The sequence below is a fragment of the Taudactylus pleione genome, unplaced genomic scaffold (assembly GCF_031769625.1).
Source record: "Taudactylus pleione unplaced genomic scaffold, aTauple2 ptg000629l, whole genome shotgun sequence".
Classification (NCBI taxonomy): Eukaryota; Metazoa; Chordata; class Amphibia; order Anura; family Myobatrachidae; genus Taudactylus; species Taudactylus pleione.
This window is the reverse complement of record NW_028285031.1, coordinates 1,932,411-2,076,589: the sequence shown is the minus strand read 5'-3', so window position 1 is coordinate 2,076,589 and position 144,179 is coordinate 1,932,411. Positions and strand designations below refer to the sequence as shown.

Sequence of the window (144,179 nt, the reverse complement as noted above, 5' to 3'; positions counted from 1 at the left end):
ACATTTGGACCAAAACCTCCATCTCCTTTCTTTTGAATTGTGGCTGCCTTTTTTTTTTGGCTCCTTCTGTGGGCCTACTCGGCCCAGCAGCCTCTTCCATGGCATCCTCAACACATTTTTGACAAAACATTGTTTAAATTTAGATGTTCAATTTTCTCTAAATTCTGGTTCTAAATAATCATTTAAGCCAAAAGAGTAAAATACTTACCGGGCGCCTCTTGGCCATTGTTTTGCTGCTCTGTAGCCATTTTGCGAACACCAACTTGAACTACAGCAGACCGTTTTGATTTTTTCGTGACGTATTTATACATGCGTCCGTATTATTCATCCGCATCATTGATTGTGCGCTCCTATGATCCGTCTTTAATTTGAGCGGGAAAATAAAGACTATTTATTGCTTTGGGCGACTCGAGTCGAGGTGGCGGGTGATGATTGTTGGAGGTTTCGTGTGTAGTAGTGGATTGTTGGCGGGATTAGTGGATTGAGGCGGGTTTTTGGAGTCGGAGTTGGTTGTTGTTGTTTTTTCCTTATTTTCCGTTCGCTTTTTTTTATTGCGGTTATTTTCTTTGTCGGTTATTTTTGGAGTAAGTATTTTTTACAACTCCTTTAAAAAATAAGGGATCGACAAACCAAATGTTCTTATTTTTTTTATTATTTTTTACAGTTATTTTGGCTGGGCCCCATTGAAGTTTTTGGACTGTGACTTCTTAGTCGAATTTATGTAAGTTTCTCTTTTTTCCTGATTTTCCAATTTTGATGTGTTGGTTTTCGCATATATTTTGTACATTACTGTTTTATTTCTAAGTTTAACAATCATGTATTAACTCTAAATATAGCGTAATGTTTAGCCAAATATATTTCCTTTGTTTATCCCTTAAAAATGCGAACTATTTAGTGCACTAATGTTTCCTTATTCCCCATGTAAAAATGCAAACTATTTAGCGCCAGAATGAATTTTATATTATAAATTTGGTCATTTTTGTTTGTCCACTCAATGTAGGGTGCATTTTCCAAATAATGTGTGCTCCACCCTATCTTTGAACGCATTTTGCCTAATTTTAAAAATTCAAATTTGGCCCCCCAAAATTCTAATACGAATTTCTAATTTTGAACTGTAGGTTGTTGCACTCATGACAATACCCCGGCATGTAAGCATCTTTGGATTTTGCGGCAAAGATAAGTATTTTTTTGAAAGATCATTTTCAACAAACATTAACTACCTGGCTTACCATTTCAGGTTGATGTTGGTCGTCTTATTTTGGCCATGCTTCCGGAACCCGACCAACCTCAACCTCGTCCCAGGCGTAGGCATGCAAGGCCCAAGATATATAGAACACGTGTCACCCTTTTTGGAATGCCCGATGATGAGGTTTTAAGACGATACCGTCTTCCTCCACAAATCATCATAGACACTCTCTCATTAATAGAGAGTGATCTGGAGCGGCAAATTGACAGTCCTACAGCAATACCACCACTTACGCAATTAATGGTGGTGTTACATTTCTGTGCCTAAGGATCCTTTCAAACCACGGTGGGAATATTGGCCGGAATCTCCCAATCCTCCTTTTCAAGGATCCTGAGGGCAGTGATGGAGGCCTTTTTCAAGCACCTCCATCATTTTATTAACATGCCATTGGATATGGGTTCCCTTAGTGTGGCAAAGGCCAATTTTTACCAAATAGCTGGCTTCCCACACATACCACTTCAGCCTCCAGCACGGCTGGAGGCAATTTTTAGGAACTGCAAGCACTATCACTCACTGAATGTAATGGTGGTATGTGATGCCTCCCTCCAGATCCTGTCCCTGAATGCAAAATTACCCGGGAGTGCACATGACTGATTCGTCATCCGGCAATCAGGGATTTGGCATAAATTAGACAACCTACAAGCTGGTGATGTATTTGTTTTTTCACAGGAGACAGTGGCTACCCTTGCACGCCCTGGCTGCTCACTCCTTATTTGGCTCCGACACCAGGGCCACAAAGTGAGTATAATTCCGCACTTACAGCCACCAGGCAGGTGGTGGAGTGCTGTATCGGCCTTTTAAATGTCCGATTCAGATGCCTCCACTGCTCTGGTGGCGAACTCATGTATTTGCCGGCTATGGTTTCGAAAATTGTGGTCCTGTGTGGGATCTTTCACAACATCGCCATAAGGAGCGGTGTCCCAATGCAGCCAGAGGATGCCTTACCTGAAGATGCCCCCCCCGAGGTTGGTCGGAGGTCAGTATGTAGGGGGGCCATACGCGATGATGTGGTGGCCAGATTTTTCAGGTAATTATTGACAAACATTTACTTAATTGTCCCAATGTCTACATGTACGATTGTAATGTGCTTTTTTAATATTGTTTTTCTTTTTTTTGTCTTGTCTTCCTTTTCAAACCATGTAAAAACGATGCCTACTACCTGATCCACTAAATTGTCTACATGTGGCCACATTGGAACTAACTTGTGGAAAAATGTTGTCATCGCCTCATTTGTGGATTCATGTCGGCCTGCTACTTATTTCATCAGTTCTTGAGTGATTTTTTTTTTTTTTTAGAGTTTGGTGTAGGTTGTTTTTTGTAGTGTGTTTTCACTGTGTGAATTGTTTGTCACAATTCACTTTCTGTTTGTGTATTAAAGTTTTCTTTTCCATTAAAAAGACTGTTTATTTACACATTACAAGCACGTGTAACCTGGCTCCAAAAATGCCACCTTTCATAATGCCGAATCCTGTAATGTGTGAAATGGTTAAGTCTTTGAACATGCTTTGTGGCTTTGAAAAAAAAAACAAAGGTATTAGGGTGAATCAGTAGTTTGTTAAAACTAGGCCTAAGCAGGTTTCAGTTTCTATTTACATTACCCACCACAAGAAAGAAAAAAAAACTGTTGGTTTTTCAACAAACCTATTGGTATGGTGAGGTATTTAATGTGGCAGCTTACATACTTTTTAGCGCTTTGTACAGTCTAATTTACCTTACTTTAAAGAACATGACCAAATAGTGGACTTATGGAAGGTTAAACAATGTAATATTTTCAGGCAAGAAATGAGACTCGTTAACATACAACGCTATTTTATTTTAAAAATAATACAAAACAGAATTAACCAAAAAAAAAAAATCAGCTCCGAAGGAGCGCCGCCATGTGGTCCAGGACCACCAGCATGGCAATGACGTGGCCACGCAAGGTTGCCAAGCCCTCCTGCATACCATGCATCCGCCTCTGGTCCTCTGTTGGTATAAAAAAAAAGGGATCCTTAATGAAATGACACCTTACATTATAAGTTTAATAAACAAACTAAACAAATAAATCTAGTTGCAAACAAGATCCAGTTTTGCGGAAAAAAAACAAGTACTGGCAAATGCGAAGATGGTATCAATACTAAATTATAAATGAACACACAAAAAGGCGAGCCAAAAAGGACGAAGTACCCTTGTTAGGGTAAACCAAAAAAACCCCAAGAATGAGTGTTTTCACATGTGTGATATGTATCAGTGGAAAATAACCAAGACACTGTATATCCAATTCAAAATGTATTTTTACAACAAAAGAAAGGGAAACATACCGGTCATTGGGCTTGATGGTCTTGGAGGCCCTCCATCCTCCTCCTCCGCGGAGGTGGGCCAGTGCTGGTGGGTTGAGGGAGGGGATATGGCGGAAAGGGTTGATGGGGCTGAAAATCGAGGGGGTGGTGGAGGGGAGGGGGAAGAAAAGAGAGGGGGTGGTGGAGGGGAGGGGGAAGAAAAGAGAGGGGGGGTGGTGGAGGGGAGGGGGAAGAAAAGAGAGGGGGGTGGAGGGGAGGGGGAATTTTGGGGGTGGTGCAAATTGGGAGAGGGAGGGGACTCAGCTATTGGCCGGGCAGGGGTGGAGGGGGAATTGGGGGAAGGTTGGGGAGATGGGCTGGAACTGGTCGTCGGCATCAGGGGCCGAGCCCGGCGACGAACTCTGCGGCAAGGCCGGCTTCTGCATTCAGCCCCTAAATGATTAATGAAAAATGTTTTGTTTTTTTTTTGGAGGGGGGGGGGGGTAGAACACAAATTTACAACACAAAAAAATTACAAACATTCCACAAAAGGAAATCATGCACACACAGACATGTCCAAAAAAAACAAACAGGGCTATACTGAAAACAAACATGCACACACAGACATGTCAAAAAACAACAAACAGGGCTATACTGAAAACAAACATGCACACGCAGATAGGGCCGCAAAAAACAAACAGGGCAATACTGAAAACAAACATGCACACGCAGATAGGGCCGCAATAAACAAACAGGGCTAGACTGAAAACAAACATGCACACGCAGATAGGGCCGCAATAAACAAACAGGGCTAGACTGAAAACAAACATGCACACGCAGATAGGGCCGCAATAAACAAACAGGGCTAGCCTGGAAACAAGCACACGCAGATAGGGCCAAAAACAAATCCTGTAAAAAAAAAAAAACACTTACTTGCAGCGATCCACAGCCGAAAACATGCCAGCAAGCGGGGAGTGAGGCACCGCAGATCCGACCACCTGCGCTCTAATTGGCCGATATTACGGCGTGAGCCGAAGGAGCGCTTGGCCCGGTTGGTGATGGGGGGAGGCTGGCTGGTGATCCTCTGGTCCATGACCTTGGTGAGGACCAACAGCTCCCGTGTGGTAAATGCGGAGGCTCTCATGATGGCAATGATTTTTTTTTACCAACAAACAGTTTTAATAAAGGCCAGAGAAAACTTTTGATTGGCTAATGTACTTTGTAAAGTAACAGGAACCATTGTATTGGTTATTGTATGAGTCATGTGTCCTACAGGCTCCAAAATATAATGTGAGTTATGATAGGCTTCATGCAGTGACATGCGTAAGCTAATTTAAATAAAGAAATTAAAATCTGAAAATAGGCCTATCATAAACACAGGAAAACAATAGGAAAATTGGTTACAACATGTATTTTGGATAAAGTAAACCATTGGTGAAACCGTACGTATTCTGCGGGAAAAATGACACACACGGACAAGAATAAAGTTTATTGAAAATGAAAAAAAACGGATTGCAAACATGTGAAGAGCAATTAAGCTAATTAATATATTGATTGGCATGATACGATTAAAGTATGTATGCTGAATGAACGAGCAGGTAATCGAAATCTGACAGGCCCACTTCCGGTTTGTGCGAGCGTTCCCTGCAACCAAATTTGGAGATGGACAGTCGCAATTTTGCTCGTTCGTTAGCTATAGGAGGGGTTGGGAGACTTTGGGGCAGAAGATTAGCTACGAGCGAACTTACGAGCGAGCGCTTGAATTTACATTTTCTCGCTCGTTCGTCGAACGAGCGAACAGCCACTTGCGTACGGCTCTGAATCAGGCCCTATATATTCATAGAAAAGGGGGAATCTCTTTGTGCTTGTTAGTTTATCATAGCTATGAGTGGTTCTCCTAAGAGATTTTGTGATTTTTCAAAAGGTTAGGTAATGAATTCATAAATCCCTCCCAAGTCTCAAATAGTCCCTCTACATATGTTTCTCTATTTATGGAGGATTCTATACAAAGAATAGCTTACCTAAGAGCAATGACAATGTAGGAGGATTCATTTCAATCCATCTTTGCAATGTGTATTTTTTTGGTACTGCTGACACTATTGTAAGTCTTTTCCTACTCCCTTTTGTAAGATCAAGGATCCCTAATATTGCCCATTCTGCTGTCATAGGGACATATTCTACTAGATGTGTATATGTAGGATTTTTTACCTGTTCCCAGAAATTCTTTATCCCAGGACAGTCCCACAAACCGTGATAGATGGAAGCATTACTTCTCTTACATTTCATACATTCATCTGATTCTGCCAGTCCCATCTGATATCTCCTTTGAGGAGAGATACATCCTCTATGATACACATTAAAGCTTGGTACACACTGTACGATGTGTACCCAGCTATGCGATAAAGGATCCGACAGCTGGCATATTGGGCACTCCCCACACATGGAGCAAACCGGTGCCCGGCTGCCGCTCAGACGTTACAGGGGTGGCCAGGCCATTAATGGAGAGTACTGTATAGTGTAATATACTGTGTAGCCTGGCTGGACATAGCGGTGGACGCTGCTTGGAAGTTACACTGTGTCCCTAATGGGATGTAGTTAGGAAGCCTACAGTTTGAATGCCGTCTGCCGGCTTCCCAATTGTCAAATCTCGGCAGGGGTCTAATGATAGGCGTCGAAATTTCCGACACCTATCATTATCCCTATGCCAGGAGCCTGACGCCCGGCATAACGAACGAAGCTAAGCCGTGCAGCGGACGCGGACAGCCGCGCGGGGGAGGGTTAGGCTAGAGGCTCCCGGGGGGGACAGGCACCCCCCAGGGAGGGTTAGGCTAGGGGAAGGGGGATTGGGGTTAGATACCCCCAGGAGGAGGTTAGGGTTAAGCACCCCCCCGGGAGGGTTAGGTTTAGGCTGCGGGGAGGGGGTGTTAGGTTTAGGTTGCAGGGAGGGGGTGTTTGGTTTAGGCACTTACAGGGGGGAAGTTAGGCACTAGAGGGAAGGTTAGGGTTAGGCACCCCTAAAGGGGGGAGGAAGGGTTAGAAATAGTTATTTACTTAACCTTGTCGGGATCTCCACTGCTGGTCTTTCGGCGTCGGGATTTGAACCGCCGGACTTAGGTCAGGCGGTAAATCATATTGATCCCGTCACTAACATAACAGGGCAGCCAGCAGCGCCCTCCAGTGGCCGGCGCCCCTAGGCATCTGCCTAATGGTGGTGCTGGCCCTGCATGCAGAAAGATCTGGAGGAGCAACAGATGACCCCATGGGAGCGCGCAGTGGACGATATCAGGCCCACACACTGAACGATATAGCTGCGGGATGGTTCCAATCCGTCGGATAGGCCGCTATATCGCCCCGTGTGTGGGAGTATAATCATCTCTTTATTACATATAGCCTGCATGGTCTTACTCGAATATTGTAGTGGGTTTTTTTTTAACAAAAAAACCTCTGTGGAGATATTAGGGGAAATATCATGCCATTTCTCTATTCCTTTTCTCACTAGGATTTTACATTTCTTACCAGAGTGGGGATGCAAAAGTGTCCCTCATCTCCAAATAGCCACACGTGTACCCGAGACATCTCTCACACCCTTCCAGGGAGAGAGATCTTTACCACCACTTTACTAATATTTGTACAGTGCCTTGTTACAGACGTGGTAAAAGTTCATCTTTACTGCCCTGCTCCAGTATTGCCATTATTTTTTTAAGAAAACGCAACACCTAAGAAGGAAGTTCATTTATTATGTTATGGCAGTGGTGACGCATGTGGGATGAAAATGTATAGCAATATGGCAAAAATCAGTGAACAATTTTGGATGTTTTTTTTTTTTTTTTTTTATTAAATTAAACTATTCTAGCAGTCAAGAAAAAGCATACCATACATGTCTCACCCTAAGCGTATTTGGTTGATTCCAATTATATGCTTTCAGATAAAGGGTAATCGTGTACTCACTGGAGATCTGAGGCTGTGTCTGATAAATAAAAGTATCTATAGACCCTCTGGGGGGAGATGTATAAAACCTTAAAGACAGAGAAAGTGGAGAAGTTGCCCATATCAACCAATCAGCTTCTTGCTCATTTCATAGACTCTTCTAAATAAATGATAGCTATAAGTTTATTGGTTGCTATTAGCAACTTCTCCACTTTATCTCTCTGCTAGGTTTGATACATCTCGCTCCAGTCATATTGGGTGGGGATGTACTAAGCATCGCCTCCGTGATGTGGTACATCCCGCCTCTCGTTGGGTACATCCCCGCTGTTGATTACCACGGTATGTATTTAGAATATCGCAAAGAACAGCTCTCTCGACAAGAGCGGCCCTTTGCGGTGCCCTCGGACAGAGGAACTTCCGGATTTAACACCCAGAAGTCCCTCTCGCGATGGCGAAGATGGCGTTGCATTCTGGTGCTTCATCCCAGTGAGTATCGCATTGTAGAGCTTTGTACTTATGGGGTATGCGGAAAAACCCCTGAAAACATAATTTTACCGCATTTTTATGTTTAGTACATCCTTGTCATTAGCTTTCTGAGTCATAATTCTAATCTGGTGTGAGGGTCACCCACTACATCATGAGAATCAGTCCTGCCTGCAGTTGGGTCAGAAAGATATATAACCGCTGTCAAGAAAGGTAAAATAGCTCTTTATAGAGAGGAGTGTATAATATTCAATAACACATACTATGCCTGCTCATTGGCCATACTAGGCCTATATTATCAAGTATCCTCTATCAGTCAGCTGTGTATTAACCTTGATTAAATAAGATTGTGACAAAATGCATTGAATGAATATATATATATATATATATATATATATATATCAGAAAAAAACCAGAAAACCCAGCACTCACCATGTTTAAACACTCACAATGATGTATAAATAAGTAAATAAATATTTATTTACTTATTTATACATCATTGTGAGTGTTTAAACATGGTGAGTGCTGGGTTTTCTGTTTTTATTTATTTAAGCAATGTGGTCACAGGCCACTTGCACCCCAGTCCTGGGAATGGCGAATGCAGGTCTGCTCCCCAAATCTAGGAGTGGCGAGTGCAGTGGATTTCTGACTTTGTTTATGCGGTTAATTTTTATTAACCATTTGTGATCATAGCTTTCCCATGCACCCTATGTGCAAACTCGTTTATATTATCCTGTGTCAGCTGTCTTTTTGGTAGTGTGATAGAAGCTATGTCAGGTGACTGCCTTACCTTTAAAAGCCATTAGCTGGCAGGTGAGCTTTAAACCAGGTAACACATTTTTTCAGTCTAAACTATGTGATAGCAGCTGGCAGGTTTCCATCAGTGTGACGGATAGTGTAGGACCTGCAGAAAGTGGGGTCCCCTGATGTGGGCTGCGGGCTTAAATGCATTGATCAATCCATGAACTAAATCCCCATTATTTATTTACTTATTTATACATCATTGTGAGTGTTTAAACATGGTGAGTGCTGGGTTTTCTGTTTTTATTTATTTAAGCAATGTGGTCACAGGCCACTTGCACCCCAGTCCTGGGAATGGCGAGTGCAGGTCTGCACCCCAAATCTAGGAGTGGCGAGTGAAGTGGATTTCTGACTTTATATATATATATATATATATATATATATATAATATATCGTCAAACTTCTATTACATTGTAATGTTACCGTCTGATACATGCTGCTCAGGACAAACACTGCGGAATCAGATAGTCACAGATACACATAACATGTGTTGCTTAGATTACAGTCTTTGAGATCCATTCGTAGTTAGCTCGCTGTTACATATACAGTGGACATGTGGTACACTGGATATCTTAGAAGATAATTACCTGTATGGTCAGAGTACAATGTATACACCTGTATTTGTCGAATACAAAATGATTTGGATGACATACTGTAATTTAATAGCAAGTGATCATAAAGGTGATTAACTGAGACACAATGATTATAATGCAGAGGGAGTCAGCTGATCCCCAATCTGTTAAGCATGTCAATCAGTTCTGTGAAGAATTATCAGCCTATCTGCACAAACAGTTAAGCAGTTTTTCTGTCTGGGGACGGGTGATATGCTATCATATTTCCTGCTGTAATAAGCGGCTTCCTGTCCTGGACATTAGGAGGACGGGATCCGGTCAGGTGGTCTACAGTCGTATGGTTAACAACAAATAGGTGGACAGGGTCAAATGTTGACAGAAGAACAATGTCAACAGAATCATGGTCGAATTGTATAAACTGTATAAAAACAACTATCCGCACAGGTATTATTCTTGTATGTCAATCAATAGTCAAATATTTATTCAGATCCCTATTTTGTATTAATATATGTGTGATACAAATCAAACAGAAGGGGGCACTATCAATGACAAATAAGGTACTGTACAAGTAAACAGAAGGGGGCGCTATCAATGACAAATAAGGTACTATACAATCAAACAGAGAAAAAGATTTGTCATGTTACAATGCACTAAATTAAATTGTAACATATTAATTGTAGTCTAAAATTAGAACAGTCATCCATAAGACAGTGAAATATAAAATAGAGATATGTGTAATACAGAGAGAAATAAGTGAATAAAAGGATCCAAGCCTCTCGGGGCTAGTACTCCGACTGTGCTGAACAATTGTTATATACAGTCAGGTCCATAAATATTGGGACATTGACAGAATTTTCAGATTTTGGCCTCTATTCACACCTAGAATCAACTCCAGACCTTTTACCTGCTTAATTGATAATGAAATAATGAGGGAATAGCCCACACCTGTCCATGAAATAGCTTTTGAGTTGATAGTCCCATTACTTTTGGCCCCTTAAAAAGTGGGAGGCACATATAGAAACCGTTGTAATTCCTACACCGTTCACCTGATTTGGATGTAATTACCCTCAAATTAAATCTGAAAGTCTGCAGTTAAATCACATCTTGTTTGTTTCATTTCAAAGCCATTGTGGTGGTGAATAGAGGCCAAAATATGAAAATTATGTAAATGTCCCAATATTTATGGACCTGACTGTATTTATAATACTATGTATATTGGGTTGTTTGTATCTAATTGCAGTGAGCTCTAACAATTGTCATAATATAGGTTTAGTTCAGTTCTATCCAGATCTCAATAAATGGGAGAACCATACACTTATTATTGAGCTTATTACACATCTGCTATAAGTTGGAAACAATATATCTCTTGTGCAGATATGCAGTGATGTATCTTATTCACAATAATGTTTCCATTAGACATATCATCATTTATCATAGGGTTCCCAATAATTCATCTCAATGGGACATTCCCTATCATATACAATAAATATTCCCTTATATTGCCATACTTCAATTATTAGCAAAATAACCTATATTATAAATCTATGTAAGGTTAAATAGATGTTACCTTACTAATTAAATCTCAAGAGAATAATTGATTCACAATGTATTTGGTATACATCCATATAAACATTTGAGAAATTAATCAGCTTGATGGTACACATACAGGGGTTAATTATCGTCTGTTCCGTGAGCAAGTCTCCATAAACGGTCATATATATTATCAGTTATTATCATAGTATGTTATCTATGTTTGTTACAATAGTATACTGTAGCGCTACGGTTGCACACAAATATCTTGGTATTCAAAAACCTGAATTGAGCATACTCTGCAGCGAGACGTGACCATGCCGTTCTCCGACCCCTTACTGGGTTCAAACAGTGGGATCATGCTGGATCTCCAGATCTATTAGAATGGGTATTCGATCACAGTCCCACTCATGGGGCTCTGTTTATTAACATTATTTTGACTAAAATAAAGTGAAAAAGAGTGTTTTCACACCCTTTTCGCATTATTTTTGTATCACCTATAGTTATTACAGGGCAATTGGAGTAGAATTTGTAAAATTCTACTCCAACCCCTAAGTATCACTTATTTTTTAGTAATCAGATCGCATTTCCCATAATTGTAATGGGAAATGTGATCCGACCAGCGTTACTAAAAATAAAATGTGAAAAAAAATACCGGGGAAAGCCATGTGATAATGATGCCACCTGGAGGTGGCGTTATTCAGGGTCTCCACCAGTTACCGGACTCCTGCTCCGCTCTAACGGGGAGAGCAGAGCTGGGAGTCGGTCCCAGTAATCAGCTGTGTGGTCTAAACAGACTGCAAGCTGATTACTGTAAGAAAAAAAAAAAATTAACTTACCTGACTCTAGGGACCAGTGGTCAGGGCTCCGGGTGATGTCCTCCCTCCGGTCAGCTGGTCTCCCATAGTGCACTGCGGCCCAGTCATCAGGTGATCGGGTCCCAGTGCAGTATGGGTTATCAGATGACCGGAGGGCAGGGAGGACATCACCGGAGGCCCAGATCAAAGTGTAATTAAGGGAGGAGGGGTCGCAGGGGGCAGGGCTTAGCGCCCGGGTGGGGGGATGGCAGCAACGGCCTGTCGGCACATGCGCGGACACTTTGTCACTGTATTTTTTCAGAAAATATCGTGACTAGTGTACAGATGGGATTCGCAGGGACAGAGCTTTTTCGCAAGCTCTATCCCTGCAAGGGATTTGTAGTAAATCCCTGTGATATTGCCTGAATTCGCAATGCGAATTCAGTCGTTAATATCACACTACAATCTGCATTCAATATGCGGATTGTAGTGAATAGAGCCCATAGAGCCATTATCCCCCCGCAGTGCACCAGATTTTATGCTGTATCTATATGTTATAGCTCATTCATTCAATTCGTTCTCATATTTAACACATTAGCACAGTCAGGAGTGAAGCGCCGTGTGGCCGGTACTTGCCATAGATTTACTATCACATGATTTGTCAAAGCCGCCAATGGTCATCAGCTTTCACCGATGGATTTAAAGAGGCAACAGAAATAAATGCTAAACCAGGCTGTGATTGCAGAAGAGAGGAGAGGGTAACTGCCTTTGTCCCCTTCTCACGAGGCAGGAATATGGGGAGACAGTGAGTGTGTGGTTGGAGTTGCTCCTTACAGACAAGAGAACAATGTAGCTTCCCTTGAAATTCAATTAAATTAATTTGAACCACGTTCCCAGAATCCCAAATCCTGACAGATTTAGAATTTACAACTGTATTGTGATGCAGAGGATTTCCTACCCACGCTACTGAAACCTCAGCAAATGCTTGTAAATGCAAATCAAACAATCATTCAATCCAAATGCCTACAATAATGAATGTACACTTGGGGGGTATGCGTTCGGCATTGAGGCGGTCTGGATGGCAACGCTCCTATTACCGGCGCTGAAATCCCAACGCCAGTCAGGAGCCCAGTGCCATCATCCCACCCACTGGGATACCGAAGGTAAGTATCGGGGTGTTAGGGGTGGTTCGGTTTAGGGTGCAGGGAGGGTTAGGGTTAGGCTTCGGGGAGGGGGAGTTTAGGTTTAGTCACTAGGGGGTAGGGAGGTTAGGGTTAGGCACCAAACGGGGGGGTTAGGGTAGTGAGAGGAGAAGGGTTAGCATGATTTAAACAGCCAGAATCTCGAGTGCCGGCATCTCATACTGATTACCGCTTGAGGTTATGTATGAACTATAACAGCTGCCTTCTAGCCCCAACTCAATGGACTAAGCTGTGAATACAATGCAGAAAGAGACAGGAAAAATTAATATGCCAGTAGGTTATTCGTGATATCCGGGATCCAGTCACATTGCCGACCATTACCATGTTGATATTCATATTGTTGACAGTAGAATGTCGACAGGCACAATGTTGTCATCCTCAGGATGTCAGCATATGTACAAAGTTGACATCTGAAATGCCGACATTCTCAGAATGCTGATGGTTAGGCATAAGGGGTGGGTTTAAGTTAGGCTACAGGGGAGGTTGGGGTTAGGTATTAGTGGTTAGGGTTAGGCAGAAAATACTCAAACCACCATTCCATCAGACATCTGCACAAGAAGTGGTCACATGACCCCGGGGACCCAGAAACCACGCTGGAGCTGCTACTGGGACCGGTGGGTGGCTGCTAGGCCACCAGGAGAATTAAGTCAACCTTGTATCATGACGACATGTCGCCTGTGTAGAAATGATGACTGTTGACATGGTCACTGTTGACATAAGTCATGTTGACATTTTGATCGTATCGACATTATCATGTCTACTTGATGCGTGTTTCCATGATAACTGTCCACCTAACATACCACAGATGTGATATCCTTTTGTTCTCTGTTCTAAAGGCCAGTACACACTTCTAGATGATGTCTAGTGTGTACCGAGCTCGTCAGCGATGGGATTCGTCAGGGACGGGGTATAAATATAAGCTATAGAGAGTAAGATAGTTACTAGTAACCCCATAGTAAATTAACATAATGTAAAGGATGCATCAAAGTTAATAATGCGGGTAAACCTATAGTTTTTGGAGGTTTAGTGCAATACATATGTATTAAAAGCGGTTGGACGTGGCTATCAGAGATATATCCAGCCCAGCAGTCCCCACAGAATTCTATGTGTGCCCGTATGCAGCAAGCTACGGAAAGCGCAAGAAGCCCCCAGGGAGGAGTCCCATCCCTTTCTATCCCTTGACTATTGCGCACGTATAGGATGACCGCCGCGGATGTGCAATTGGACTCCATTGGAGTCATAAGCCCCATAGTCGTCTTTTTGCAAGGGGCATCTCGTATCGGAAGGGCTGTCCCACGAGGTAAGAAAACGCCCAGAGCCGGCCCTAGACATACGCATAATAAGCAAATGCCTAGGGGCGACTGGAATGCTTCTGTACAGAAGCTCATTCTGGCTACAGGAGGAAACAAGATGGCAGCGGGAGGGCGCATGCCCAGCTGCGTCCATTCCTCCCATGGGCCTTTGCGGAGCAGAGCTGTGACTGACACGGCTCCGCCTCCATTGGACCAGGCGCACGGCGGTAGTGTGGACCGCACATAAGTTCAGTCTGCACTACACTGCCAGGAACAAACACACAGCCGCCGGCGCCAGCAGCAGCTGTGTGTTTGTTTTAGCAGCTGAGAGTCAGACAGACTCTCATTTGCTGCTGTGCCCACTGCCGGAGCCGCGCTCCCGCAGTGGCTGATGGGAGAGACGTCATGAAGTCACTCCCATCTTGCAGAGCGGGCCAGCACGAGAGGACACTGGACGGACGGAGGAGCGGACGCCGGAGCGGGGAATAAGGTAAGTAAGTGGAATTTTTTTTTCTATTCCGTGTGTGTGTCTGTCAGGCACTGCTGGAAAGGGGGGGACTACTACTAGGGACACTGTTAGCGGGGGGACTACTACCAGGGGCACTGCTGGAGTGGGACTACTACTAGGGGCACTGCTGGAGGGGGAACTACTACTAGGGGCACTGTTAGGGGGGGACTACTACCAGGGGCACTGCTGGGGAGGATCTACTACTAGGGGCACTGCTGGATGGGGGGGACTACTACTACTAGGGGCACTGCTGGAGGGGGGACTACTACCAGGGGCACTGTTAAGGGGGGGGGACCACTACTAGGGGCACTGCTGGGGAGGGACTACTACTAGGAGCATTGCTGGTGGGGACTATATAGACATACACACACACACACACACACATACATACATATATATATATATATATATATATATATATATATACAGTAAGGTGCATAAATATTGGGACATTGACATAATTTTCATATTTTGGCCTCTATTCACCACCACAATGGCTTTGAAATTAAACAAACAAGATGTGCTTTAACTGCAGACTTTCAGATTTAATTTGAGGGTAATTACATCCAAATCAGGTGAACGGTGTAGGAATTACAACGGTTTCTATATGTGCCTCCCACTTATTAAGGGGCCAAAAGTAATGGGACAAGCTAAACAATCCTAAATCTAACTTTCACTTTTTAATACTTTGTTGCAAATCCTTTACAGGCAATTACAGCCTGAAGTCTGGAACGCATAGACATCACCAGACGCTGGGTTTCATCCCTGGTGATGCTCTGCCAGGCCTCTACTGCAAATGTGTTCAGTTCCTGCTTGTTCTTGGGGCATTTTCCCTTCAATTTTGTCTTCATCAAGTGAAATGCATGCTCAATCAGATTCAGGTCAGGGGATTGACTTGGCCAATGCATAACATTCCACTTTTTAGCCTTAAAAAACTCTTTGGTTGCTTTTGCAGTATGCTTCAGGTCATTGTCCATCTGCACTGTGAAGCGCTGTCCAATGAGTTCTGAAGCATTTGACTAAATATGAGCATATAATATTGCCCGAAACACTTCAGAAATCATTCCTCATTTTTTGTCAGCAGTCACATCATCAATAAATACAAGGGAACCAGTTCCATTGGCAGCCATACATGCCCACACCATGACACTACCACCACCATGCTTCACTGATGAGGTGGTATGTTTTGGATCATGAGCAGTTCCTTTCCTTCTCCATACTCTTCTCTTCCCATCACTCTGGTACAAGTTGATCTTTGTCTCATCTGTCCATAGGATGTTGTTCCAGAACTGTAATGGCTTTTTTAGGTGTTGTTTGGCAAACTCTAATCTGGTGTTCCTGTTTTTGAGGCTCACCAATGGTTTACATCTTGTGTTGAACCCTCTATATTCACTCTTGTGAAGTCTTCTCTTGATTGTTGACTTTGACACATATACACCTACCTCCTGGAGAGTGTTCTTGATTTGGCCAACTGTTGTGAAGGGGTTTTTCTTCACCAGGGAAATAATTCTTCTGTCATCCACCACAGTTGTTTTCCGTGGTCTTCCGGGTCTTTTGGTGTTGCTGAGCTCTCCGATGCATTCTTTCTTTTTAAGAATGTTCCAAGCAGTTGATTTGGCCACACCTAATGTTTTTGCTATCTCTCTAATGGGTTTGTTTTGATTTTTCAGCCTAATGATGGCTTGCTTCACTCATAGTGACAGCAACTGATTCCAAATGCAAATGTCACACCTAGAATCAACTCCAGACCGTTTACCTGCTTAATTGATAATGAAATAACGAGGGAATAGCCCACACCTGTCCATGAAATAGCTTTTAAGTTGATAGTCCCATTACTTTTGGCCCCTTAAAAAGTGTGAGGCACATATAGAAACCGTTGTAATTCCTACACCGTTCACCTGATTTGGATGTAATTACCCTCAAATTAAATCTGAAAGTCTGCAGTTAAAGCACATCTTGTTTGGTTCATTTCAAAGCCATTGTGGTGGTGAATAGAGGCTAAAATATGAAAATTCTATCAGTCCCAATATTTATGCACCTGACTGTGTGCATATATATATATATATATATATATATAGTGATAGGATCACTGGTAAAGTGGTCTGTGGCAGGTACATTTGTCCCAGATTCCTGTCTTTTGTGTTTTAAACCCCCAGGAGAGAGCCTGCAGTGTAGCAGGCTTGAGTTTCGGCTTTTTGAAAAGCCAGTTTGGGACCTGGGGGTTGTGGGTGAGAGGAGAGGGAGGGCTCCACCCACGGCCACTCCAGGTTTTGGTTCTTGCAGCCTGGTAACAGGCTTGTTAGTTTTCCACCTGAGAGTGGCCAATATAAGCCTAGTGTGTTTAGGGCTGAGTGTCTCACCTGGGAGAGCAGACAGGGAGTTTGCTCAGAGACACTGGAAAACCTAACTGTGAGTGTTATGCTGTGCCTTGTTTGCTGGTGAGGGCATTAGGCCCTGCCAGGTTCTGGTAGTGAGGGAACCACCTGTAAAGTTAGAGCCCGGCCAGGGCTAGGTTTTATGTTTATGGTTTCTTTTGTTGTTTCTGTTTTGCACAATAAAGACTGGCGCCGACCAGCTTGTACTCGCTTCCAGACTGGTGTGCTGCTTCCCTGCTGCTGTGTGTGTGTAAGGAAGGAGTCCCCTACCCAGGAGAGGGACCTCCTAATCTGACTGTGTCACAATATGGTGGAGAATGCGTGCATCCACACACACTGAAGTTGCAGCGAGAGGAAAACTTTCCATTTAAAAATTAAAGGGACAGACACCCAATTTGTGAGTGTGGAAATAACACTGTGTCCTTGGAGTCCCATAGAGGAGGCATCAGCCAATGCTCAGAGAGGCAAGGTTCAGCTTCCAACCTACACCCCAGGACAAAATGGAGGACATTATTAAGGCCTTGCTCCAAGCTACAACAGCTCAGCAGGAATCTACCAGAGCTCAGCAGGAGACGAACAAACTTCAGCAGGAATCTACATGGGCTCAGCAGGAATCTACCAGGGCTCAGCAGGATTCCACCAGGGTGCAACTGTTGGCCAGAGGCAACAACAGGTCGCCATCGAGGAAACCCGCCAGGCCTTAGCGGAAAACAGCCAGGCCATAAGAGAGGTGGTACAGCACCTGGTCGCCCGGCCCAGAGATGTTACTACTGGTCCTCCCACCACCACTCACTCCGTACGAGCCAGTCACTTCCTCCAAAAGATGACTTCGGGCGATGATGTGGAGGCCTATCTCGCCGCATTTGAAAGAACGGCCGAAAGGGAGAGTTGGCCCCAGGAGCAGTGGGCAAGTCTGGTGGCACCTTTTTTGTCTGGGGAGCCACAAAAGGCCTATTTCGACTTATGCCTGGCTGATGACAAGGACTATAAAAAACTAAAACAGGAGATCCTAACTCGCTTGGGAGTCACCACCTTTGTTCGTGCCCAACGGGTCCACCGCTGGGAGTTCCAGAAGGACAAGCCTCCACGTTCACAGATGCATGACCTCGTCCATCTGTCCTCAAAATGGCTACAGCCTGAGACGCTGACGGGACCACAGATTGTGGAAAGGTTCGTGATGGACCGGTACCTGCGATCATTACCTGTGACTCTGCGCAAGTGGGTGAGCCATGCAGACCCTAAGTCCGCGGACCAGTTGGTCGAGCTGGTGGAGAGGTACGTGGCGGCTGAGGAGCTGATGAGTATGCCACACTGAGCCCCGATGGCGCACCGGCGAACTCCCACAGACACTGGTAAGACTGTTCCAGGGGAGAAGGGTGCTGGGCGGTGGAATGTACCTAACACTAAGGGTGTAGAACCTGGAGACAGGCCTGCCAGGCCGGGAAGGTTCTTGCCCCGTAAACGACTATACATTAAGATGACTCAGTGTTTCCGATGTGGTGGCTTCGGCCATATTGCCGCTAATTGTTCACTTACAACTGAACCTATGCAATGTGATACTGCTCATGTCTACCGCAGGGGGTCGTTCTTTGCACAGATAGCCTGTACGGCTGACCGGCAGGCTGAGACTGATAAGCACATGTGTGTACTCACTGTAGATGGCAACCGAGTAGAGGCACTGTTAGACTCTGGTAGCTTGGTGACACTTATAAAAGTTGAGTTGGTGAACCCCTTGCGGCGTGAGGGGAAAACTGTTGGTGTGACCTGCATACATGGGGATACTCGATATTATGTTACTGCCGAGGTGAACATCGAGACACCATGTGGTTCTGCTATAGTTTCTGTAGGTTTGGTGCATGGTCTGATGTACGATGCAATATTGGGGAGAGACTTTGCTCACTTCTGGAAGTTGTGGGAAAGCCGTTTTGTTCCAGAGATGAACAACCCCGATCCATTTGAGAAGGTTGTCGATGTAGTGGAGGAGGGAGTTTCTTCTGAGTCAGAGTTATTCCCTTTTTCTACTATGATTGGCGAACTAGAGAATGCGGAGCGTGACGGTGGCCCGCCAACTGATGTGCCTCCCATTGAGGTGGGAAGTGTTGTTGGGCCAGGTGATCATCTGCCTGATTTAGAGGTCAGAAGAGAGGTCTTTGCCGTGGAGCAGTTGAATGACCCTACTTTGGTAAAAGCCAGGGAGAATGTAAAAGTAGTCGATGGTAAACCCATAGACCCTGATAGTCCTTTGTCCTATCCCCACATGGCAATGTGGCAGGATTTGTTATATCAGGTGACTAAGAAGGGGGAAGATGTTGTGGAACAACTAATAGTTCCCAAAGCCTACAGAAGAACAGTGTTGGATCTGGCCCATGGTCATATAACGGCAGGCCATCTAGGGGTAGAGAAAACCACTGAGCGAATAATGCAGAGGTTTTTCTGGCCCGGGCTTCATAAAGAGGTATCTGACTTTTGCGCATCCTGCCCTGAGTGTCAGTATCATGCTCCCAGGCCACATTTTAGGGGTCCACTAGTTCCATTGCCTATTATAGAGGTGCCGTTTGAAAGAATAGCGATGGATTTGGTTGGACCCTTAATGAAGTCTGCCAGGGGACACCAGTATATTCTGGTCATAATGGATTACGCTACCAGGTACCCGGAAGCGATCCCGTTGCGCAATACGTCAACCAAGACCATTGCCAGAGAGCTAGTTCATGTCTTTAGCAGGCTGGGTATACCTAAGGAGACACTAAATGACCAGGGTACACCGTTTATGTCCAAAGTCATGAAAGAGTTATGCCGCCTGTTCAAAATCGAACAGTTAAGAACTTCGGTTTATCACCCCCAAACCGATGGGCTGGTCGAGAGGTTTAACAAGACGTTAAAACACATGCTTAGGAAAGTGGTCGACAAGGATGGTAGGGATTGGGATTACTTATTGCCGTATTTATTGTTGGCCATAAGAGAAGTTCCCCAGTCCTCCACTGGGTTTTCACCCTTCGACTTGTATGGGAGACACCCAAGGGGGTTACTAGACATTGCCAAAGAGACTTGGGAGGGGCAGTCTAGTCCTTACAAAACGGTGATTGAGTATGTTTCTCAAATGCAGGAGAGAATTGCTGCGGTAGTGCCGATAGTGAGAGAGCACCTGGAACAGGCTCAACAGGCACAGCAGAGGGTATACAACCGCAATGCTCGGTTACGCAGCTTTGCTCCTGGGGACAGAGTGTTAGTATTGGTTCCCACTGTGGAAAATAAACTTTTGGCTAAATGGCAAGGGCCCTTTGAAATCTTAGAAAGAGTGGGGCAGGTCAATTACAAAGTTTACCAGCCGGGGAAAAGAAAGCCGGAACAGATATACCATATAAATCTGTTAAAGCCCTGGAAAGATAGAACGGTACTGTCGGCCGTCCGAAACCCTCCAGTAAGTCCAGGGCCCTTAGTTCCCGAAGTGACAGTGGCAAAAACCCTGTCGGCAATTCAACAACAAGAGGTCAAGGAGTTTCTGATCAGTAATAGGGTGCTGTTCTCTGACGTACCTGGGAAAACCTCGGTCATTAAACATGACATCATCACTGACCCAGGGGTTAAAGTTAATCTAAAGCCCTATAGGTTACCAGAAGCACAAAGAGAATCGGTGTCGAAAGAAATTAAAAATATACTAGAGTTAGGGGTTATTGAAGAATCACATAGTGAATGGTCAAGTCCCATTGTGTTGATTCCAAAGCCCGACGGGAGTGTGCGTTTCTGCAATGACTTCCGAAAGTTGAACAGTGTTTCAAAATTCGATTCCTACCCGATGCCAAGAGTGGATGAACTGATTGAGAGACTAGGGATGGCAAGGTATTTAACCACTCTTGACCTAACCAAAGGGTATTGGCAAGTACCGTTAACCGAGAGCGCCAAACAAAAGACAGCTTTTTCAGTGCCAGAGGGCTTGTTTCAGTACAAGATGTTGCCCTTCGGGCTACATGGGGCACCTGCTACTTTCCAAAGAATGATGGACAGGATTCTAAGGCCCCATAGACGGTATGCGGCTGCTTATCTGGATGACGTGGTCGTTCATAGTCCTGATTGGCAGTCTCACTTACCCAGGGTACAAGCAGTGTTGGACTCCATCTATAAGGCAGGTTTGACAGCCAACCCAAAAAAGTGTTGTCTAGGCATGGAGGAAGTAAAATATCTGGGATACACCATTGGCAGAGGCCTGATAAAGCCTCAGCTCAATAAAGTTGATGCCATACAAAACTGGCCACGGCCTCTGAATAAGAAGCAGGTGAGAGCCTTCTTAGGAATTCCGGGATACTACAGGAGGTTTATACCCAACTTTGCCACCATGGCAGTCCCACTGACTGACCTGACCAAAGGCAAACAAAAAGTCATGGTAGAATGGAGTCCTGAGGCAGAGAAAGCTTTTCAGGAGTTGAAAGTAGCGTTGTGTTCCCAACCAGTCCTGATGACTCCTAATTTTGAAAGGGAATTCATAGTACAAACCGATGCATCAGAAGTAGGTGTAGGAGCGGTCCTGTCCCAGAACAAGGAGGGTGAGGAACACCTTATTTTCTATTATAGCAGAAAGTTGAATGTACATGAGAGAAACTATGCCACAGTGGAGAAGGAGGCGTTGGCCATAAAGTGGGCGTTAGATGCTCTCAGGTACTACTTTGGTCGGAAGAAAGTTCAAATTGATCACTGACCATGCCCCTCTGAAGTGGATGTCTGAAAATAAGGACAGTAATGCGAGAATTACAAGATGGTTCTTGGCGTTACAAACTTTTAAATTTTCAGTGGAACACAGGCCAGGAAGCCAGCTGGCCAATGCTGACACGTTGTCACGCGTTCATTGTTTGGGGGCTTCAGTTGTTCCGCCCCACAGGTTGAAACAAAGGGGGGGATATGTGATAGGATCACTGGTAAAGTGGTCTGTGGCAGGTACATTTGTCCCAGATTCCTGTCTTTTGTGTTTTAAACCCCCAGGAGAAAGTCTGCAGTGTAGCAGGCTTGAGTTTCGGCTTTTTGAAAAGCCGGTTTGGGACCTGGGGGTTGTGGGTGAGAGGAGAGGGAGGGCTCCACCCACGGCCACTCCAGGTTTTTGTTCTCGCAGCCTGGTAACAGGCTTGTTAGTTTTCCACCTGAGAGTGGCCAATATAAGCCTAGTGTGTTTAGGGCTGAGTGTCTCACCTGGGAGAGCAGACAGGGAGTTTGCTCAGAGACACTGGAAAACCTAACTGTGAGTGTTGTGCTGTGCCTTGTTTGCTGGTGAGGGCATTAGGTCCTGCCAGGTTCTGGTAGTGAGGGAACCACCTGTAAAGTTAGAGCCCGGCCAGGGCTAGGTTTTATGTTTATGGTTTCTTTTGTTGTTTCTGTTTTGCACAATAAAGACTGGCGCCGACCAGCTTGTACTCGCTTCCAGACTGGTGTGCTGCTTCCCTGCTGCTGTGTGTGTGTGTAAGGAAGGAGTCCCCTACCCAGGAGAGGGACCTCCTAATCTGACTGTGTCACAATATATATATATATATATATATATATACATACACATATAGTGTGTGTGTATATACAATATATGCGTGAATGTGTGTGTGTGTGTGTATATATATATATATATATATATATATATATATATATATATATATATATACATTCAGCCCGACACTCTGGATACATTTACTGGTAATCTCGAGGGTGCCCTCCTAGCATAATAAACAAATTCCTATACCGAGCTGAACAGCCCCTCAGGAAAAAAACATGCGGCACTCCACAGTAGTTGTAACAAAGTGATATTTTGTCACAAATCACATAGGTTCTGTTGATGTTTCAAGACCCATTGGTTTTTTCATTATGACATGTCCTGATGAAAAGACAGATGGGTCTTAAAACATTGACAGCACCTACTGAGGAGGGCCACCTGTTTTTTTCCTGAGGGGCTGTTCAGCTCGGTATGGGAAGTTGTTAGGGGGCACCAAATGGGCTAGGGCCGGCTCTGTAAACGCCGGTGTGCATGCGATTGAGAGCAGGATGTATCGTATAGTATATGTGATACATCATACATCCCATCCTATTACACCAACTTTACCTTTACAAATGTGTGTGACTGAAATAACAAATGTAAGTACAGGCTGCATTCCCAGACGCAGGGCCACAGCGGCCATGTTCACATGGAAAAACTGCCCCTGTCATAGGGGTGGCACAAGTGTAGATGATGCACCAATGGTGGTGTGTCATAGCAGTGACGCTAAAAGTCTCCATTCCATGGCACAGTCAGACGCAGGCTACTACACCAGGGGTAGGCAGAAACTAGCGTTTGCATATTATTGCAGCAGCGACTCCGGCAAATGACGCAAGAGAGGATGCAGCAGCGTCCACTTCTGAAACAGGCCCAATGTATGGAAAGTTGAGACAACGCTGGAAGTAACGCAGCCCCACCTTAGGGAAGATTTCTAAATATTCAAATAATATATATCCCTGTGTTTGCTGGCCTGTACTCTGGTTAGGTAGATGATTGCCCATGTCCAAAGGCAGATAGACATTGTTGGCAAAATGTTGCTCAAAGATTTTATTGCAAAGTTTGGGATACTTATATCTCATCGATTCAGACCCAGGCGCTTATTTTACTAGTCATGTACCAAGAGAACTTTGTATATTGTTATGGATACAATACAAATTATACTGTAAACAAGCTTCCAGGTCTGGCAGTGACAGAATGTCCCTTTCAGTCCAATCACATCTCTCCCTGCTCCAGTGAGTTTACAGTCTAAGTGGTCAATCCAATTGTTTGCTATTATCTCACGGGTGCGAGTCACCGCGACAACAGCCGCACTTGACCGCAGTCTGAACTCGCACAAAAGTGCTCATAGCCCTATAAGGATCTGAGCAAAATTGGGCGATTTCGGGATCAGAGCAGGCTGCGAGATGCGGTGCCGTTGTCTGCGTTTTAGCACCGTGGCAATGGCAACTTGCACCCTTCGCAAACAATTAAATTGACCCCTAAGGGGGATATTTATGAAACCTTCTAAAGAGGACATGTGGAGGTGTTGTCTATAGCAACCAGAGTCCATAATTTTTATGGCATGTACTAGATATATAGCTATAAGCTGATTGGTTGCTATTATGGGTGACTAATGGAGCACTTGGTTGAAGGAAACAAGGGAAGAATATAAAAAAAAACTCCATAGGGATATAGCTCTGGTCAGAGTGCTGTGTGGCAGCAATACTAACCACTGTGCTGCCCAATTAGGCATGGTAAGGTAGTAATATTAGTAATACAAGACCCTGTCATTAGAACAGTGACCTGTCCTGGTCATGCTAAAACTAATTAATCACCCAAATATAAGTGGTTTTAAGAGGTAAACTTTCTGTATGCCAGCGCCCCCTGGGGGTAGCTAGAAGAAATCTACATCAAAGGTCTTGAGCATGAAAATTTGATCTATGTAGTCATCTAGAGGTCATGTGCCCCACACAGCTCGGATTCCTGTTCACCCAGCCAGAGTTTCTCCCAAGATTGCTGATTAAAAATTAACATGTCCAGATAAGGCCAGCCAGTTGCTGTGATTACACAGAACCAAAAAGTGCTGTCATGCCAGAGCACTTCTATATTTCCTCTGGGAGATGTAATAAATCAAAATAATATTCTCCATAATATACTGTACTTATAAATAATATTGTCATATTTTATATGAATCTCTGGGGAACTTTGTGACAATGCGCTATTATCTTTCTGTGATGTTTGGGTAACAAGATATATCATATGAAGAAATTCCTAAGGACATCTGTATGTTAAAAAGTCATAAAGTATTTAATCGGTATATTCACAGACCAGGTGTGGTGACCGCACAAGAAGAGGGGGTGGGAAGTGAAAAATCGGTCAATTCGGAAACCATGGAAAACATTTATCATTGTAATTTTTTGGGAGTCAATGTGATTTTAATATTTGAGGATGAACAATCTGCAGAACTGATTACTTTGTGGGCATCTTGTTCTTTGTATTTAAACTTTTGTCTTCAACCACTGTAACCACTGTAGTGAACTGGCTCCTTTGCAATGTTTTTTACTTGCAAATGTACAAATGTAAAGCGAATTTGAGCCCTTTTGAAGAAAGGTGCTTTATTGCTATATAAATAAACATCATTAATATTATTTTTTTATCTCTAATTATATACATTAAACATTGTGACAATTTACCACATTAAACTCTAATAATAATAATAATCTGTATTTGTGTTCCTAACACATTAACCTGCTAGTTAAGCTTGGTTATTTATAAATGCTGCATTGTTTGGTTAACAATAACTCAGGTTAATTTAAGTTAAGTTGCTGGATATCAGTCAGGAAGCAACCTAAAGGTGCATACACACGGTCAGATACGTCAGATGAATGACTGAACGATTTGCATAAGATTGAATGATTTTTGACTGCATTAAAATGAATGGAAAACGTCCAAAACTGACTGCAAACACATCAGATGTCAGATATCGTTCTCTGACAAACGGGAAGGCGCATCGTTTATCGTTGCACACATGTCAGATTTTTCTTTTCAGATATGAACGATTTTTAAAATAGTTATCGTTCAGATCTGAAGAAAAATCTGACCGTGTGTATGCACCATAAGTCTTCATGTAAGAAAACAAATGTTGGGAAGGCCAGGTTTTGACAAAGCTTTTAACCAAATGCTTGTCTTGGTCGCACAGGGTTGCCCATCAGCAGCCTCTTGCAAGATAAGCTGGGTACACACTGTTCAATCGAACAGCCGATATATCAAGAGCAGGTCTGTGGGTGTGTAACCTCCGATATGTCTGTGAACAACGTCGTTCACAGACATATCGCATCTGCTTTGCAGAACAGCCGATGGCCTATATATCTGCACATATATTGGTGCGTCTTGCTGTGTATACAGGCGGTCAATACACATGCCGCATGAACCGCCGTTGTTTGACATCTCAGCTGGGCAGGCAAATTCAAATGCCCACCCAGTTACGATTTCAGCCTCCGCACGTCGAGCTGCCGATAGGTAAGTGTGTATAGCTTACCTGATCGGCTGCACTGTTGGCGTGACGATTAGTCGGCAGGTAGATCTGCCTGGTGTATACCCACCTATAGAGAAAGAAAACACCATACGCCTGCCATTATTGCTGGCAGGATCTGACTATATCGGTAATAATATATTTTTGTTGTGTTGATTTGTTTTTTTTCTTGTGTTGGTTGTGCAAACGTTACAATTAATAGCAGACCTGTGATGCCACTGCACGCAACAGCCGCTGCAGATAAGTGTTTGCTAGTGTGACAATGTCATTTAGGTTACAGTATCTCACACATAGTACAAGAAACAGGCATTACTTCCTCTGAGAAACCAGGTTTCTTTTTTTATTTGTACTGTGGGAAAAAAACAATACCACAGGTCAACATGCACAGAAATTTAGTGTCACCTGATTTTTCTTTCTTACATTATAACACACATTGTTATATATTCATTTATTCAGGTTTTCGCAAACTGCTGTAAAAAAAAAAAGGTAAGCAAGTCTTGCATTGGATTTTATCCCTTTTTGGTGGAGTTATATGCCTGTTATGTTTAATAAATTGTGAGTGCAATGTATAACTAAATTTACCTCATTTTATATGAGAATACGGCAATGTGGCAAATTCTGCTTATTTTTCAAAGAGTCTGGTATCTCTATCAATGGATGGGGAGTATTAGGAATCCTCTGGAGACCAAATTGGCTCATTTACTGAACAGTGGAAATAAAGAAGGCATTCTTCCATATTAATTAAAGAAAGTAAAGCTGCATACACACGTAAAGATTTTCTGTCCAACCATCCAACTAGTTGATTGGTTGGAATGAAAATTTGGTAACTTCTGAGAGTAATGGAGCATACACATGGTCAGATTTGTCAGATGAACGATTTGAACGATTTGACCAAAGTTTTGAACGATTTTTGACTGCATTAAAATGAATGGAATCGTCCAAGTCTGACTGCAAACACATCAGATGTGAGATATCGTTATCTGACAAACGGGAACGCGCATCGTTCGTCATTCAGGCATGTCAGATATATCAGATTTTCCTTCAGATATGACCGACTGAACGATTTTTAAATCGTTATCGTTCAGATCTGAAGGAAAAATCTGACCGTGTGTATGCACCATAACTGATCAGCAATTTGCTCCTAAATGCCAGAAAACAGATGAAAATGGTCATTCAGACAAGTTTGTTAAATGTTTGATCTAAACAATTTGTTCAAACAACAGTTTTTGTCCATTTTCCGGCGTTTGGGAGCAAATTGCTGATTGTCATTTGCTTTTATACCTTACCAGGTTTTCATTCCAACCAATCAACTAGTTGGATGGTTGGACAGAAAATCATTACGTGTGTATGCACCTTAAGACTATGGGCCTCATTCAGACCCCGTCGCAAGTGCTGAGCGCTCGCAACCGGGTCAGTGTTTGCCACTGGGCATGCGCACGTCGGAGCCGGCTCTCCATCGCTCCGGGTCCCGTACCAATTGGGGCGAGCTGTCGATGTTGATTGACAGCCCCCCCCTTTGGAAGGCGGGCCGGGGGGGTGGCCGGACTGACATCAGCAACGGAACACTTGCCGTTTGGGGGCGGCCCCACTGACATCAGCAATGATGTCAGTGGGGAGCTTTCTGCTCGATCAGAGCAGAAAGCTCCCTGGGGCTTGTGAGTGCCGAGACCCAACCTTAGGGTCTCGTTGCAAGCCCCGATGGCCCTGGTCAGTCGCTAAGCTGTGGGTGGTAACCCACAGCTTAGCTAGTGACCAGGAGGCCGCACTTCAAGATGCAAGCGGCCGCCCTCAATCAGAGCGACCACTTGCATCTAACGACCGGGTCTGAATGAGACCCTATATTTTATCTAAGGTGGATTGGACTTATAAGGACACCCTTACATTTTCTGTATGTGAACCATAATCGCGCCTCTTTGGATACGCATATTCAATTGGGTGCGAGATTAGCAAAAATCCAGCACCTGCGAGTTATTTCCTGTAGGTGCGGAATTTTTGCTATTCAATTAGGTGCGTGGTTTTTATTTTTTTAGAGCTGAGAGGTTTTTTTTCCTCACACCTCCAGAGCAAGTGTGATTTTTTTTTTCTAAAATTGTTAACTTTAGGAAAAAATCAGTGGGACTTGCTCTGGCACCCCGCTGGCACTACCCCCCCTTAGGACTAATTAAGAAATTGGAAGTTTCCAATTAGCCTAATTAGTCCTTAATTACTTACCTTCTGCAGTGCTGCATCAAGCGTCGGGAACCGGCTCTTCTGCAGCAGGGTGAGTATGTCAGTGTGTGTGTGCGCGTTTGTGTGTATGTGAGTGACTGTGTGTGTGACCTCCAGTGTATGTGTATCCCCCCCCCCCCAATGTATGTGTGTCCCCCTGGAATTGGTGCTGGGAGAACTACATCTCCCAGCAGCCCCTGGACTCCCACCAGCCCCCTCTCCAGTAAGAAGATAGAGTGGAGGCCACCGGCCAGGTAAGTGCAGATTTTTTTTTTTTTTTTGTAAATTACACGGCACGGGGTTTTCAGCTCTGAAAACCCCACAACCACTTTTTTAACATTGGATACCGTGGGTATCGGGAGCGCGCATACCTGCGGTATTCCAAAATTGGGCGCGAGGATTTTTACTTCGCTAAACCTCGCGCCCAATTGAATATGCCCCTATCTGTTTATTCTTTGCAGATAATTGTATACAACAAATGTATACAGACTGACAAGAGAACAGATCTCTGCTAAATTATATTGTGCATTATGGAAGGGGAGAATGTCATGTTATTTACATCAACATATTAGTACGAATTCTGTCATTGGTATGTAAGAATAATATAATTATTATTATTTAATGTGGTAAAAGGACTGAGGTGGATATGGTCTGTGAGGAAAGTGTAAAAAGCCTCTGGGTACTTAACAATGCTATATAGGATCTATGGGCCTGATTCAGAGATGGATGGTATTGCCCAGCCGCTGTGTCTTGAGACGCAGCTGTTGTGCGAAAATATGTGAAAAAAAAAAGCAGACGCCCACTGACGACTTCCAAGCTGCATTGGAAACCGCAGACCCTGGCCTCGACACAACTATAAAATGGGACTGAGATGCCCCTGTTTTGTAAAACATTCCCTGTCACCGCCCCCAAATGGTTGCAGACTATCCCTCACCTGCTGCCGCACTGCGCCCAACAATGCAGGACCTGCTCTGCACATGTGCAGTTGAAAAATATTCTCTTCTTGTGTACGCTGTCTCTGTTTCTTTAACACCTGTAATAGAAGATGAATTTTGCTTTCTAATTTGAAGGAAAACCTTATATCTGCTACGCTGTCTTTATCTACTACATGCAATGCACATAAATATCAAGTTATTTTCTACCATTTCTAATAATCTAATATTGTTGATGCTTCTGCCATCATAGTTCTGCTTCTGATGCCACCTTGACAGTTTATGAAGGCAACCACTGTCCAGTTGTCTAGGCATATTCACAGATGCTTGTGCCTTATGAGAAGTTAAAAATTCTTGAATCGAATGAGACACTGCTCTCATTTCCAAAATGTTTGCCAGCAGATATTTCTTGTTCTAAGGCGAGAACCTCAGGGGCGGAGTCTATGGTCATTACTACTCTTCCTGGTTCTGAGAGAGACAACATTCCGTGATCTTCTAATTTTGGCTGTTGTCACCGTATCAGATATTTCTTTATAAGCATTGTAAGTTCGATGAGATATTTTCAATTGTGATTGTGAATACCCAGGATCTCTCATATGCCGCATTGCACAATTCGGGATGACATCATTTCTAGGAGACAGAGACACTTTCTTATTGGATTAACGAAGGTGATCAAATAAATGTTGAGTTTTGACAATACTTTCTTGTGACAGACACCTTGGGGTACATCTACTAAAGCTTTTAAAAGTGAAAAGTGGAGGTGTTTCCAGCAACCAATCAGCTGCTAGCTATCATTTCTCTTCTGCATCCTAGAATTTGATCGAATCTGATTGGTTGCTATGGATGACATCACCACTTGTCTGTATTAGAAGCTTTAGTAAATTTACTCCCCTTGCCATTTACAGTCTTTTTGTACTAACAATAATTGTAGTTGTTGAGAAGGCACTAAATTAATTTTCTCTATGTTGATTATCCAACCATGTTCAAGTTCATAACTTGGACTGTTCTCCTGGCAAAGCTCTCAAACTTTCCAGTTATCAAAGAATCCTGGTATGGATTACATTTTATTTCCTGGGAGTGGGCATAGGGATTATTGCTAACTTGGTGAATTGGACAGTCCAAATCGGAGTTGCTTGATATGAAATTGTGTCCTACTAGTGAAAAACTGAGAAACTGATGCTGTTGAAGTACAATAGGACTGTGTAGTTACAATTTACATCTTGAAGAGCTATTGGTGTAAGAAAGTCTATTTTCTCTATTGAAAAACCTCAAGTTTTCCCAACAGGTCATTTAATTAATGACCTGACAAAATAGATTAATGCACCTATGCATTATTAAAGAAATCATCAAAACAGGAGTAGTTGGTGGTACTTAAGGACTGGAGTTGAGACCCACTACACTGTCACATGTAGAATGGATTGTACTGCAGAAATGTCTTATTCTATTTGGTCAAGTTGTCTCAGATCAAATCCTCCTGATCCTTTCTCTACTATAAAGATTTTGGAATAAAAGCCTGTACCAAATTCTTATACCGCTTTTACACTGAAATTCCGGGTCTGACCTGGAGTTGGAACAGAGTTCCAACCCGGATCAGACCCGGAATTTCCCCGGTGCCGACCCAGGATATTCCTGAGTTGGCGCCATTCACACCGGAGCCGGGTCTGCATTGGCTTTTCCGGCGTTGAAGTGGACGCTTGGAGATGACGTCATCTCTAAGCTCCACTGAAGCCGGACCAAGCAGCCGGCATGCGCCACGCTCCAGGTCATCGTGACCCAGAGTGCGCCATTCACACTGCAGGGTTTCACAGGTTATTCCTGTGTTAAACCCTGCAAGTTACCTGGGTTGGATTGCCAGGTCACTCGACCCGGCAATCCAACCCTTTACCCTTTTACACCAAGGAGCTACCCGTGTTTTAGTTCTGGTGTAAAAGGGGTATTAGTGGGAAATGTATTTAAAATAATAATAAAAAAAACCTTCTGTAGTTATTCCTGTCCAGTAATGCCTTTAGTTCTATTGGCAGCAATGGTACGCTAGTTTTCATGACGTATTCTCTCTGGGCACAAAATTAAGTTCCGTCTTGTATCCTTGATTTATCAGGTCTACGACCCATTGATCCTATGTGATTAGCATAAATCATTCTACATACTTTGATCCTACCACATGACATCTTTGAGTCTGTTTTTATATGATAGTTATTGCAAGGACTTTGGGTCATGCACACCTTCCTTATTTTTCAGTGGCCTAAAAGTTTGATAAAAGTAGATCAGCTATACAGCCTATAACTCTGCTTCCCTAGACCATAACTCCTTGGTTCTTTAACTTGATGGCGTGATAATCTACCTTTTGTTTAGTGGTATATGAGGTGACTTACCTCCAGTGATCTTCTGACTCGGTGTGTCTAGATCCACCACCCATGGCTGCAGCCACAACTCTTCTCGCCACCACTGCTAGAGGCCTCTCATTTTGAGATTGGGATGAGGTTCTTGGCAAGTGAAGCTTCACATAGGAAGCCAATTCCTTTTTTTTTTTTTTTTTTTTAAATTAACTCCATACTCTTCCTTCAATGTGGTCTATTTATTTGATCTTTGAGTTTGGACTGAGATCCATTATAAAGGCCTGTATTCAATTTGAAGCGGCGTTTTCGCTTACATCGCAAGTGTGGAGGCGAAAACTTTTCACGCGCGTGCCCGCTATATTCAATTTGAAAGTAGGCGAAATCGGGAAGAGGCGAAACTTGTGATCAGTGAAAAAAAACTGGATTTTTCTGGAAATAAATGTAAGACCCTCCTAAAGATGTCCAGACCAGGAGGATCACTATGGGTAGCCCTGTTTTTGCCTGCAAAAGACAGTCAGGTTTTTAAATAGCCGCCGCAGGAGAGCAGTTTTTTTTTTTTTTAAAAAGCTAAGTGGTCCCATCAAATTTGGGATACATGAAAATGGGTACTAGCATATTTTGAAGTCCCTAAACGCATTTTTTTTTTCAAATTCTGCAAAAATGCACCTGCCCGCAGCTATTAGAAAACAAGAGATATGGTAAGAACTTACCTATGTTATCTCTGTTTCTACGAAGTCCATAGGGTCCACAGGGTTGACCTTGGGGGTATAGCTGGATCTGGATCCACGGGCACCACGCAGTTAAAGCTTTTGCTGCTCCCAGGATGCACTTGGGTCCATCCTCCTCTATACCTCGCCCCCGAGCCACAGGCACCTCAGTTGGTAAGCAGCCAAGGCCAGAGGAGGAGACTAAACAGAGAGAAGGAAGACTGCAACACACAAAAAAACCATACTCACAGAAATGAGAGATGGAAAACCGGTGACCAGCCACATAGCCCATATGAAGCCAGGTGCGTCAGTGCGGGCGCCCTGTGGATCCTATGGACTTCGTAGAAACAGAGATAACAAAGGTAAGTTCCTACCATATCTCTTGTTTTCCACTTCAGGGTCCATAGGGTTGATGTTAGGGATGTCCCAAAGCAGTTCAGCTAAGGGCGGGGACGCTCCTGTGCAGAAAGGAGAACACTGCCCCCGAAGGATGCTTCCTGAGAGGCAAAGGTGTCAAACGCATAGAACCTCAAAAACGTCTGAATGGAAAACCAGGTGGCCGCCTTACATAGCTGAACAGCAGAGGCGCCACGTCTAGCAGCCCAAGAGGGACCCACAGAACGAGCCTTAACAGAGGCTGGCACAGGTAAACCCTCCTGTGCATAAGCCTCACAAATAACAGAACAAAGCCAACGGGCTAACGTTTGTTTGTTGGCAGGCCAACCCCTCCTGTGAAAACCAAAGAGGACAAACAATGAATCAGACTTCCTAATGGAAGCAGTCCGGTCCACATAAATTCTGAGAGCACGGACTACATCCAAGGAAGCCTCACCAGCTGAAAGATCAGGTGACTGAAAAGCTGGCACAACAAGTTCCTGATTGATGTGGAACTTCGAGACCACTTTAGGCAAAAACTCAGGACGAGTGCGAAGCACCGCTCTGTCCTGGTGAAAAATCAGAAAAGGGGGACGACAGGAAAGCGCCCCCAATTCTGACACCCTACTGGCAGTAGCAATTGCGAGGAGAAAAACACAGTCTTAAACGTTAACCACTTGAGTTCCACCGAATCAAGAGGCTCAAAAGGAGGACCCTGCAGTACCCGAAGAACCACCGCCAAGTCCCAAGCAGCCACAGGAGGCATGAAGAGAGGCTGGATTCAGAGAACACCTTGGAAAAAAATGTGAACATCTGGCAGTGTAGCGATCCTTCGTTGGAACCACACGGACAATGCGGAAACATGAACCTTCAGGGAGGCAAGGCGTAAGCCTAGGTCCAAACCTGACTGAAGAAATTCCAAGATCCTAGAAACTCGGAACACCTGAGGATCATAGTTTCTGGACTCACACCACTGAAAGTAAGTGCGCCACACCTTGTGGTAAATCCGTGCGGAAGCAGGCTTGAGTACCCTGAGCATGGTACTAATAACCGAACCCGAGAAGCCCCGAGACCTTAAGACGGCTGTCTCAAGAGCCACGCCGTCAAAGACAGCGGACCCAGATCCGGGTAAAAGGCAGGGCCCTTGAGACTATAGGTCCTGACACTGAGGAAGAAGGTACGAAGCGTCGATGGAGAGGCTCTTCAGATCGGAGTACCAAGGACGTCTGGGCCACGTTGGAGCCACCAGCACGAGCGTGCCGCCGTCCTGCTTGAATTTCCGCAGGACCCAAGGTAGCAGGGATATCGGAGGAAATAGATACGCCAGTTGAAACATCCATTTCACCGACAGCGCGTCTACCAGACATGCGCATGCGTCTCTTGTCCTTGACCCGTAAACGGGCAACTTGTGATTGTGACGGGAGGCCATCAAGTCCAGCTCCAGCAGCCCCCATCTGCCCACGAGCAGCTAAAACACCTCTGAGTGAAGCGACCATTCCCCGGGATGCACCTCGTGACGGCTGAGGAAGTCCACCTCCCAATTGAGGACTCCAGGGATGAAGACCGCCGAGATTGCTGGAATGTGGCACGCCGCCCAAGCAAGGTTGCGAGACACCTCTGACATTGCAGCCCGACCGCAAGTTCCTCCCTGGTGGTTGATGTACACCACTGTGGTGGCGTTGTCAGACTGAACTTGAACCGCCCTTCCTTGAAGAGCGGTGCCAGACGACTGCAGGGCCCTGTACACCGCCCGCAGTTCCAGGATGTTGATGGGGAGAAGTGCTTCATCTGCAGACCAACGTCCCTGAAGTGACAACGAGCCTGTCACTGTCCCCCAACCCCGGAGACTGGCATCTGTTGTGAGCAGGACCCAGTCCAGGATCCAAAAGGGGCGCCCCTCGTCCGAATGAATTGTCTGGAGCCACCAAGCCAAAGACTGCTGAACCTCCGGGGACAACACCAGCATCTGAGAGCGGATTCGGTGAGGTAACCCGTTCCATTCTGATAGAATCAGCCCCTGCAGGGGCCGTGAATGAAACTGGGCAAATTCCACCATGTCGAAGGCCGACACCATGGACCCCAGAACGCTCATTGCCGAATGGACCGACAGGCGGCAATTGCTCAGGCAACTGCGTATCCGCAGCTGTATGGAGGAGACCTTTTGCGGAGTCAGGAAGATCCTTTGCTGATGAGAATCTAACAGGGCTCCCAAATGAACCATCCGCTGAGATGGAATCAGGGAGGACTTTCTCCAATTTATCAACCACCCGTGCGCTTGCAGACAAGCGACTGTCAGGTGGAGATGTTGAAGCAGTACCTCCGGAGAGCTCGCCAGCAGAAGGAGGTCGTCTAGATACGGCAGCAGCCGCACATTCTGGCTCCGAAGATGTGAGGCCATGATCGCCATCACTTTGGTGAATACCCTTGGTGCCGTGGAGAGGCCAAAGGGTAGAGCCCGAAACTGATAGTGATGCTGTAGGATAGCGAACCTCAGATACCACTGGTGCGAAGGTGCTATCGGAACACGGAGGTAGGCATCCTGGATATCCAGGGAGACCATGTAATCCCCAGAATGATGGAACGTAATGTTTTCATCCTGAATTTGGGAACTCTGAGGAATTTGTTCAGAGACTTCAAATTGAGGATAGGGCGATGAGAACCATTGGGTTTCTGCACCAGAAACAGAGTAGAGTAGTACCCCGTCCCTCGTTGTGATTGAGGAATGGGAACAATGACCCCTGCTTTCAGCAAGGACTCTATAGCTTCCCGAATCTGCAAAGCTTTGGTTTTGTCCTGAGAAGGACTTCTGCAGAAAAACTGGTGGGGTGGTCTGTGCGGAAAAGACAGGGCGTACCCCTGGGAGACCACTTCTCGAACCCAGGCATCCGTGGTGGTATTGTGCCAGCACTGGGCAAATCGAAGAAGTCGGCCTCCCACTCTGAGGTACCCCAGAGGGAGGCCCGTCCCATCAGGCCGCAGGTTTATCTTCCTGCTTGGAAGAAGGGCGCCGAGCACTCCAGGCTTGCTTCTTGGGTTTAGAGGCAGTCTTACTCGCCAACTGTCTCGGGAAGGACTGACCTTTTGGCTTACCCTGAACCCGAAAGGAACGAAAAGCCGAACTCCGAACCTTAGCAGGCAGTGGCGCCGAAGGGAGGAAAGCCGACTTGGATTTAGCCAGGGTATCCACTATCTTGTCCAAGTCCGGACCAAATAGTAATTCCCCATTGAAAGGTAAGGCCTCCAGGCCTTTCTTTGAATCAGAGTCCGCTCTCCAGGACCGCAACCATAAGGATTGGCGGGCAGACACCGCTGCAGCCGATACCCGCGAAGTCAGCAAACTAGCATCTAAAGAGGCTTCCCCAATTTAAGAAGCAGCGTCCCTCATCTGACCCAACAACGCCTTCTAGACATCCGGAGTGTCGTCCGGGAAGGTATCTTCCAATGCATTGGCCCACCCCTCAATGGCCTTGGCCACCCAGGAGATGGCCATGGACGGTCAGGCCACCTCCCCGGAGAGGTAGTAAATAGACTTTAAGCAAGTCTCAACTTTCCTGTCCGTGGGATCCTTCAGCGAGGATATAGACGGTAATGGCAAAGTAGAGCTCCTTATTAAACGGGTGACATGGGAATCCACCGCCGGTGGAGTTTCCCATTTTTTACAATGTGCCTCAGGGAAGGGATAATTAGAAGCCAACCGCTTCTGAGGAAGGAATCTCTTACTGGGCGCCTGCCAAGCTACCGCCATATGATCCGTCAACTGATCCGACAGGGGAAACACAGCAGAAGCCACCTTAGTTTTTTTTAAACTAGGATACTTCGATTTAGGAGCCGGTGCCTCATCCTCTATAAGAAGAATGGCTCACACCGCCCTAACCAGTGCTCGCACATTAATGGACGACTTGGTATCCATTTCCTGGACCGAGGCGTCAGAGTCAGTGTCATCAGGGACCTCCCCATCATCTGAGGAACCCTCCGAGTCCGATACCTGAGCCGCCCGCGCCATGAGTGGGCGTTTTGAAACCCTAGAAGGCATGTCAGTCTGCAACATTGACTGAAAAGCCGAGGATGCGGCCGCCAAATTTTGCACGGAGTTGGAGAGCACATCCACCCAGGGTGGAGGAATCGCCATAGGGGCCTGAAAAGGTACCGCAGGCTGCTGCGGCACAGGGGAAGCCTGTATATACATAGGCAACCCCGTATATGGACCCACAGACTGAGACCCAGGAGGACTCCGCAACAACTGCGGGACACCCGGGGAATGGGGGATGGTTGGCTGGGGTAACGCCCTAGTAGGGAGAGCAGTCGGGACCGACAGACGGTCCGCAATAGACACCAGCACTTGAGAAAACATCGCCCACGGTGGTTCCTGCGTCAGAGAAGGTCTGGATGGGCCAGGAGCCACCTGGCACCGACTACACAGGCCATCCTGTGACAAATCCTCCCTATCCACTCCTGCAGAACAGCGTCCGCAGGAGGCCAACACCGAAACCACTGAGCGCTCAACCTCCTCGTCTGACATGACAGAATATATTATATAGTCAAAAAATATATCTGGCAACAGGGAAGAAGAAAACGCACTCACCGGTGTGCTGAACAACAGCCCACAATATGGCACTGTGTAGCACACAACTGTATGTGACGAACCTCACAAAGACGTGATTTATATAGGTGAGGTCTGTAGAAACGCCCCTCCCCCACACACCTGTAGGGCTTGTAGGAGAAGTAAAGGGATAGGTAAAAGCTGACAGTAAGCGGAAAATATGCAGAGACAGGCAGCACTAGCAAAAGTCACATACCATGCAGAGAAGATATACTCACTGCACCTTTCCACTACAATCAACCTGCCCAGATTCAGTGTCTGTGAGGGCTATAGTGCTGTGTACGCTGTCCTTAAATCAGGGGAGAGGCACACAGGGGGGCCGGTCCGCGTGCTCCCTGAGATCTGCGTTGCCACAGAGAAAATGGCCACCAGAGACCTCAGAGGAGGAGTGACCAAAGAGTCTGCAGCTCAGCGACGCCAGACTGCGTGCTGAAAGGCGCGCTGAGCTGAGGAGCCGCAAGACAGGGAAGGCTTCCTCCCCTGGCTAGCCTATTAACCCCAGGGCTTGCCGGCTTCCTGCTTGCCAATATATCCCTGGTGGTCTAGTGGTCCCACGGGGTATTCCTCCTCAGAGGGGGAGCCCGCCGCCACCACTAGCGGCCCCTGGTCTGTCCCCTAGGACCGGGGGCAAAGGACTGTATGTGCAGGCAATACCCTCGAGCCGCCGCTAATCGGCGACTTGCGGCTTACCTTATCCCTGGCGACTCCGGCAGCAGTCCAGGGAGGGACCCAGAGTCCGGCTAGTACGGACTCTGGCCCCCCCGCCGCAATCCCCAGTGCAGTACTGGCGTTGTGGCGCCAGCGGGGAAGGAGAGCGGCAGCGTGGGCGTCTGCATAGACAGCCCGTCGCTGCCACACTAGAGCCTCTGTTTTAAAAGAAAAATCTAACAGGCTTTTTTTTTTTTTTTTTTTAAATAGAAAGCTTGGCGACTCCGGCCGGGCACCAACTCAAACTGAGGTGCTGTGGCTCGGGGGCGGGGTATAGAGGAGGACGGACCCAAGTGCATCCTGGGAGCAGCTAAAGCTTTAACTGCGTGGTGCCCATGGATCCAGATCCAGCTATACCCCAAGGTCAACCCTGTGGACCCCCTATGGACCCTGAAGTAGAAAAGTGACCGCCAAGCACACCAAAAAATAGTGCTGGCTGGACAGCCTGATTTTAAATCATTGAGTCAGGAATCTATGGAGCAAGTCGTGTCCTTTGAGAGTTTTTATTTTTTAGATCCTATTTGACTACTTCGGACCAAGCCAGGAAAAGAAGAGATAACTATGAAGCTAGGGGAATTTAAGTAAGAAACATTTTAATATAAGCGGGCACACAAAATATAATTTTTTTTTTATATATATATATATATATATATATATATATATATATATATATACACACACACACACACACACACATTAGCTGGAGTACCTGGCGTCGCCCAGGATTTTCAGAATGTCTAATATTCTTACAGCTCTTCAACATAGTTCACATCAAATCAGTAGTAAGGAAATGTCACTAAGAATTTCGAAAACAAATATGCAGTTTGAGACTTCATGAACTTTTAGGTAACACAATAAATAAAAATATTGTATAGTGAAACTTGTAGAAGAGCCTCATTAGCTTTATGGAACAGACCTGGGAGCTGGTGGTGTCGGCAGTGTGGGGGGTCGCTAAGGGTATCCTCAGTATGTGGAGCAGCAATGCAGGGGTGCCGGCAGTGGTGGTGCTGTCAGTGGAGGTGCCGGCGGTGTCAGGCAGTGAGGGACGGCAGGTGTCATCTTCTTTGCTTCCTGTGTGCATATTAAATGGGCTTAACGCTGATTGGCTCAGAGCCGTGACAGACGGCTCTCAGCCAATCAGCGTTAAGCCCGCTCAATACAAAACCTTGTGACTTGCAAGGTTTTGGCTCGGGTGAGGGATCTGGGGCAGGCAGGGGGATCAGAGTTTGGCTCGGATCGCCCCAGATCCTCAAAATTCGGGTGGGTTCGGTTCTCTGAGAACCGAACCAGCTCAGCCTTAATAAATTCATACAGCATTTAAAAAAAAAAAAAAAAGGTACTGTAAACACCATGCGAGAGCCACAGTAAATGATGTTCAGACACTTAGATTATATGCTACAGAATAAAAATCCATAATTCCTTAGTATGTAGCAAAATGCAGGTTGTAAAATCAAATTATGAAATGAAACAAAAATATTTTTTTTATATTTTTATTATTGACCTTGCAGATGGCCCAAGAAGAATGGTCTCCAAATCTGCATCTAACAATAAACCAAACAGGACAATGCCTTTATTCTTCTTTGGTGTTTTAGGTGTAGAACCATGAGAGATCTTGGCTTGTAAACTGTGGGCTAAATCCTTTTACAATTCCGTACCTGACCTGTAGAGGGCGAATGCTAAGCAAAAATTGTGTTTAATTATTTAAAAATGAACAGTAATTTAAATTTCAAAATTTTTAAAGTTGCCTTTGCTGTGTTTTAATACGCTCGTATGTAAAATTTCACGATCTTGGCTTGTAAACTGTGGATTTGTATAGAAAGACAATGACAGAAGAATAAATTTTCATTTTTATATAGTGGATATATATATATTTTTCTTTTACTACCCTTGTACTCACAAGCCATGGAAGGGCACAATGTTATTGTCTCTTAAGCCGCATACACACTTAACGATATGCTCCATGAGTGATATTAAGTGTTTACCTTGAACTCCCGGTCTCAATGTCAATGAACATACATACTGAACGATATAGTTCAGTGACGTCACCCTGCCACATCCCCGAACTTGCGATATCGTCAGGTTGCCCTGCAAGTACGGGCGATGAAAGACATAGTTAACGATATTGTGCACACACACTGGATGATCTGAACGATATCGTTCAATCCATTGTCTAGTGTGTATGAGCCTTAAGTGATTGAGCAGCTACCAACTTGTATTTGTGTATGAGCCCTAAGAAGATATGCTCATTTGTTCTCCAATGCCACCCTAGGAATGGAACCGCACACCAATAAGCTTCTGTACTTGGTCACAAATTTCATTCATGATTTTTGGAAGCTGGTTACTCAATTTACTTGTGTTCACCACAAAAGGAACCTAATGGCCAACGCGTGTGTGTCTTAGTCAGGCACTGGCTGCAATGTCAGTGGGTTATCAACTGTATTGCATTAGCAGCAATGTACATGAAATGCAAGTGCCCAGTATCTGAGAAAATTCTTCAAGTGTCAACAATTTGTAGTTCTTCTAGTTTAAAAATGTGTGGACTGTATTATAGTTGCTATTTAAGTTTCCTCGGTTCCTAACTACTTAAAAAAAAAAAAAAGCACAGAACATTGTTGGAATACTCTAGCAAAATACTTTATTTTTTTATTTTTTTTTTTAATGGCAGAACATAAAAAGTGGATTTTCTCTCTTCAGTAAGCCATGATATCTGTGGTACAAGAATAAACTATTGTTTTAACACATTTCAAAAGACAAAAAAAAAAAAAAAAAAAGAAAAAAAAAAAAAAGATAGGCCAATGTTCAGAAAATCATCTCCATTTACAAGCGAGGGGAGAGAAGTATAAAAAAAAAAGTTACATACATCTCCCCCCCCCATACACACACAGAAAAATATTTATAAAGAATTACAGTTTATTTTAAAATCTATTAAAGTAAAAAATATACAGACAGGATCTAAATTTTATATCTCTATATAAAAACTGTAAACATTTATTTACAGAGAAAGTGTATTCAGAGAATAAACAAAGTATGCCAATCTAGTCAGCCACTAGGGGGCAGTTAATACTTGCTTACCAATGGGTGGGCATTTAATATTGACTGCCAACACTGGTAAAGTTTTAATGCTCCTCAGTGATAACTATTCCCTACCCCTGGCCTGCTTTATCACTAACCCTCTCTATAACAATGTTTTATTGCTAAATGCATTGATGTACTAAAAAAAAATAAAAAGGTACTGAAATGAAAGGAACTACTGGCAAGAAAACTGACAGAGTCCAGACACACGACAGGAGAAACAGTTTTATGCTTATTTTCAAGAAAATCCTTTTAATTTTGCATGAAACTTAAGTCTGAAAGGTATAGCAACGACCTGTTGTACCTTACAGGTCCCACTCATCTCCACAGGACCCAGACCACTCAGTGCATGATAATGGCTGTAAGAAATCATTTTCACAGCGGCAGCATTACATGTGTGTGTTCTGGTCACTTGGCAGGGTTACTCACACCATTCCTTAGTAGCCCACTACAGTGCAGGATTTCATGATATTCTCATATGAGCATAAGATAAATGAATGGATAATGAAACTGTGAAGGTCATTTTGCAAATGTAATTTCTGCTCCTAGCGGTTACAGTGCTGTAGATATTAAAAAAAAAAAGTGTAGGGAATATTTCTGAATGTTAACTAAATGAATGAGTCTTGCGTTACACCTAATTTCACATGTGCATATAAACCACTACAATACCATAAACCAGTGGTTCCCATACTGTGGGTCAAGGCACCCTTGGGTGCCTCAGGACTCTTGCAGGGGTGCCTCAGGCTGGTGGTCCAGCACCAAATAAAATTATTTATGGTCAATGTAATGTAAAAATGTGGATAAACAGAAGCTCAAACCTGTCCCTCACCACATGACTGACCCTAAGGATGACAGGTCAGCACAATTTACTTCACTTTAAATTTTTTCTGAATTTCTCAATAAACTTTCGGCAAGGGGTGCTGTGAAAACAATAGATAGATAGTCTAGGGCGCCGTGATTCAAAAACGTTTGGGAACCACTGCCATAAAAACAAAAACTGTATTTTTGGACTCATCCTATAACAGTACAATTTTGCTAGTATTGCGTATTTGGGGACCTCAAAATACAGTAGTCATCCCCCCCCAAACAGAAATCTGCCGCGAATGATTTAACACACTCAGATTCCAGGATAAGTACCCTGAGCTAACAAGCTTTAGCCGTGAATTTATCGCACAAGGAAAAGGGCTTGTAATTGAATAGCTCCAGATGTAAAAGTCTGAGGGCCATATTCAGTATGGGGCGAAAAAGTCTGTTATGACGTCACTTTCGCCTATTTCCAAAACGAAAAGTCAATGTAAAAAAACGGGGCTAATTTTTCGCTTGCCTTTAGCAGGCGAAAAAAAAAGTGCAGAATTGGGGTTTAGGGGTGCATGCTTTAAAAAAATAGCCTGCAACCCTGGTAATGGTAAGTAAAAATGATCTGTGTAAAAATAAAAAAAATAAAAAGTTTAAAAACAACAAAAAAAATCGGAACACCTCGAAAAAATTAATTACAATTTTGGGTTTAAAAAAAAAAAAAATAGTGAACATACTTCTAAATTAGCGGAATTGAGTCCAGAGGGGTTCCCTTATATGCGGCAGGTGTTTTCTTCATTGCGGGAGTAACGGCAGGTGCATTTTTGCAGAATTAAAAAAAAAATCATTTCTGGGACTTAAAAATATGCTTGCACCCATTTTCAAGTACCCCAAATTTGATGACCATAGTTATTTAAAATAGAAAACCTTCTAAATGCTCTTCTGCATCACCTTCTTCAAAGCTGCATTTATACACCTGCCACGGCCATTTAAAAACCCAACTTTCTTCTGCAGGCAAAAACGGGAGTACCCATAGTGATCCCCCATGTCTGGACATCTTTACGGGGGTCCTAGAATTATTTGCCGAGAATTCCCGTTTTTTTCCGCCGAACCAAGTTTTGCCAGTTCCCGATTTCACCTACTTTGAATTGAATACGGGGAATAGCGGGCACGCGCACGATACTTTTCCGCCTGAAAAACAGACGAAGGAGGCGAAAGGTCCAGCAGGCGAAGTGTCTGGACTTTTCGTCCCATATTGAATATGGCCCTGAGGCTACAATCCTTTTCCTCACACGGTAAGGTATCAAGCCTAACTGAATTCATCCCATATTGTTTACTTTTCAGGATACGGTATTTTGTGGACCTACAGTAACAGGACAGAGCCACCACAGTCAAACTGTATTTCATGGCAACTTAATTCATTCGAGATGAGAGCTTTCCTTTTTAGAGTGTGTACCGGTTATGCCCAAAGATGATGGATAGGCTGCATTTGCATAAATCAGTGGTACCCAAACTGTGCGCCGCGGCCTGGGGTGTCTCGGGACACTTGCAGGGTTGCCTCAGGGTGGTGGTCCAGCACCAAATTAAATTCTTTATGGTCAATGTAATGTAAATATGTGGACAAACAGAAGCACAAACCTGTCCACCACTATATAACTGAGCCTAAGGATGACAGGGGAGCACAATTTACTTCACTTTACTACATTTTTTTTCAGAATTTCTCAACAAACTTTTGGCTTAGGGGTGCCGTGAAAAGAATGCTGATGCACTAGGGCGCCATGATTCAAAAAAGTTTGGGAACCACCAGCATAAATAATTGTTCAGCCAACAAAATGGCTGCCTCCAGATGTGATGATCAGAGACAAGTAATATTATTCAGCACAAAATCCTACCGTCAGAGACAAAAAAAGGTGTAAAAATAAAACAAAAATTTGTAAAGACGAAAGTAAGGAAGGAATAGCTTTTCCAGCATGAGAGACCAATTAGCCTTCTTTTTACTAATTCACTTTATGGCTTTTATCGATGCACCAGGTCTCTACAATGAAAGTGAATCTTCAGCTTACGCATCCTGCACTGCACTACCCGATTGCGTTGTTGATTTGAAACACCTAAACTTGTCACATAGCCAGGGCCGGATTAAGGTCCATATAAGCCTGGGTCTGAAAATTATAAAAAGGGCCTCTTGTGAGAAGGGGAGGAGCTGTGATCAATGCAATGTGGGTGTGGCCATTGCCATGTGGGCGTGTACACCCCTATACAATCAGCCTAACTCAATGCCTCCCTAAAAGTGAAGCAGTATAAAGTTTTAATTATTTTGAGAGTAAAATGGAAATACAAATTTTAATACCTCTGATTTATGGCCAACCGTGTGGCCAGCTGGTAGGCTATCATCATCACGCTGGGCCTATTTTTATGTGGAGGCCTGGAGCTGTAGCTCCAACCGCCCCAATTGTTAATCTGGCCCTGCAAAGTGCCAGCTATGCCTACCCTAAGGCATAATAATAAACACTAATGCAAATCATACTTCGTAAGGTTTGCTTTATTTCTTTCCATATCTTTAAGGTTCAATTACCTTTTTCAGCAGAGTGTGCAAGCTGGGATAAAGCTATCCTCCCTAGTATGCCAAAGCTGTATTAGCACTTAGAACTCAGGGTCTCATTCAGACCCGCTTGCGAGCGCAGGACGCTCGCAAGCGGGTCGATGTTACCCCAATGCGCACGACGGAAGGAGCTCCGTCGTGCGCATGCGCGAGACCCAGACAGCCAAGCTGTCGCTCTGGGTCTCACACCAAAGGGGGCTTGCTGTCGACGGTGACTGACAACACGCCCCCTTTGGTGGGCGTGCCGGGGGCGTGGCTGCTAGACGGAGACGTTCCCATGGGAACGCTTACCGTCTGGGTCCGGCCCCACTGACATCACTAGTGATGTCAGTGGGAGTGATTTTGGCTCTGGTAGAGCCAAAATCACTCCAGGGCTTGCGGCCACGAGACCCTACCGCAGGGTCTCGTTGCAAGCCCAATGGTCGCGGTGGTCTTGACCATCGCGACCATCATCATGGACGCTCGCATAAGCTGTGGGTGGTAACCCACAGCTATGCGAGTGACCAAAAGGCCGCTCCACATTTAAATAGGACGGCCCTGATTCAGAGCGAGCGCTCTGGTCAGAGCGTCCGGCTCTGAATCAGGGCCTCAGTTTCTCAAAGCCCCGCGGCAGGAGTTATTGGGAAGCGTAACCCGAAAGACAAATCTCAAGCCGTAATTAAAAAAATAAAAATAATAATAGTAGCTTGTGATTGGTCTTCCCGCATAAACACTTCCTTTTAAGCCATTTACAATTGGTTGACAGAAGGAACAGTCCCCTGGGCCTGCCTTAGGAATAAAAAATATTTAGCAAAAGGGCATTTAATCCCTATATCAGACAAACATGTTTGGAGAAAAAAAGTGTTTAGATATAGCTCATGCTACTTAGGTGAGCATGTCCTGTGTTATATAGAATACCTGTTTAGGTAGAAAAAAAAAATAATAATAAAACTTTGTCAGTCAGTAAATTAGCCCCAGGATGCAGTGGGATTTTCCAAATTACTTGCAATGACAAAATTGAAAGTTTTGTGGCAGCCCATAGGCGGCTGTAACATATTTATGGCTGCTCCACACCATAGGCTGCCAACACATATACCTGGTGATTGCCGGTAACCTTCTCTATCTCATGGTTTGCCGATCACCTCACACATGCCAGCGGTTGTTCCCTCCCAATTTAATGTTCTGTCCGCCCAATCAAATCCCATTCAAAAGGGAATATATATGTGGGTCATAATCATACAGTACTATAGTTTTGGGGCGCCCAAAATTTTACAATATCGGTCCAATATGGGCCAAACTTTAGCTGATCAGACCTGAGCGTATGTAGCCAGCTTCACACTCATTGCCTGCTGCAAGTGTACTCATTGTTTACATACAACTGGGGCCGGACCATCAATCATTATCAAATTGACAGCGAGGTTGCTGAGGCATAAGATTGTGCCTCATGCCTCAGTGATGTCAATAGTTTCATTGGCTGCCTTTTAACAATATATATGCTTGGCCCACGAAATTAGTGGCCTTTGGTGTGTAGATGATTGGTATACTTTAGAACTAGGATACTATATGACATATCTAATGGTCAATGTTAATACTTTACAATCCCTAACATGGCGTTTCCAAGAGTAGAGGCAAAACCTAGTCCAACCTAACATTCCAACAAAAAAGTACTCAGTTGCTGGTAAAGGCACAACGGTGATTAACCCTGCACTTGCTGGAATGTAAGCAAAGCATAGATAAAAATATATATAAAAAAAAAAAAAAGCAAAAAGACCTAAAGTAAGATCCATCGGTAATTTTTACAGTTGCTTCCTAGCATGGTCTCTTTATCAACACATTGTGTGGTGGGGGGGGTCAACTGAAAACTTGCAGACCCCGTGTCAGACAGGCATTTCCCAAACGTTTGTAGACAACGCAAAAGGTGCAAGAGAAAAGACATATATATATATATATATATATATATATATATATATATATATTTATATAGACATATATAAATATATATATATATAGATATAGATAGATATATATATATATCTATCACACACAGATGTTATGCCAGTTTAAACTCTAGTCTCATGGTGAGTGAGACGAGAAATGTAATTACAAAACAAAAAGTGAGTGTCCTTGAACATAAAAGCAACAAAAAAGTAATAGGGTCGAAGGTGACAAAAGTGCCAAATTGAGGGGTGATACTCCCCCTTCCCAGCCTTAATGGTGTGAAGAACAAAAAAACTCTGCTATGGTTTCTTGCACTCCTATCCACTCTAATGTGAACTTTTAAAAAACAGTAATAGAAAAAAATATTTCCCTATTAAAATCAATAAAGAGTAATGGGGCCAGCACCTGTATTGCAGTAACACTCATGCCGTATCTCAACGTGATGCATGAGAACATTAAACACATCACGTCTAGTGGTACAGGTTACACTAGATGTGGCTAAATGATCTACACCGGTAAATTCAGTCTTTGCATAGTTTTCATTAACCTCCAGCTCATCATCGATTTAAGTGTCTATAAAAAGGAAAGTAATAGTCTTGTTTACTGCGATTTGTAATACATTTTGATAGTGATAGGATAAATTCATCACAGTCTATCCAACGTAGCAGTAACAATATAGGAAATAAAACACTATCTCTGCCCGACCGATGGTACTTGCCACTAACCTAGGTATAGTCAAGGTCTCTATGAAAGATTCAATGGTGGTGTCACACACACAAGAGAATATGTCAAGTGGACTGTTCACCCAAACACTGGCTGAAGCTAAATAAAAACAAAGACCACATTTTAAACAGATAATAATAGAGGTGGGTGCGATGTGCTGACAGTTGAAAAAGCTGTAAAGAAATTACCCAATTATTTTGGCAAAGTTACAGTATAACAAAAATAGAAGAAGTCGGAAAAGATTGATATACATGAATTGAAGCAATGTTTGGCTATCCAGCTATTGCAACAGCTGGAGCACCGGAATTGCACAACTGTTGTGCCGAGTTCACAGTGATGCAAGTAGAACAAGTGATGTATAGGTGCGACGAATCGGCACCAACCAGGGGTCAATACAGTGATGTAGCTTAAGCTACAGCTTACATATGTAGGACAAATCAGAATGGTAGCTTTTAATTGGTTATCGGCTACTGAGGACCCGTCGCTCCCCACGGCACTAATAAAAAAATATAAGGCATTTGTAGAGATAGGAAAAGGGGCCCTGCCATCAACTATGACAGAGATAGGCAGTGGTGAGCAGAGAGACCGAAACATGCTCCAGGCATCAGCGATCTACAGGGGGTAGGGAAGGAAGCAGCAGGCCGCCGTTATATGTTTCAGCCTCAGTGATAAAAGTATCTCTCAATGGCACAGGTTTTTGGTCCAATTGTACATACATATATATATGTACATATATATGTACATATATATACAGACATATAGATTTCCATAAAACCATTATAAAAAAAAAAAACTAAACACAAGCATGGTATCAATGGTTCCCCAATAGCTCATCCAAGTCATTCATCCACTCTTCCGAAGTCCTGTTTTTTAGTAAGGAGTCCAACAAATCGGCATCCCCTGACAAGTTCTGCAACCCACCATTGCCAGACTGTCCGCCATATACAAAGGGCAGGTCCTGACTTGTTGACCTCACCTGGTAATTTTGATTACAGTGAAGACCCGCTCGGTTAGCCAGTTGCTGTCCTGGGTTCTGGCTGAACGCAGTCAAGTCTGGCACTGCTTGGTTCATTACCGGTAGGACCTGCTGATTAGGTGCTGGCTGTTGACTAGCAGGATTTGTCCTTTGTTGGGAGGCCAAATTTGGCATCATCTGACCAGGGACAGAACTGTTTAGTGTAGTCATAGATCGACCAGCCCCTAGACCAACTTGTGGCATGCCCTGGGCAAATTGTTGACTGGACATTTTATGGTGGTTCTGTTGAAGATGAAAACCGGCATTAGCGGTATTGAATGGACCCAAGCCATTATTTCCTTGGGCCTGACTGTTTATGTTTTGCATGCCTTGATGCTGCCATCCTGGGTTTTGCGATGCCATGGCAGCAGGCATTCTTGTCATTTGGGCCTTAGCGAGAGCAGGATTTATCCCTCCTTTATTGTGCTGCACTGCCAAGGCAGGATTTGCCATGGGATTTGGTCCATAACCAGCAGGGAGAGTGTTCCCTTGACTCAGATTTGGCTGCCTCTGTATCTGAGGCTGTCCATTCGGTATGGTACCCTGTGCTGCATGATTTGGGACCATCTGTGGGAGGCCTGACCCCATGTTGTACATTCCCCCGCGCTGCACGGCCTGCATACTGGGGTACTGGGAGACAGTCCGTTCTTGAGAAGTTGAAACGGACGACAAGGTTGGCACAGACGTATGCCCTCCTCCCATTTGAAGCAAAGCCTGCGATTGTGAAAACATGCGTGGACTTCCTGAAGTCGGGTGGTTCATGTTGTTTACCCCGCTCATAACTGAAGATGAACCTGAAATACAAGTTAGTAAATTATCTTAGTATAAAGTGAGTAACTGTTTTGAAACATACTTGTAATGTACAGTAGATCTATTAAATAGCTAAAACAGGTTTGCTATAAATGGAGCATAAGTATTAAACAAAGTATGTCCACTAGCGTAACTTCTCTACAGAGGAGTTTACCTAACTCAACAGGCAAAGTGTGAGTGACATCGTGACAGACTTGTACTGCAAATATTGATTTACACACAGGGGATATGGCTAATGATGTCACAGTAGTTTAAAAATAAGCTGGAAGCTAAACTTTTTTTACCTTTCCTACTAGAATATTGTTATAAAGTGGGAGGGTCTTCACCTATCTAATGATGTGGGGTGGTAACACTGACAGAATACTGTGTGTCTTTATTTTAGCCATTAAAAAGGTTGTCAGCAATGCAGTTTTGAAAGATCCACCATTTACAGTTCAGCTGTAATAGTCAACACATCATGGAAACAAAAAATCAGCTACAACGCTGTGTCTACCTCTCTGGGCCAAAGATGGGCAAGGCACTATTTTAGTACTTGGTGCTGGCAGAAGTTCTGAGACACTGATATCATGTGATCACTCAGTGCCAATGTGCTGAAAGCTGGCAGTGCAATGATGTCACAGAGACCATGTCCCTGCTGTACATGGCATAATTACACCTAAATGCTTATAGCTGCCCAGTAGATGGCTAACACTAGTTAGTGCAGCAGGGGAAAGTGATACAGCTGTAACACACGGTAAGTAGCAATGGCGTGTAAATGGTATATTTAAACAGCTGTTCAAATAGGCAAATCACTACTATGCAGGTGTGTATAGATGAAATGTACTTTTTATCCTGGCTGTCCTAATGTATATGGCCTTAAAATATGTAATAAAGAAAGAATGGTATCCTTTGCAAGGTTGAAAGAATTCTTACTATCCAACCCAAAGAACAGTGCATTCCCAATGGTGCATAGTGCTGGACCATATACAGTACCAGTCAAACGTTTGAACACACCTTCTCATTCAATGTTTTTTGTTTATTTAAATTATTTTCAATATAGTAATTAATACTGAAGACATCAAAACTATGAAAGAACACATATGGAATTATGTTGTAAACAAAAAAAAAAAAGTGTTAAACAAATCAAAATATGTTTTAGATTCCTCAAAGTAGCCCCCTTTTGCTTGGATGACAGCTTTGCAGACTCTTGGCATTCTCTCAATCAGCTACATGAGGTAGTCTCCTGGAATGGTTTTCCAACAGTCTTGAAGGAGTTCCCAGAAGTGCCGAGCACTTGTTGGCTGCTTTTCCTTCACTCTGCGGTTCAACTCATCCCAAACCACCTCAATTGGGTTTAGGTCGGGTGATTGTGGAGGCCAGGTCATCTGACGCAGCACTCCATCACTTTCCTTCTTGGTCAAGTAGCCCTTACACAGCATGGAGGTGTGTTTGGGGTCATTGTCTTGTTGAAAAACAAATGATGGTCCCAGTAAGTGCAAACCAGATGGGATGGCATGGTGCTGCAGAATGCTGTGGTAGCCATGTTGGTTAAGTGTGCCTTGAATTTTGAATAAGTCACCAACATTGTCACCAGCAAAGCACTCCCCTCCCACACCATGACACCTCCTCCATGCTTCACAGTGGGAACCACACATGCAGAAACCATCCGCTCACCTTCTCTGCCTCTCACAAAGACCAGGTGGTTGGAACCAAAAATCTCAAATTTGGACTCAGACCAAAAGTACAAATTTCCACTGGTCTAATGTCCATTCCTTGTGTTTCTTGGTCCAAACAACTCTCTTCTTGTTGTTCATCCTCAGTAGTGGCTTCTTTGCAGCAATTAGACTATGAAGGCCTGATTCACGTAGTCTCCTCTGAACATTTGATGTTGAGATTTGTATGCTTCATGAACTCTGAGAAGACTTGAGGTGATATCTAATCTGAGGTGCTGTTAAGTAGCGGTTTCTGAGGCTGGTAACTCTAATGAACTTATCCTCTGCAGCATAGGTAACTCTTGGTCTTCCTTTCCTGGGCGGTCCTCATGAGAGCCAGTTTCATCATAGCGTTTGATGGTTTTTGCAACTGCACTTGAGGATACATTTAAAGTTCTTGAAATTTTCCGTATCGACTGACCTTCATGTCTTAAAGTAATGATGGACTGTCGTTTCTCTTTACTGAGTTGAGTGGTTGGTGCCATAATATGGATTACAACAGTAGTCAAATAGTGGTGTCCACTGTGTACTAACCCTACCTCTGCACAACACAACTGATGGTCTCTTACACATTAAGAAGGCAAGTAATTCCACAGATTGACTCTTGACAAGGCACACCTGTTAATTCAAAGCCATTCTAGGAGACTACCTTATGAAGCTGATTGAGAGAATGCCAAGAGTGTGCAAAGCTGTCATCCAAGCAAAAGGGGGCTACTTTGAGGAATCAAACAAATCAAAATAGGTTTTATATTTTAAACACTTTTTTGGTTTACAACATAATTCCATGCGTGTTCTTTCATAGTTTTGATGTCTTCAGTATTAATCTACTATGTTGAAAATAATTTAAATAAACAAAAACCATTGAATGAGAAGGTTTGTCCAAACTTTTGACTGGTACTGTATATGTGTGCACTGATAAAAGTGCATACGCCCAATATGCAAAGGGGGATGAGATGCACGATAATTTGCATGCTTGGAAGACTGAGGTCTATTGTTCTATTACCAAGCAATTATCCTACGGTACTCACCAATACCCTACTAGCATCCCTTCAGGTATTCAGCCTAAACAACTCATTAAAAAAACTATAGAGGAGGACAGGATCTGTTTGAAGTTTCAGTAGCTGTTGGAAGACAATGTGCGGGATGTAGTAAGCATCGCATCCTCGTGGCATGCCCTTCTGCTCCACGGGAGGTTTCTATCCTCCCTGAGCTCTCCTTAGGACATCTGCGTTACGGTTTGACAGGTGTACCGCCCCAGTCAAACTCCCCACCTGCCACTGTCACTGCTAATTACACCAGTATGTACCTAGAAATGCAATTAAAATTGCAAAGGACAGCTCTCTCGGTAAGAGCTGTCCTTTGTGCGATAGAGGGACTTCCAGGTTTAATACCCAGAAGCCCCTTTGCGCATGCGCAGAAGGGCACGCTCCGCCTTGGGAAACACTGGGAGGGATCAGATTCCCTCCCAGAAGAATCGTGGAAGGAAGTCCACAGGCTTCTATTAGGTAATTCCATCTAGAGATGGCGTTACTGACTGGGTCCAAAGCTCTGGGATGTATCGCATTCCGGAGCTTGGTACATATGAGAAATACAGTCAAACCCCAGAAAACTGCATTTTCTGAGGTTTCCCATAGTACATCCCCCGCCCAATAGGTTAGTAGTAGATGAGGCGATGCCCAGGGCCGCCACAACATTTAGTGAGCCCAGGGTCTTTAAATAGCATTTGCTGTGAATACTGTGGGCAATGCCACGTTACTCTGCCTTAAAGACTGCCTGGGCAATCCCCCTCCAGCTTAATATCAGCTGGAGACCATAAACGTATGCTGTAACCTCACCAGGAAATGGTCCGATTGCCTGCTGTGGGTAGGCGTTCTGTGGCTGGTCCTGGTACTGTGGGGGAGGCCGAGTCAGGTGCCGCTGCAGTTGCTCCTGCTGGTGGCGCTGCTTCTCCTGTTACAGAAACAAAAGGTTCCAAAGTATAACAAAAATCTGACATTGCACCTCAACGATCAGCGGGGTATTAAAAATAAGTTACTTTTCATCTTGACTTAATGAACCAAAAAAAATAAAAACCGCACACACTGGTGAACAAAGCATGGCTGGAAAAACTCAAGTGAGGGATTTACCTACATTATAAATACCACTCGGAAGTTAAAATGTATATATTTTTTTTTATCACAATGACACAATGAGAGCTCCAGCGGGGGATGCAGAGTCCCCATTGTTCATCCCTTGGGATCTTTAACAAACCAGTTTACCTTCTTACATCCCAGACTCAGAAATTAGATGGCAACCTTGACCATACAAAGTGTTTTATGGCTATTGACCCTCAAAAAGGTTTATCGGAAAATGGTAAGAGAAAACAATCTCTATAGCGAGAGGAAGACACTGTGCATTAAGTTCTAATTTTAGGATTTCATTCATTATTTTTTTTTAATTAATAAATTTAGGAGCAGATTTTCTTTTCACTCTCTCCCAATGGTTTGTTATAATTCACTATAGACCCCTACAAAGTGAAAATGAAAAATATTAAAGGGATGGATATAGAGAGAAATATATTTGTTATAGGTGTACGAATAGTCTTCTTTCAGAAATCACCATTGTATAGAAGTATACAATACAAAATCTTATAATAATCCTCAAACAGTACATCAGATTTGGGATAGCCTGGTAGTGGGTAACACCTCATTGGAGGTGGGGTATGTCATTAATGGTGTGGTCATTTTAAGACTCAAAATATTACCAAAAGGCAGGTTAAGAAACTGCAGAAACAAACCTGTGTGTCGGTAGTCCGCAGACACGGGCTGCATGAAATCCACACTTCACACTTGGGGCTCTATTAACATTTTTACTAAAATAAAGTGAAAAAGGGTGTTTTCACACCCTGTTCACATTATTTTAGTATCACCTATAGTTATTACAGAACAATTGGAGTAGAATTTCTTTAATTCTACTCCAACCCGTAAGTATCACTTATTTTTAGTAAGCAGATCGCATTTCCCATAATTGTAATGGGAAATGTGATCCGACCAAAGTTACTAAAAATAAACTGTAAAAAAATATCGGTGAAAGGCCTGTTATAATAACGCCACCTGGAGGTGGCGTTATCCAGGGTCTCCCACGGTTACCGGGCTACTACTCTGCTCAAAATGGCAGAGCAGAGCCCGGAGCAGGCCACAGTGATCAGCTATGTGGTCTAAACAGACCGCAAGCTGATCACTGCAATAAAAAAAAAAAGAAATAGTAAAAAAAAAAAATCACTTACCTAACTGCAGGGACCGGTGGTCGGGGCTCCGGTGATGACTCCCCTCCGGTCAGCTGGTCTCCCATGCTGCACTGCGGCCCGGTCATCAGGTGATCGGGTCCCAGTGCAGTATGGGACATCAGCTGACCGGAGGCATGGAGAACATCACCGGAGCACCGATGACTGCAGCTAAGTGCTATTAAGGGAGGGGAGGGGGATTGGTCTGCGATCGTCGGGTGTTTAGTGTTGTGGGCGGGGCTTAGGGCCGGGGGGGGGATAGCATCAGCAGCGCACTAGTCACAGTATTATTTTGCGAAAACATCGTGACTACAGTCTGGAGGGGATTCACAGGGACAAAGCTTTCTCGCAAGCTCTGTCCCTGCAAGGTATTTGTAGTAAATCCCTGTGATATTTGCCTGAATTCGCAATGCAAATTCAGTCGATAATATCACACTACAATCTGCATTACAAATGCGGATTGTAGTAAATAGAGCCCTTAAGCCACAGAACATGCTAGTGGCTTAAGGGCTTAGGGCCACAGTGCTTTTATTGGAATTTTACACCTGCAGAGGTTATATTGCCTTGTACGTGACCTCCTGCAATTTTACAGCATGCATTGCCTTTCCCTTATATCCCCGTGCAGTGCTTTTCAGTCTCGTATTTATAGCAGAAGACAGACCCCATCCAAACGTTCTCTTCCTCCACGCTGGAGAGCCAAATACCCATAGACAAACCAGCCGCTTACATCTTTAATTGCAATACATTAGAGCACGCCGCGTAGCTGAATGACAGCACTAGAATAAGACATACCTGTTCTGCAAGGAGCTGCTGCTGATGCTGCTGTCGTCCCATTAGATATTGCTGTTTCTGTTGCTCTAGTAGTAGCTGCTTTTGCTCTCTCTGTTTCTGCTGTTCCAAGAGCAGCTGCTGTTGCTGCTTCATTACCGCTTGCTGCTGGCTGTTCAGGTATGCTGCATTACCGTGATTACCTGCCATAGAGGCGGTTGGGGGCTGAGATACCACTCCGGGGCCTCCCACAGACACAGGAACCCGAGTTGGCACATTGGGCTGTGGATTCTGGTCCTGTGGATTGACCGAGAAAAATGGGGGGGGGATCTGGATTAATTTCAATGACTATAAAGATTTTACGAGTTAATGCAAAACATCCCTTTAGTAGATTGACTGCTAAAGTGTGTTTATTCTGAATTATTAAAAGGTGCCAATGATTGTATAATTAGGCTTCAGCTGTTGCTTGTGTGCGCGCTAAGTTTTTAAATGTTCGCGGACAGAGCAAGAGGTAGCTAGATTGTTGCACTGATAGTAGGAGTGTGGGGAGCAGTGTCCACTCGTGTGATTGTGTTTCAAAAAAAAAAAAAAAAAAAAGAACTGCGTAGGATAGGGTTTGGAGTCACAATGGGAGGAGGTGAATAGCAGCACATGGCAAACTGTGGTTGAACTAGTGGACGTAGCAATAGTGTGGTTATGCAAGGTCCTGATATATTGTGTCACCTGGGAGCCCGCACATTCAACATTATACGATGAAGGGATTCCTTCGGGTAGTATTCAGGTACAGGCTTCTTCTATGGACAATGTTTTAGCCCAAAGCTTCACAAAATAATATTTATGCAATTGGCACAGCAACAATTCAGTGTTCACTTTATTACCAATTATGAAATAAAAGATGTAGGATTTTCATTGATCTATAAAAATGTCAGATGGTCACCTTATTATTCCTATGCAGGCTATGGTTAAAGAAAAGTGTGCCACTACATTTGAACCCTTATCATGGTATGGTTCTTCTGTACACACATGGGGAAAGAGAAACTGATAAACTAAAATGGAAAAATAAATAAAAACCTCCACTTACCTGCCCATGTGACACCAAAGGCCTATAAGGAATGCCAGCTTTACGTTTCATCATGAACATCTGACTCTGTTCCTCGGTCATAGGAGGCAACTGCTGCTGCTGCCGCTGCTGGAGGTATGCCATCATTACGTTTTTGCTCGGGTTCTGAGCTACCACCCCAGGACCACAGTCCGCCTCATAATGTGAGAGGGGTAATGTGTTTCCATAGTCCAGCATGGGATTCGGAGCTGCAGCCTGGTTGGGGTTTAAATTGTTCGGTTTATGGCCAATCATGTTTACATGGTTGGGTTGCATGTAGGTGCCTCCAGGACGAGGCAAATTCTTGTTCAGGTTAGGCATCATGAGCTTCTGGCTATTAAACTCTTGTTGGTAAACAGAAGGACTGGTTGGCTTTTCCATGCTATATGGAACTCCCAGAGGACTCTGAGAAGACCTTGACTGTGGCCAATTGGTCATCTGATTCGATTGGTGGACTTGCTGAGCCTGTTGCTGGTTATGCAGCAACTGGTCCCGCTTTTGCTTAGCTGCAATCTGCTGAAGCTGGTGTGCCGAGGACATCTCTTTGGTAGTTCCAGCACCCTGTCCAGCCATTAACACATTGGGTAAAGGTCTCTGCACATTTTGAGATTGATTTGAAGGTTGCATTGTCTGGTTAGAAGAGTCTGTCACAGTCTGGGTAGACTGCTGGAACACAGCCTGAGAACCACCTACCACTGGAGATGAGCAGCTAGTAGGCACTGACTGAGTTCCGCCAAAAGGCCCACTCGATGCAGACCTCACTTGCGGTGACCCAAGGGACTCCTGCTCAAATGCTGCAGGAGAAAACTCAGTTTTTATATGAATGTCTTGCGTCAAAGAGGTTTGATTCACAGAGTTTGAGGAATCATTGTCCTTTTTGTCCTCAAAGTCACCATTTAAAAAAATATCCTTCATGTCTTCATCAGGTACAGATTTGTTGAGTTCCTCTATAAGTTCCTTCCATTCCTGTTCATTCAGGTTGAGGTCGGGCATCAAATTGTTTTGAGACATGGAACCACCAACTCCAGAAAGCATACAGGGCAAGTCATCAACGGGCTCCTGCTTCATTTCCTTGCCTAAGCAGAGTGAGAAATCGTCAGCGTCTCCGTTACCGTTCAGCTGCAGGTCTGCATCGGGAAGACACTTTTTGTTGACACCATCAAGTCCGATCGAATGGCTTCCATTTAACTGCAAAGAATCTCCACTGGGAGGCTTGTTGTCCAGTTGATGCAAGGGAGATACTGGAGGCATCCCATTTGACGACCCTATCACCCCTGTTAGTCCATCATCATGACGGAGTTTCTTGGGCACAGAGAAGATATCTCCATATCCATTTTGTTGATCCCCATTTTGAGGGGAAGCAGCACTGTCCAGCTTTCTTTTAACTGTTTCATGAAGCTGCTGGAAAAAAAGAGAAGACTCATTCAGTATATATATTATATATATATATATATATATATATATATATATATATATTGAGAACTTACAACTTCCACCATTCTTAAAAAGAACAAAATAATGTGCAAGTGTAACAGATCATGCCACTGTAATAAGACCGAAGCAAGCACTCACAACGTAAATGATCACTGTGGTGGCTGCGCTTTACTGTATGTACTATTTGCAACATCCACCTCACATTTAGCTTAATAGGGTCCCGTTAAATCTACCGTTCCATTGTCATAATTCTGGGTCTTTCACAAGCTACCACCACCTTTTGTTATGTGTTCAGTTACTGGTTTATAGAAAATATACAAAGGTTGGCACAATACATTTAGGAACTCTACAGAAAAGTAACCCCTCATCCAAAATACTTCCTCTAAGCAGTACCCCCCCTCTGGTAATAAAAACCTAGCACCAATGTATAAGGCTAGATAGTCCATGTATGAAATCATAGCACAAGGACATCATTCAAGATGTTATTAAACGTTATTAAACCACAGAACGTAATCAATTAACAATATAACTTCGTAGTTGACGTAAAACAAATTCAGTCTAACGTCACTCAAATCTAAATTAATAAAGGCAGACAACTATATACTTTTGTAACTATGGTTAAACATGGTATTTGAGCAGATTGCTCAAACAAATAAATAGAAAAAAATAGCATTACTGCAATTTTCAAAGCTGCACACCAGAGGGCAGTACAAGCATGGTCTTTAATTGCGACTTTAGTCCTGAGCTACACTGAACAGAAGCTCCACTCAAAGAGTCAGCCAAATAAAATTCCACTGTGGTTATGGTGACCTTTTCAGATAAACGTGTAGTCCCCGCCTGAGCATTCCAATTTTTATGTACTTATTAAACCAACTTGCTTTCCCTCAACAACTGTTTCCATAGACTTCACAGAGAAAAAGTGTATGTAGATTTCTCTTACATTGATGCGAGAGAGAACAGTATGTAAAACTACCTTCATTAAAGATGCAAAGAAAAAAAAATAAAAAGTCAGACATTGCATTTCTGCTTGATTACTAAATAATTCAGGCCTGTTGCACACCATTGGGGAACAGCAAATACTGAAGAACAAAATATGTTGATTTTAAATGGACAAGTGATTTACAAGTAGGGTCTAGAGCAGTGACTAGCAACACTCAAGGGGTTCAATGTGGGGCCCTCTAACCTTGGAAGGGCCACATTATCCTTAAACTCTGTAAATCTATAGATTTAGGGGCCTATGTATCAAAGCTTGTTGAGAGATAAAATTGTGAGCTATAAATCACCAACCAATCAGCTTCTAATTTACATTTTATAGGCTGTGTTTGAAAAATGACAGGAGCTGATTGGTTAATACTTTTTCACACAATTTTCTCTCTCATCAAGCTTTGATACATAGGCTCCTGTAATAACAGATCAGCAGTCAGTTTAAACAAGTGTTAAAAGCAATAACAAACTAATATGACAAATCAGGAAGGAGCTGGGGCTGCAGGTGACAGCTCAGAGGCTGAGAGATTTGGGAAAGACATGTTGGCATTTACATTTTCAGTTTAGTGTATGGAGACAGCAATGGGGAATTGGTATGTAACACAGACTCTATATTTATCATGTGAAGTGTATTACCAGTTGCTGGATAGCCAAGCCCCGGCTTATCCCAATCTCACCTTAGTTCCCCCGGAATTACTTTGGTGTGTGCTGTTATGTTTAGGTAGGTGGTACGTATCAAAGTAACCTCCACATGAAAGTCAGGATCCAAGGTTTCCCAGCAGAATATTGCCCAGAGCATCACACTGCCAACTCACACCCCGGCCATCCAAGTAAAAGGAAAGGCTGTTCATCAGACCAGGCAACCATCTTCCATTGCTCCATGGTCCAGTTCTGAGGCTCACGTGCAATGGACAGGGGTCAGCGGCTATGCAGAAAGCAGCAATGCACTGTATGTTCTGATATCTATTACAGACATTAACTTTCTCTGCTATAGTAGCTCTTTCGTGGTACCAGACCAGACCAGGAAGCCTTCGCTCCACACGTGCATTACTGAGCTATGGGCACCCAGGACCCTGTTGCCGGTTCACTGGTTGTCCTTCCTTGGCCCTCTTTTGGTAGGTACTAACCACTGCATATCTGGAACACCCGGCATTTTGGAGATGCTCTGACCCAGTCGGCTAGCCGGCACAATTTGGCCAGTCACTCAGATCCTCACGCTGGCCCATTTTTCCTGTTCACTACACATCAACTACAAGAACTGACTGTACACTTGCTGCCTACCCTCCCGGTTTTCGTGGGAGGCTCCAGATATTTCGGGTAACCACCTGCACCCCTGGAAGAGTAGGCACTTCTCCCGCATTCTGCCCACTTCCTAGTGAAGTGGGCAGAATGGGGAGAATTTCCACAGTGATCGCGGATCCCTGTGCAGGGGGCGGGGCTTAATGACACAATTTAGCCCCACCCCCATTTACATTTAAGTAAATCGCGGCATTTTGCAGTGAAGGGGGTGGGGCTTAATGGTGCGCACTGTCAGGCCCCGACCCAGCCCACCTGCTTCTCCTACAAGGCTTCTCCCGGGGAGAAGCCAAAAGGTAGGCAACTATGCCCATTATATCCCACACATTTGACAGTTGCAAATGTAACCAGATAATCAACGTTATTCTCCTCATCTGTCAGTGGTTTTAATGTTATGGCTGATCGGTGTAATCACATCTTGCAGCTGGAGCGTTACATAAAAGTCAAGGATAAACGAACCCCTGAAACTAAGACAATTGGTCCAAAAATGGTCAATTCTAAGGTAATGCTTATAGTTACCTGTGGGTATACACAGGACATCCACCCAGTCACGTTCCTATCTATTGTTGTTGCCTGCCGAGACATCTGCTCAGCCCAGCCCAGCACCCTCCCATTACAGTAATGTGCTGCAGAACCACCCCTGACTGGGAGATTTGAAGCATGGGGTGTGAAAGAGAGAAATGAGTAAGAGTCAACACCCACACAAAACCTATAACAAAGTCTAACACAGAGAAGTACAGTGACTGGTCTGCCCCTGTGGGTAACCCTGGCTGCTGTATTCCAGCACTCTGCCTGCATTCTTAGTCAGGAAAAGCTGCACTGGACTTTTCAATCAATGATCACGCGCTTTTCCCTGCAAGTCTGAATGCTGCAGCAGCTGTCAGAAACCTAATCAGTTTTATAACCCAAAGCTATTGTGGAACGGATTGGGTGGCTCCTATATGGTAACGTGAAAGAACGAGTGAGCAGTCACTACAGAGTGAAGGCAGAGGAAGCGTGTACAGGTTGGTGGGAGGATCCAACAGTTTAGGGAAGTGATGGGTTGGGTTACACACTATACAATTGTGTACCCAGCAGACTGGAGGGCGTGATGGAACAATGCACTGCGTTGTCCCATACACACTGCCTGATGCTGTGTACGTCTGCACGACATGTCGCTCCATGATGAATTTAGCAGCACGGCGTCGTTCATTGCAGCGTCCCATCTGCTGTACAGATGCAATGAACGACCAGCGGGCAAGCATATGCCGTCCGCACGGTAGATTGTTCCGATCCGCCCCGGAAAGACATTGTCTGGCGGATTCCATAGCGTGCATCTAGCTTAACAGAGCTGCAAGACCTTCCCCTGCGGCCTCCTCTTTCTGGCTGTGTCAGATTGGTTACAGCTTTTATCAGTTGTGCCGGCTGGTGATTACAGATTGGTATCCCCTTCCCTTTGATTAAATGTGTTGATTGAACTTGTTACGGAAATGAAGAACAATGCACGGCCCTTTTGAAGCTTCGAGGGCCCGCTTATGTGGCCCCTGAAATGTAACAAGTTTCCCATCACTGCTTTAAAGGCCTTCTACTGAGAGAACTCTTCAGCTTCTCAGCAAGGAATTCTGTCTCTGAAGTCTGTATGTAATGGTATTATTGCATGGTGATGTTACAAGGTCCTAGTGAAATTAAACGCCGCCTTAAGGTGCATACACACACACACAAAACGATTTTTTGAATGATTATCGATAACGATATAATTTACAAAATAGTTAGATTTCTGAGTTAAAACAATGAACGATTACCGTTCATGCGCGTTCATGTTTGTAGTTCAGTCAGACTGACCAACTGAACGATTTTCATTAAAGGAATATGCAAAATAGTTTGTAGTTCAAAAAAATCGTTCATTACACTTTAAAAAATCCGACAGATAATCTGACAGAAAATCGTCCATAAAATCGTTGGTAACAAAATCGTTGTGTGTCTTTACATTTAGTTGGCGAAATGGCAGCCCACACTGGGCCCACAGCTGTGGTGTTTGTGAAGCAGTAAGAACACTGGATACTGCACATCACGAGGTAGGTTTGCGAACTCAGGCAACATTGTAATGTGATTCAAAGATATATGCACCACACAATCATGAGTGGAACCTCCATCTCCCATTATAAATTTGGTATAATCAGAGCGTATCTATATTTCCCAGGCAAACTTCAGAGTCACCACATGGATACATCAGATGAATAGAAGAGGCTGGGCATGTTATACACAGCAATTCTTATCATGTGACCCAATACACAAGATGGTGTCTCCAGTAACAAGAACATGTATAATAATGACACAGACGAGACTCATTCTACAGACCTGAGTGTGGGGGTGGGAAAGTCTGTATGGAGGAGGATTGCCTCCCTCAGGCATGTGGAGACTAGTATCTCACACAAGACAATCCAGCTACTTTGTTACAGCCAGTGTTCTCCAATTACAGAGCAAACAGAAGACAGCATAGCTCCCACAGTACCTCTAGGTTCCTACTACAGAACACAGGTTTGTTTAGCAACAAGTAATTTGCACTATTGCCATTTGCAAGTAACGTGCCAACATCTATCACCTCTTTAGGAAAATGTACAGACTAAACGATAGAAACAGTCTTCCATAGCTTTGCTGTAACAGAAACACATTATATAGTTCAGATATATATTATTAAGGTGCACACAAGTTACAATCTGATTACTCAATCCATGTCTTCTGTTATACAGTGATTAGGGCTCATATACGCAGGCACTGAGCACACACAGAAGGTTTGGTCGCAGCTGCACCTTAGCCAGCACCACAGATAAAGTTCAGTAAGCCCTATGGCAAAAGTAGGAATAGTACACATGAATTGTTCAGGGTAAATGATACCAAGTCCACAGTATGTCCTATTTGGGCTGATGTTTTAGGGCCCACGATTTATCCCCGATCAGAATAATTTCCGATTACCGCAATAGGTAATTACTTACTGGGGGTATGTATCAATCTCTTCCAGGGACGTGCTATTGCTTTACTTCTGGGTTCGAACACAGCTTTTTCAATGTGCTTTAAAAGGTCATCGACTTCATAGTAACCAGAGGTGGATTCTTCAGATCCCTCACCATTAAATAAAAAAAAGGAGGGACCACTACATATATTTGATACATCCTGCAGTACCCTCTCAATACATAAGAGGGATACTCAATTGGGGCAGAAATCCTGGGGAAGGTATTTTAGGAGGATATGCCACAAAACATGGTTTAGTTCAGAACACCACTCTGAATTGTCAGTTTCGCCATAAGGCTACAGGAAACATATCACAAAGCAGTGAATACAGCTGCGGGGTGTGCACAATGCTACTGACAGTGTTGGCCTCACTCACTTGTGCTAGAGCTAGGTGAGTAACTGCTGAGCAATGGGGGGGGGGGGGGACGACGACTTGGCGGAGGGACTCCGCATGGCCATACTAGGCGCGTGGGAGTTTAATTTAAACATTTATTTGAAGACTGGAATTTTCCTTTAAGGTACATCTAAGCAGATTTTTTTCCTCTCCTCCCTGTCTGAGTAGATGTATCTAATGAAGTGTAATACAAATCTTTGAATTTTTTGCTCATGTCTTTAATGAATCTAAACAATATTTAGGAAAAGATTCAAATACACACAAATAAAATATGTAACCCTGAGCTAAAAGAACTTAAATCAGTATCAAGATGTAAATGAAGTCTCCCTAAGGATGAGATGCCTAGGGGTCTATTAGACACCTTCCACTGACGGGAACCCATACACTTTATTATGAAGCTGATTGGATGTTATAGTACTACTTTTATGTATGCATTTTTAGTACTAGGTGTTTGGCTGAGATAAAACTGTGTTCTCAAAGCTCGCTGTTGACCAATTCTTTTTACATCCATCCACTTGCACACAGACATACAACAATACTATTCTTGATTGACATTTGCAGTAACTAGGACTTTCTGGGTTTGTATATCCACCTGACCAGTCTGTGCTGCAGTACATCTAAACCTAACCTCTACTAGCCCACCCTAAAACTGCTTCCCTAGCCCTACCAGCAGCTAATCCACAAGCACGATGTTAAACACTAACTACACAGGAGAACTAATCAATAGGAAGGAACAATGTCACAGTATGGGCACGGTTCAAGTTTTCACATCAGGAAAAAGCTAAGGCAATTTTAATGAGTACACATATTTGCTTAAAGTGGAACTAAAAGAAAATGATTTTGATGGGTTGCAAATGAGAATGAACTGCAGTGTCTTGCATTTTCTTGAACGTCAAATAAGCATTTACATTTCGTTGCCTGCCACATACTACCATTATTGCGTGAAACTACATTCCATACTGACTTGAAACAATAAAACAATGGTTTGGATTGGCTACAGTAGACCATAGGATAATGTTTCAAAGCATCTGTCACAGGACTACTTTATTTTAGTCTGAATTGAAAATTATGGAGGGAATTAAATTCGACATGGATTCACTATCGTTGAGGGGCACACTGCGTCTTGCTAGCATCACCACCTCTATGGGGTGTGAGGTATAACTTGCGATGTTGGCACTACCACAATTAGCAGTTATGTGCGCAGTTGAATATTGCAGCGATGTCCGGTGGCACGTCCCGTAGAAGGGCATTCTCACTATGGGATCACACAATGCATTGATCTCAACTTGTTTCTTTAAATAAAGTAATAATAATAATAATAATAATAATAAAAAAAGAAAGAAATATTCTGACCAAGTTCAAGGTCATTGTTATAAGAGTAAATCACTGAGTACCTGAAACACATCAAAAGGATCTGGACATTTATTACTGGACTCACACACAAACACTATTGTGGACTATTAATTGTACATGGTATTATCATCCTTTATTTATATGGTGCCACAAGGGGTCCACAAAGCCTTACAAAGCACATAAATAGAAATAGTATGAACAAAACAAGAAAACTGAGTTACAGTACAGAACATTGCAGTACATGGACATTGCTGCATAAGCAAGGCGACAGAACCCAAGGGTTAGGTGCCATTGTGGGCAGTGAACGATGGTATAAGGGAGAGAATGAAAAGCATATGAGGGAGGAGGGACCTGCTCATGCAAGCCTACAGTCTAAAGGGGAGGGGCATGCATTCTGGGAGGACCCAGAGGGGAGAGACCGTGAGCAAGGAGAATGGGTTAGGATGAGAGCTGGAAGGCTTTTATAAATAAGTGGGTCTTAAGAGCCTGTTTGAAGATTCGTAGAAAGGGAGAGAGTTCCAGTGGTAGGGACTGGAGCAGCAAGGCCAAATCTTGGAGGCGGTAGTGGGAGGAAGTAATCAATTGGAGGAGGCAGCTTTCGATTGTGGAGTGAAGTAGGCAGGTGAGATTGTGAAGGGAGATCAGGTCAGGCATGTTAATATTAGAGGATTTGGTGAGGGAAACTATGCTTGACCTAAGTGATCTAGAAGCCCCAAGGTTTCCATGACAATGTGCTACATTGACGGTGTATGTAATTCCCAGACTGCAATATAGCCCAAGTCTCAAACCATTATGCATCTTGCTAAGAAATCAGCTCCCATCCTTTAAGGATACAAAGAGACACAACAGTAAAATCATAATATAAAATATGCTGAATGCTAAAGAAATGTGAGCTATGAGCTGCAGTGTCAGTTTAGGGTAGCTCAGAATTACTAATCAGCGCTAAGGATGAACAAGCAGTCTCGTCAGTCAATGCAACTCTCGGCTCACCCCAAGGAACCCAATCCGGTCTGCAAACCAGAACAACTTGTTTCCCTAGTGGGTGAGAAGAAAAAGATCTGGGATTGGCTTTCAGGAGAGAAAATCCATATAAAAGTGCAATTCATTAGACGCCTGCATTCAACGGTAAGTACATTTCTTTAAATTATGCTTTTGTCAATTAACCTGTGATAATAAAATTAACAGTTGTACATCATTGTGAAATACCAATATACTGTATTAAATGGATAATAATGGGCAAGTAGAGGCGACAAATATTCTGCCTATAATTCTCATGTATAATATTGATCTCTGCTTACTGAGCAAGTAAACACGTAATTTGACACATTTATATGTACTATAACAGAGCTAATTAATTCAAACACGATAGATGGATCTATTTATCTATCATGATCTCACTATTCTGCAGAAGGTTGCTGTGCTAGGAGGAAAGTGTTTCTCTGACAGACATGTCAGAGATATGTCTAGGGTCAGATGTCTCAGCAGCTTAAGTGACTGCAATCAGCATTTCAGTCTATCAAGATAATTGTCCAATGTAGTAGGGAGGTAACATTTTACTTGTAACGAGAGGTGCAGTTAAACAAAACCATGCATTTTACTTTTCCTGCTTGTAACTGAAAACTTTAATTCTATTGTCTAGTGGTCTTTAAAGACTGAACCTGTGATTCCGAAAGTATTGTGGAAAATTGTAACCATGCATTACTTATCTCCCAATTTCACTATATACTTTTTATTCATGACTGAGAAGCAGCCAGAGTAATATCATTTGCACACACAAAAAGCATGGCCACCCAAATGAAAAAGCCTGTTGAACAAAAAAGACACAGTATAGCGATGACTCCAACAAATGCAGAACTGAATCGGTATGAAATACAGATAGTTGGGATCCTGGCGGTCAGAATCTAGACAACGGGATCCCGACAGGGTTAACATACAAACGCTTGTTGGTCGGTATGCTAACCCTCCCCCTCTCACTACCCTAACCCTCCCTCTCTGGTGCCTAACCCCAAACCCCCCCCCCCCCTAGTGCCTGAACCTAACCTTCTCCTCCCCGCACCCTAAACCTAACCCTCCCCCCTTAGTGCCTAACTCTAACCCTCCCCCTAGTGTCTAACCACTAACCCTCCCCCAACCCAATTACTTTCCTTCGGCATCCAGGTGGTCAGGATTTTGACCGGAGTCAGTATTATGGTGCCGGTAATCTAATGCTGGGCATACACTATACAATTATCTGTCAGATATCTGTCCAATCTGGCTGGTTGGAATGAAAATCTGGTAATGTATGGGAGCAAATGACAATTATATGGTTTTCATCACTAGAAAAAAAACAAAATTGATTGTTCAAATTGGTTAAATTTGTTTTAATTTAACCAATTTGGCTGAACGTCCACCTTTGTCTGTTTTCCAGTGTTTGTGAACAAATGTTCGATTGTCATTTGCTCCCATACACTACCAGATTTCCATTCCAACCAGCCAGATTGGACAGAATTGTATAGTGTATGCCCAGCATGAGTCGGCATCCCAACCGCCGAGATGCAGCACGCATACCTGCAGAACTACATAGAGAATTCCTGCCTTGACTCACAATCTGTCATGGCCTTGTCATTTTTGTTCAAACAATTACTGGCTCTTATCTATTGTGGGTTATAAGTGTGATCACTCTTCAGACCTCACATCACAGCTCCTATTCCCGCTAAACTACAACTCTAATGATGTTAAAAAAGCGTAATGCTAAGTAGGAACTGGAATCCCCGACGCATTTCAGAATGCAGTGTAATATGTACCAAGGGTGGAATGGGGAATACTGTATATAGAGAAGGAATATAGTGGAAGTCCACAGATAACCGTATGGTCTTCTCAAAGGGGTGATTCAATTGTTTTTTAAGCCGGGATAATTATTGGGTGCCCAATGTTGCAATTAAATTGTTCTGGGCGCTCATTAATTATCGCCCTCCTTGCCCCGGGTTTAGCCACGTAAAACGGCTAAACCAGTGTAAAGTTCTGGTTAGGGCGCACTAATTGCATGTTAGTGCACACTAACCAGGGGATCTCAAACATTCCTGCTCGCACCCTCCCGAGAGTGTGAGCAGAAATGGCAGCGCAGGCAGCCATCGTGCCCTGATGGTGCAACAATTGAATTGCTCCGACGGGCATCCTAAAAAAAAAAACACCACGCTGGCAAAACATTTGAATCGCCCCCACATAGTGTTCATATGAAGTGCTGTGCATATCTATGGTACTGAATTTGGTATTTTGCTACCAATTACTTTCCTACAACGTAACATGCAAAATGTTCCACAACAAGCATTATCAAGTGGGAAAGGTGAAGGGCAAGTACCTATGAAAGCCTGAACAAGCAAGTGTTAAAATGGTGGCTCTCTGCTCTCACTGGGTGCAGAATCCTCCACCATCCTTCTACAGGGGCCGGGACACAATAGCGTTAGTCTCCCCCAAGAGGGGTAACCATTAGTAAATACCAGTTTTCACATTCTTAGCTAGTGCAATGCCAACAATTCCGCATAGAACCTGCGAAAACAAGATTAGTAGCTGCACCAAGAAATTGTGTCAGGGTGACTACGCAATAAGCCGTTCACATTTCTGTCACCTCTGTGGGAGTTCTTTGTAAACAATGAGGAATTACCAAATAACTGAGCAGAGGAGACTGCTAGGTCAGAAGGAAAAAAATACAGTAAAAAGGATGATGCTGGCAACAGTTGGGTAACAAAACAAAAAATCTACTAATAGGATCTAAAATATCAAAACTTATACCACTTTCACACAGAAAAACCTCAATAACCCAGCTTTTGATGCATGTTTTTTTTTGCCGGTCCCAGCCTGTACCCCCCTTAACACAGAAAAGCAAATTCCCGAGTCAAACATTTGGACCCGATAATTTGAGGATTAACCTGGGTATTTCTACTGTGTGGAAGTGTCAACCTGGGTTGCAATTCCTGGGACTTCGATCCTGGTAAAATCCAGGGTCGAAGTCCTGGGAATTTTAACTCAGGCTGACCCTCTCTCACAGAAAAAAGGACCCATGTTGATCCGCAAGTTACTGGGTCCAAATGATTGGCCTGGGAATTTGCTTTTCTGTGTGAAAGTAGTAACACTAGTGTTCATTCTAGCACCCTGCACCTGTCACAACCCATGCAGTTCCTCTTTCCTGCCTGGGGTGCTCTGGTGCTTCTAGCTGATGCAACAAACCTGTGATATAAGACCAGAGTGTGCTAGAAGCACCAGAGCAGAGTGATATAACCCAGGCAGAAAAAAGGAACTGCACTGGTTAGGACAGGTGCAGGGTGCTAGAATGAACACTAGGTATAACACTGATCAGTGAACAAACTGACAACAAACAGACTTTCAGTAACTTGCATGCAGCATTAAAAGGCACACAGAACATGAGATTTAATTTGTTGGGAGGTTCCGTGGGACATAACATGGGTTGAGCAAGAAGAATAACCAAGCTCTTTGGGGTGGGAGTAATAATGAGCATTATATTTCTGCAGAAATAACACAGTGTGTGCAGCCACACATTGCACAAAGTTATTAACATTTACTCATAGTGCCAGCATATTCTGTTGCGCTTTACCATTAGAATCAAAACAGTGATAAAACAAGACTAGGTAATAACATACAGACAAATATGTAAGAGGGCCGTGCTTGCAAGCTTAAAATCTATGGGGCTCGATTCAATTCAACGAGAATTGAGTAGTGCCGGGAATGAGCTCCCAGAGCTATTCAATTCTGCGAGCTGTTAGGTCGGGGAATGCCCGTTCTCCCACCCCTCGCGCCTTAAACAGGGCGTTTAGTTGTGAAAACAGGCATTTGACTAAACTTCCTGGCGCGATGCTGTTTCCGCCGCGCTAAGGGCAGAAAACAGCATCGCGACTGTACTTTTGTTGGGTTTCTGCTTGTATCCAGGAGGGATGCGAGAAGAAATCCTTAGTCGGGCTCAGCAGCGCGCTGAAGTGAATGGCTCCGGGAGCTCATTCTCTGCGCTATTCAATTTGCGTTGCATTGAATAGAGCCCTATATCAGGCGTATTCAATGAAAACAAAAAAGTTGCACGTTTGCCCTAAAAAAAAAAGAGCAATTAGCTTTTAACTGTCTGGAGTACGTTACACAATAGCTTGGTACAAATGTCTTCAGCTCACAATGTGCAAATTATGTGAACGTGGCGCAAACACAGTCATCACAAACTGCCCACCTCCATAAAGACAGATATGGTGGGGGGAGTGAAGACGTGAACTGTATAGCCAGCCTGTCATTGTGTAATCAGAAGTAGGCGGGATCGATTATTCATTACACCGTCCATTTAACGCAAATGGCGCCACCAGGCCACACAGATGTAAAAAGGCTAAAACGCATCTGAAGTTCTGGTTAAGCGCCCACACAGCAGTATAGATGCCCAAAACAAGGACTTTTCGCACATTTCTGCTCGCCACCTCAGGAGGATGCGAGCAGAAAAGCAGACAACTTTCATGCCCGAACGGAGCAGCCATTGAAAAATGCTTCTTCAGGCGCCCATTAGTCACAACCGCTGGCGAAAACAAATGTGTTCATATTGACTTGTTGGGGGGGAATTCAAGTTGGGCCATGTGTTCATATAGACTTGTTCCAATGTTCATTGTGGATTTGTTTTTTCATGAATCCTCCTTAAAGATTACAAACTAGAAGAGGGGGGACTGGGGGCTCCTCAATGTATAAACTAGGCATCTTCTCATAGGAGATTAACAAAAAATAAAATAGAGTAAACAGAGCGCTCAGCCACTGAGACACCCAATGTAATATAAACAGAATTTCAGAGATTGCAGTGTATGTTTCAAAGGCAGAACATATTACTGACAGTATGCATAACACACCTCAGAAGACTTGGTTCTATGGTGGTCACTCATTGGGGGGGCGACAATTTAATTCATGTGGGACTTTAGCTCCCAGGCTAAATGCCTGGGAGCCATTCAATTACTTTCCTTGATGGCCACTATTTCTCGTGATAATGCCCAGGGTTAGCTGCGTTGCACTAAATGCTGGGCACGGGCAAGATGCAGCTGTCAGGGCGCGGCTAGCCCCAAACCCCTACTTCAGGCAGATTTCTGCTCAGCGCAGCCTCGGAGAAGCTGCAGGAAGTAACTGAATAGCCCGGGATCTAAATTCCTGCGTAAGATTTGAAATTGCCCTCATTATGTCAGGTCACCAGCTTTCCACCATCGTAATAAATCCACTGGTGCACAAATGCATGCAGAGACTACATATATGAACAGCCTGGAATGCTGGCTGCTTATTTCTATTCAGAGGAGTCTATTTACTAAATGTGCATATCCACTACACGATCAAATTGAACGATGACGACAGTTATCGTTCATTAATCATGCAGTGAATATGCCGGCAACGACCAGCGATGCGCGCTTCCGCTGGTCGTTGCCGGCATCAGTCATCGTCTGACCATGCAGGCCAACCTGCCGATTGACAAGTTGTGCATGTTCGGGGATGAGGGAGGGCGCCTGCACTGAAGGATATATATCGTCCAGTGTGGGCACATTACCCACTGCACAGGATGATGAACGATTACAATGTTGTAATTGTACAGTCGTTCCACACTCGTGTATTGGATATGCACCTTAAGCCTTGGATACCAACCAACCAGCTACTGTCTGTAATTTTTCAAACACAGCCAGTTACATGACAGTTAGGAGCTGATACTTTATTGCCCTCCAAGGCTTAGTAAAAAGACCCACGTGATTGTCGCCATTACTTTTAATCACATACTTTACACCCCTCAATCCTTACTTGAAATGTGTCCAACCCCGTGCAGACACGGTTAAACATGAGCGCGCGTGCGTACTGGCGCCCACCTCCCCAGCCGCTTGGACACAAATACCAAGATGTACACTGTTTTGTTTCGGTATCAGTGGAAACAGGCAGCAAAACACAGGCAGGCTGCAGCTACACTGCTATTTGTTCCAACATGAATGACACTAAGCCTTAATACTCTCTTTTGTCTGTGGGGCTCTGAAGAATGCTGAGCTGTTGCTTTAGCAACGGAGGCCCACATTAACCCCTCGGCTGCCGGAGTGTGCCGGTAAGGGACAGGCCCAGCTGGCCATTCTGGTGGTGAAAGAGGTCAATGCAGAAATGTGCACACTAGGGGGGAGGAAGGGGGAGTGGACATCTGCGAATGTAATGCTCCAACCCCCCCCCCCCCCCCTGTCCTCCCCCTACACACACACACAGCTTGTCCTTGCAAACTACATCATTTTGTCTATGAAGGCTGTTGGGAAATCTTGATAAGCGTCCCACATTACATTTTTCAGTATACTTTGCACAAGTTGCAACATACTTACTATTTTTTTTTAAAAAGTGATATAAAGTGACAGTCTGTAAATGAAATGATTGTGTATCTCTAACATTAGTGATGATGCCAAAGGACTGACACAGATTTACAGATGAGGGAGCGGATAGCATATTGAGGGTGATGTGTAAAAGCCGCTGCAAGCCAGCAAAGAGAAATCTAAATTTACGATATTAACTATATGCAATGGATGACTGATCCTGCCTGTGTGTGGTCGCTAGCCCACCGCACTAACGAGACCCATATGATTCAGTTGGGCAGCTTGAGCTTCCAGATTCGCCCAATGTAGTGAGGAACAGGTTTACTTGAATGCTGGGCAGCAGTGTCCGAGCCCATTCTGGTCAAAGGGACAGGAAAATTGCTGTTGAATAATGGGGTGAAACGTTTTTTTAAAGTCCCGCAACACAAATGTAATATAAAAACATAATAACGGTCATTCAATTCAGTGCGCTGTTTAGTCCAACAGAACACCGTGAGGGAGCTTGCGGATATATTAAATTCAGCGCGCTGTTTAGTCCAACAGTTAGAAGTCGGAGAATGCTGGTTCTCGCGACTTAATTTGGGTGTTTAGTCGAGAGAACCTGCATTCTCCGATTAAAGTGCAGGCACTGTAGTTGGACTTGGGGGGGGGGGGGGTGCGATGTCTGCACTACAGTAAATGGCTGTGTGCAGTCAGGAATTGCCACGATGCCCAGTTCGGGAATAAAGTTTTGCACACAGTAGGGTGGGTTTGCCTGGGTGCAAAATCAGCAAGCTCAAACTTGGTAAGTAGTGCAAATGTAATTAATATTTCATAGAGCTAATTTTTGCATGCCGAGTACACTAGCTCCATATGTACACCGCACGCTTAGGTTAGGCTTGGCAGCGCCCCCCTCACATCTCTAAATGCAAATATTGTAATTTAAGATCCACAAACAATTTACAAGGTGATCCAATTCATTCTGATCGGATTACCAATGGGCAAAAATTGGGCCACTTGCCGTATATGGTGAGCATAAAAGTGGTACCAATGAGGGCACTGGAGCTACAGATCACCAGAGACAGGTACTGCGATATACTGCGAAGGTGGTGATCTGTGAACTTCCAAAATGCAGCGCTAGATCAACTTTGGTGATTGGAGTGTCTTAAGCTGGGTACACACCTAACAGATATATCTGCAGATCAAGTGATCTGCAGATGATGGTTGTTCATACACACTGAACCACCATCTTCCTTCTGTCCGTGGGTCACGCAGGCCAGGGGTCATGCCGCGACCCCCTTCCTGCTGCTGCAAGTGTACGGGCGGTTGATTGACAGCACGTGTACAGATATCTGCCATCGGCTGTGCAGCACAGCCAAAACGATACACAGCCAACACAGGCCGATTGTAATACGATATATTGGCCGAACAATTGCTCAAACTAAGGGGGTGATTCAGCAAGGATCGCGATTACACAGCTGCATGCAGGCAGCTTTGCAATTAGGTCCTTGCTATTATGCAAATGCAGCAGGTGGAGTATGACGGAGGTCACAGGCTGGGATCACCATCGCGACCATCAGCTTACTCAGGCTGGCCAGCTTGTGAGCATGTGCGCTCCTGATACCCGCTGTATCCAATAAAAAAAAAAAAAAAAGCGGTCGCAGGATTTTCAGAGCTGAAAACCAGACGGCGCGTAAGGAAAAAAATTTATACTCACCTGTCCAGGGGGTCTCAGGTGGTCTCCGCAGCTCCCGTTGGTCTCCCCTCCATCTTGCCACTGTGGAGGAGGCTGCTTGGGCGTCCGGGGGTCTGCTGGGTGGTACAAAGGCTGCCAGAAGATGTAGCACTGCAGGGTTTCTAAACATTCCACCCGCAATTAGATTCCCCCCCCTATGGGTGTTTTTTTCCTACCACACTAATGTCAGGGACTAAAAGGGAGGACACATCAGGAACTAAAGGGAAGGATTTATCAAACCTTCTAAATAGGACAGGTGGAGAGGTTGATCATACAACCAATCAAATCCTACGGTTTTAACATGGCAGATGACCAGATATCGCAAGAGATGCAGCCCTCAAAAAGTATGTCAGTAATTGCGGTGAAACCACCACTGAAATCGGAGGTGATAGAGAACCTCAGTACGGATGCAAACTGTGTAGGTTGTCCAATATGACCACCCACTACATAGCACAAGCGATTTGGTTGCTGGCCAACTAACAGGATCACTACATGTTACACCCCCTACTGCCAACCCAGACAAAACTAAGCCAGGGAGGGGGTGTGAAGTACTGGAAGAGTACTACATGGTAGCATTCAAATATAGGACATTGACCAACAAGCAGCCAAGCACTTGTAGCATTGGATAACATAAATCTTACTTCTATAACCTTAATGTGAGCATAGGGGTAAAGCTGCGTACACGCGGGACGATCTGTTCAGCGATCGATACTGCTGAATGATCTCCCTCAAAATCCTTGTGTTGGATGAATGATATCGTACATTCGCCATAGGGGTTTGCGATTATTTGTCGTTCATAGTTTGTGTGTGGATGAATGATATCGACCAAGTTGGCCTTCATGCATGGCCGACCAACGATAGTTATCATCCATGCGGGAACGCGCATCGTTGATCTTTCATTGGCTGCATAAAAATGAACGATGATAACGATATCGTTAATTGTTCATGTTCATTGAAACCGTACCGTGTGTATGCAGCATAACAAGCTGTCAGGTGAGCCATCCTTGCAATCCCTGCCGAGAGTCACCCATGTAACCCAATTATAAAACCGCTGAATAAGTTGAGGCAAATCAGACAGTTCTGCCTGTCTCACACGATGCAAAACCACCCCATGTATATTAAATAGCTGCGTAGCATCTTTACAAATGGTGTGTACAGGTATTCCCATCATTCTGGTAATGGAGCGGATTTCAGAGAGTTTACAGGCGATTAGGTTTAGCAGCTTCTCACTCCGGATGCTAGAAGTAATCTGCAAGTAGAAAGAAAAACACCACCTATCTTAGATATCGCCATAATAAGGAACCTGATTTCAGACGCAGTATTGAGGATTACAGGACTGCCAGTTAACCCGTTGCAGACTTGTGCATCAGGTAGGCAGGCTCGCAGCCCAGCAGGATGGTCCACTCTTCAAACAAATTGTTCTGCTCAGTGAGATCAGCTTCTCCCCCCACCCACACAAACACCATACAATGCATTCATGCAGCCTTCCCATTAACTTCCAATGTAATGCTTGGCCTGCTCAGAACTCTTCTGACTGGCTAAGAACCGAAGTGTGAGAGACGTGGAAAGGTTCAAAGCCTGTATTATTCAATGGTGAAAAAAAAACAAAAACACAATCCTGTGTGTTGAAGGAGATGTGACGCAATAACCAAGATAGTCACCCTTCTGAGAATCCGGAGCTACCTGTATCGGTACACCTAGTTACTACATGGTTACAGAAAGCGCTTCCTACAAAGCTAAAACTTTCCATTGCAAACTTGAATGCTGTCAAGGGCACAGTAAGTGCATTTAACTGCTACATATAAGGACTAGTAGACCCGGACAACAACAACAAAAAATAAATAAAATAATCAAAAAATATATATACATACACACTCACTTGGAAATATAATGGTGTAATAAGAAAACACAATGGGGGGGGGCGGGGGGGGGGGGACTCAAATGAACGTGAGTACCTGGAACTATTCAATTGGCTGCGCTGTAAACCCTATAGGATTTCTGCTCAAACCCTTCTGAAGTGCGAGCAGAAATCCAGCACCTAGTGCCACAGTAATGGGTGTGAGCACAGCATCGCGTCGGACACTTAAGTCAGAAAATGCAGTTTACCACGACTAATCCCCGGGCATTAGTCGCTGTAACCTGCATCGCCTGACTTAAGAGCCAGACGTGATGCGGACAATTGAATAGCTCCGGGCACAGGGTCTCCGGGCTAAAAAAAAAAAAAAACAACAACAAAAAACAAACAAACTCACGTTCAATTGAATTCCACCCAAAGGGGAATACGCAATTATTTTTTGAAAAGCCTCTCAGTAATGGGTACCGGATGGATCAAATCAATTGTTGATCCGATCAGGCACGAGTGGGCAGCTCAATCCTTACACTTTCAGTCTCACAGCTGTACACCAGGGGAGAGAAACAGCCAGGTACCAGCCGCATTTTTCTGCTAGGATGTGTTTTGCTGTATTGTAAAGTTTATAGGACGTTATCAAGCAGTACAAAGCTGAACACTGAGATTAAGAGAGCCTGTTTCCCTAAGCACAGCAGACCTCGTTAGCTTACAAATAGCCTTTCGAAGATGACAGAGGACAATTGCTTGCAGCATGTGGATTGAGATAACAAGGTAACACCTGCCATTGTATGAGACTTTTTACATATACATTTATGACCATCACACAATATATTGTTTGCATATTGTACCATGTAATACACTTGATTTTGTGGAAATGACCATATCAGAGCATTAACACACAGTGACCTGCACCCATGCAATTCCTCTCTAAACTCTCCATCTTACTTGCCTATTGGGAATTTAAACACATTAATGTGAACCTTCAAAACATAGCAACAAATTCCTGGCATTGACATAAATCCCAAATCTCCTATGCAACCTTGCACCTCGCTGACAACTGTGCGTCATGTATGTAGAGGGGATGCCCAGGAAAACAAAAACCTGGGGTTAGTGGATGGGTTCCTGTACATATTTGATACCTGGGGAAGGGTGCAAATAGTAAGTGTATGGATGACAGTAACTAAGGTGTGTCAGAAATGTTATGAAGACATTTAGGAAAGCATTGGATGCCAGGTAGAGCTGCACTCTGTTCGCAACATTGCATCAATGTCAGCAACTGAAATCCACCCTCAGGGAAAGATTCAAGGTCATAATATCTCTTTATTAAACTTTATATATTCACGTTACTTTAATAGTACAGGGCTATATACAGTAGAACAGGGTTGTTTCTCTTGTACACAGAACAGGATAATTCTCCTTTCGCTGCTGTTTGCACTCACCATTATCTTCCAGTTACCATTCACACGGCAGTGTCTGGTCATTTGTCTCAAGCTATTGTTAAGAGAAAGGTCCGATTGCAAAACAGGTGCCCCCGGGGTGATCTCAGTGGGCCTCCAGATCGTGTTACAGGCAAGTCAGTTTATGTGAGGCCTATCACCCTGCTCACTTAAAGAGGCAGACTCTCTCCCTGACATAACGCAGCACTACTAGGAAAATCTTGGTAATTGTGTTGTGTGCACGCTATGGAGCAGCAGCAGTGTGAAAGTAAATCGGGCGCACACTGGTCAAAAGTAACGTGGCTGGAAAAAGTGCGCATATTCGCCCACATGCAGAATTGTACGCCTCTAGCGAAGCTGAGGCTTCTGCATTCTGTAGCATTCATGTGTGCCTGGATTACTACTAGTATCAGTGCAACCATATGCTAGGTGCAAAAGCTACGTCTTTAAAAAGGCAAATTTTTGCTTACACCTAGGACTGTATAAGACAGTTACTATTTATTACCAGCTATTTATACAGCGCAGACATTCTGCAGTGCATTACAGAGGATATTTGGCCATTCACATCAGTCCCTGCCCCAGTGGAGCTTACAATCTATGTTCCCTACCACACACACACTTAACCTACCAGTATATTTTTGGAGTGTGGGAGGAAACCAGAGTACCTGCAGGAAACCCACGCAAGCACAGGGAGGGACTCAAACCCACGACCTCATTGTTGTGAGGCAGTAATGCTAACCATTAACACCGCCTGTGCTGCTTGCATGAACAGACACTCACTGAACTCCGCTTACAAGAGAATGCCGATTTGGTCATACATGTTGATGCTATCGAAATACGTTGCCCATACTTCCGTGAGCCTGTTTTCAGAGCATGCACAGTGTAAGTTCACGCAAAAAAAATACACTCTGCAAACAGGTGTACACTCAACACTGCACAGAACCTCTAAAAGTACATAAAATGTTTTCCTGTACATTCTTCATTTGTAAGAGGCCACAGGAAAACCGAGCACGTTATACTTCTATATTCTCCCCTGAGAAATTTGAACGGCGCCCGTTTTGTCTTTTTACATTTGAATAGTACAATGAGCCCCACTTAAAGCTACACTATCACCTAGTAAAAAAAAAGTGACTAAGGTGCCCCTCCCCCTAGCAGGAGCCCCAGGGGATGATAGGTTTCCCAGGGATGCTCCATTCCTCTTACATCCACACTGTGACTCACTAACAGCCCCCCAGGCACTTAAAAGTGGAACAAAATTGATTTGCTGGTTAGGTTGCCGACAGAGCCCCTGGATAACCGGCTGCATAGAGCAGATCCCGAAGTACCTTACTCAAAATCTAGAATGCATTATACGGAACTCCAGGTTCTCTTTAAGGAGAGTGCTGGTAGCAGATTCCTCACCCCACCCACCTGTCTCTTGAAAGGGCTGATCAATTGACCTTTCACTAGTCTGCAAAGTAATTGCTTCCAGCAAAGCAGGAAGTTCTAAAATACTTATAAAGTACTGGTCCTGATGCTACACCCTAGCTTACATGACCACTACCCAGCTTTTTCCCCTTTATTTTTACTATACTGCATGTAAAGAAATAATAATTTAACTTGTCCTACCAGTAACCTGGCAAAACCACTGTGTGGGGGGTAAGACAGTATAGCGCCAACAGTGCAAGAACAGCTCTCAACATAATGCATTTGTTTTTCAGCTCTACAGCTGGAAAATTGTAATCAAAGGGGGGTACAGTAGTTAGTACATTTCAGTCAAAATCCCTCTCAAGTTTTCTTATTTACTACTAACCAAGAAAATTAAATGCAACAACTGAAGTACCCCTTTAGGAGCTGTACAAGGGGTTCACATACCACAGACTGAGAACGACCGAAGACCAATCATCAGGATTGTGCGTGACGTCTAAAGACACAGGACAAGACCATCCTTTCTACATTTACAACAATCTGTAGCCTTGTTTTGGTGTCTCGGAGTGACTCTTGCCAGTGCAGTCACACCCACCCCAAACTGCTCCTTGCTGCGAGCCGGCTCTCCTGAAAGATCTGAGGGATTTCTCATCCCAGATTGCGTGCCTGGAGACGTAGGCCCCGGTGACGTCTGTCCTCGCACACAGCCTTGTCACGCACTGTGGGCACTGCACTTGCAGTCTCGTTAAGACTGAAACAGAGCGGAATAGAAGGTTTGTTTCCCGGCTTGTTCTGTCAGGGTGTAGCTACTGATAAATTGGTGCCAGCTTGCTCTGCACTGAACTTTACTGTCCACTGGATTTAAAAGTCTGATTTTCTCTGCAATATAAGCTCTAACTATAAAGAAATAAACATCAGAATAAGCGTGCGTAAGGCAGAATAGAAACCATTGTGTTTTAAATGTACAAAACAGTTATGGAGTATTAATTAGAAATATAAAAATAACTATAGTCAGCAGTTTCCCATTCTCACTGCAGCTGATATAGTGACAGTTTTAGAAAGTGAAATGCTCCCAATAGTTTACCAGTTAGAGCAGGTTGTTATATAGCGGACAATATGCTGCATTGACAACTGTGCAATGTGCGCACATTTCTACCAGTCACTGTGTGAAGTATCAGTAGGGGAAAGTAGATCCCAAACAGAGATTACTTCGACCATGAACCCTTAGGGTCCTATGAATGGGAAGGGAAGTTTGTACAATGACCCCCCCAAAAAAATTGCTTGTTTTATATATTAGAGAGGAATTTAACTGTTTTTTGCATATCCAAAAGTAACGGCCTGACAGAGCTATTCAATTGTTGTTCCGGCCGGGTGCGAATGCCGCAGGTGCCAATTACTAATCGTGCTTATTGCTCCCAAATGCTCCAGGTTTAGCTGCGTAAAAACAGCTAAACACATCTAAACTATTGGGCGTGCTGCCGGAGCGGCAGTTTGGACTCTGAAACGGCCTAAATGCCGCACATTTCTGCTCGTCACCTCAGGAGGGAGAGCGCAGAAATAATGGGCACTAGAGACACTCGCACCCGATCCAGGCAACAACTTTGTCAGGTGCCCGCCCCCCCCCCCAAAAGGGCTTAATTTATAGGGTACCGCAAATTTCCACAGCGCAGTACAAAGCGTCATATGTAGCAAGTTTGCATCCTGGCCATAGACAATAAGAGACAGGCTACTCTCTACTATCCTGTCCAACTAGTATGGCTGGCCAAATGTAGTTAGAGCAGCCACACAACAATCACTTTCTCACAATCGAGTAAATAAGGACAGACTGGCCAATACACCTAGAGCAGTGCTTTATGCAGGTCACAGATCTCCGAGTGCCTAATATCTGTGATCATATACAGCACCGAGCTATTTATTCCTCACAGTAGAATACAAACTTTCCTAACAGCGTGAAGCATCTATAGAGATTAATAGCTCCCATGGACAGTGGGCGAGTGGTCCCCAACCACTTTACTGTGTCAGCCGAGTCCCCCATTCACTTAATGTGTCAGCAAGGGGCAATCGAAGTGCTAACACTAGTGCCTTTCTCACTAGCGTTCCCATCGTCTGACTGACAGCACCCTCCAGATAATATAAATGTACAATGACCAGATTATGGCTCTCTTATCTCACAAGCCAATTTAATACCCAAAAGTTCAGAAAAGAAGAGAACAATCTGTTTAGACATTATCACACATATAGACATAAGGGTAGGCTGGACAAAGCTGGGGTCATTTTTAAATAAAAAAAAATGTACTATACAAGATTAGTAAATATAAACAAAAGCCCAAATAACTTTAAACCCCAAGATCTGGGCATTCTGGACAATATATCCCAGGAGGTCGTCAAAAAGAAAAAAAAATTATTGTAATAGCCTATTAGAAGAAGTTATATATATATATATATATATATATATATATATATAAAAAAAAAAAAAAGATTAATAATAAAACTAAGCGAATAAACAATTGAATAAAGTTATGGAAACATATACAGCCATTTTAAGCACAACTGTTAGGGTATTCCATCTCTAAGTAAGTTAATTACAAATATATACTTTGAAAATAATTGCAGTATATTACAGAGGCCTTAATAGCCCCCAAGAACTAAGGAGCAACCACACAAACCTAATGAAGTGCTAATCACTGCGAATATCATTTTACTCCAGCCTGTGATCTGTAGGGGAGAAGGTGGGTAGGTGGTCTTGCTGATCCCGTTGGCTTCATCACACAGACAAGAGAAGATAATTTACACTTTAAATAGAAGAGCTGTGTGTTATGCGTTTCACACAAGAACATTTACCAAGATTAATAGATTTGAACCCTTATCTAATAAATCTAGTTAACTGCACTAATTAGCTTTCCCACTTAGTCCCTTTGGCTGTAATACACAAATTCTTTCCCATTTTACAATTTTAAACAAGAAAAAAAAAAAAATTAGAATTTGTTGCGGTTTTTTTTTATTTTTTTTTTAAACTTACGCAGACTTCAATTCACAGAAGAATTTCAATTGTAACATTTGGAAGTACACAATGAAATAGAGCAGGTATGCAGAAAAACCAGCCAGCCATGCGAAATTGGACAAGCACGCCATGAATGTGGAATTCAGCTCCTGGGGAAGCAGTAACAGCGTGTAGGTTGGTTCCAGTTGGGAAAATGCTCTATGTATCCTGAGCGTATGAGAATGAGCACAAACGTCATGAGTAGTCAATAGGTGCAGAGCTTCTGCCAACGCCATCTGCATTAGAACCTGTAGCCCCAAGTCTGGTTTTCAAAACCATCGGATCGGCCGCTATATCGCTCCATGTGTGGGGGCCTTATGCACAAGAGTCACATTAATATTTATTAACTCATGCAAATACGATACGATGTCAGCTGACCTGGATTTAAAGTTTGGGCATACTATAAAATGTACAAGTCCCAGAGCACATTGTCAATATGAAAATATGGTTTTATACTATGTTTATACAATGTACTCGCACAAAGATGATTTTAGGTCTAGGCTATGCTAATGCTTAGCCAAGCTATACAACAGAACCATCACACCAGGCAGAACAAATGACAGGTTACCATATAATAGAGACCACGCTGCTAAGTGTGCTCCCGCCTGGGGCACAGTCTCGTTATAACTTTGTTAGTCTTCAAAGTAACGGAGAGGGGACCATGAAGCAGGTGACTTGTTTATATGCCCCTCAACCAAGTTGTGATATCGCAGTATAATATCGTTTGGCAAAAAGGCAAGTGTAGGCACTACCATAGTTATGGCTAGAAAGCAAAGCATCAGAAAAGAAATTGTTAAGGGGAAGGGAGGCTACTTAGATGTGCAGGTCATTAAGTGGTGCTGGGGTCATCCAAATCAGAAACTGTGGCACCCAATATGTGGTGCAGTGGAAACAGGATGTATCCTCTGTATGGTTTCATCACAAACTTAAAAAAGCTTAAGAAAGGGTGTGCAAAGGAGGTGCCCAGATTTTTTTGGGTCTCTTTACTAAAAAATATTGCAGTGTATTCTATGTGGAGCCACTGCTCTGAGGTTATAAGACAATAGAACATCTATACTTGGGCCCCATCTGATTGGGATAGCAATTAGCTCTCCGGCTACTAACTGTGCACCTTTGCCTTAAGGTATGTCCACCATAAGCGGAGAATAGATTGTGACTGCCCTTAGGAAGCCATGTGCCATATTATTCCAATATAAAAAAAAAATAAAAAAATTATATACCGTATATATTTTTTCATACTGCCTAATTATTATAGGTGATTGACTAGTTAAACATCTCAAGTGTCATCTTTAACCCTAGTTATATTATTTTTTTTATTGAGTTCATCTGTTCTATGTTGTATTATGTATTTGTGTGCTGATTAATTATAATTGGCTTGTTATACAAAATCTTTGAAAAACAGCAAAAAACACAAAAACCCAAATGCACAAACCAATCTACTAAACCCTATAGCTACTTTAAGGTGGCTCCCAAGGGGTCAGAGAATTACCAATCGCATGCCAAAAGCTGCTTTTTAAAAATAAAATTTGTGATGACACATTTGGATATTATATGGGGGGGTAATTCAATAGTTTTTTGTGCACGATCTCTCAACTAAAGTGACGGGAGAACTAGGGCGATATTCAATTGATTTGGGCACCCATGACTTTTTGCGCCCAAGTAGGCCAGGCATAACCGCGTAAAGCTGGTAGACCAGTCTAAAGTCTTGGTTAGTGCATCCAAGCAGATTCCTGCTTGTTACCTCTAGAGGGGGATGAGCAGAACTGTCGGCAGATACAATTGAATAGCTGCTGTCGGGCGTGCAATACTGCTGCGGGCGACAAAAACAATTGAATTGAGCAGAAGAGGACCTGTTCCTTACAATGAAATTCATGCCTTCCAATTGTCTCTGTATCTACAGTACATTAAGGGTTATATCACACTTTAAATGCACCTGCATTGGTACAGACAGACGTGATTTTGTGAAGAAATTGGAGGGGCAATTCAATTGTTTTATAGGGCGCTTAAACTAATGGGCATACGACAGAGCAATTCAATTGTTGCGACGTTTGGGCAGGCATAGCTGTGGTTGTTGCTCTATTTGGGTGCACATACATCGTGAACAAATCCAAAAGAACAGGGCTTGGCGGCCTATAGCAGCTAACCCCATATAAGTCCAGCTTTGGGCGCCCTTACAGACGACTTATCGCACATTTCTGCTCACCACCTCAGAAGGCTGCAAGCAGAAATGTGTGTGTAACGGCAGCTATGTGCGCCCAAACGACGCAGCAATTGAATTGCTCCATCGGGCACCCAATAGGCGCTGTATAAAACAATTGAATCGTCCCGAATGAATTGTACAGTCACTACATACACATTATTGATATAAAGATGCTACAATGTTACAGCTATACACAAAACCACATCTTCTACTCTGGGAGCATTTTCCAAAGGCGATCTGTTCTTGAATCCAATAAAATGCTGCTCCCTTAATAAAATCTCTACCTATGAACCCAAGCACAGTATCATTACTGTTATGACATCCAGCAAAATGCCCATGAGAGAAAAAAAGGATGGGGGGGGGCTGGGGAGAGGTTGAGATAGAAAGATGCATGTAATCTTTCCTGCCTAATGGAAGAAGAATGTTTCTAAGTCCTCTACACTTTTCCACCTCAAGAGCATTTTTCCAAATCAGCCATGTGCAACTAGACACACGATGCATGGCTACGAAATGTAGGCTTGCAGCACGCATCCCAACTACTCTACGCAGGATATGTTTCACGTGTGTCCTGTAACTAGACAGATTTGTTACTGTTACGAATTGGACAAACATGCTCATTCATCAGGTAAAACGTGGAAACAATATAATTTTCGTTGTGCGATGTCCCATCAGGCAGATCACGGCTTGTAAACAGCCCCAAAGGGTCCTGATCCCCGATTGCTGTGCAGAATTTCATCATGTTGCCTGCGACGAATTGCATAGTGCAAGTAAGTAATTGCCATTTAATCAATAATAAGCCCTAGACTAAAATGTGATCACGGTGCAGGTTCCAAAACAAACCCCATATTTTTGCAAAGTCCACTGGCTCCCAAATTAATATGTTAGGCTATATTAGCTTCATTTCAAAGAGATCTGTTGCAAATGTTTGTTATGAGCAACTTCTCAGGTGGCATTGATGCTCTTCTACTATCTATGGAGTCTTCACAGAACACACAGACCAACAAAAGAGAACATGAAAACGAATGTTCCAGGTGGCCACGGTGTGAGTACAGCCCAGAGGTCTGGGAGCACCGGTCAGGTGAGCAGAGAAGGGAGAATGGGGAAAAATAGCAGGAAGCACATGGTAAAACGTAGGGGAGGAACAGTATATGAAAGACAGATCGTCCCTTATTACTAGATTCAGAATTACACAGGTCATTTTTTGCACAGTTTTAAAAAAATCTTTAAAAATGTAAAAAATTTTGAACATTTTTGCCAACAAATGTCGCTAGAATCAAATTTGATTGGGAACCGGGGGCGAATCAATTCAGCACGATGTGACTAGCGCCGGGATAGAGTTCCTGGAGCTATTAAATTAACCATGCTGTTAAATCCGACTAGAACCACTTAAGTCAAAGAATGCCTGTTACAGCGCCTTACACTGGGTGTTTAGTCGTGTTAAGCGGCATTCTCAGACTAAAGTGCCGGCCACAAGACTTAGTGCCAAGCTAAGCCAGAAACAGCATCGCGGCCAGCCCTTAAGTCGGATTTTTGCTTGCAACACAGGAGGGTGCGAGAAGAAATCCTGTAGTCTGACTTAACACCGCGGTCAATTGAATAGCGCCGTGAACTCCTTCCCGGGGCTATTCAACAACGCGCTAAATTGCAACGTCAGTAAACAGTGGCATACGTTTTCTATAATGTATGCCCCTGTAGAGTGTAAATCATTGGTGGATATGAAGTTAGCAGGCTGTGCTAGGCAGGAAACAAGGTCATATAGCACTAAGCAATGCTTAATAACAGGAGTACCAAACACACAGGGAGGTGGAGGGTTAAACAGAACTGGATTATATGGCTTAGAAGCAAAGACTGAGAACAATTGCTTACATTCGGCGAGATCCAATGTGTAGAACATGCTGAACCTTCCACAGCAGGCGAGATGAGCGCACGAATCTCGTAGTACACTACTTCTGTAATGACAACTCATTTCAAAAGAACACACTGTATTGAATAGAGGCCTAAAACAGGTAGTCCTTGGATAAACAATTTGAATAAAACCACCATATTAAAAAACACATCTGGACAATAACATTGCACCACAATAGACGAACAAAAAGCAATAAAAAAGTTTTTTTTAATACAAAAAAGTATACTAAAAAGAATATATGCACAAAGCTCTTTGATTAGTGGAAGGGAGTCGACGCCTTTATGGAGACCATTTTGTGCTCCTCTCAGTGTACAAGGCCACTGCTCAGGTTTAGACATCCGCACAGCTTGTATATTCCAGACTGGATCCAGACACAAGATCACAGATTTGCAATCAGCGTCTCACAATGACTCACTCACACAGAAAACCGCATCCATAGTGAGAGGGCAGAGATTGGTTATTGAGGTGTAAACCATCACTTGTGTAAAAGCTGGCCACATTGGTTTACTTGTCACAGCAGCACAACCACGCACGGCAAAGCTCTGGCCGCTGGGGAGGACGGATGTAGATATAGAATATAAAACCTGTACATATGAGGTGCTTACAAGTACATTACCTATGAAGGTCTATGGATAGTCCCAGCAGTTCTGTAAGGTATCATCAGAAGAAATAAAGGCTATAGGAGGTTTTCCCTTTTATCTTTTTAGGGCAGTAGAAGTAATTGCCTTGGGGGCTGAGCCATTGTTGTTGATTTTAGCTCATGTCCTTGGTTCTAGTGTAGCACAATGGGAAAATGATCAAAGAACAGGTCTTGTGACAGTATAATAGGGAAGAGCCCAATTATTGGAAAAGTTCTCCATTCTATTGGTGAAATCCTCCACCTCCAACAGTAGTCTTTCTTCTTACCTAGGCCGTGTGATTGAGGCTTTTTTTTATTTTTCAGGCCGGTGTAGATTAGCATTCCCCTTACTACAGCGTACCTTAGCTTTCTGTTAACCGTTAGACATATAGGGGTATATCCAGTTGGGGGTGAGGTTTAGCAAGGTAAAAAACCTTGCACCCCATTTTGGATTACCGCGGGTATGCACGCTCCCGATATCCAGTTTTAAAAAAGTGGTTGCGCGGTTTTCAGAGCTGAAAACTCCACGGTTCGTAAAACATAAAAATAAGAATTAAAAAAGAAATAATAATACTTGCATGTCTGGTGGTCTCTGCGGGGAGGGGGCTGCTGTGAGATCTAGTTCTCCCAGCTCGGACTATACACACATGGAGGGGGGGAGGGGGGAGTCTCACACACAGTTGTAAACACTCACAAACACACATACTTACCCGGCTCCCAATGCAGGTTGCAGAATACACAGATTCGGAAGGGGAGTAATTAACTAATTAAACTAATTGGAAACTTCCAATTGCTTAATTAGTCCTCTGGGGGGTGCCACCGGGGTCCAAGAGCAAGTACCACTAATTTTTCCTAATATTAAGGATTTTAGAAAAAAAAAAAAAAAGGCGTGGTGATTCCTATAGAAATCACCGTATCCCATTTTCAGTCACCTAACTGAATAGCAAAACCCTACCTCTGCAGGGATTTTTTTTATTTATGTATTTTTAAAAGCCCACCCGCAATTGGATATGCCCCATAGGGGGGAGATTCACTTGTTTTGTGGGCTGAGATAATTAATGGGCGCCCATTAATTATCACAGCCTTTACACCCAATTAGACCGAGTTTAGCCATGTAAAACGACTAAACCCATCTAATGTGCTGGTTAGGAGGTCCTAACCACGGGTTTATCACACATTTTTGCTCACACCCTCCTAAAGGGTGTGAGCAGAAATGCCTGCGCCTACCATGCCCGAACAGTGCAACAATTTAATTACTCAGTTGGGCGATTTATGCACAATTAATGAGCGATGTCAATCGTTCACTCTGTTTAATCGGCCAGTGGATACGCGGCTTAATACACACACTCTACAGGGGCAATAATTCCAGACTTCACACAGTATTATTCTATTATAAATAAGTTCGGCAAAAAATAAAAAAAAAATGTAGACAGTACTGAAACTTCGCAGTAAAACTCCTCTCTTGGGCTAATAAAGTAGTACAGTAGTTATCTGGCTTTAATACATTCGGGGTTTATGATCAATTATATGTCTCTCCAGCTACTGTATGGGATTTTTTTCCCCCACAAGATCAACCAAAATACATTACAGACATAACACCATGAATAAACGAGGCCTGTTGGGAAGTAAAATGTACCTTAAGTGCCCACACGCACCCAGTTTACAACCAGCTCTGACAAGTGCGTGATGGCAAAGAGAAGGGTCACTTCCTGCCTCATTGTTAGCACACAGGCCGATGGGGACGGCTGCTGCCCATCTCTCACTACCACTGCAAACAGTGGTTTATGAGGGGGCAAGACCCTTACCTCTGCTGATTCTGTTACAGCATTTGTATATGCAACCCAGGAGAACATGATGTCAGGTGGAAAACACAGACTTGCACAACCATCACATCACACAATGGCAATATGGTTTTCACAAAATCATCAACGTAACACAGGGAATCAGTAATGACCATAGGTGGACATGTTTTACCACAGGAAGTTGGGCTGCATTGCATAAAGGCAACAAAACTGAAGAATTAGAGGGAGGGGGGATATTTAATGTGCCCTCTCATCTTATGACACATCCAGCCTCCCTGTGCCGCTCTATTGTTCATCCTCTGCACAGACTTCCTTTTTCTTATTTTAACTACAGAACACACAGGAAAGTCACATCAGTTAAACGTCTCATGTCAACGATCTCCAATTCTGCGAGAAAATATCCATCTAGCGCCAGAAAACAAACAGTTGTCATTTAAAAAGCAAACCACAAAACCTTTGGTGTAGATAGCTGGTGTCCACTAGCTTTTTACGCCACTTACTGACCCTGACCAACAAGTCTGATTATTGTTTTGCGTTAGCAGTACAGACCTAAAATAAGTATTAATATTAATCGCTTACTGTGGAGACGTTGGCTGTACTGTAAGATTTTCAATAAACAGTTAAGGACACCCCTGCTTTAGCCTATAGCTACACTAGAACATTCACAGACCTCTGGAGTGTTCACAGCAATAGAATCCCCATTTGATTAGGCATAAGAAAGCCTTGGCATTAGTGCCACAAGAGGTCACCCGAGAGTGGTTTGAGTGGCACCTGCGTGGCCTGTCCTATTCCTACTGCGTATGCAGTGCTGCTGTTCCCCTCACAGAGGAAACAATTTTGCCCCACTAGACCATCTTATACTGATTTAAAACTAGAGATTAACATTTAAGGGGGGCGATTCAAATCAGTGCACTGTTGAATAGCGCTATACAATTCTCATCGCGGCCTACACTTAATTCGAGAGATGCAGGCTACGGCGCCTAATGCCGGGTGTTAAGTCGGAGAATGCAGGCTACCGTGACTAAGGTATGCAGTCGGGAAGTTAGTCGGGAAGCCGACGGACGTAATCCCGACAGCCGGCTTTCCGACTGTCATATCCCGGCGAGGGTTAAATGACCGGCGTCTAAATCTAGACACCTGTCTCATTTTACCTACGCCGGGAGACCGGCATCCCGATCAAAGGGATGCCAGGCGCCACTGCGGACAGCCGCGGGGGGAAGGAGCGTTAGGTTTAGGGCTCCCAGGGGGGACTTAGGGTTAAGCACCCCCCCGTGAGGTTAGAGTTAGGCTAGGGGGAAGGAGGGTTAGGGTTAGGCACCCCGGGGGTGGGGACTTAGGGTTAGGCATCACCCCCGGGGGAATTAGAGTTGGGCAACGGGGAGGGGGGGTTAGGTTTAGGCACTGGGGGAGGGGGGGGGGGGTCGGGGAAGGTTAGGCATCCTAAAGGAGGGTTAGAATTAGGTTAGTATATACTTACCTTCGACGATCGGGATTTCCTCCTCTGCCGGCCTCCTGCTGTCGGGATTCCAAACGCCAGGCACAGGTCCGGCGGTAAATCATTCCGATTCCGTGACTAAAGTGCCGGATTTCAGGATCAACAGTGTGGCCAATTGAATAGCACCGGGAACCTACTCCTGGCGCTATTTAACATCGCAGTGATTCGAATCACTCCCATTAAATGTTAATCTCCAGTTAAAATCAGTAGGTGGTCAGGATTTCAACATTTTAATTATTGTGAAAGCCCCACCCAGCTACTTCTTGAGGCATCCCGGGTGGCAACATTTTCTGGGGAGAACACTGCATCAGCTTTAAATCAGAGTTGTGTTCTCTACTGTTATTTGGGCATATCATCGGATAGTGCTTGCACCCGTGGGGGCGTACATCGTACCCCCAGATCTTACTGCAGATTCAGTCAATCTGGTGATGCGATGTGCGATTGCATGAAGTTCTATGCGGGTGGGGGGGCCGGCATTTTGGGCGTTCGGATACCTGATTGCACAGTGTGTGGGGACCGCCTGATATGTCAGACATCGGATCCCCCGTTGTGTCGCACGGTGCATATCGCACAGTGTATGGCCAGCTTTAAACAAATTCTAATTCTTTAGGGCTCAATCCAATTAGATGCTATGTTCTCAACCCCCCCCCCTGGTCAATAAGTAGCGCAGCGCTGGCATTTCAATATGAAACGTTAGTGCAGCACGACTCTCGTTTCGGCCACGTTAAATAGCTGGGTGGCAGGTGGATTATGCTGAGCGGATGGCCCGAGAAATAGAGCGCGGGGAGAACACAGAAGGATCAACATTAACTGCGATATAATTGGTAATCTTGTGTCATTTCGATTAATTAAAAAGGAAATAATGAGGGAGGGGGGGGTAAAGTTTTATCGCACCCGGTCATCTGTACAAAAGTGACAAGAATTTGGGGTGCAATATTCATTCACCCAATATTACCGCACGTCACACCCAAAAAGACGGGTTTAGCAGCTTTACGCGGCTAAGCAGTCTAAGATCCTGGTTAGGGTGCCCAAACCGTGGACTTAGCGCACATTTCTACTCGCAACCTCAGGTGGGTGCAAGTAGAAATGCTAGCACCAGTGGCTCTCGCACCTCAATTAAATTGCACCATCGGGCGCCCAGTAGTAGTAAAAGCCGCCGGCACAAACAATTGACTAAAGACTAAATCGGACTAAAATAAACCACCTGCTTCCAACAGCTCAACTAAGAATCTAAAGTATGTCCAATTACAAGTCGCTCAAGGTAAACTATGCTAGGTTACCCTGTATGTACATTACTTTGTAGAAGCAGCACGCAACCTGTAAGTAAGCATTTCAGGACTGGGTGAGACAGGCCGTGGAAGCAGCGGCTCAAACAAATCACATGTGCAATACAACACAGACAGGAAGTGTTAGCTTGAGATAAGGAATGCAGTCCCTCCTGATGACATCCACAAATGGGAATGAAGGGCAGACTGGGACCAGTCTGGGAATGCAGCAGAAAGAAAAGGCTGCCCATGCCTTCTACCCCCTGCTCTGCGGGAGGAGCCTGACAGGCGCCTGTGGCTCACATCCGACAAGCCACACTGAGTGTTTCAACTGGTAGCTGAACAGAGAGAGAAGAGTGAAAAGCTTGGCCGGGGGACTGCGGCAAATGGTAGTGCAGATTTCCAAGCGTAACGGAAAAAATGTGGGCCAAATAGGAAGTCGCTTGTGCTTGCAGCCCAACTCTCTTAACTCTGTGATTGCTCTGAGTATCAGCTTTTTTTTTTTTTTTTTTTTTTAAACCTGCAGGGAGAACCTAGATATAAGAATGCTCATTACATCTGTGAATAGAGAACATAATAGGAACAAGGGCAACAGCCAATGACAGAGCGAGTGAAGAGGTTGTGTGTGGCATACTCTTTCCTGCCATTGGTCAAATAACGTGACATCACCGTTTCCTATATCAGTAGAAAACACAAAGTAGAAAAAAAAAAACCTTGCAAGAATACTCAGGTGTGTAGGACCCCATATCAGATGGATAGATACAGATGTGTCCACATACATCTATCCCCCACGTACTACATATCACATTACACACGCGCGAGCGTAGTGCAAATTGGTAGCGCCGAGCTTCTTGTTTGTCCAACTTTTTCCCTTAAAATGCATCTTATTTGCAAAGCGATGTGAATAGGACCCACAAGCAGCTTATGATGATGGAAATAATATGCGGTATACCTATATACGCTTTGCGAAGATGCATTTTAAAGGGAAAAAGTTGCACAAAAAGACACTGCGCTACAGCGTCAGGCCATTGCACGACCAGAAGTGCTGTTTAACGCGCAAGGTGACTAGATCTATGTGGTCAAATCTGTAGATCGACAAATAATCTTTTACACACATACTGTAATATTACGCCTCAAAACAGGATCCTGTACCTTTAATTGCACACAAACAGAAACGTTTCCAGTTTCTCACCTACAGTTATACATTGGGGTTTTTGTTTAGTCTTTTTTTAAAGCAATCCTCCCTCCCCCACAGTCAGAAAGCTTCAGGTATGCAATTTACAAGGGAGAAACAAAGATTCTTGCCTCAGGGCTGAGAGGGGTGACGGGAATGAATCCGGCCAGACTCCCAGTGTAACAGCTGATCAAAAACCTAATCTGAGTACACACTAATAGATATATCTGTCCAATCTGTCTGGTGGGAAGGAAAATATCTGGTCATTTATGGGAGCAAACAACCAATAGACATTTGCTCCCAAACACCGGAAAAACGACCAGATTCTCCTTCCCACCAGACAGATTGGACAGATATCTATAGGTGTGTATGCAGCCTAAGAAAACGCTCAGCCACCCCTCATCATTATCACCCCCTCAAACACCTGGGAATAGGCAGAGAAATTAGCAGGCCAGCGGAAACACGCAGATAACGGCAAATCAGGAGCCGCTCATTTCTGGGAGTACCCATGTTTATATGCCAGAATACATCTGATCATAACACGCGATCAGTCGCCGCTTCCTATATAAAATTAGGTGTTATCCTAAACTTATTTGATTGAACCATAATAGAAGGCTGGTTTACAAACTAGAAAGCAATTAAATTGATTAAACAAAACAAAAGACGAAACAATTTGTAGGTGACAATTACAGACATCACAGAGCAATTAAATGAATACTTGTAGATGTAACCATACATGTGACTGCACTGTTGGTGTCATTCCAAACTAAAAGCAACTATGTAACCAGTAATGCGGGTACCAAACCTATAAAGCAAAAGTAATGCATTCTGTTGCTCTGTAAGGTACAGTCAAAATCCACCATAACTAGTAGACTATAGCACTTGAGAGCATATAATTGCGTTTGTATTCATTGCAGGTCACAATAATGACTTTGGCAAAGGGGGTTGGAGGAAGCACAGGCTAGATTTTACATTGGACACAAGATACTTAGCATATGAATCAGAGGTGGATATAAAGAGGTCTTGCAGAGGGGCCCTGCAGTAATCTGATACTCAGCAAATGAGGAATTTCTAACAATTGCAAATCAGGGGAAAACACAGCAGATCAGCTGAAACTGACTGCAGGCCACTGGTAGCTACTTGGATACTAGCTTGGGTTGATGAAGCAGCGCCGACGTGTATGAACTCGGAGTTCAGCACAAGCCAATACAAAGTGTGCCGCAGCTGAACAGCGCATACCTGAACTCTGCGTTACCTCATGTCTAAAAGGCGGACACACCTGACAACAAGTGAATATCACTTGCAGAGCAGTAACTTTCATATACTGACTGTATAAGTAGCAGGTGTGCCCAATAAGTGTTGAGGTCTCAAACGTCTGACTATAGGGCCACATACACTAGCCGACAGATTGCCGGATTGATGTTCCGCGGTCTATCGGAGGATTGGTGAAATAATACATGTTATGTTTTACCAAATGCAAATCATGATATTTTGATCGGGATCGGCAGATCTGTTAAATCAAACATGTTGGATTTCACCGAACCTGCAACCCGGCATCTCTGCATCGCAGCGATCTGTCGCTGGTGAATGGGCCCCTTAAGACTTGTAAGACAAACACTGAGCAATAACGACAGCTATTCAAATCAATCATGTAACACACCTGGAAACATAGGAATGAAAAAATAGAAAAGTTCTATATAGATAATACAATGCCTTCTACATGGCATACGTTAGCAATAAATCATAAAATAATAGTAATATGTTCCACAGTACTAAACACTTTTGGCCATTAACATCAGTCCCTACCACATACACACTAAGGGTTAATTTTTGACAGGAGTCATCTACCAGTATATTTTTGGATTGAGAGATGAAACCGGAGCACCCAGAGGAAACTACTGCAAGCACGGAGAGAATATACAAACTCCACAGAGTTAGGGGTGCGGTGGAAATAAAACCCAGAACCTCAGTGCTGTGAAGCAACTATGCTAACCATTATGCCATCCGTGCATTAACTATGAGAAATATATGAACTCATTATTAGGGGAATTCAATTGTTTACTCGCACACGCAGCTTCCATCTACAGTGACAGGCGTTATTCAATTGTTGTGTCATTACTAATCATACATGGAGCCGAAAACAATGGGATTAGCCATGTAAAGAGGATAAACCGGTGCAAACTACTTGATGTGCTGCCCAAACCGCAGTTTGGGCATCCAAAAGCCCAGCTTTGGCGGATTTCTTTGCGCCACCTCAGGTGGGTGTGAGCAGATATAATGGGCGCCCAGTGTAAATATTGTTGTATATATTTCTAATCCCATCAAAAACAAAACCCTCTCATATCGGCCTCGTTACATTTCGCAGGTTACACAATTTAGCATGCTGTGTACAGTAGTTTGTACACAAATGGAAGCGCCCCCGCTGTTCCCACGATATTGATTAAGTTGCTGACACCAAAAGCAGCACGTAGGCCACAGATTGGCACTTTATTATTTATTTAGTACCAGTATATATATATATATATATATATATATATATATATATATATATATATATATATAGTGCACGCGTTACAGAAAGTATGTCGTCATTCACATCAGATCCTGTCCCAGTGAAGCTTACAATCTATATTCTCTACCCCATGTACACATACACACTGGTTAATATTGGGAACCAATTAACCTACCAGTATATTTTTGGAGGGTGGGAGGCTGGAGTACCCAGAGGAAACCCACACAAGCTCAGGGAGAATATACAAACTTCACAATTAAGGTCTTGGTGGAAATTGAAACCAAGACCTGCGTAGTGAGGAAGTAATGCTAACCATTTCACCATCTGTGCTGCCCACTTCCACTAGGAGACAGAGGGCCCGATTCAGCTGGGAACGCAGTTGCGCATACAATCGGCCGATTGTTGCGTACTGCGCATGCATCGCTGTATGCGAACCAGCCACTGCGATCGCAGTGACTACAGAGACCCATGGCAGAGTGATTGACAGGAAATGCCGTTTGGGGGGTGGTGACGGGAAGGGGGGGTATTGGGCGAATGCAGCGTGCCGGTGCGTTTGAATGCCGCTGCAGGGGCGTGCATAAATTATTCACTGCGATGCTGTATGCAGTCTGAAGCCTGATAGCGTGCGTGGAAGTTAGCAATTTCTGAGTAAGGTCATAGCTTGTGCAAGTGTGTGTGAGGCTACGATGGTACCGATGTTTTCAATCTTACTAAACATCACGAATGTGTGTAAAGTAAAATGGGCGACCTTATGTAGTGCAGCGGCGGCATTGCGATCGCAATGAATTTGCATACTATCGCAGTTGAACTGCGTGTGTAATCACCATTTAATTCGCAGTTGCGTTCCGTAGTGAATCAGGCCAAGAATCCATGGCACTATCCCGCTTTATGCATAGGTTATATAAGAAAGTGAATTAACTCTCGATAGCGTCATCTGAGAACCCAGCTTCACAAGGATTTAAATGCTGGATACAAATTTAGATGGATCGGTCAGCAGACCCATATGTTAACTATACACACTTACTAAGCAGCCGATCGATGTGTCTGGACTGACATCACAACTAGGTGGGCAATTAAATTTGCCCACCCAGTTGAGATGAAAGTGTCAGCAGTACTTGTAGCAGGCGTATGGACGGTCAGTGGGTCACCGGTACACACATGTACCCATATAGCTTTCAGATATATCGGCAACATCTGTGCTGCAGGGCAGAGGTCGTTCATAGGCACATGGGTTCTATACCAGCTCATGATATATCAAGCGATTTATCGCCAAATGTGTACCCAGCATTATAGATTCACCTGCGTGCCATCAGACAAATAATATGAGATATGGTAAGAACTTACCCTTGTTATCTCTATTTCTACGAAGTCCATAGGGTTCCACAGGATACCTTGGGGTATAGGTGTGACGTCAGTCGCAGGGCACCAAAGAGTTAAGCTTTCAGCCTCCCAGGATGCACTAGGTCCCCCTCCTATACCCCACCCCCGGGCCAAGGCACCTCAGTTAGTTACCAAGCCATAGGCCGGAGGAGGAGAAGGAAGAGAGAGAACAAAGATCTGGACACATACAAGAATCACATTCTCACCAGAGGGAGACGGAAAACCGGTGACCAGAGCAAAGCCCATCTGCAGCACAGGTGCGACAGGGCGGGAGTCCTGTGGAACCCTATGGACTTCGTAGAAATAGAGATAACAAGGGTAAGTTCTTACCATATCTCATTTTCTACTTCAGGGTCCATAGGGTATCCACAGGATACCTTGGGGATGTCCCAAAGCAGTATCCTTTAAGGGTGGGGACGCTCCTGTGCAGAAAGGAGAATCCGCCGCCCGAAGGAAGCATCCTGAGAGGCGAAGGTGTCAAACCTGTAATACCTCACGAAGGTATGGACAGAAGACCACGTAGCAGCCTTGCAGATCTGAACTGCCGAGGCACCACGTCGAGCTGCCCACGAAGGACCCACAGACCTAGTGGAATGAGCCTTCAGAGAAGGAGGGACCGGTAGGCCTTCATGAAGATAAGCTTCAGAAATAGCCATACGGATCCAGGCTGCCAAAGTTTGCTTTGAAGCAGGCCAACCCTTTTTACGGAAGCCATAGAGGACAAACAAAGCGTCCGACTTCCTAAACGAAGAAGTGCGGTCAACATAAGTCCTTAAGGCCCGCACAACATCCAAAGAGGCCTCACCCACGGAAAGACCCGGTGAGTTAAAGGCCGGAACAACTATTTCCTCGTTAACATGAAACTGGGAAACAACTTTGGGAAGAAACTCGGGCCGAGTGCGGAGCACTGCCCTGTTCCCATAAAAAACCAAGAAAGGGGGTCTACAAGAAAGAGCCCCTAACTCAGAAACACGTCTGGCCGAAGCAATGGCCAGAAGGAAAACAGTCTTAGCTGTTAGCCATTTAAGATCCACTGAGCCCAGTGGTTCAAACGGCGGTCCTTGGAGAGCCCTCAGGACCACAGCCAAATCCCAAGGCGCCACAGGTGGAACAAAGGGCGGCTGAATGCGGAGAACACCCTGCATAAAGGTGCGCACATCCGGGATTGTAGCAATCCTACGGTGAAACCAGACAGATAGGGCCGAAACCTGTACCTTCAAAGAAGCAAGGCGAAGCCCATGATCTAGTCCCGCTTGCAGGAAGGCGAGAATCCGAGACAGACGAAACTCCCGCGGTGCATAACCTCTCGGTCGACACCACTGGAAGAACGTATGCCACACGCGATGGTATATACTCGCGGAAGACGGTTTCCGAGCTCGTAACATGGTACGCACCACAGAGCTGGAAAACCCCCGGGACCTCAGCATGGCCGTCTCAACAGCCACGCCGTCAAAGACAGCCGAGTCAGGTCCGGGTGAAGGCAAGGACCCTGAGACAGAAGGTCCGGTCGTAGCGGCAACCGCAGAGGAATGTCCACGGACAGACCCTGAAGGTCTGAGAACCAGTGCCGTCTGGGCCACGCGGGAGCTATCAACAGGAGCGTCCCTCCTTCCTGTTTGAATTTCCGGATTACCCGTGGAAGAAGGGAGACCGGAGGGAACAGGTATGCGAACCGGAACGTCCACCGGACGGACAGAGCATCCACCAGAGACGCCCCTTCGTCTCTTGTGCGAGACCCGTACACCGGCAACTTGTTGTTGTGCCGGGACGCCATGAGGTCGATTTCTGGAAGACCCCACCTGTCCACCAGTAGTTGAAAAACGTCCGGGTGCAGGGACCATTCCCCCGGATGAACGTCCTGGCGACTTAGAAAGTCCGCCTCCCAATTTAGCACTCCCGGGATGAAGACCGCTGATATGGCCGGAAGATTGCGCTCCGCCCAAACCAGGATCCGAGAGACCTCTACGAGAACCGCCCGACTGCGAGTTCCTCCTTGCCTGTTTATGTAGGCCACGGTGGTAGCGTTGTCCGACTGGACCTGCACCGGGCGACCCTGGAGAAACCGCTGTGCCTGCTGGAGAGCATTGAAGACCGCACGGAGTTCCAAGATATTTATTGGAAGCTCCGCTTCTGTCGGCGTCCACCTGCCCTGGAACAAGTGTGGACCCGAAACTGCTCCCCAGCCCCGAAGACTGGCGTCCGTTGTCAACAGGACCCAATTTGGAACCCAGAACGGACGTCCCTTGTTGAGGTGGGTCGTCTGTAACCACCACGCAAGGGACAGGCGAACCTCCTGGGTGAGCACAATCGTCTGGGACTTCAAAGACTGAGTCAGCCCGTTCCACTTGGACAGGATCAGGTGCTGCAGAGGTCTGGAGTGAAACTGGGCGTATTCCACCATGTCGAACACCGACACCATGGAGCCCAGTAACCTCATCGCCGAGTGTAAGGACACCCGGCGGCTGTGCAGGCAACTGCGCACCCTTGACTGTAAAGCAGAGATCTTGTCCTCCGTCACGAAGATCCTTTGCTGTCCCGAGTCCAATAAGGCTCCAAGATGCAGAATCCTCCGAGACGGGATTAGAGTGGACTTCTGCCAGTTGATTAGCCAGCCGTGCCGTTGCAGCAGTGCAATGGTCAGGTCCAAGTGGCGTAACAGGAGCTCTGGAGATCCTGCCACCAATAACAGGTCGTCCAAATACGGCAACATGCGGACTCCCTGCAGCCGCAGAGAAGCCGCCATGACCGCCATCACCTTGGTGAAAACACGTGGTGCTGTTGCCAGGCCAAAAGGTAACGCCCGAAACTGGAAGTGGTCGCTGCGGATTGCAAACCTGAGGAACTGTTGATGGCGCCAAAGAATAGGGACATGCAGGTAAGCGTCCTGTATGTCCAATGACACCAAGTAGTCCCCAGGTTCCAGCGCCAGAATGATGGACCGTAGGGTCTCCATCCGAAACTTCGGGACCCGCAAAGACTTGTTGAGTGCTTTGAGGTTGAGAATCGGACGATATGACCCATTGGGTTTCTGTACCAAAAATAGATTTGAATAGAAACCCTGGCCCCTCTGGGAGAATGGAACCACCACTATAACTCCAGCCTGGAGCATAGTGTGCAATACCTTCCGCAGCTCCGTAGCCTTGTTCCGGTCTGATGGGAGACCCGTGGTGAAGAAGCGAGCCGGGGGTCTGTGCCGGAAGGAGAGGGCGTATCCGTGGGAAACCACCTCCAGAACCCAAGTGTCTGTCGTAGTGGTCGACCAACACTGGGCGAACTGTAGCAGGCGGCCTCCCACCCTGGGATCCCCCAAAGGGAGGCCCGGACCGTCAGGCCGCAGGCTTGTCATCTGGCTTGGGGGCCGGACGTCTGGTACTCCATGCCTGCTTCCGGGGCTTGACCGATTTCTTAGGGCCAGCCTGTCGAGGAAACGACTGTGGTTTGGGCCTGCCCTGGGCCCTAGATGACCGAAAGGACGATGGTCCCGAACCAGAAGGAGCAGCGGCCGACGGGAGACAAGCAGATTTGGCTGCCGCCAGCGTGGCCACAATCTTATCCAGATCCGGACCGAAGAGAACTTCTCCGGTAAACGGCAACGCTTCCAGATCTTTCTTGGAATCTGCGTCCGCCTTCCAGGATCGCAGCCACAAGGTGCGACGAGCAGCTACCGCTGCTGAAGAAATTCTAGACACCAGAGTACTAATGTCTAGAGCCGCCTCGTTGATGTAGGTGGCCGAATCACGGAGATTGCCAATCAACTCCGCCTGTTCGGCCGGACAGTCGGATTCAAAAGAAGCCTCTAATGAATCCGCCCAGCGCTCCATCGCTCTGGCAACCCAGCAAATGGCCATAGCCGGCCGTGCTGCCCCCCCTGCAAGGGAATAAGCGGACTTCAGGCAGATTTCTACCTTGCGGTCCGTAGCATCCTTAAGGGAGGACATGGATGGCATCGGCAATGTGGCACTACGGACAAGACGGGTCACGTGAGAATCCACCTGTGGAGGGGATTCCCACTTAGCAAAATAATTATCCGCGAACGGATAAGCCACCGCCAGGCGTCTCTGCGGCTGGTATCTTTTGCCAGGTTGTTTCCACGCCTCCTCTAAATGGTCCACCAACTGACCCGAAAGAGGAAAGACTGTGGCATCGCCCTTCACATCTTTGAAAAAGGCATACTTAGATTTAGCCGCTGGGGGAACTTCGTCCTCAATCACCAAGGCTGTGCGGACCGCCCGAATAAGTCCAGGAATATATACTTTGGACTTAGCATCAGCGTCCTTAGTATGGAGAGGTTCCTGATCGTAAGGATCAAGAATCTCCCCATCATCAGACGTCCCTTCGTCATCCTCATAAGGAGCGGACAGAGACGCCACCGGCCTTTTATGAGGCCGCATCACAGACTCCCCTTGCAACACATCCGACAAGTGCTGTACAGAACTCGTCAGGGAGTTAACCCACGCTGGCTCCTGAGAACCCGGGAGCGGGGAAATAGGGAGACTGTGGGGTACCACCAATTGTCGTGGGAACCCCTGCATGGGTGACGACACCACAGACTGCTGGGACAAACCCATCGGAGTAAACGCGGGCTGCGGAGCTAACTGGCCCACTAAAGCTGTTAACGCCTGAGCGAAACAAGCCCAGGGCGGCTCCTGTACCGGTGCTGTAACCGTAATAGGCCGCGCCATGGACAAACACTGCCGGCAAAGGCCCTCCGCGCTACCCTCCCCCTCCGCTAACGGTACTTTGCACGTGGTACACTGTAGCCGGAGGGGAAAATCACTTTCAGACATGATGGCACCACGTATGTGACCTCTCTCACCAATTAAGTATTAAATAGGCGAGAGACCACCCTGCAGCACCGCACCGCAAGGGCTTTAGCAGAAGAACAGGGACAGTAATAAAGCTGACAGTTTAGAGAAGAAAAGTTACAGGCAGCAGCGCTAGCACAGTCACATACAATGCAGAGAAATAACAATTCCTGCACTAACAGCGCTGATCACTCAACTACACAGACACAGGGCCTGGTAGGACACAGCGCTGCATACACAGACCTGACCACAGCGGAGGAGAGGTATGCGGGGGGACCCAGACCACGATGCTTCCGTCCAGCGCTTCCAGCAGCGTTCACCATGCGTTCTGGAGAAGATGGCCGCCGAGGAGCAGAGAGGAGGCTGGCCTGGGGGAGGAGCGCTGCCACAGGACCAGTCGGCAGCATGCAGAGAGGGCTGTGTGCAGCGGGGGAGGCGACGGCTGTGAGACAGGGAAGGCGCGCTCCCCTGGCATGCATTTAACCCCTGGGACGCCGCAGCGCTACCGCTCTGCTGCGGTCCGCTGTCCCAGGGGGTAGTGGAAGCGCAGGTTGGTCGCCTGGCTCCACGCTGCAGCGAGTCCCCAGGGAGCCCCCTGCCTGGGGACTTAGGACCATGTGATCAGCGGGGACCCACCGCGGGACCCCGCTGCTTACCTCTGTCCCCCTTGAATCCGGCCATGGTCCGGAGCATCTGGGGTCACCGCTAGCTGTGACCCCAGACGCCCACCAGCATCCCCGGATCAGTACCGGCGTTCTGGTACCGGCGGGGTGTAGGGAAGACAGCATGGACGTCAGGACTGACTGTCCATGCTGTTCATCCAGATGTGCAGCCACAGCTGCATGAAGAATAAGCTTCAGGGGCTCTTCTAGCCCCCACTCCAACAGGTGCACCCGACTCCGGCCGGGCACCAAACTAAACTGAGGTGCCTTGGCCCGGGGGCGGGGTATAGGAGGGGGACCTAGTGCATCCTGGGAGGCTGAAAGCTTAACTCTTTGGTGCCCTGCGACTGACGTCACACCTATACCCCAAGGTATCCTGTGGATACCCTATGGACCTGAAGTAGAAAGGGGTGATTCAATTGTTTTTTTAAGTTGCGCTAATTAATGTTGCAATTCAATTGTTTTGGGGGAACATTCATTTTCATGCTTAAAACGGCTAAACCTGTCTAAAATCCTGCTTTGGGCGGGCAAACCACTGACTTTTCGCTTGTCTCCTCAGGCAGGGGTGAGCAGAAATCCCAGCGGCTGTTTGCGCCTGAACGGAGCAATAATCGAATTGGCACAGACAGCCGTGGGTATGGACTCATCCCCATAATGTTTATATTGCTGCAGTCATACACTGACCTGTTCCTTCGGTTGTATGAACGGGTCACTCTTATACCATCAGCAGGTACCATGTAGTCACTCATCTGACATATGGAAGGTCATTAATAACTACCATCAGCTGCTGTGGGCCTACACATCCCAGCATGCCCTGACAGAGTATTGCTATTAGGGCATACTAAAACTGTGACACGGGTTTAGTTCTACAGCAGCTGGAGGGACACATGTTGAATACCCGGCCATACAGTTACTACTGAATTAGTATTTAGCACTTTGCACATAGGGGGGGATTTATCAAACCTTTTAAAATGGACAAGTGGAGAAGTTGCCCTTAGCAACCAGATTCTAGCCATCATTTATTTAGTACATTCTATAAACTGATAACTATAACCGGATTGGTTGCTATGGGCAACTTCCCCATTTGCCTTTAGAAGATTTAATAGGCCATTTAATCTCCCAGTATTTTTTCTCCAGCATTCAGACTCTCCCTACTCTCAAATTAACAGGACTGCCAAAAGGAAGTATTTATGGCCTGAGTAAGCCACATTATCACATGAATGTCCTGCCTTTTCATTTCAAATGTATATATTACAGGCCTGAGACCGTTCCAGCGCACAGGTACCCTCTCTGGCCTGTGACATCTTCTCAAGCAAGAAAAGTTCTAGTGATCTGAATCCAGGAAGACAAACTAAAAAAGGATCACATCGACAACTTAACACAAATACAAAATAACGGTAACCCAAACAAACCAGCCACCACTGGAAACGAACAACAAGAGGAAAAAAAAAAGGAAACTGAAGATACTTTTATCTCAAACAGACACAAACTTGTAAAGAGAGATCATACGGATTCAGACCACCCCACCAAAAAAAAACAAAAAAAAAACCCAGACTACTGACCTGATCAATTCCTAGTCACCAGCCAGAGAAAAAGCTACTCGGCAGCCTCTGAAGATATGCGAGGCATTTCCCACTTGTGTGGGGGTGTCATTCAGGCTCTGAGACTGAAGGGCTGTCCCTGTGTTGGTGCACGAACAGAACTGTTAAAGGAGCAACATGGAAGACAGCAGTGTGCGTACAATAGCTGCGAGCCAGATGTTTGACTTACAACTTAATAGAGACAGCAGAAGGTGTAAACAAAGAATAAACGTGTGAACTGCCCCATAGAGTCGCTCAGCACCCACACACAGGTTGGATTACAGCTGGTATATCTATTTGCCTTGGGCTTCTTCACATGGAAGACTTTTGCCAAGGGGGTCTAATTTTTTTATTTTTTTACACCATCTTGAAAGGTTACACGGGTCTCTTTACTCTCCTGTAGATACTTTTCTGAGTATAGGAAAGAAGTTTTGCTTACATTGTAATGAGCAGTATAGGAGAAAGATCTGGGCAGCCATACACAGTGTTACCGACTCCTAAAAAAGGAATTTTAGCCAAGCCCCCACATGCAATCCTTTCATGTTACCCGTTATTGGCTCCTGATCCACAAACATTTAACGTGGGCAAGAGGAAAGTAACGTCAGGGCCGGCAGACTGAACTGGCTGATCTATGGCACAGTACGGTCTTACAGATATTCATTATACCTAGTAGGCATTTAGGATTTGCCTATAACTGGAGGATCCATATACTGGTTCACTTTCATTGTAATTACCACCACCTAGGGCTGACTAGTCTACAGACCAATGGATTAAAGCCAGGTACACATTACACGGTGTGTGTACCCGGCCGACCCACAATGTGACAAACGACATTGTGCGGTCTGCACAATCTGGTGAGCGACCGCATGATATGTTGTGCACCAGTCGCATTAACAACCATGGGGCGGTATTCAATGGTTTTAGCTCACCCGATCTCCCGTCTAAAGTGACGGGAGTTCACGGGGCGATATTCAATTGATGCCAATTATTGTGCTGATCGCGCCCACAGAGGTCGGGTTTAGCTGCGTAAAACAGCTACACCCGACCAAAGTGCTGGTGAACGACCGCAAAAAGTGCCGTCTGGGCGACCAAACAGTTCATTTTCCGTACAGTTCAGCTCGTCACCCCTTGGGGGGTACGAGCTAAAATGACAGTGCCAGCGGCTAATCACACCCCGACAGTATCAACAATTGAACAGCTGCGTCGGGCGCGATGGGGGGGGGGGGGGGAATGTGTGTGTGTGTGTGTGTGTGTGTGTAAGCAACTGAATTCCGCTCATGGGGTCATTCATCAAATTGACAGATCGGGCCTACATGCTGCACAATCTGTCGATGCGATTAGTATGGAGAGCTTAGACCTTAAAAAGCGGAAGTTCTCTTTATGAGAAATAAAAGCCACTAGAACCATTAGAAACGGGAAGAGATTCAAAATCTTTATAGAGGTCAGATTTTTAACAAATGTTCCCTAAGCTGGGTACACACTAAACAGATATCTGCAGATGATGGCTGTTCGTACAATAAACCACCATCATCTGTGTTCAGTGTGTAGGAGGAGGTGGGTCCTGCTGACCGCTGCATGTACACACTTGCCGATGGACAGATATTTCTGCAGGTATACATGTCCATCGGCTGTGCAGCACAGCCAATGTGATATGTCTGAACGACATCATTCAGACATATCACGGGTGCACACTGGCCGACGGGCAGCAGATATATTGGCCGATCAATTGATCGGCCTATATATCTGTCATGTGTGTCCCAGAATTAGAAGAGGCTGTTTTTCTAAGTAATGTTCAGTTATTAGGGGGAGGAAGCTAAATATCTCCTTAGACCAGACCAAGAGAGGAGAACCCTTCAAGCACTAGAACAGGGTATGTATAGCGGGGTGGTTACAAAACTACATTTATGTAATAATTTTATATTAGAAATATATAGCCGGGGTTTTAAAGGGTGGGGGGGGGGGGATTCAATTATTTTTAGGCACATGATTTCCTGTCTACAGTGACTGGGAGCTATACAATTGTGTATGCTAACGGGTGCGAGTGCCGTGGGCACCCATTTTTTTGCTCAAACCTTCCAGAGGTGGTGAGCAGAAAAAGTACGACGTTTGGGCTACGCGCACATTACTATGATGAGTTTTAGTAGCTTTACGCATCTAAAACCTGTGCATTTGGGCACGACAAATAATGAACGCCCGCATTACTTGTGTCCATCTGCAATACAATTTAATTTTGCCAGTCGGGTGCCCATTACTTACGGGCGTGAGAAAACAATGGAGTTCTCCACTAAGGTTTAGATTACACCTATAAGGTGTTCGTGCACTAGTTGGCCACTAAAGCAATGCACCAAAGCAATGAGGAAGGTAAGTCAGATGCTTGGTTGCATAGGGAGAGGAATCAGTAGCAGGAAAAACGAAGGGATAATGCCACTGTATAGATCAGTGTTGGCTAACCTTGACACTCCAGCTGTTATGGAACTACATAACCCAGCATGCACTGCTACAGTTTTGCTATTAGGGCATGCTAAAACTGTGGCAGGGCATGCTGGGATATATAGTTCCACAACAGCTGGAGTGTCAAGGTTAGCCTTCACTGGTATAGATCATTGGTACGGCCTCATCTAGAATACTGTGGTCAGTTCTGGAGGCCATATCTCCAGAAGGACAACTAAAATGGTGCATGGCCTACAGCACAGAACTTAGAAAGACTAAAAATCTTCATATGTATAGTTTGGGACAGAGAAGGGAAAGGGGGGACATGATACAAATTTTCAAATACTAGAAGGGTTTTAACAAGGGAGTGGAGGGAAGCATTCTTCAAACGAAGAGATGTACAAGAACATGAGGACATGCACTGAGACTGCAGGGAGGTAGGCTCAGAGGAAATTTGAGGAAAAATTACTTCACAGAACGGGTAGTGGATAAGTGGAATAGCCTCCCATCAGAGGTGGTTAAAGCTAAAACGGTGGAACAATTTAAACATGCTTGGGATAGGCATAAGAATATCCTTGAGAGACGTAAGGAGCAAATAGGGTCGAAGTTGCCTAAAGGACACATGAAAAGGGGCAGACTAGATGGGCCAAGTGGTTCTTATCTGCCGACAAATTCGGTGTTTCTATGTTAATACCTGAAAAACACATTCAAGATTTTAACACAAGACACATTCTATTACCATGCGTTGCGCTGTCAGTATAAAAGACTGTACTGATAAAAGCAAGACATGTTACAAGCATGTGAATAACTTAAAAACCGCGTCACTACAAAAAAAAAAAAAAACCCACACTTTCTATTTCATGTATTTACCCATTTTCCCAGAGCCTGTGTTAAAGTACAGAATTTGGGATTACATTACAAAAAATAGAAATAAAAAAAATAAATAAAAAGTAGTTCTGCAATCAGATCCCAGAACTTTGTGGCTACAGGTCAGCCCTGGCAAACATAACAAGCCCTCCCCAACAAAAAAAATAAAAATGTTTATTTATTTGATGTAATTTCAGTGCAGAGATGGCGAGAGAGTCCGCACATATACTGCTATATTAACTCTTTGGTGTAAGGAGGCTTCTTAGGAGAAGACAGGATAAACATAAATAGTGCTGATCTTTCCTTTTTGGTCCCATGCGTGGCTGTACCTTTAACAGCAAAGCCTAGCAGTGGAGAATGAATGATTACATGGAGCTGTGGAATGTGTACTGGGCTTGTGCCTAGTGCAGTAAGGGGTTGATATAAGGACACAAAGCAACTTTAGAAGCCTATCCTTTATCCTAACGATGACACATGTTGGAGAGGGTGCTGCAGACTGGGCAAGCTCGCGATGGCAGCGAACACGCAACATACCAGCATGCAGAATGTTAAAAGTGGCAGCCATAGCAGATGCTTGGGGCTTTGGCGCTTGTCAGATCCTATTAAATGGTGAATTCCTGAGACATAGGGGGGTTACTGTATGCAATTAAGATGTATTGAAGAAGCCCTTAATTATTCCGACCTCTATTTTGTGGAAAGGGAAAATGATAGATTCTCTTTTCTCTTAAGACTGCTGTCAGACCCCAAACGGGTAAAGAAAGCCTGTTCTGAACACCGAGCTACTGCAATTACTGACTGAATGGGAGGGCTGTAATGTAGCGTGCAGCATGGAGGGGAGAACCATTTCCAGTTCATCTGCGCATGGTATTTATACCTCTCATAATAAGAACTAATAACTCCTGTACAACTATTAGCAGGTAGTACAAGACCAAGCACCTATAAAATGATAGGCAGAGCTTGAAGTTGCATAAAATAATTCCTGCCGTCTACCGCCACGGCAAGATCATCAGCATATATCCCCACGCTGCCTTGCCACAGAAATAACCCAGAGACATCATTTAGAAAACATCTAAAGAAAATTAAATCCAAAAGGAACACGGTGTTCCTCAGAACAGACACTGTCAGACCTCATACCATGAAGATCCCTCTGTGTGATGGAGTAGAAGTCCGATGCTTGCAATTTGCAGGGAAGGACCCGGAACCGAAAGAATAATTTTGTGAGCACAGGTGGCTCAGTCAGTACAGACTTTGGAACAAGTTATTTCAGGGATAGTCAGATCTAAATGCCAGAAACAAGCCACCCCATCAAGTATGGGCGGCAGTGTCTGTACTGTCCTACGGTGACCACGATGGACTACGGCACAGCGCATGGTTCAGCCAACATTTGCCCTGTGTGTACTCCCATATTTATGTACATGTTAACCTCACATGTGTGAGTGAATCCGGAGTTGTCAAGATGGTAATCACATTTTGTTTCGGTAAAATTAACCCTAACACTGTAACAGTAAGTCAGTTTGGTCACAAATGACGAATTTAGCAGATCGAACCTTCGAACGTGACCACCCCAATGCCTAGCTGCGCACGTCAACCAGTGACTGTAGCCCCCTACAGCACAAACTTTCCTACACACCTATATGGGATACGAGGTGTAACTTGCAAAGTAGATGGACACGATATGCCATTCTGAAACAGCAAATTGCGTCCAATGCATCATTAACTCCCACCTATAATTTCTTGGTATATAAAAGTAAAACCGGAAAACAAAACTACCCTTCACCCAGCTTCATTTTGTTGCAGCTACTACATGGTGGACGCAGACAGAAGAACTGTCATTGTAGAGTACATCGGTCTCTATGGAAAGAACATGCCCCAGTTATTGACGAGCAGGACACACTATATGCACTTGTTCTGCAGGCTGGGGCTCCTCTCTATAATAGCCTTACAGAAGGATTTCCTGTTGTACAGGAAGTTAGGAGTGCATCGGATGAGGTCATCCCTTATGGAACACAGCAATTTCAGTATCTTCGGGTCAGACCAGATGTGAAAAAATGTATTATTTGTAAAGGGAATAAATGGAAGTGAATGCAGTTTGGTATTCTGGTAGAACAGACGAGGGATAAATAATAAACAAGCCACAGAACTCAAACGAAACTACAAAGTTCTAAACGTTACCAGCATACAACAGTACGAGCAAAAATTAAATATAAATTTTAATTTTTTTAGACTCTAGAGCAGTGGTTCGCAAACTGTGCGCCGTGGCACCCTGGGGTGCCTCAGGACACTTGCAGGGGTGCCTCAGGTTGGTGGCCCAGCACCAAATCAAATTATTTATGGTCAATGTAATGTAAATATGTAGACAAATAGAAGCGCAAACCTGTCCCCCACATAACTGAACCCAAGGCTGACAGGGTAGCACAATTTACTTCACTTTACTACATTTCTGAACTTTTCAATAACAAATTTTTGGCTTAGGGGTGCCATGAAAACAATGCTGATACTCTAGGGTGCCGTGATTCAATGAAGTTTGGGAACCTCTGCTCTAGAGGATGAAATGAAATATAGGGGGCGCCACATAGTGCATTACATGATTACATTTTAATACACCGTTTAAAAGTACATAAAAATATGCGTACCAACGGTGGCAGTCACAACCACCGCAAGTCAGAAGAACCAAACCTATCAATCCTTCATGATTACTTGCACTCGACCAGAGTCAGTCAATTGCACGGCAGGCCACTCCCCCTACGAGTTTTGTCACGTGACGAAACGCGTAGGAGCGAGGTCTGTCGTGCGTTCTGTCCTTTAGAAATCAGACAGGGAGCGGAAACAGCCTAGCGGAAACGCCAGCTATGTTTTCTGCATAGTGTGTATGGGGCTCTGTGGCAGCTTACAGGGAGTCAAGCTGGGAACACAGCACTTTGCTGATCGGATAAACGCTCCTGATTAGCTGAGTGATAAAATAGGTGTATACCCAGCTTAAGACTGCACTAGCCTGGCATGAAAATCAGTCCCAGCACTTCTTACACACACAGCTCCTAATACGGCTATAGTAACTAGTGCCCACCACCACACTTACAGCTCTATGCCAGAAAATAAAACAAGAAAAGTGTCCATAGTAATAGAGTTCAGCAAGGGTATACACGGTGTGCGGAAGAGCAAGATGCCAGGAAGGTGCTGGGGTGGAAGCACTTTTTTGAGGGGTGCAGACTAATGGATAATGTTATGGGCTCAATGACCAATTTAATCAGGTACCAGGATTTTGTAATGGGGGAAAAGATCATTAAAGCAACTTTTTGGGGGCACTGGCTGAGTTAATTGTGTTGGAAACAGGCTGTGTATACTATGCTTGCCATTTTAGCAGTAGGATACACAACATTACACCTACCAATATGCTTTTTGGAGTGCGAGAGGAAACGGGAGAACCCATATAAACTCCACACCAATTGTACCTTGGTCAGGAATTGTACTCATGACAGTGAGGCAGTCATGCAAATCACTGAGACAATCGTGCACAGCACCCAGAGGAAGGGGCCCTTTATAGCCCTGAAACGTAGAAAAGATTCATATTGAGAAATACATTTTCTGCTTCAAATCCATAGAGTGATGCTTGTATTTTTTTTTCCCATTTAAAAGGACCACAGCATTTGTTGGTGTATTTGGATGTGCAGCACAGTAAGCATGCGTGTGACAGATAGCGATTGCCAAACATCAATGTTACTATGCAGACGGACACTGTCCCCTTCACTGCAAAATAACTGCGTTATTCATCTTTTAAAAAAGTATAAATTGTACCACTAGTTATTCATACTTGGAACTTGTTCATATAGGAACTTGTACTTAGAAGTCTACCAAAAACGCTCTGAATAATGGTTGGATTAAGCATCAGGGAAATCATGACAGTAAAGTTTCTGACCACACAAACTCCCGGTGACTCAAATGGGAGTTTCCAGGTTGATGAACCAAATCAGCTCCAGATTTAAAGCAACTATCGCACAAGTGACCTTTTCCCTTGGTGTCTGTGCTGCACAGGAAAGGGTTACTTTTCCCCTTACAGCGTCAGAGGTTGTAAAGAAGGCGAGGCTCCCACCATCCAGGAAAAGTTTCCATAAATGCATGGCACGAGCATAAACACACAAAACTTCCGCTTTGGGTGTAAATGTGACCCTTTCAGGCACCGGGGGCAAGTTTATACCAAATATGCACTAAATCCGACTATTAAATGAAAAACATGCACATGATCGTGGTGTAGATTTATAGAAGGGAGGTGCTCAGTGAGAAAGCGAGGTTTATAACAAAATATAGCTGTCTAGCAACACACAGCAGCCATGCCAGCATTGCAAGGCTCTTGTTAACTTCACAGGAGATAGTTGAGATGAGTTACATGTCAGGCTGTAGCTGAAAAGCTTGCTAACGATGCTGGGCAGACAGAAGTCTGCTTCTCTGCCAAGCTCTGGCTGTGCCAACCCAATGCAAACAACACTCATGGCTTTACAGCTGACAGCCACTCAAAAAGATGTCTACCCGGTAACATTTATCATACACCATGGCTAACATACAAACAGGAATGCAGGCCTGAAAGAAACTGGAATTGGACATTACTAATATTTGATCCAGTCTGATGCCAACGTGGAGAAAGAAAAACTGGAATAATTCAAAGTATAAGAAATACAAATCTTATGGTTTAGGGCAGGGCAACCTTTTTTCTCACTGAGTGCCACCTTGATATGTATAACATTATTTGCGGGCCCGGTGCAGGTCACGCCACTTCCGCGTTACATCACACGCGGCGGGGTCACAATCGCCGGTGATTACAGAAATGCCCGGAGCATCTGAGGATGCTCCGGGGAGCTGTAAGGGCAGCGGTGTGACCATCTGAAGCGTCACACCGCTGCCCTTACAGCTCCCCGCTGTACACACCCGGCTATTCATCATCGTGCAGACTTGAATCGAGCCCAAAGTGTACTGGGAACCTGCAGTGGAAGCAGACATTTGTGGGCCTGTTATCCGTGTCCCATGAAGGCCAGTAACACCAGACATGCATATTGGTTCTGCCCACAAGATGGTTGCAGCCACTGTATACAAAGGAAAGGTATAATTTAAGAGAAAAAAAAGTTAATTTCATTGTCAGGCTTGATAACCGACTACTTATATAGCGGACTACTTATAAAGCGATGTGTAGTTACAAGAGCTACTTAAGCTGGGTACACAGTAGGTCGACCTTTCAGCCGACCTGAAGATTGGCAAGTGTATACACACTTACCAATTCGTCTGCCGGATGTGCCGGGCTTGACAGCTCAAATGGGCGGGCATTTAAATCGCCTACCCAGTTGAGCTGTCAATCAGTCGCCCGTACACACCAGCAGACGGCCGATATCTCTTTTGGATTTATCGGCCATCTGCTATGCTGCACGGCAGATCGGTTATGTCTGTGAACGACGTCGTTCTCAGACATATGCGCTGTACACACCCGGCAATGCACTGTAGATATATCGCTCGTTCAAACAACCAGCCGATATATCAGTGTGTGTCCAGCTTTACCCTTCCAAACTATGAAAAGACAACTAGAGGCTGCCGCTGTGCTAAATACACATCTACAATGGGGGATAATATTTCCAAGGTAGCACAAGATCATACACATTGGGGGCAATTCAATTCAGCGCGATGTGAATAGCTCCAGGAAGAAGTTCCCTGAGCTATTCAATTGTTCCCTATCGCGCCCTACACTTAGTCGGGAGATGGCGGTTTAGTTGCAGTAACCGGCATTCTCTGACTTAAGTGCCGGCCACGATGCTGTTAGCACTGTGCTAAGCCGGAAAACAGCACCGCAGCTGGCACTTAAGTCGGATTTCTGCTCACACCTCAGGAGGGTGCGAGCAAAAATCCTCTGGTTGTACTTAACAATGCGGTCAATTGAATAGCTCCGGGATCTCCTTCCCGGCGCTATTCACATCGCAATGAATTGAAACACCCCCCTCATAAAGGTAGTACCACATAGGCAATTAACCATCTCATAGCTAATATGAAGAGCTTAAACTTTTCTGTGTGACAGGATACACTTAAAAACAATACATTTTAACTCCACTCTCCCAGAAAACACCAGGACTATATAGTTCTCACTTAGCCGCGATAAGCCGTTTTCGACAAAAAGTTTCTGCCGATGACGTCATTTTGCCAGACGAAAACTTATTCCTGTATTCAATTCCAAAGACTTTTTGCTGGTGCGAAAAGTCTGCGCCGTGTAACCAGCGGACAAGTTTCGCCTCTGAATGCAGTTGAAAAAAAGTGCAGAATTGGGGGGTTTGGGGTGCAAAGTTGCGGGAACACCCATGAAGCCTTGGGACTGTCCCCCAAAGGTAAACTGCGTAAGAACAAATTTTTTTTAAAAAACCTTTAGATCACCTCAAAAAAGTACTTTAGTTTTGTGGGGCAAAAAAGTCCAAAGTTGGGGGACAAACTTAAAAACTAGCGAAATAGACTTCAGGGGGTCCCCCAAGTATGCCACAAGGGTTTTAAAGTTTGCATGTGGTTGTGCCAGGTGGATTTTTTACGTTTAAAACTTCAATTTAGCAACTTTAAAATATGCTAGCCCCCATTTCATGTACCCCAAATGTGCTGGGAATAGTTATTTTCAGCAAAAAAAACTGCTAAATGCTATTCTTCACCACTTATGCAAACATGCAAAATAGCAGCTATTGAGATAATTTAAGTACTCCAAATACCTTCAGCAGGGCTATTCAGGGGTAACCATAATGATGCCCCTTGTCAGTGCATCTTTTGAGGGGTGTCAGGCTGATTTCCCCATATCGGATAGCACTTTTCACCTGATTGAGTTTCGCCGGGTCCCGTTTTTGCGTCCTTTATAATTGGAATAGGGCGAAAAGCGGCTGCTTGCAATAAAAGTATTTTCTCCAAAACCCGCGCTGTAGGCGGAAAGTCCGGGAGGCGAAACTTAGCCGACTTTTTGCGGCTGATTGAATATGCCCCTCAGATGGTTTGACTCAAACTCACATTAATAAAATCTGATGAAAAATGAATAAGAAACAAGATGCCTACTTTCAACAATGAGTTGAACTTTATAATTTCTACTCCGTTTCCTTGTGTCACAGATGACCCGACAAATGCCTGTATATTGGGGTAATTTTGGTGGTCTTCTTGAATCCCCTCTGGTTGTGCACTAATTACCAAGCATCATTACACATCTTATCTATGAGCAATACTCTTGTTTCCACACTTATTGCCCTTTAACCCCTCTCCCACCTCCCCAAATTACCTTCTTGTTTTTTATTTTTCAAAATATTATATCAACAGTTTTCTTGTGTATTCTGCCCATTTTCTGTTGTATGTGATTTGCAAACTTGGATAACTGTTTGGACGAAGACAGAATGATAGTCACTCTGATACACTTGTGTATGTTTCAATACTTTTATATTTATATTGACTGTATTGGAAACATACAATATTTCAACTTGGTATTCTGTATCATTTGCACTGTCATTTATTTTTCTTTTGAAAATAAACAGAAGTCTAAAAATAAATAATACAATGCATTTTAATTGTCTAAAAGCCGCGTATCCACTACATGATATAATGAACGATTACTACATCGTTATCGTTCATTATATTGTGCAGTGAACATTGAGCCCACACTGAATGATATATCGTTCAGTGCCGATATCGTCAGGTTGGACAGCAGGTTCGGGCCATGAGCGACGGCGACCAGCAGGAGCGTGCATTGCTGGACGTTGACGGCATATTCACTGCACGATATTGCGGACGATTGAATAACTATGTTATCGTTCATTATATCATGTAGTGGATACGCGGCTTTACATTTTTTTGAGCTCTTTGGAAACTTGTACAAGGCAATGCTGACCGTGTTTCAAAATGTGCCCGAAACGTTCTCTCAGTTTTACTCATCGAAATTAATTCTCTCAATTTGAAGCATTAGGTTCTATGTTTTAAATGTGCAGTTAACTGTACTTGTGTGACACTGTCCATGTGTGTACCAAAAACCACACTGGAAAACAATGTCAACAATGAGGAATTATTAGCAGGTAAGCTGGAGTAAGTGTCCACCACATCACATATAAAAACACACACATAATGGGGTAATCAAATTCAGAAAGACGCTGGTATGTGCCGTCTAAACGGCGGCATATCACTACTGCAACATCGCTTATATTACCTCCCTTTTACAGGGATCTTATTTTAGTGCTTGTATTAGTATCCCAATTACATTCATTACTTCAACACGGTTTCAGGATTCATCCACACACAAAGCAGCAATAAGAGAACTACTGTACTGACCAGGCAATCGTGTTAGTAACGCTCCTTCTAGCAACAAGTGAATTAGAACATACAGGGTGGGATGTACTAAGCATCACATCAGCTATGTGGTACATCTTCGGGTTCATACCACGGTTTGTACCAAGAATATCGCAGAGGACAGCTCTCCCGATAAGTGCTGTCCTTTGCAATGGCTCCGGACAGAGGGACTTCCTGGTTTAACACCCAAAAGTCCCTCTGACGTCCTTCCATGCATGTGCACAAGGCCGCGGGGGCCCAAGTGGGAGTGTCCTGATAAAAAAGCCCATCGGGACGAAGCTGCTTGGTACATTTGGGGACGGTGGTGAAACCCTCAAACTGGGAGTTTTACCGCATTCTCGCCTGTAGTACATCCCGCCCAGTGTGTAAATCACATGCAAGCTGGCAGCTACAAACCTAAGTGCAACCTAAATCATATAATTAGCTTCAGAAGGAGATTAGAAATTTCATGCACACACAAAAAAAAAAAAAAAAAGTGTTCAACACAGACTTAATTAAGCTTTGTATTAAAGTGACCAAAACATAGGTGTGCAATACGCCGATAACCCGGCCTGTCAGCAGTTGCGCACTCCTCCCCTGGAGTACCCCCATTGTGCATGAATCATTCACTGCACTCTGCTATCTGACACACCATGACTGGTTTAACCCTTCAGGAGCAAGACAATGACAGGCGCTCATTTCCTCATAGGCAGCTACAAAGCACTGACTCAAGGCCAGTATAGTCAGATAAAATGTCAGCGATTAACTCTTTACACGCTATGAATGAGATGAGTAGTTTGATGCTCTCTACCCCCATCCCCTGCCCAAATAAAACAAGCAACAGTTCCAGAGTTTGATTACAACACAATTTCAGGAAGTTCAGTTCTACTACAATAAGCAGCAGGGGGATAATAACAGCACCTGAATATCACTACATAACAGTATATGGTGCAAAGAGCAGAATTTATATAATAAATTGTCTGCCTATGGTGAAATATAACAAAAGCCATCATCTAGCATAGGGATTCCCAAAAACGGTCATCAAGACAAACTAAGGGTGCATACACCCGATTTTTTGAACGATTATAGTTAACGATATAGTTTATCGTTCAAAAAATCGTTCACTTTCTAAGTTAAAACGATGAACGATTATCGTACATGCGCATTCACGTTTGTAGTTCAGTCAGACTGACCAACAACGATTTTCATTAAGGGAATATGCAAAAATCGTTTGTAGTTCAAAAGTAAAAAAACAAATCGTGCATTACACTTTAAAAAATCTGACAGAAAATCGTTCAGAAAATCGTTGGTAACAAAATTATTGTGTGTGTATGCAACTTTACAGTTCAGGTTTTAAGGGTAGCCATACTTGAGCACAGGTGTCTTAAGGTGGCCACACACATGGCGATCTGCACACGATCAGCCGATGTGTTCGATTTGTGTACGATTCCCTTGAAACTCTCCCTGGCAGCTCAGCATACGATCTGTACACAATCTGGTGTCCAATCTTCAAACGATCTCTCCTACATCCAGACTTTCACAGTGCATCATGTCCTAGATTGTTAGATCTGCCCTACAGCACGGCAGATCTGAAGATGCAATGTGCGACCAGCGAGGACACACATCGCATCGTGATTTCCTCACGATTTTGGCATATTTTACACGACCTGTCGTTCCAATGCGTCAGAATCGGCCAGATCGGATAAAATATCGCTGTGTGTGGGCACCTTGAAATTAGTACCTCAGTTATTTTGATTTAACCATCTGTGCTCAAGCATGGATATCACTAAAACCTGGACTGTCTTGAGGACCTAGCAATGTTAGACAACTTGTTGCATCCCCACAATATACAAATAGTAGAATGCAAAGTGCTATAAGTGGTTAGACGAGTCCTGGACAGGGAAAAAAAAGTATATACCAAGAAGCAGTGCTGACGGTTGTCCATAATGACTGAACAAAATATTTAGTACTGCCATAGTAACCACATTAAACTAAGCTATGGGTTGTTGACAATGAATTAACCATTAATACAGGCAACAAAGGCAAGTTACTCTCCTAAATAACAAACACTGGCATCACCCACTGACTGCAGCTAAAATAGCCCTGAGCATCTGGGTGACTAAAATAAGAGTGAAGGGGAGTTTCAGAAGTTTCCCAAACTAAGAGGTGACTGATGACCAAATATGACATCCAAAGACCCTAATATCTGACTTTTTTCTTTTAGTGTGTGTGTTTTAAAGCCCGCACTTTGCCAAACAATGGCTGTGCCAGGGAACCCACGGCTCTCTCTAGCAGTTTCCCACTATCGCACACAGCATGGGGTTGTAGAGGGGTACCAACTGAGAGGCCCATGGGCTCCTTGTGCCCTCACATGCCTTGTCACTGCACCCTCATAATTACAGAGGCTCTCTCTCTACATTCAAACATAGATGTCAATCTTATTAGCCGCACTGATCTCGCCAGTGCGAGTCATCGCGGCAATGGCCGCACTTTACGGCAGCCTGGATTTGCCTAATTTTGCTCGCAGCCCCATAGGGCTACAAGCAAAATTCAGCAAATTCGGGATCGGAGCAGGCCGCAAAGGGTGAGAGGTCCCAGTCCGCTGCCAGCATTTTAACGCCGTTGCAACGGCAACTCACACAAAATAGGATTGACCCCTTAGACCTTCAGTTACATAAGAAGCCACAACACTGCAGGATGCACAGTTATCAAGAACAAAATCTTAATCACAACCCACAAAGACTGGAGAGAAAATCTATATGTGTGTGTGTATTAAGACTGCTGCAGCAGCAATGTTTTTAAAACCTTGTCCAAGTCCTGCGGGGGCGATTCAAATGTTTTGCCGGTGGCTCTTTATATAAAAAAAATAAATTAAAAAAAAGGACTCCCGACGGAGCAAATCAATTGTTGCTCCGTCAGAGCGCGATAGCCAGCAGCGCTTCTGCTTGCACCCTCAGGAGGATGCGAGAAGAAACGTAAGAGAAAACCCCTTGTTGTTAGGGCAGGCTAACCGCAGTTAACGCGCCCTAATCAGAACTTTAGATGGGTTTAGCCGTTTTACACTGCTAAAAACGGGGCAATAATTAATGAGCACCCAGAACAATTGAATTGCAACACTGGGCGCCCATTAATGATCACGGCTTAAAAAAAACAATTGAATGACCCCCTGCAAGTCACTTTTTTCTTGTTCTGTTCATACTGTTCCTGTTTATGTACTGTGTAAGGCGCAGCAGACCTCTCGTGGCACCATATAAATATTACATATACCGTATTATGTACATATACACACACAACAGCGGCTGACAGGATTGCTTAACTTAAAGAATGAACGCATGAGTGTTTCAGCAACAAGTGGCAGCTGAGGAACTACAAATCCAAGCTGGCCCTGTTAGCTGGAGAGGCAGGCTGGGACCTGTAGTACCCCAGCTAGGCTACTTGGATGTGCTCTCCTGAGCCACCAGCAGCCTCAGTGATCACTACTACCACCTCCGCCGGGGGAGGACTCCAGGCAGCCACTACTCCTGGCACCAGCACAACAAAGGGCACAGGGGGTCTTACCGCGATCAGGGTGCTGTTCCGGCACTGCTCCCCGTTGCTGGCTCCGTCTCCCGGCTCCATGGTGCCGGTCCCGCTGGCCGGGATGGCGCTGCTGCTGCTGGATGCGGGGGGCGGCTGCTGCCTCTGCTTGCCGGCACGCTTGGCCTTGGCCTGCAGGCAGCGCTGGTGCAGCTGGAAGGTGTGCTGCCGCTCTATCTCCATCCTCTCTCCGGCCACCGCGTCGTAGCGGGACTCGCAGTTGCCGTGGTGCCGCCGACACAGCTCTATCCGCCGGCGGAGGCGCTCCATCACCGCGCTGTGCCGGGGGACCACAAAGTCCGCCATCTGGGGAGTGTGAGCGCTGTCCCCCACCACCCCCCCACCGATTCACAGCAGCCCCCGGCTCCGGCCGCCCGCCATTGTTATCTGTGCCGCCGCCATCTTGAAACTGCTTTTCTCTGTTCTTTCTTTTTTTTTTTTTTTTTCCTCTCTCGGACTGCTGGGCGGTGACGTCACGGGAGCCATTCTCGGCGCCAGCCAATAGATGGCAAAGTGGGCGGGGTCCAATGGTGTGACGTTGTGTTTTGTAAGCGGAGTTGTTTGTCGATAAGGGGGGGACGGCATTAGGAGGAGCCACGAGAGCCTTTGCGACCTGACCAATCAGAGCGAGGTGGGCGGTGACTGGGAGGTGTTGATTGACAGGCCTCGGCCCCGCCCATAAGCTGTTTGCAGCTTACTAGCTGGAACACAAAACAAGTGGGTTTTTTTATTCCTCTAACTTTTTTTTTTTTTTTCCTTTTTGGAACAAAGTTCAGATTCTACAGAGGCTCTAAAAATAGTAGGAAGGGCAGCTCCTTCTGATTAGCAAACACACAATATAAAAGCAGCAGCTATTTATAGCTGGGTATAATTTCTGTTCCCTTTTTCCCTGACACACACTAGACATCAGGCTCCTGTAAAGATCAGCTCATTTATATTTAAAAAATTGTTTGGTAAAGTATTTTCTGTGCTACAAAAGAGATCTGCCATAATTTAGCACGTTGCCCCGGCAGAACTGGGCTTTGTGTTCTCCTTACATATCTGTGCTTAAACTGGGGGCCCAGCACATACACCGGGTTAGGTACCGATCCCCCCCCATAAAGTAAAAATCAATGAAATGGTCAATTGTAAATTCAGCCATAGATATACCTTGCTCACTAATAAATGTGATCATTTGTAACTTGGAATTTAAAGTAGAGATGTGCACTGACCCCCGTGGTTTTGGATCTGGATTGGTTTTGCCAAAACCCCTGGTTTTGGATCTGGAATGGTTTTGCCAAAACCTCCCCTCCGTTTTTTGTTTTTGGATCTGGATGTTTTCTTTAAAAAATCATAAAAACAGCTAAAATCACATAAAATTGGCCTTTTTTTGTTCCTACAGTATTATTAACCTCAATAACATTTATTTCCACTCGTTTCCAGTCAATTTTGACCACCTCACAGCTCACAATATTGATTTGTTAATCTAGTTAAAGGGCCAAAAGGTTGCATCCAGCTAGCTGGCTCAAAACTGATTGATAAATAGAGTTGAGGACTGTGCAAAGATGATGGTTGGGGTACCCCTTGAGGATTGAAGAATTGATAGTTGGCGCAGCCACTGGCTGAAGTAAGAAGAGTTGATACTTGATAATTGGTGCAGCCACTGGATGAAGAATTGATAATTGGTGCAGACACTGGCTGAAATAAGAAGAGTTGATAATTGGTGCAGCCACTGGCTAAAGAATTGATAATTGGTGAAGCCACTGGCTGAAGAATTGATAATTGGTGCAGCCCCTGGCTGAAGAATTGACAATTGGTGCAGTCACTGGCTGAATAATTGATCATTGGTGCAGCCCCTGGCTGAAGATTTGATAATTAGTGCAGCCCCTGGCTGAAGAATTGATAATTGGTGCAGACACTGGCTGAAGAATTGATAATTGGTGCAACCCCTGGCTGAAGAATTGATAGTTAATTGTTGATGCAGCCTCCGGGCTGAGTAGTAGTGGAATACAGAGCTATGATTAGTCCTGCAACAGCCTTTAGGCCTGGAACTCTTGGCAAGTTGCAGCTATTACAGCCTTGAGGGCTGGTGAGGAGTGACGACAGCTGGCCTTTGGGCCGTGAAGCAGGATGCGGCCTTTGGGCCATGTAGCAGCCTTATGGGCTGAGAACCCATGGCTGAATGTCACTGTTGTGCGACTTGTGCTGTCGGGTTGACACAACAAGCAGCAATTGGTTCAGAATTTTCTTTAGAAACAAATGAAAGGGGTATGCAGGAGATGCTGTCTGTGGCCATTACAATTTCTGGACATTCATAAACCATAACATTAACATGTCAGGCAGCAATGCCCCAACCAGCACATAATGGAAAGGAAAGGAAAATCTTGTCCGCCATTAGAAAGATTCTCTGAACTCGAGAATCCAGGAGGGGCCCCAAATGTACCATCATTTGAGAGGGTATTATGGAAGACTTTTTCCAGTTGATCAGCCAACCGTGCATTTGTAGAAAGGTGGTAAAGAGTCTCTGGGGAGATTGCCAACAGCAAGAGATCCTCCAAGTATGGCAGCAGTTTGATCCGTTGACGACAAAGAGATGCCGCCATAACTGCCATGATCTTGGTAAATACTAGGGATGAGCGGGTTTGGATCTCAGAGATCTGAACCCACCCGAACTACTGGGATCCGAGGCAGATCCGAGTCGGCTCAGGTTTTTCTGCCTGACTCGGATCTGAAAACGAGGCAAAACATCATCATCCAGCTGTCGGATGCTTGCAGGTTTTGGATTCTATAAAAGTCCCGTGATTGCCGCCATTTTTCATTCCGGCTATGGAGAGTGAAGAGACAGGATGCTGGGATCTGTGCTGTTGCATGCTGACGCTGTGCATAGGGGCTGGCTACTGTTGTCCATATAGGGGCTGGCTGTTGTCCTGTCCATAAGGGCTGGCTATTGTCTGTAGAGGAAAAGATGCAAGATGGAATTGTCCTTTGGCCTCCAAACCACCCTTATGTTGTATATATGAAACAGAACATTCACAGTTTAACAAACCAATCACTTCAGCGACAGTGACTGCCACTTGTGGCTGAAATGATTGGTTTGTTTGGACCCCCCACAAAACAAGCCACCAATGCGCAATGGACATTGGTGCAATGATCCCATACACAATTTACAATACTCAACTCACAGGAATTATCCTATATAGTAGGATAACAGAAAGAAACTCCTTTTGGGGGGCACTCTTAGTAAATAGTAGATTTCAAGAATTACTTAATACATAACTTTTATTTTTGTGTGCACTTAAAAGGACAAGAAAAAGACAAATAACAACAAACATAAATCACAATATATACATTATTAAAAAGGTATCAGCTCCACGGTATTGTGTACGATATATAAGTGCAAAACAAAACAAGAAAAGGTATAAATAAATATAGAAAATATTTACAGTGCGGTGTTAGTGAACCAAATATGACCGCAGTGTATTGAAGATATAATAAGAAAAAACTGGATTTACTATTCAGTATCCTAACATGTCTCTTTCCATACTAATTGCAGTGGAAGAGATAAGGTGAAATATTGCATATGCTTGACATAATTTAAAATAATTTGTAGCAATATGAGCTATTCATGTGTTCAAGCTATATCAGTAGCCGGCGTTTGATATTATAACCCTTAATTCCTAGTGCACAACCTTAATCAAGGTAATTAATTCTTCATTTGCTTATTACATCCTAATATACAGTCAGGTGCATAAATATTGGGACATTGACAGAATTTTCATATTTTGGCCTCTATTCACCACCACAATGGCTTTGAAATGAAACAAACAAGATGTGCTTTAACTGCAGACTTTCAGATTTAATTTGATTGTAATTACATCCAAATCAGGTGAATGGTGTAGGAATTACAACGGTTTCTATATGTGCCTCCCACTTTTTAAGGGGCCAAAAGTAATGGGACTATCAACGCAAAAGCTATTTCATGGACAGGTGTGGGCTATTCCCTCGTTATTTCATTATCAATTAAGCAGGTAAAAGGTCTGGAGTTGATTCTAGGTGTGACATTTGCATTTGGAATCAGTTGCTGTCGACTCTCAATATGAGATCCAAAGAGCTGTCACTATCAGTGAAGCAAGCCATCATTAGGCTGAAAAATCAAAACAAACCCATCAGAGACATAGGAAAAACATTAGGTGTGGCCAAATCAACTGTTTGGAACATTCTTAAAAAGAAAGAACGCATCGGTGAGCTCAGCAACACCAAAAGACCCGGAAGACCACGGAAAACAAATGTGGTGGATGACAGAAGAATTATTTCCCTGGTGAAGAAAAACCCCTTCACAACAGTTGGCCAAATCAAGAACACTCTCCAGGAGGTAGGTGTATATGTGTCAAAGTCAACAATCAAGAGAATACTTCACAAGAGTGAATATAGAGGGTTCACCACAAGATGTAAACCATTGGTGAGCCACAAAAACAGGAAGACCAGATCAGAGTTTGCCAAACAACATCTAAAAAAGCCATTACAGTTCTGGAACAACATCCTCTGGACAGATGAGACAAAGATCAACTTGTACCAGAGTGATGGGAAGAGAAGAGTATGGAGAAGGAAAGGAACTGCTCATGATCCAAAACATACCACCTCATCAGTGAAGCATGGTGGTGGTAGTGTCATGGCGTGGGCATGTATGGCTGCCAATGGAACTGGTTCCTTTGTATTTATTGATGATTTGACTGCTGACTAAAGCAGCAGAATGAATTCTGAAGTGTTTCGGGCAATATTATATGCTCATATTCAGTCAAATGCTTCAGAACTCATTGGACGGCGCTTCACAGTGCAGATGGACAATGACCCGAAGCATACTGCAAAAGCAACCAAAGAGTTTTTTAAGGCTTAAAAGTAGAATGTTATGCAATGGCCAAGTCAATCCCCTGACCTGAATCGATTGAGCATGCATTTCACGTGATGAAGACAAAACTGAAGGGAAAATGCCCCAAGAACAAGCAGGAACTGAAGACATTTGCAGTAGAGGCCTGGCAGAGCATCACCAGGGATGAAACCCAGTGTCTGGTGATGTCTATGCATTCCAGACTTCAGGCTGTAATTGTCTGCAAAGGATTTGCAAGAATGTATTAAAAAGTGAAAGATAGATCTAGGATTGTTTAGTTTGTCCCATTACTTTTGGCCCCTTAAAAAGTGGGAGGCACATATAGAAACCGTTGTAATTCCTACACCGTTCACCTGATTTGGATGTAATTACCCTCAAATTAAATCTGAAAGTCTGCAGTTAAAGCACATCTTGTTTGTTTCATTTCAAAGCCATTGTGGTGGTGAATAGAGGCCAAAATATGAAAATTCTGTCAATGTCCCAATATTTATGCACCTGACTGTATATGGTTTGCAATACTAGTACTTGGGTGTTAGTCATGAACTTCATAGACCAGAGAGATTCAATCAATAACTATATCCCTTCTTTCTGCTCCTGTATTCAGTATGTCATTACAGTGATCGTTCAAGTGATCCATGTAAATAATAGCCTAAGCCTGTGCTAATCTAAAAGGAGCATGTGAAACTCTCCATATTACATGTATCAGGCAGTTTGTTTATATATGTTGACAATAAATGGTTGCATCACAGTCATGCAGCATGTTTCTGGTTAAGGGAGAGACAAATCCCTTGGATGTCTAAGGGTTAAGTTCACATGGTAGTCAGATCGTTATTGTCTGACCATTAACACCTGAAAGTACAAGTGTCACTTCTGAGGAGCCGACTGGAGAGAAGGGGTAAATGATGTACAATACCTCTCCAGTGTCCCAGCGGAGTACAGCGGGGCTACAACAGACGCTGGCTGGGAGGTCAGCTGAGCACAGCTGATACTCACATGACCTGGATGCACGTTTCGCCGTTCGGTCCATTCGGGCACTTAGCGGAATCACTCAGTTTCAGCTCCTCCTTCAGTTTCTCCAGCTGCTTTTGCAAAAGTCTGATTAGGGGAATGACCTGACTCAAGCTGGCAGTGTCTGAACTAACTTCACATGTGGCAAGTTTAAAGGGTTTGAGAACCTTGCACAACAAGAAATTATTCTCCACTGCGCTTGACTATGTCAAGAAATTATTCTCCACTGCGCTTGACTGTCATAGGCCGTAGTGTAGCCTTGGATGGCCTTTTTCTGCTCCTACATCTGCTGAAGCATATAGAGGGTAGAATTCCACCTAGTTACTACCTCTTACTTCAGCTGATGGCAGGGTAAATTCAACAGTTCTTGCTGGTGCTGCAATCTTCGACACGCAGTTGCTGAATGTCAAAAATGTCCGGAAATCTTTCAGGACACTGAGAGCATCTCCTACACGACCCTGTCATGTAAAAAAAAATGTTGTACCACCAGATTAATTGTGCGAATTTGCCCATATGTAATGCTCGCAAAATATTGCTGGCATTGTCAGAAATCGCAAAACCTTTTGAGAGTCCAAGTGGGGGTAAGCCATGTAAGCTAATGATTTCCCAAAGTTTCTCTAAGAGGCTCTCAGCAGTATGCATCTTATTGAAACCAGTGATACACAGAGTAGCCTGCCTCTGAATGAGCTGGCATTTGTTAACTGCTGCTGCTGCTGTTTGCACTGTTGGAGTGGGCTGTCACAGTCATATAATCTTTAGTTTGCCCTGTCCCACTTGTCCACATATCTGTGCTTAAGTGGACAGTGGGCACAATGGCAATTCGGAAATAATTCCACACATGATAAGTGGATTTTTTGGTCTTTTGCCCAGGCATGGCAACAATGGGATTTTTCCCACCATGGGCAACAACTGTTGCCTGATTTACATTTTTTACACAAACATCCTCGCCATCAACATCCTCAGCATCATCAACATCCTCATGAATCTTGTTAATGCCAAATAGATAAATATCCTCCTCGTGCAATTCCACAGAAGCATCCTTGATTTCTACGTCAGAAGGCACACAAATGATGGAAGGAGCATCCTCTTCAAGTACAGTATTACTAGAAAGGTCAGGCTCACACATGGCAACAGCAGACACACTTGGACTCTCCTCGAGGATTTGTGATTTTTCAGAGCATAATGTTGGTTCTGGTGTCTTACTCGTCTTAACAATTAAAACATTTTTTTTACCTTTCCTACAAGCAGAGGGGCTTAAGTTATCATTAGAACGATCAGTCATCATAATTACAGGCCAATGACTTATCCTTTCCTTGCCACTTCTTGTGGTGAATGGCATATAGCCAATTTTTTTTTCTCTAAAGCTGACCTATCTTTAATTTTTTTTTGCTTTAACAGGGTAAAAGTTGATTTTTTTTAGCCTGACTTTTTGGCCTGACTTAAGCCCTTCATAGATGATGTTGATGGCGTTTTTTTTAACACTTGGGTGAACCCCTGAAAGAGGCAGCAGCCCCTTGACAGACAGAAGCACAGCACCCCTCTGCACCTACGCTGATGACAGGTGTAGCTATCACGCACACAAAAAAATTGTTTATTTTTAACACTGGGATGAACCCCTGAAAGAGGCAGCAGCCCCTTGACAGACAACAGCACAGCTTCCCTGCGCATCTACACCGATGACAGGTGTGGCTAACACGTACACAAATTTATTTTTATTTTTTGGGGGGCAGCAGCCCTTTGACAGAGAGCAGCAGAGCACCCCTGCGCACCTACGCTGATGATAGGTGTGGCTAACACGCACACAATTTTTTTTTACATTTTTTGGGGGGCAGCAGCCCCTTGACAGACAGCAGCACAGCACCTCTGCGCAGCTACGCCAATGACAGGTGTGGCTAACACACACACAAAAAAAATTGGTTATTTTTTTGGGTAGCAGCCCCTTGACAGACTGCAGCACAGCACACCTACGCCGATGACAGGTGTTGCTAACATGCACACAAATTTTTTATTTTTTTTAACACTGGGGTGAACCCCTGAAAGAGGCAGCAGCCCCTTGACAGACAGCAGCACAGCACCCCTGCACTGATGACAAGTATGGTTAACACGCACACACACATTTATTTCTCATACTGGGGGTGGGTGAAGAGCTTCCCCGGAAGGATAGAGCACCCCCTGGACAACACAGCACTACAGCCAGCCCTTATGGACAGGACAACAGCCAGGCTCTATGGACAGGACAACAGCCAGCCAGCCCCTATGGACAGGACAACAGCCAGCCCCTCCATAGACAACAGCCACCCCTTATGGACAGGACAACAGCCAGCCCCTCTATAGACAACAACCAGCCCTTATGGACAGGACAACAGCCAGCCCCTATATGGACAACAGTAGCCAGCCCCTATGCACAGCATCAGCATGCAACAGCACAGATCCCAGCTCCCTGCCTCTTCACTCTCCATAGCCAGAATGAAAAATGGCAGCGATCATGGGACCTTTATAGAATCCAAAACCCATGAGAATCTGACAGCGGGATGATGACATTTTGCCTCATTTTCAGATCCGAGTCAGGCGGGAAAACCCGAGCTGACTCGGATCTGCCTCGGATCCCCGTAGTTCAGGCAGGTTCAGATCTCTGAGATCCGAACCCGCTCATCCCTAGTATTTACCAAGATCATGGCAGTTATGGCGGCATCTCTTTGTCGTCAAGGTATCAAACTGCTCCCATAGTTGGACGATCTCTTGCTGTTGGCAATCTCCCCAGAGACTCTTTACTGCCTTTCTACAAATGCACGGTTGGCTGATCAACTGGAAAAAGTCTTCCATAATACCCTCTCAAAGAATGGTACATTTGGGGCCCCTCCTGGATTCTTGAGTTCAGAGAATCTAATGGCAGACAAGATTTCAGCAATAGAGCACAGACTACGCAGATTGCTCCACAGTCGTCGAGTGTCAATTCACTCTGCAATGCAGGCCTTGGGATCAATGGTATCCATTTTTGACATGGTGGAGTTCGCCCAGTTTTACTCCAGGCCCCTATAACACTTGATCATCTCCAGGTGGAACAGGCTACCCCATTTGTGCAGATCCCAGATGATGAGTCTACCCCCAGAGGTTCACCTGTCCCTAGTCTGGTGGCTACAGACTTCCCATTTGAACAAGAGCCATCCCTTTTGGATCACAGGCTGGGCTCTCCTCACCACAGATGCAAGCCTCCGAGGATGGGGTGCAGTAGCTGGCTTTCTTTGAAAGTTCATTCAGGATGGGTGCACAGTCCCTTTGATAGCTCCAGCTTGGGCCCAGACACCATTGGTACTCCGTCCTCAGAGGCTCTCCATAGACGTTCCTCTTCAACTTCCTCTATGAGTAGACCTGTTGTCTCAGGGTCCATGTCTACATCCGGACCTAGCCCGTCTGTCTTTACTGGCTTGGCTCTTGAGACATCCCTCCTAATGGCTAAGGGTTTCTCTAGCTCTATGGTCCAGCATGCTTAGAGCATATAAACTGGCCTCAGCCAGGATTTACTACAGAATATGGCATACATATTTCCAATGGTGTGCTCTTAGAAACTATGACCCCCAGGTCTTTAAAATTTCTTAAATCCATGCGTTACTTCAGGCTGGATTGGATCTAGGCCTCTGTCTGGCATCTTTGAAAGTGCAGGTCTCTGCTTTGTCTATCTGGTTTCAGTGCAAAATTGCTCCTATACCGGATTTTCACACTTTCATGCAGGGTGTTCTACATATACAACCTACTTTTGTCTCTCCTGTGGCTCCATGGAATTTGTCAGTGGTGCTCCAAGTACTCCTGGAACCTCAATTCGAACCCCTGGACTCAGTGGTTGTGAAATGGCTCACTGCAAAGACTGTGTTTCTTCTGGCTATTGCATCTGCCCGCAGGGTATCGGATTTAGGAGTACTTTCATGTCGCTTCCCCTTTTTAATATTTCATGAGGACAGGGCTGTTCTTTGAACATGCTCAGGCTTCCTTCCCAAGGTGTTTCTCGCTTCCACCTGAATGTGGAAATTGTGGTTCTGGCCTTTAATTCACCAGACCTCTCGGCAGATGAAGCCTCTTTGGATGTGGTCTGTGCTCTGAAGATATACGTGGACCATACTACTTCCATCAGGAAATCAGACTCCTTCTTTGTCCTATATGGATTCCACAAGAAGGGATGGCCAGCTAACGAACAGACTCTGGCCAAGGGTACCTGGTGGTAGCCCAGAGCTATCACAACAGGCCTAGGGAGCCCTGGAGAGGGGGACCCCTTTATTGGGGGGGTCCCCAGCTTCCCAGAGATTCCCGGCCTTGGCTGACTAGCGGTCAGGTTTAATGCTTCGGCCAGAGGATCCGGTGAAAGGGCTCCCCTGGCTGTGGCATTACTCTCTAGAAAGAGTCCGGTGCTGGTTATGGAAATTACAGGGGACCCCTACTCATTTTGTCCCCTGTATTTCCACAACCAGGACCGGCTCAGCAAAGCCCTGTGCTGGTACTTAAAATACAAAGGACCACTACGCATTTTGTCCCCTGTATTTTTAGAACCAGGACAGGCTTTACATAGCCCTGTGCTGGTTCTTAAAATACAGGACCAGCCCTATGCATATTGTCCCAGGTATTTTAAAAACCAGCACAGGCTGTACACAGGCTGGTTATGCTTCTGGGGGAGGGGCACATACTTATTATTAATTTTTTTAAATGTGTCACTCAGTCTAATCCCTTGTGAGTATATTTAATAAAGTGCTTTTTAAAAAAATGGATATGTTGACCATAGTAACCAATAAAATTGTACCTGTTATCTTCTAGAAGGTGCTAGATAAATGATAAGTAGATTGTAATTGGTTACTATAGGCAACATCTCCAATTTAAAAAAATGCAACTTAGTAAATAACCCCTTTAGTATCTCACAGACATGATATTATCATCAAACAACACCAGCTACTCGGGTACATCAGCAGGCACTCCAGCAACATTCCTGAAGTAAGATAACGACAACAGCATAATTTGGAAGATTTTAATAACAGGATCCAGCAAATTATCATCTGTGAAGAATTGTCTTTAGTTTGTTAAGATGTCGAAAGCTGTCAAAATAAAAACAAATCAAACATTAAAAAACACAATTTTCTTGAATTATGTATTATTACAATATATTTGAACAAAAGTAGTGGAACAGGTTATTAAATTTTTTTTTTTAATTATTATTATTTTGTTTTTAAATTTGTCTTCTGGGGTGGGAGTTTGCTACAACATGCATTTGTGTATAAACTTTGCATTGGTGGGATACCTGTCTATTTTGTTTTTTCAATGTCGTCTTGACAAGACTAAATGGTCCAACAGTTGCACCCCTCCTGGTATAAATTATTTAAAATATAACGTGTTTATAAAGAATAGTTATCCTAAATTGTCATTCTAATAAATTTTTTGGAATTCAAATTGCTAAACTTGAACACATTTTTACACCCTTCTAAACCAGATGTAGTTAATTTGCCCACTTTCGAGATGCCGCCTGTCAAAATCCCGACGCCTGAATCCCAAACCACAGCTAAAGACAGATGCCAGTATCCAGACCTGGGGTCATATTCAATATGGGCTGAAAAGGCTGCTATCGGCGATAATTTATCGCTAATGACATCATTTTAGCCTATTTCCAATATCCCCGTATTCAATTTCATTGACTTTTCGCCTGTGCGAAATGTCAATGTAAAAAAACGGGAATCATTTTTCGCTTACCTATACCAGGTAAAAAAAGGTGCAGAATTGGGGTTGAGGGGTGCAGGCTATTTTTTTTAAGCCTGCACCCTTAAATGGTCCCTAAAAATAATCTGTGTTAAAAAAAAGTAACAAAATAAATAAATAAATAAGGACACCCCAAAATAATAATTTAAATTTTGGGTTTAAAAATAAAATAAAATAGGGAACACACTTCTAAATTAGTGGCAGGTGTTATCTTCATTGCAGGAGTAGCGGCAGGTGTATTTTTGCAGAATTTTAAAAATCATTTAAGAGACTTAAAAATATGCTTGCACCCATTTTCAAGTACCCCAAATTTGATGGGCATAGTTATTTTTCCCCAAAAAAACTTCTAAATGCTCTTCTGCATCACCTTCTTCCAAGCCGCATTTATGCACCTGCCGCGGCTATTTAAAAACCTGACTTTCTTCTGCAGGCAAAAACGGGGGTACGCAAAGTGATCCCCCATATTTGGACATCTTTAGGTAGGTCCTAGGATTATTTCCCGAAAATTCCCATTTTATTTTGCAGATCCAACTTTTGCCTGTTCCCGAATTCGCCTACTTTGAAATTCAATACGGGGAATAGCGGGCACGCGCGCGATACTTTTCCGCCTGGAAAACAGGCAAAGGCAGCGAAAAGTCCAGCAGGTGAAAAGTCTGGACTTTTCACCTCAAATTGAATACAGCCGACATCCTCAACGATGTTACAGTGTGAAAGTATAGTTTTATGCCGCAGAGGGGGCGTTTTAGGTTTAGGCACCACAGGGGGGTTAGGGTAAGGTACTAGGGGGGTGGGTTAGTTTTACACACTAAGGGGGAGAATTAAGTTTAGGCACTAATGGGGAGGGTTAGGGGGTAAAGGAGGAAGGGTTAGTGCACTTTTGGAGCCCCCTCACCATGCTGATGATTGGGATGCTGTTGTCAGTCTGTTGACCGGCAACATGTCGTCTCACACCCCCTACACGTACACTGGAAAATAGACAAGAAAAACAGAACAATAATACAAATACACACAAGCACTCATTATAATGTACTTGCCGTCTGCTCTGCGCCAGTACTGCTCTATGCCGGCCTACCGTGTGCTTTCTCGTAGAACGGATCTTTTAAATCCCACCATTAGGCTGGACCGCAAACTCCTGGCTGCCCTGCAACAGCTCCTGCCAGGTGAAAAGATGAAAAAGAACAGAAATTTAGACCTACAAACATATTCAACTAACCAAAAACTCCCAGCCCTAGCTCCATTCCATTTGGCCCCTGTTCTTACAAGAGCACTGGAAAAAAAGACAAGAATAACAAAACAATAATACAAACACACACAAGAACTCATCACAATGTACTTGCCATCTGCTCTGCGCCAGTACTGCTCTATGCCGGCCTACCATGTTTTTTTCTCATAGACCGGACCCTTTAAATCCCGCCATTAGGCTGGACCGCGAGCTCCTGGCTGTCCCGCAACAACTCCTGCCAGGTGAAAAGATGACAAAGAACAGAAATTTAGACCTACAAACATATTCAAGTCACCACAAACTCCCAGGCCCTAGCTCCATTCCATTTGGCCCCTGTTCCTACAAGTACACTGGATAACAAACAAGAAAAACAGGACAATATACAAACACACAAGAACTCATCACAATGTACTTGCCATCTGCTCTGCTCCATTACTGCTTTATGCCGGCCTACCATGTTCTTTCTCGTAGACCGGACCCTTTCAATCCTGCCGTTAGGCTGGACCGCGAGCTCCTGGCTGTCCTGCAACAGCTCCTGCCAGGTGAAAAGATGACAAAGAACAGAAATTTAGACCTACAAACATATTCAACTAAGCACAAACTCCCAGGCCCTAGCTCCATTCCATTTGGCCCCTGTTCTTACCAGAGCACTGGAAAAAAAGACAAGAATAAAAGAACAATATACAAACACACACAAGAACTCATCACAATGTACTTGCCGTCTGCTCTGCGCCAGTACTGCTCTATGCCGGCCTACCATGTTCTTTTCTGTAGACCGGACCCTTTAAATCCCGCTGTTAGGCTGGGCCGCAAGCTCCTGGCTGTCCTGCAACAGCTCCTGCCAGGTGAAAAGATGACAAAGAACAGAAATTTAGACCTACAAACATATTCAACTCACCACAAACTCCCAGGCCCTAGCTCTATTTCATTTGGCCCCTGTTCCTACAAGTACAATGGATAACAAACAAGAAAAACAGAACAATATACAAACACACAAGCACTCATCACAATGTACTTGCCGTCTGCTGTGCTCCATTACTGCTCTATGCCGGCCTACCATGTTCTTTCTCGTAGACTAGACCCTTTAAATCCTGCCGTTAGGCTGGACCGCGAGCTCCTGGCTGTCCTGCAACAGCTCCTGCCAGGTGAAAAGATGACAAAGAACAGAAATTTAGACCTACAAACATATTCAACTAAGCACAAACTCCCAGGCCCTTGCTCCATTCCATTTGGCCCCTGTTCTTACCAGAGCACTGGAAAAAAAGACAAGAATAAAAGAACAATATACAAACACACACAAGAACTCATCACAATGTACTTGCCGTCTGCTCTGCGCCAGTACTGCTCTATGCCGGTCTACCATGTTCTTTTTTGTAGACCGGACCCTTTAAATCCTGCCATTAGGCTGGGCCGTGAGCTCCTGGCTGTCCTGCAACAGCTCCTGCCAGGTGAAAAGATGACAAAGAACAGAAATTTAGACCTACAAACATATTCAACTCACCACAAACTCCCAGGCCCTAGCTCCATTCCATTTGGCGCTTGTTCTTACAAGTACACTGGAAAAAAGACAAGAATAAAAGAACAATATACAAACACACACAAGAGCTCATCACAATGTACTTGCCATCTGCTCGGCGCCATTTCTGCTCTATGCCGGCCTACCATGTTCTATTTTATAGACCGGACCCTTTAAATCCCGCCATTAGGCTGGGCCGCGAGCTCCTGGCTGTCCTGCAACAGATCCTGCCAGGTGAAAAGATGCAAAGAATAGAAATTTAGACCTACAAACATATTCAACTAACCACAAACTCCCAGGCCCTAGCTCAATTCCATTTGGCGCCTGTTCTTACAAGTACTCTGGAAAAAAGACAAGAATAAAAGAACAATATACAAACACACACAAGAGCTCATCACAATGTACTTGCCATCTGCTCTGCGCCAGTACTTCTCTATGCCGGCCTACCATGTTCTTTTTTGTAGACCGGACCCTTTAAATCACGCCGTTAGGCTGGACCGCAAGCTCTTGGCTGTCCTGCAACAGATCCTGCCAGGTGAAAAGATGACAAAGAACAGAAATTTAGACCTACAAACATATTCAACTAACCACAAACTCCCAGGCCCTAGCTTCATTCCATTTGACCCCTTTTTCTTTGTGCAGTGAGTGTGGAACTTCTTTATGCGCATTACTGTACGCCATCAACAACCAAGATTTCTTTAAAAACCAATAAGTTCAATACAAAATACGTAAAAAAATGTAATACAGGCAGAAATCCCTGATGCTCTCGGCACTGTATAGGGGCCCCTCTGTCACTGAGCTATACACTGTATGGGGGCCCCTCTGTCACTGACCTACACTGTATAGGGGCCCCTCTGTCACTGAGCTATACACTGTATGGGGGCCCCTCTGTCACTGACCTACACTGTATGGGGGCCCCTCTGTCACTGAGCTACACTGTATGGGAGCTTCTCTGTCACTGACCTACACTGTATAGGGGGCCCCTCTGTCACTGACTTACACTGTATGCTCCTCTCGGCAGCCACCGGGTAGGGGCATCCTGCTTTGCTGCCTAATCGGCAGTGATCGGCAGCACAACGTACATTGAGGAAGGGGCAGGGATGCAGAGGGACTGAGAGGTCCATCTACCAATGGTGGCTGCTGGAATATTATCTTCTGGCAGCCGCCCAGTGTGTGTTGCTGACTGGTGTCGCAAATGATGAGACCATGCTAAGCAAGTGGTTAAAGGAAGGGGAAAACCAGGGGAGCGACTGAGCTGCACATTACGTTGGCATTTGGAGCAGTGGCCAACAGGGCATGACCCACATTTGAGTGAGAGTCCCTGGGGAGTCATACTGAGAGTTAGAGGAGGCAGCCAGTGTCTGGAAGTCTGGTGTACGCTTAATTGCAAATTCACTTGTGCTATCAGCTGGGTCGTCCCATCTGATCTGCTGCTTGTCAAATGGACTGACCACACTGTCGATGGCATGCAGGTGAATATAGGATGTAAGCGTTGTATACCAGATCATTGGGTGTCTGGTCGGCCAGGAAACAGGGGAGTATTGGTTCTCCTTTTACAGGTACTTCCATAGGATACTTTACGTTGAGAAGGGGACGTGAACATCTGAGAGAAGGTGAGTATGTGTGTATACAGTATGTATGGATGTAATAAAAGATTATTTTCACGGTGTGTGTGTCTTTTTACACATATCTTTACAGGTGAACTACATGTACCAGTGGGGCCTTAATGCCCCGCATGCTGGTACTTGTGGTTCTCCAAGTACCAGCATGCGGGGTAGGCTTGATGGGACCTGTAGTTTCACTGTAAAGACAATGTTGTTAATTATTTTTTAAACACTACACATTAGGGGTGAGCGGGTTCGGATTTCTGAAATCCGAACCCCCCCGAGCCCCCCCGATCCGAGTCCGATCCGAGTCAGGCTCGACTTTTCCCGCCTGACTCGGATCTGAAATCGAGGCAAAACGTCATCATCCCGCCTTCCGGGTTTTGGATCCTATATAAGGTACCCGCGTCGGCGCCATTTTCTCACTCGGCTGTGGACAGTGAAGAGGGAGGGTGGGAGTTAGGGCTGTGTAGTGTAGTGTAGTGTAGTGCTGCTGTTGTCCACTACTTCAAAGTCCATAGGGGCTGGCTGTGTTGTGCTGTGCTGCTGTTGTTAATAGGGGCTGTGTCCACTACTTCAAAGTCCATAGGGGCTGGCTGGACAGTGTTGTGCAGTCAGTTCTCCATAGGGGCTGTGTCCACTCCAAAGTCCTGTGCAGTGTCCCAGTCCTAAAGGGGTGCTGTAGTGTTGTCCAGGGGGTGCTCTGTCCATCAGGGGTGCTCCCCCCAAGTGCTAAAAAAATAATATATTTTCTGTGTTTGTGAATTGTGTGCGCAGAAGTCGCACGTGCATCAACAAAGTAGTGCCAAGCGTGCGCCTGTGTCATAAGTAAAGGGCCGGCAGGCTTGACCGTTAAAGGGTGCTGTAACCCCCGAAAGTACACTCCAGTCCAAACCAAAAAAAAAATTATTTTCTGTGTTTGTGAATTGTGTGCGCAGTAGCCGCACGTGCATCAACAAAGTAGTGCCAAGCGTGCGCCTGTGTCATAAGTAAAGGGCCGGCTGGCTTGACCGTTAAAGGGTGCTGTAACCCCCGAAAGTACACTCCAGTCCAAACCAAAAAAAAAATTATTTTCTGTGTTTGTGAATTGTGTGCGCAGTAGCCGCACGTGCATCAACAAAGTAGTGCCAAGCGTGCGCCTGTGTCATAAGTAAAGGGCCGGCTGGCTTGACCGTTAAAGGGTGCTGTAACCCCCGAAAGTACACTCCAGTCCAAACCAAAAAAAAAATTATTTTCTGTGTTTGTGAATTGTGTGCGCAGTAGCCGCACGTGCATCAACAAAGGAGCAGCGCCAAGCGTGCGCCTGTGTCCCATAAGTAAAGAGCCGGCTGGCTCATTTCTTAAAGGCTGGTGTAACCCACAAAGTGCACTACTCTCCAGCAAAAATAAAAAAATATTTTCTGTGTTTAGCCGCACGTATATATCAAATCGATATAACATAAATGGAGGACCAAACTTTCTCCGATAAAAATAAAATAGAGAAAGATCAAGAACCACTTCCTCCTAGTGCTGAAGCTGCTGCCACTAGTCATGACATAGACGATAACATGCCATCAACGTCGTCTGCCAAGGCCGATGCCCAATGTCATAGTAGAGGGCACATACAATCCCAAATGACAAAGTTCAGGAAAATGACCTTGAAAAAAACATTTAAATCAGCTGAAGAGAAACGTAAACTTGCCAATATGCCATTTACGACACGGAGTGGCAAGGAACGGCTAAGGTCGATCCCTAGTATGTTCATGACTAGTGGTTCAGCTTCACATGACGATGGAAGCCCTCCTCCCACTAAAAAAATCAAAAGAGTTAAGCTGGCAAAAGCACAGCGAAGAACTGTGCTTTCTAAGAAGATATCACAAATCCCCAAGGAGAGTCCAAGTGTGGTGGTGGTTGCGATGCCTGACCTTCCCAGCACTGGACGGGAAGAGGTGGCTCTTTCCACCATTTGCACGCCCCCTGCAAGTGCTGAAAGGAGCACCCACAGTCCACTTGCTGATATGCAAATTGAAGATGTCACTGTTGAAGTACAACAGGATGAGGATACTGGTGTAGCTGGCGCTGAGGAGGAAGTTGGCGAGGAGGATTCTGATGGTGATGTGGTTTGTTTAAATCAGGCTCCGGGGGAGACAGTTGTTGTCCGTGGGATGAAAAAGCCCATCACGGTCATGCCTGGGCAGAAGACCAAACATTCCACCTCTTTGGTCTGGCAATATTTCTATCCAAATCCGGACAACAACTGTCTTGCCATATGTACCATATGTAAAGGTGAAATAAGTAGGGGTAGGGACGTCAACCACCTAGGAACATCCTCCCTTATACGTCACCTGCAGCGCGTTCATAAAAAGTTACTGTCAAGTTCAGAAACTTTGGCTAAGACCGTAAGCAGTCCAGGGACACCTAAATCCCGTTGTCCTGTTGTATCCAAGCGCCTGCAAACCACACCGTCAACTCCCTCCTCGTCAATTTCCTCCTTAGTCAGGATCGGAAGTAGTCCTGCAGGCCATGTCACTGGCATGACTGACTCTCCTATCCGGGATTCCTCCGGAGGATCCTGCATTGCTACGCCGTCTGCTGCCGCTGCTGCTGTTGCTGCTGCTGGGAGTCGTTCATCATCCCAGAGAGGAAGTAGGAACACCACCACTTTTACTAAACAATTGACGCTCCAACAGTCCTTAGCGAGGAGGATGAAGTACGACAGCAGTCATCCTGAAGCAAAACGTATAACTGAGGCCTTGACTGCTATGTTGGTGTTAGACGTGCATCCGGTATCCGCCATTAGTGCAGTGGGATTTAGACAATTGATGGAGGTAGTGTGTCCCCGGTTCCAAATCCCGTCTAGATTCCACTTCACTAGGCAGGCGATACCGAGACTGTACAGAAACGTCAGAAAAAGTGTCCTCAGTGTCCTGAAAAATGCCGTTGTACACAATGTCCACTTAACCACGGACATGTGGACAAGTGGAACAGGGCAGACTAAGGACTATATGACTGTGACAGCCCACTGGGTAGATGTATCACCTTACGCAGCAACAGCAGCAGCGTCACCAGTAGCAGCATCTCAGAAACGCCAGCTCGTTACAAGGCAGGCTACGCTGTGTATCACCGGTTTCAGTAAGAGGCACACCGCCGACAACCTCTTAGAGAAACTGAGGGAAATCATCGCCCAGTGGCTTACCCCACTTAGACTCTCCTGGTGATTTGTGATATCTGACAACGCCACCAATATTGTGCGGGCATTACATCTGGGCAAATTCCAGCACGTCCCATGTTTTGCTCACACAAGAAACTTGGTGGTGCAGAATTTTCTGAAAAGCGACAGGGGCGTGCAGGAGACGCTTTGGGTGGCACGAAAAATTTCTGGCCACTTTCGCCATTCAGCGACTGCGTGCCGAAGACTGGAACGCCAGCAAACACTCTTGAACCTGCCCCGCCATCACCTGAAGCAAGAGGTTGTGACGCGGTGGAACTCAACCCTCTATATGCTTCAGAGGATGGAGGAGCAGCAAAAGGCCATACAAGCCTATACATCCACCTATGACATAGGCAAAGGAGGGGTTATGCACCTGACTCAAGCGCAGTGGAGAATGATTTCCGTGTTGTGCAAGGTTCTCCAGCCCTTCGAACTTGCCACACGTGAAGTCAGTTCAGACACTGCCAGCTTGAGTCAGGTCATTCCCCTCATCAGGCTTTTGCAGAAGCAGCTGGAGAAAGTGAAGGAGGAGCTAAGACGGAGCGATTCCGCTTGGCATGTGGGACTTGTGGATGAAGCCCTTCATTCGCTTTGCCAGGATTCCAGGGTGGTCAATCTTTTGAAATCAGACCACTACATTTTGGCCACCGTGCTCGATCCTAGGTTTAAAGCCTATGTGGTGTCTCTCTTTCCGGCCGACACAAGCCTGCAGAGGTGCAAAGACCTGCTGGTGAACACACTGTCAGCTGAAGCGGAACGTGACACGTCAACGGCTCCTTCTTCATTTTCTCCCGCAACTGGGGCTGCCAGGAAAAAACTTAGGTATCCTAAGCAACCCGCTGGCGGTGATGCAGGGCAGGCAGGACCAAGTTTGGACATCTGGTCCGGACTGAAGGACCTGGCAACAATTTCTGACATGTCTACTGTCACTGCATATGATACTGTCACCATTGACAGAATGGTGGAGGATTACATCAGTGACAGCATCCAAGTAGGCATGTCAGACAGTCCATACCTGTACTGGCAGGAAAAAGAGGCAATTTGGAGGCCCCTGTACAAACTGGCTCTATTTTACCTGAGTTGCCCCCCCTCCAGTGTGTACTCCGAAAGAGTGTTTAGTGCAGCCGGGAACCTTGTCAGCGAAAGGCGTAGGAGGTTGCTTCCACAGGATGTGGAGAAGATGATGTTCATCAAAATGAATTATCAGCTCTTCCAGGGAGACCAGCCTCCAGAAGGTACAGAGGGACCTGTGGTGGTGGATTCAAGTGGGGACGAGTTAATACTTTGTGAGGATGAGGATGTACACACTGAAGAGGGTGAGGAATCGGTGGATGAGGAGGATGAGGATGACATCTTGCCTCCGTAGAGCCAGTTTGTGCAGGGACACATTAATTGCCAGCTTGTTTTGTGGGGGCCCAAACGAACCAATCATTTCAGCCACAGTTGTGTGGCAGACCCTGGCGCTGAAATGATTGGTTTGTTAAAGTGTGCATGTCCTGTTTATACAACATAAGGGTGGGTGGGAAGGCCCAAGGACAATTCCATCTTGCACCTCTTTTTTTTCATTGCATTATGTACAGTTTGGGGCCTAGTTTTTCAAACTGCCATCCTGTCTGCCACTGCAGTTTCACGCCTAGATGGGTCACGTGTTTGTGCCGCCCACTCATGTCGCTTAGCATAGTCATCCAGCTACCTCGGTGCAACCTTTTGGACATAAAAACACTATTGTGAGGTGTGAGGTGTTCAGAATAGACTGGAAATGAGTGGAAATTAAGGTTATTGAGGTTAATAATAGCATAGGAGCAGAAAAACCTACAAATTCTGTGATTTTAGCTGTTTTTATGCTTTTTTTCAAAAAAATACAGATCCAAAACACAAAACCCAGAACCCAAAACACGGAAGGGTGGTTTTGGCAAAACCAATCCAGATCCAAAACACGAAGAAAGATCCAGATCCAAAACCAAAACACAAAACACGAAAAGTGGCCGGTGCACACCCCTACTACACATACACTATCAAACCGCCACCCACCGCCCAGGGGTGGTGGGGATAGCCCCGGGCTATCAGCCTAGGCCAGGGGTGCCCTGGAGAGGGGCCCCTTTATTGGAGGGGTCCCCAACTCCCCAAGGATTCCTGGCCTTGGCTGACTAGTGGTCAGGGCTGATGCTGCGGCTGGGGGGCCCGGTAAAAGGGCACCCCTGGCTGTGGCATCAGTCCCCCACTAGAAAGGGTCCAGGGCTGGTCTTAAATATATGTGGAACCTCACGCCAATTTTTTTCTCCGTATATTTAAAACCAGCTATGTCCTTGCTGCCTGGTGCTTAAAACAGTGGAACCCTACACATTTTTTCGCCCGTAATTTTATGAACCAGGACTAGCTGGCAGGTCTGGGGCTGGTTAGTGTTTTGGGGGGGGACCTCACATCATTTAAAAAAAAAAAAAATAACCTGTTTTTTACAGGTACAACACAAGCAGCTTACACATATCTCACTGATATGTGCAGGCTACTAGCTCGGGAGAGATTTGCAGAGAGAAAACACTGCAATCTCAGGTGAGTAATGTCATCTTCACTTGCAACTCGGGGGAGATATCTCAATCTGCATCACCATCGGCAATCTCACTTTCAGCTAAACTCTCTCCTTAGTAATTTTGCAAGTAGAAAAACAGGAAAATCACTCGAGATTCGGCGATGCAAATTGAGATAAAAAAAAAACTAAACTCGACCATTCTCGATTCTTGGTAAATTTACCCCTTACACTCATTTGCAGGTATTACACACTTGTTGTTATATTTGTATCTTCTGTATGTTTTATTGCATATTATATACCATATATTTATATACTATACCCCCCTTCTTTCTAACCCCCAGCTCTTCTAAACACATGACCGAGTATATAGGGGGGTTGTGCTTTTATTCCTATTGTTTTACTTACAATTATAAAACTTGCAAAAAACCTTCACTGTATCTTACCTTCACTTGTTGGCAAGTCCGCGTATCACGGCAATTAGCGAGTCCTAATGTATGAAGGTTTTCAGAGCGGTAATATGCCTCGCTAGTGCCTCGGGATCTGCGGATGTGGTCGGAGCTTTTGCTGCTTGGCATAGCATTGCCTTTAGAAGGTGTCTATCAGCTAGGGTACGGTAAATGGCCTGTATGTGTTCACTGTCCCTACACTCGCTGCCAACTTCCAGTATGATGGCCTTGCAGCCAAGATGGGTCAAGCACTGGATGAGGCAGACCACGGCGGCCGATACCACGTCTGAGTTAGTACTGTGCATATTTACCATCAGTGACAGGCAATGCTCCTTAACTAGTCTGGTGACGGGACTAAATGAAAATACTCTGCAGCGCTGAACTAGCTCCCCAAACAGCTTGGTTGCATGGCATTGGAGCACGTGGTTTGCATTAGTTAGATGTCTTGCAGTGTAGCGGAGGATTTTATTATATTTCCACCAAGTCTTCTCTCCATGCATTTGAACAATGGTCATCAAAGTTCTTAGGATGATGGGAAGCAAGGCCGGATCTTCTTTCTTCATCTCCCGCAGAAGTGTTTTTGTTAATGCATTCCTGAATTTCATAGCCATGTTTGATAAGGCCTTTGTGAAATGTTCAGTGCACTCTAAGACCTTGAGGCAGGTATTGTTATCCAGTTCATCCATCATGGGCAATATGTTGTTAACAAATGCATTAGGTAGGTCGCCAGAGACACAATCAGGATATGCCATAAGACCTGCAGAAATTGTAACACTGGCAACTTTGGTTTGTAAATTATGTGATCTATATAGTGGTCTAAGAAGACCAAGAATCTCTCTCCAGTCTCCGGTCTGGACAATAGTTTTAACAAAGTTGTCAGCATCTTCGTATTCATCACACGCCCTGTCAGATACAACGGTCTTATATATCACTTCAGGGCCAAAAGTTGTTAGTGGTTTTGGTGTTACCTCCTGGTTGGTGCTGCTGACATGACTTTTGCAGGGTGTAAAGCTGCTGCGATGGCCGGCCAGCAAGGAATTCACTTGGTGTATAGTGGTAATAATGATCCTTTTATCCTCAGCGCTGTTCCCGTTTTGTATTTTCCAGCTGGTGAGTATATCGCAGGCCTTTGTAAATAACAGCTTGATATTTGGCTCTTGTATAGCAGGACTCCCAAAGGCCACAGCAGCATTATTAATGAAGATGGAAAGAACGATCTGGGTGCAGGGATCAGTTACAGTCTCCATATGTGGACATATCAGAGATAATAGATACACCTTCTGAGTGAAGGGCACGGTGGTGTAAGACATTATAGCTGCCAGTGTGGTAAATGCAGACAGTGGAGGGGAGTACCCGTGTACCTGAATAGTAGTCACCAGCTCCACAGTGGTGGTCTCCATGTAGTCCTTGGCCAGGTAGAATAGAACTTTGCTTGCTGGTAGCCACTTGCACTCAGTGTTACAGCGCTCTGACGCTGTCATTGCTTTTGTAATAACAGGGATCATATTTTTAAATAAGCCACTTACATCCCTCCTCACCTCCAAGACGTGGCACAGAAAATCATAGATCATATTCACCTCAGTAATGGGCAGCTGCTCCTTGCTGAGGACATCATTTATCATGTTCACCCAACACACAGTTTTTACCAGTGGCATATTGGCAGTCTTCTTCTTTTTGTTGTTCGTCTCAATAATGGCCAACTTCTCCATCTCCTTTGTGAGGACATCATTGATCACGTTAATCCTGCGCACAAGGTTTTCCAGTGGCATAACGGCAATGATTTCAGGCAAACAGCCCCGTAGCACCGGAGAGTAGAGGAGCTTGATGTTATGGAGGATCGCCTTGGTGTTATCGGTAACCTCCGCGGGGGCAGCATGGCCGGTAATTTTTTGTTACCCTCTCCTTCCTTATGCAGTATCACATCAGATGAATCGCTGTCCATCGTGTGGAAATTAGAAACTGCAGATACCAGGAAGGGAGGTGTCTGAGGGGGGTAAGTGTGACAGGCCAAACATTGTTATTTCATCCTTACCCAAAAGATGATCTTCGGTCTTTTTTGAGTCCTTATTCAAAGATGTCAATCAGGACCTTATCGGAAGATGTTAATCAGGACTCATCAGAAGATGTTAATCCGAGGTCCTTAATCAATATTCGTTTTCCAAAGTCGCCTAACTAAAATAATGAGGAATTACTCAGTGAGTAGCAATGTGAGACGGAATGTCACCACAAAGTGGCTGCCAGTAGCTGGGCATCCTTTATATAGGGCTGTGGCCTGGATTGTGACATCACAATGCCTGCAGGCAGCAGTTAGAGATGGCTGCCGCTTAGATCAGCTCTGTGCCCTACCTGCCACGTTTATATAGCATCAGTACATGTTTGTGTGGGCCCATAAACAGCAAGAATACCATTTCCCATATATATGTATCAGGTGTTCCTCAAACCTCTTAGAATAGAGCTTACACTCAATGGAGTGTCATTTGTTTAGGTCATGATTCTATCAGTGTACAGCGCTGTGTAGGATGTCAGCACATTATGGGTCTCACTTATTAACGAGTTTTATCACCAAAATTAGCGATAAATGTCACTGTGTATGATAATGGTGCTCCAGCCAATCAGCTCCCAACTGTCAACTGTTAGAAATATGACAGTTGGGAGCTGATTGGCTGGAGCACCATTTATCATACACAGCGACATTTATCACTTATTTTGGTGATAAAACTTGTTAATAAATGGGGCCTACATATGAGATAATAATAATAACAACCTGTGTATCGGATGAATGAACATATAAAGGTAGGAAGAGCATTGGAGCCCCCCTTCATTTTTCAAACGGACATAATGCACCCAAAAAAGGGCCATGGCTTCATGGGGCAAGGGCCAGGGAAGAGATAGGAGAGGCCAGGAGATGATGGGGATGAAATAAGAGGAACCTACAAGCAAGAATGATAATAAACAGAAATTTGACAGGCCCAAACAGCGCCCCCTGACCTGTGGTCCCCTGTGCGATGGCACCGGCCGCACTACCCTTGCTACGGCCCTGACTGATGTGATATAAGGGACTCTGTAGCCTGATAGCAGAACTTATGCAGGCCCACAAGGATATTCCATGTATGATTTTTTGTAAATTTCTGTGTTGTATTGTTTTCTGTTGAACGTACTTGTGAGTTGGTTTGGCCTATGTTGGTGAACAATATTGTGTGAGGTGGTAAAAATTTACTGGAAATGAATGGTAATTAATTTTATTGAGCTTAATAATACTGTAGGAACAAACAAAAGCCCAACTTATGTGACTTTAGGTGTTTTTATAATTTCTTGATAAAAAATACAGATCCAAAACCAAAACAAGAAAGGGGCGGTTTTGCAAAACCAAATCCAGATCCAAAACACAAAGAGATACAGATCCAAAACCAAAATGTGGGGGTCGGCGCAGAGCTCTAATGTATATGTCCAGACCTGAATTAAGCTCTGTGGGGGCCCCTGGCTGCTAGTCAGCCAAGGCCAGGAATCCTTGGGGAGTTGGGGACCCCTCCAATAAAGGGGCCCCTCTCCAGGGCACCCCTGGCCTAGGCTGATAGCCCGGGGCTATCCCCACCACCCCTGGGCGGTGGGTGGCGGTTTGATAGTGTATGTGTAGTAGGGGTGTGCACCGGCCACTTTTCGTGTTTTGGTTTTGGATCTGGATCTTTCTTCGTGTTTTGGATCTGGATTGGTTTTGCCAAAACCACCCTTCCGTGTTTTGGGTTCTGGGTTTTGTGTTTTGGATCTGTATTTTTTTTAAAAAAAGCATAAAAACAGCTAAAATCACAGAATTTGTAGGTTTTTCTGCTCCTATGCTATTATTAACCTCAATAACCTTAATTTCCACTCATTTCCAGTCTATTCTGAACACCTCACACCTCACAATAGTGTTTTTATGTCCAAAAGGTTGCACCGAGGTAGCTGGATGACTAGGCTAAGCGACACGAGTGGGCGGCACAAACACGTGACCCATCTAGGCGTGAAACTGCAGTGGCAGACAGGATGGCAGTTTGAAAAACTAGGCCCCAAACTGTACATAATGCAAAGAAAAAAAAGAGGTGCAAGATGGAATTGTCCTTGGGCCCTCCCACCCACCCTTATGTTGTATAAACAGGACATGCACACTTTAACAAACCAATCATTTCAGCGCCAGGGTCTGCCACACAACTGTGGCTGAAATGATTGGTTCGTTTGGGCCCCCACAAAACAAGCTGGCAATTAATGTGTCCCTGCACAAACTGGCTCTACGGAGGCAAGATGTCATCCTCATCCTCCTCATCCACCGATTCCTCACCCTCTTCAGTGTGTACATCCTCATCCTCACAAAGTATTAACTCGTCCCCACTTGAATCCACCACCACAGGTCCCTCTGTACCTTCTGGAGGCTGGTCTCCCTGGAAGAGCTGATAATTCATTTTGATGAACATCATCTTCTCCACATTCTGTGGAAGCAACCTCCTACGCCTTTCGCTGACAAGGTTCCCAGCTGCACTAAACACTCTTTCGGAGTACACACTGGAGGGGGGGCAACTCAGGTAAAATAGAGCCAGTTTGTACAGGGGCCTCCAAATTGCCTCTTTTTCCTGCCAGTACAGGTATGGACTGTCTGACATGCCTACTTGGATGCTGTCACCG

The 144,179-nt window shown here is 44.7% G+C and overlaps 1 protein-coding gene across 1 annotated transcript; it reads right to left on the bottom strand.

Annotated features, from left to right (window-relative positions):
* Positions 1 to 46,374: 46,374 nt before the first annotated feature.
* On the bottom strand, positions 46,375 to 117,728 carry MAML1 (mastermind like transcriptional coactivator 1). Its single transcript, XM_088454741.1, has 5 exons — positions 117,402 to 117,728; positions 55,602 to 57,020; positions 54,545 to 54,817; positions 52,326 to 52,440; positions 46,375 to 48,783 (listed from the first exon to the last, which is right to left on the bottom strand). Exons 1-5 carry the CDS (start codon positions 117,723 to 117,725, stop codon positions 47,786 to 47,788), a joined length of 3,129 nt encoding a protein of 1,042 aa, XP_088310867.1. The 5' UTR covers positions 117,726 to 117,728; the 3' UTR covers positions 46,375 to 47,785.
* Positions 117,729 to 144,179: the final 26,451 nt, after the last annotated feature.

Excerpts from the sequence above, each read along its gene's own strand:
- MAML1 (XM_088454741.1), bottom strand. The coding sequence starts at position 117,725 with ATGGCGGACTTTGTGGTCCCCCGGCACAGCGCGGTGATGGAGCGCCTC. Across the intron at positions 54,818-55,601 it reads CTTTGGTGTCACATGGGCAG|GACCAGAATCCACAGCCCAA; the intron begins GTAAGTGGAGGT and ends GTCAATCCACAG. Across the intron at positions 48,784-52,325 it reads GGCAATCGGACCATTTCCTG|GTTCATCTTCAGTTATGAGC; the intron begins GTGAGGTTACAG and ends CTTGTATTTCAG.